Source organism: Notamacropus eugenii, chromosome 1 (assembly GCF_028372415.1).
Source record: "Notamacropus eugenii isolate mMacEug1 chromosome 1, mMacEug1.pri_v2, whole genome shotgun sequence".
NCBI lineage: Eukaryota > Metazoa > Chordata > Mammalia > Diprotodontia > Macropodidae > Notamacropus > Notamacropus eugenii.
The window spans coordinates 502,823,289-502,967,467 of record NC_092872.1 but is presented as its reverse complement, the minus strand read 5'-3'; positions in this window follow the sequence as shown (position 1 = coordinate 502,967,467).

The following is a 144,179-nucleotide window of genomic DNA, read 5'->3' as shown; positions in this document are numbered from 1 at the left end:
AGGGGGCGGGTGGTCTCATAACACCAGAGGCTGGAAAAGTGGCAAAGGGGGATTCTTCCTACTGTGGTGGAGGCGATCTGGAGGGACAGACGACCCAGGGCAGAGAAAATTCGCACTGAGACTCAGGCAAGCCTCAGAGCCGGGAGACGAGCCCCAGGAGGGGTGGGAACACGCGTTAGCTTCTAGGCGTGCCCCAGCCCTCCAGGGGAAAAGGGAAGACAATAGGGAAGCTGGGATCACCATCCCCTGACCTTGCCTTTGCCTCAAGTCAGCTGAGGAGATATCCTGAGACCAGACCACACCTCCCACACACCTAACAAGCTAACCCCAGGGTTGATCGGGGAAACAAAAAACAAAAGCCTGCTTTAAGCCCAGACACACATCAGCTCAACTTAAAGATCTGTACCTTCTGACTGAAAGAACCAAAAGCTACAACACTCAGCCAACATCATGAATCGGAAAAAGCAGACAAAAAGTGAAAAAACCATAGAATCTTTCTATGGGGATAAGGACCAAAACACAAACACCAAAGAGGTTAGAGCTGAGACTGTACTTTCATCTGAAACCTCAGATGGGACTATGAATTTCTCGCAAGCACAACTAGATTACCTGGAACGTCTGAAGAAGGATATAAAAGAAAAACTGGCCAATGATTTTAAAACTATAAAAAAAGAATTCACTGATGAGAACATCACCCTGAAAAAGAAAATTGAAGAAATGGAAAAGGAAGTTCAAAAATTAACTGGAGAGAATAATTCCCTAAAAGGAAGAGCTAATCAAATGGAAAAGGAAACCCAAAACCTAATTGGGAAAATTGATCAGATGGAAAAGGAAACCCAAAACCTAACTGGGAAAATTGGTCGAATGGAAAAAGAAGTACAAAAATTAAATGGAGAAAATAGCTCCTTAAAGGGAAAAATTGGTCAGATGGAAAAGGAGATGGAAAAGCTAACTGAAGAAAACAATACGATGAATATTAGAATTGGGCAAGTAGAAACTAATGACTCAATGAGGCAACAAGAATCAGTCAAACAAAATCTAAAGAATGAAAAGATAGAAGAAAATGTAAAATATTTAATTGGAAAAACAACTGACCTGGAAAATAGATCCGGGAGAGAAAATCTAAGAATTATTGGCCTGCCAGAAACCCATGATGAAGAAAAGAGTCTGGACAATATCTTCCAGGAAATCATCAAGGAAAACTGTCCAGAAGTACTAGACTCAGAGGGCAAAATAGTCATCGAAAGAATCCACCGTTCCCCTCCCGAAAGGGATCCCAAACTCAAAACCCCAAGAAATATAGTTGCCAAATTCCAGAGCTATCAAGTGAAGGAGAAAATACTACAAGCAGCCAGAAAAAAAGTTTGCTGGTTTATCTTTGGGGAAAAAAAAGTCTGTATTTGATGTATAAGTGGGGGAGAGGGTATTTGTGACTTCAAGATAATTCTTATAATTTAAGAATAACAATTATTTCCATTTCATTTGATGTTCTGACAACAAGGAGAATTTACCAGAAGTAATTTTTAGCAGAGCAACCAGTTTTGATCTGTTAGAATGTTTTCTGGAGAAGACCACCCTCCTTTTTTTACATATTTTCACCTTTGCAGATTTATCTAAGTCTTCCAAATTACCCTTTCGCACTCTTACAGTTCCTAGTCCACAGGAGGGCAAGGTAACATGCCTTTCAAATATACTGCCCTTGTTTTTCATAATTGCATTCAATTCTCAGGGGTACAATCTTCCCTTTTTGCGAGCAACTCTAACTGAGTTGCAATAGACATACAGAGCCAGACAGCTCGGGGCCCATGGATATTGATAAACGCTTTAAGAGGACCATTTAGTCAGCATTAATTCCTTCAATTTTCCTTTAATGGTTATATATTTGGTAAATAAAGAGAAAGTCTGTTCTGGAATTCCATTTATTTCTCATATATTCCTTTTCTTCCAAGGCATAACACTCAAAATTGGAATTGGAATTTTTTAAATCCCCTTTACCAATAGATAGATGTTTTGATTTTAACTTTTACCCTGTCCTCACTACCTTCATCTTTCCTATCAAAAAGCTGCTGAAATTGCCAGCTCCATATCTTACATCTCCAACAAGCCATGTTCATTTGCTTTGGCATCTTTCTGTTCATATTAGCCACTAACTCTCCCATTTTTGTCCTGCAACACTGTATTGTATAGGTATCCTGAATTTTTCACCCAACAGTAGCTTAAAAAATAATTTCTTTACCTTACTACAGATGAGCTTTACTAAAGAGAGACAGAATTTCATAAGACTTTGTTCATTCAGTGACAGACTGTGTTTTCTCAGTGGCACTTTTTAACCTCTGAAGCTTTGCTTTCTTTCTTGAGTCTTACTATGGCTTTTGGGTTATGACCTTAGATAGTCATTTCTCTTCTAGTTTTCACCAAGTGGTGTTTTTAAGGTGTATTCATTATTACAGTCTAATGTCCCAAATCTTCAAAGAGAGTCTAGTGTCTAATGCTTTCCTTCCCATTCTTTAGCCTAGGACCTGGCTTCTCCTGATAGTTCCTGCTTCCACCCTTGGTATGAAACTCTCAGTTTCACCACAGCTGGATGCATTGCTTTGTATGCCATGGAAGAACATTGACCCTGGCATACTCTACTTTCCCTCCCTACCATGCAAAACTGTTTTCAGGAAACTTCTTTATAAACCTTAAAGGGTTATAGAAACATGAGATATTCTTACTTGTTGTTCTTTCCTATGGAAAAACAGATAGATAGATAGATAGATAGATAGATAGATAGATAGATAGATAGATAGATAGATGGATAGATGGATATATACATACATGTATATATACATACATACACACATGCATGCATGCATGCATACATGCATACATTCATGCATATATACATTTTTCCCTCTCCCCTTCCTTTTGTTTCTCTCTCCCCCCTCATTATGCTCATTCTATTGAAGTCATTTCCTTCAATAGAAAAGTTCAATAGAACTTTTTACAAGATATAGTTATTCCTTTGGCTCCATACTCTCCTGTGGATCTCAATGGCAGCCAATAATTATAGATAATCTAGTTTTATAGTTCTTATCACCAGAACTAGGCAAACACTAGGGAAAATATGTTGCTCTCATGCATCTAAGATAATAGCAATCCAACTGCATAGGAACCCTTGGCACTTTTCTTTCTCCATGATTCATATTGTCTCTGGTCTCTGTCTATGTGACAGAACTAGATTCTGCTGGAAATAAGGAAGGTCATTTTGATTAATCAGTCAGAGTAGTCTCCAGGTTTTGCGCTGTATGTTAAAATTGGAATGATCAGTGAATATAGGCAGATGGGAACATTTCCCAAATTAAAATGTATTACTAGCATCCCTAAAATAAACAAAAATTCACCAAGATTCAGAGTAAGACTGTGTCTTTACTAGTATAGGCAAAGGTCCATAGAGTAATCTCATAAATTCAGTCAATGTAGTTGACTGACCAGTAGAAACCAAATGAATAATATGGCAGAATCATCAACTGAATTAGGTTGAAGGGATTCAAATGTCTAAAAATTTCCTGTGACTCCTTTCAGTTTGTAAACAGGTATTAATAACACCATTGTTGCTATGGAATTGTACCACATTCCATCCTTCCAATCTCTGATGCTTCCTCTTGTAGAGAGGCCTGATTTTCCTTATCAACTATTGACTGCTATTGACTCTCAGGTGTTGGGCTACTTCTGGTCTGCTCCCTTTGGACCCCAAAGCACAAGAAATGAGATATTGTGGTTCAGTGAAAAGAATATAAGACTAGTAGTCAAAAGACCTAAGTTCTAGTAAAAGAATATTAATTCATGAAGAAAATTCAAAGTCATCAAGCCAACAATAATTTTCTTTATGATGTCCTGACAAGTAGACATCCAAATCTGTTTGAAGATATGCATTGACAGGGAACTCACCACTTCCCAAAGCAGTCCAATTTCATTTTTGTATGGTTATGATTAATCTGAAGGGATTCTTCTCTCCTCTTTATTTTGGGGTGAAATATCCATTGCTACCAATACATATTCCTAATTCTGATTACTGGGGTAAAGTAAAACATAGATCATCCATCTTCCACATTATTGCCATATTTATCTGAACTTTTTTCTTCTCCAAACAAAATAACCTCATTTCCTCAACTGATCTCCACCATGCTAAATGGGGCAATTAGGTGGCCCAGTGTATAGAACGGCAAGCCTGAGGTTGGGAAGACTCACCTTCATGAGCTTAAATCTGGCCTCTGACTCTTACTGTGTGACCTTGGGCAAGTCACTAAATTGTATTTGCCTCAGTTTCCTCTTCTCTAAAATGAGCTGAAAAAGGAAATGGCAAACCACTACAGCATCTTTGCCAAGAAAACTCCTGATGGGGTTATGAACAGTCAAATATGGCTGGAAAAGTGAGCAAAAATAACAATATTAAATGAGGTTGGCAGCCAAAAATAGCAAATCCAAATGCCCTGTGAAATACATTAAAAGAAGTTTGCTGGTTTATCTTTGAGAAAAAAATTGTAAATATATTTCATCTATAAGTGAGGGAGTAAATACCTGTGACTTCTGGGCAATTCTTGTAATTTAAGAATTACAATTATTAATATTTTGTTTGATTTTTTAAAACCAAAGAGAAATTGCCAGAAATAATTTTCTAGCTACTTTCTGCTTTATGTATTTCAGCAAAAAAAAAATGCATGTCTAGAACAATACTCTAGAAATAGTTTAATTGTGGCAGAATCTTATGAGACCTTAACTTCTCTCATTGTATATAACATGCTTCTGTAATTTTTCGGCATCCACTCATGTATAGGTCTCTAGAGAGCTACTAAAAATTTGAAGCACTTTTTCAGCATCCACTACAGAATGATTCTAAAATCTCCATTGATATTTCTACCTTTTCTAGGCCACCAAAGGACAGAGTAATTCAAAGAAAATAAAAGATTAATCTAATAAGACAACAAAACAGATTACAAGGTTTGCCCTAAGTACACAAGTGTAGATTCTTCCATAGGTCACCACAAAAGCAGTAGGCAAGGAGACATACTTAGAGAACACATGCGACCATAGAACACTTAGGGAACATCTCTGGAAATGGAACAGAAATGACTAGGGCAACCGATGTTTCCAAAACTGTAGAGTTTTGTCTTGTAGTGTCTTCTAGTGTGTCATGTCTCAGTGTTTACATATCTCCACTGGCAACTTTTTGCTGCTCTCTGATGAGCATTCCCCATAAGCTACTCTGCCACGGTTTCTTCTTCAGTTCCACTGTGGCTTTTTTTCCAGAGAGGAAAAGGTCCACCCCACTCTTTAGATTATAGCCATAGGCTACCTTTAGCTCTTTTGTGATACAGACCCTAGCCTACTGTACCCAGTCATCTACTTACAAAAGCAGTTAGAGAATTTTAAGTCTATCTTTTGGACTTCTGTATTCTTATACTGCAGTTTAGAGTCTCTCAGTCATAAATTCCTTTAAACTGTAATTATGACCTTATAACATAAGATGGGGTCCCCTGAAAATCATCCTTTATGTTTCAATTAGTACAACTACAAAGAACTGGGTAAGGCAGAGGTTAAGATGATTCTTGCCAACCCTTATAATGTTCTTCATGGTTCCCATGGAAATCTACTGAAGGACAAGACTAAAAAGAGTTGGATAGAAATAATGAAACTAGAGACCTTGCCCTGCATCCTCCCAGCTACCACCATCATTGAATTCCCTATGCTCCCATAAATGAAACCTAACCTCAACTTTCTTTGCTGTCATATAACATTGCTGACTCATATTGATTTTACAATTCACTGAACTCCCCCACTAAAATCCTTATCACACAGTTTTGGCTCTGTCATTACCCATGTGATATTGACTAAGTTGGTATAGTTATTTCTCTGGGTCTTAGTTTCTTCATTCATAAAAATGAAAAGATAAGAGTAGGTGATCTCCAAGGGCATTTTTAGTTCTAAAATTCCATGATTTGCAGGACAGAGAGATCAGTTAGTTAATATACCCACTGTGAAGCACAGACAAGTCTTCCTGAATGACAGAGCCAAGTCAGCTCCCCAGTGAGTAAGGTGGGCTACAAATCAATTGAGAGGGATTTATATAATTGAGGAATGGGGCTCAGAGAAACTACAAATGCTCAAGAACTAACTGTGCATAGCCACAGCAGCATATTCACTCAGAAGCTGCCTAGTACTTGCTACCTGGGGTGATAATGTATACCTTAAAGAATGTTCTTAATGAAAATGTTTAGGATATCAGATTCAGCAACAGGGATCAGAAGAAAGCACTTTTCTCCAGTGCAGTGCTTCATCGTGTACTGTGTTGCCATCGGAAAAGTCCAGGTTTAGCAGTTAAGAAGTGATAAGAATAAACTTCCCCATGTGAGGTGCCCATACAGGCTGAGGCCTTTTTAAATTTAATTTAATTTCTATTTGAAAGCAGGCTGAATCTCAGAACATCAGGTAAAAAATCCTTTAAGGAACTGAAACATTAGCAGAATGGGTCAAATGAGACAGCTGGAAATTAAGAGACCTGAATGGACTACTAGCTCTCTGACCATAGACAATGTAGAATATTCCTTACCTGCCCACCTTACAAGATTGTGAGGATCAAATAGCATCGTGAATGTGAACAAATAAACAAAGGTTAAGTGCTCCATACCTGCCTGCTCCCACCACCTAGTTCTGCCCCATTTGCATCAATACCTTCTAAACTGAACCTGGACATCCTCACTCCTCACCTCCATAATACAGGTCCCCATCCCTGGAGAAGTTTATCTACTTTTCTCTGAAATGCATGCCTTTAAGTTCAGTTGTCTTGATCTGTAACTAAGTGTAAGTAAGCCCATCTAGTGTACTATATCTAGTTGGGCCCAGATCCCAGAGCATTGCTCATCCATCAAGCTATTCATCCAGGTCCTTTTGATACTGACTTGCTACTGCATACTGCATCATCACTCCCAAACACCTTCACCCTTAACTTTCAACCCTTTTCTGTGGGCACAGCACTTAACTACTGTTTCTAGAAAAGTTAGTTTGTCAACTCTTATAGTTGCATTCATTTCTGTGATTTCACAAGACTCTCTTCCCTGGTCACCACACCTTGATATGAACTGCCTTCCTCTATCAGAAAGTAAGATCCTTGAGGGAATGGGTTGTTTCTTTTTTATTTGCATAAGCAACATTTATTGTAGTATCCAGAGCATACTAAGTGTTTAATAAATATTTTTTCAGCTATGCATTCTTGTAAATGTAAGCTATGAGAGGAGCTCTGTGAACATGTGCATATCCAATAAACATTCCGTAAATGTCTATTATGTACAGGGACCCTGTGCTGGGCATGAGAATGAGATTAAAAAATAAAGAGGGGTTACCTGGTATCAAGGAGTTGGTAGTATATGATGAATTTCAGGTATCACAGAATTAGAGCTGGAAGAGACCTCAAAGACTATCCATTTTCATCTGATAATTTTACAGATGAGAAAACTGAAGTCCAGAAAGGTTAAGTAACTCATCCAAGTCCGGAGACATAATAAGAATCAGAGGTTGGATTTCAAACCAAGTCTTCTGACTGACGAGTTGGTGATCTTTCTGCTATACCACATTCTTTTCTAGTTGATTGAGTTCTAGCTCAAAAAGTGAGCTCTGACTCAATTTATTGGGCTGTAAATTGATTTTTTTACTCCTGTTTATAATGATGGGTTTAAAAGTCTCTTTTTTGCTGAGTTGTCAAACAGATGGGATTATTAAATAAAATATGATATAGACATGTAGATGCTAAGGTGCTATTATTTCTTGGATAAGAATCAAAAGCTGAGAATCATAAAATTTAATTGTTAAAAGGGACCTGAGTGGTTACCTATTCCCACTAATGAACTAAAAATTCTCCACTATGACATGGAAAGGGAACCCACTACTTCTCAAGGCGATTCATTCTACTCTTGTACAGATCTAACTATTAGAAAGCTTTCCCTGACATTCAGCCTAAAAACATCTCTGTATGGCTTTCTCTTGTTATTCCTGGTCTGCCACCTGGAGCCAAACAAAACAAGACTAATCCCTCCTTCACATATAAGACCTTCAAATGCTTGAAGATATTGTATTTCCCTGACTTTTCTGTTTTTCATGCTAAACATGTTCACTTCTTTTAGCCAATACACATATGCCATAAACTCAAGATATTTCACTATCATAGTTTCCCTTTTCTGGACATTTCCATTTTATCAATGTCCTTCACAAACTGTGGTGTCCAGTAGTGAATATTATATTCAAGAAGAGATCTGATGACATTATATACCTCTTAATACCCAAGACTGAATTAGTTTTGGGGGCTTCCACATTTACCAAGTATATTAAACTTATAATTGACAAACCACAAGATCCCTTTTCTACACAACTGCTATCTGTCTAGGTTTTTGTCATCTTATATGTGGAAAGTTCATTTATTATTTTGCACCCAAATGCAAGACTACATTAATTGCTATCTATCTTATTAATTCAGTCTAATGTTCTGGCCTGTCAAAATCCTTTTAGATCCTGACTGTCTCATCTTCTATGATAACTATCCCTCCCAGTTTTGGAGCATATGAAAATTAGATGCACTTGTTGTCTATTCCTTTATTCTACTTGTGGTTCAAAATATTTAACATCACAGGGGCAAACACAGACCACTGGAAGGTACTCAATTGAAGTCCTCCTGCCATCTTGGCTTAGAACCATTCACTACTGAATCCATCTTATTTTGTTACTTTATAATCCATGTATTTTCTTCTTTATACACACATACACAGACTTAGATACAGACACAGACACAGACACACAGACACACAGACACAGACAGACAGACACACACACACACACACACACACACACACACACACACACACACACACACACTATGATATAGTATGCCCAAAGCTATACTGAAATCTATATAACCTCTATACACAGGAATTCCCTTTCTCTACTAGTTTGGTAATCTTCTCAAAAATGAAATAGGATTAGTACGACATCACATCTTGATGAAACAAGCTGACACTTTGTCATTTGTGCTTTTCTTTCTAAAGTTTCAACACCCACTTCTTTAATGATTTGTTCAAGATTTTCCCAGGAATCAAGGACAAGCTCATTAGCATATAGTCTGCAGAGTCTGTTCTCTCGCCCTTTTTTGAAACTTGAGACATTTCCTTTCTTCCCATATTGTGGTATCCATCTTGTTTTCCATGATATTTCAACTATCACTGGCAGGGGCTCAGAAACCATACCTGTCAGGGTTTTTTAGGTTTTTAGGTTATTTTTTTTTTGGTTGTTTGGATTTTAGGACCTGAGAAGGTAACTCACCTGGGCCAGGTGAATTGAATTCTTCAAGGGAAGCTAAGTGGTCTCTTGCTAATTCCTTATTTATCTTGAGTATAAACTCCCTATTAATCATTTTCATTCTGTTATTCCTATTGTAAGATGACTTCCCCTTTGCAAAAAAAAAAATAGAAAGAAAATAAAAATGTAAGTAGCTTGGCCTTCTCTTGGTTGTTAATTATCATCATCCCATCCTCTTGATGCAAGACTCCTATCCCATCCCTCCTTTGATTATCCTTTTTCTCCCAACATAGTTTTGTTTTTTTTTTAACTTTGTTGGCCTTAGTTTCTCTCAACAACTTTGGTTCATTCTGAGATTAATATTCATTACATAAATTTTATAGGACCATGCCAGACTCTCATATTTATCTTCTATTTCATGGTTTAGTTTCCTTGTTCTGAAATTTTTCTTTTAAAATTATGAGTTGGTGAGTTCCTTATGCATCCACATCACTCTCTTCCAACAAATTTCATTCTTTCTCCTTAATGGAATAATTTCCCTTTGTCATAAAATTTAATTCCTAAAAAGAAGATAAAAATCATTCCTGAGCATCTTCCACCCTTTCTGGGCTGACTTTCTTTAAGGAATTTTTGATCTGTGGAATATATCCTTCTGTCTTCTGAACCCTTTGAAATTTATTTTTCCCAAAATTCGAGAAACAGTGGCATTCCACATTTAGAAAGACCATTATAATTTTTTACCTTTTTTTAGGTGGTAAAAGTGAAGAGTAGGTATTTTTATTTCAGAAAAAATATATAACTTTTATGTTAAATTCATGGATATACAATGTAAATGGAGAGAACAACCACAACAAAAGTGAATGTTACAAAATTACAGAGAGTATTGCCCCAAAGAAGAAATGTAAGATGTTCCTACCTCATTTCTTTGCAGTGCTGAGATATCTATCCACGGACGTAAAGAATTGCATATACATACATGCTTACAAATACACATACATATGTATGCATGTATGTGTGTGTTTTATAATGTACTGACCGTTTTCTTTTTTTTCATCTTTTTTTCTTTAATAGATGGCATTCATTCTATATTTTGGCTTAGGAGAAAAGCACAGGGGGGTTATACTGGGCGAAATTCTGGTCATGCAAAAATATCAATAAATATCAATTTTTAATAAAATAAAATGTATGGATATGAATATTTTACTTCCCTACTCAATAATGTTCAGTAGCTCCCTACTGCCCAGTAGAATAAATTGTAAACCACTGGCCTGTAATTTTTGGGTCTTACGTAACCTTACTTCAGTTTATTTTCCAGTCTTATTTTAAATTACTCCCTTTTACACACCCTCTGTGTTCCAGTTAACCAGTACTACTAGTCTTTCTCCTAATTTGACCTACTGTCTCTTTCCTCTGTGCATTCTCATTGGGCATTCATGATGCCTAAAACTCATTCTTTCCTCATCTCTGCCTTTCAGAATCTTCATTTCAAGGATTACCTAAGGTACTACTTCCTCTATAAAGTTACCTATAATCTTCCCACTCCCAGGTAAAAAAAATGTTCTCCTCCTCCTCAAATAATCTGAAGGTATTGCATCTAGACTTCTCCTTTGTAACTATTATAGTCTGCTTTCATTCCACTTATCTGTGCTTTTTCCTCTGTATCTATCATAGTCTGCCTTTTATCATAGTATTCTGTGTACATATCTTCTTACTCTTAGTAGAATTTTTAACTCCTTAAGGACAGGAATTTTGTTTCTTTTCATCTTTGTATTCAGAGTACTTTGACCTAATAGGTATTTGATAAAAGTTTGTTGAATTGAATTGAGTTGAGTTCAAAACAAATGGGGTCAAGAATTTGGAAGGGACAAATTATCCAATGCCCCTTGGCCTCTGTTTCCTATTCTATAAACTGAAGAAGCTAGATAGCAGAATGGATAGAACATTGGACATGAAATTAGATAATCTTGAGTTCAAATCCAGCTTCAGACACTTAATAACTGTGTGACCCTGGCTAAGTCCTTTAGCCTCTCTTTATCTGTTTCTTCATCTTTAAATGGGAATAATGTGTATACCTACCTCACAGGATTATTGTGAGGACCAAATAAGTAATTTTTGTAAAGTTTTTTGAAAAATGTTAATCGCTATATGAATCCTAACTATTGTTATCACCATAATTAAAATGAGTGACTAGACTAGAAAATGTCTGTGTTTCCTTTCAACTGTTAATCTATGATCCTGTGATTCTATGAAATAATTAAGAGCTTTTTCAAAAGAAAAAGAATCAGAAATTTATTCTGGGTGTTTGTTAATCTGCAATATTAGCAAACTCTTATCAGGAAATAGAAAAGAAAAACCTATAAGTGAAGCCTCACATTAATAAAAAAAAAAAAAAAACGGTGGGGCAAAGGATAATTTCAGGTGGAATAACTGGTTTGTCTTGTGGCTGTACCAAACTTTATTTGCATGTTCATAGAAAATACATGCAATGCACCAAAGCACTGGGAGTGTCAGAAGACAGAAGGTGGCATATACAAGTGATGTTATAAAGGTACAAATGACAAGACTTACAAATGATTGGATATTGGGTGGAGGGTGAGAAAGAGAGGGAGACCAAGGATGACTCCTAAGTTGTGAGTCCAAGTGACTGGGAAGATGGTGGTTCCCTTACCAAGAATACAGAAATTTGGAAGAAGAGAGGGTTTGGAGAAAGGGGGTGATAATAAGTTCAATCATTCATTCATTTAATAATTTACACATATATATAGCAATTTCAGGATTACAGAGTTATTTCCTTACAGCATCCCTGGGCCTCAGATCCCTCTGGTTGGAAGGTCAGGGGGGTTAAGTGACCTAGCTAGGGTCACACACTAGAGCTGAAACTCAAACCCAAGTTTCCTGATTTCTATTCCAGCATTTTTCTGAACAGATCTACTGATCTAAAGGAACTTATGACCTAGTTGGGCCTAAGACACAAGAAAAACTCATTGATAACAGGAGGCAAGATATACTGAGTGAGAGCTGAGTCACAGACAGTGACTGCTCTAATTAGGAATTCAGGGAAAGGAAGCATTTGACTGGATCATTCCAGGAAGACTTCAAGGAAGAGGAAGGTTTTGAGTTGGGTCTTGAAGGATGAGCAAGGTTTCCATTGTTGGTTTGCAGATGTTGAACTGGAAGGGATCATAAAGGTCATCTAATACAATACTCCTATTTTATAGATGGAAAAGAAGGAAAATGACTTGTCTAAGGTTACGCAGGACTTTAAACCAAGGTCCTCTGATTCCAAATCCAGACCTCTAGCCTTATGCAAGACAATTCATAGTTCTTATCTGCAAAAACTTATACCAGAGGCTGCGCATCATGGCACAAGAAGTATAGCATGGGGTAATCAAAAAATATAGTGGACTGATAGTAGGATGACAGGCCTTAACATTTGCTAGCTGCACAATCCTGGATGAGTTACTAGACCTCTCTGTTTTCTGATACATCACATCTGGATAGAAACCCTTTATGACCTACTTCACAAAGTTGCTGAGAGATAAGTGCAGCATCATAATAAATGGCATTTATATATTGACTTACAGTTTATTTTTTAAAAAAGGAAAAAGAAAACACATGCCCTAGAAGGGGGGTATCATTGATTAATGCATGATTGTCTTGATAAAATTCCATTTTGTTTACATGCCATCACTATGGTAACAGCCTGTATAATGGCAGCAATAACTCTTCAGAATGAGAAACATTTTCACAAAGCATTATTAACCTCCACACAATGGGATGTGCTGCCAAACAGGAGGAAAAAAAAAAAAACAACAGGTTGTGGGCTGAAGGGATAATGAGTTAGAAAAGCAGAGAGACAGGTCAAAGTGGCAATTTTCTCTGATGAAAATGGAATAATTCAGTGTTTTTCAAGCAGGGAAAAAAGAGCTCCAGTAGTAAGGCCTAATGTAACAATTAGTCCTTTGCTACATCACTCCACGTCCAAGTGTCCTAAGTCATTAGTGACGAAACAGAAGCAACTAAGTATGTTCCTAAAAGTCCTTTCTGGGCTAGAGCGGCTTTATAAAAACACCACCTTTATTCAAATTTGCCAATTACAGACTGCCTAAGGCTTGGGCCAGATGTGCTGGCACATCATGACAAAGAATATTTCTGATGGGCCAGAAAGGAAGAGAAAGGGCCAATGTTTTTTTCTCACCCCCAGTGTTTGCTGGCATACCTAGCGTGTGCTCTAAATAGTTTCAGTTGCCAATACCGGTCACAGAAAACATTTCTGGTATTGCATATGCAGTGATCTCTGTGGTTTGGAAACACAGTGAGAACAGTGTATTTTTTTTACATGGTAGCCAACATCTTAGGATTATACATAGATAGATATATAGATAGATAAACATATATATACACACATATAAAATTATATAATCATACATAATATATTATTGTTATAAACATGTAATTATATAACATATAATTTTATAAATATATGATATATTAATATATTATAAATATATTTTTCCTGAAATGTGATTACATGTGAAAGAAAATTTACATATATGTATATCACACATTATATACATGTGAGTTTTCACATATATGTATGCACATATGCATGTACACACGTGTATGCAGCATTCATTCCCAGGATGTTACAAAAGAGGATTGCTGCTCTTACTCTCCTACTTGTCCACATAAGCAGTGACATTTTGAGAGAGAGTTGTCTTGTTTGTACATTGTTGCTTTTCTTTCAGCTCAGTTTTGTACCAGGCCTCCTTTGACCTCTGATGTTAAAAGATCTCGCTTTTCTTGTTTTAGTCTTTCTGTTGTCCTGTAAACAGCTTTGCCATGGCACGCACAAGTCTTCTGCCCTCTGGGATACAAGGTGAAGGAGAGGAGAAGTCACCCTGCAGGCTGACACTGGAAACCCAGTCCATCATCATAGTAACTTTGACCGACAATCATGTGCTTGTAAAAAATCCTTAATCTCTTTCTGAAACAGTGAAACACCATCAGAGCCAAAAAAGTGTATTTTAATACTATCAATACTATCTAAATAAGTAGCTTAAGTGGATGGAAGACTGGTTTCTTGAGCACTGGTTTACTGATGAGCAATACTCTGTCCATTCAATATTTCGTCATTTTTCATAACTCTATGTGATAGGAAGTTGATATTTTTTACATCTCAAATACCTTTTCTTTTTGCCTTTTCTACCCATTGTTCCTAGTTCTATAGTTTGGAACCAAGCAATGGCTAAAGGATTTATTCTGTGAACTTTGGATTCAGTCAAAGGGACACACTTGAGGACCTAGAGAGTCACATGTGACCTTGAGACCACAGGTTCCCCACCCTTTACATGTAACAGCCCTTCAAAGAATTACTATCATATGTTACTAAAATCTCCTCTTCTCCAAAATTGTATAATTTACATACGTATACATGCATGCAGATTATATATGTATATATATTCTTTTTAAATTTCTCTTCAGATGGCATGATCTTGAGGTCTTTCACTTTCCTGCATGCCCTCCTTTGAAAACTCTTCAATTTAGCAATGCTTTTCTAAAAATGTTGCATTCCAAACTGAACACCCTTAGATTTTAAGTAGAATGAGATGAAACAATGCAACCTTTCAGCACGGTACATTTAGATCTTTGTGACTGGAGTTTATAAGAGATAAAATTGGAGAATGGAAGATGCTTAGTGAAAGGAGACCAGTGGATTTTTAGAAGGGTATATTGTGATTACTAGGATTTGTTGCAACTGTGGGTGAAACCAAGTCCTGGAGACTAATACCTCAATGTGTCCATTAGATTTAGGAAGCTGAGAAAAGAGATGAAAGCATCTTAAAGCAGCAGTTAAGGATGGGAAAAGTTGTTCATTCTTCATTTTTGATGATGACCAATGATGTCACAATGTTGGAATAAAATAGTGGATGATGGGTGATGTTTTGACCTGGATTTAAGTGAGGCAGAACTGCACAAAGTTATCAGACTCATTCTCTCTTCCAAGGTCATTGAAGTCCAGTGGCCAACAAAAGTCAAGATGACTAGTAATAGCTGGGGATACAGTGGATGACCTTGATGTCTTCAACATCTCACCAAGCTCTAAGAATTCCCCAGAACTTGCTTCAGCTCTTTTCTTGACCATTGGAATAAATTGTTCTCATACACCCATTCTGCCAGTCGAGGTAGGGAAAAGTAGTCAGCAGTCCAAGACTCCAATAAAGATTTCTCAGAATCAAAAAGTAAAAAGTCAAGGCAGAAGAGAAGATAGAGAGATTGGTACCAATTGCACAAGTTAGGGCAGGGCAGGGAAGAAATGGTAGGGAGAGATCAAGCTCTAATGCAGGATAAATAAAACAAATTCAGAAATATTTGTGAGAGGACAATGTAAGAAATAAAATGTGTGGATCATTATTGAAGGGGTTGGGGCTGGGAGGGTATATAAAATTCTTTCCTAAACGATCTTGTTTCAAGAAGCTATACTTCAATACTATTAGAATTTTCAGATATAAAGACAATGCAAAATGTGGGAATGTTTTGGGGGGAGGGAAGACGAGGAGTGATGTATTCTAGAATACCAAGTGCTAGAAACTCTATAACTACACTTTCCTGGACCATTCTAAAAGGTGCTACCCTCATCCACGTTGGTTTCTTAGCAACTAAATACTTGACTAATATTCCATTTTTCCCTAGTGCTTTAAGAGCTGAAAGATATTAATTCCAAACAAGACATCTAAATTGTTACTCTGGCAACTTGGGTACTAAACCTTTCATAGATTAAATGATGAAATATTATATTAAAAATAACCTTTAGTATTTTCCTCTAGCCTTCCCTAGAAATGGGATTTCAAATTAACCCCCCAACTCCATTCTGCACCATACATGACAACTGTTAATGATTTACAAAATGCTGCTAAAGGAAGTAGAGAGTTAATCAGGGGATGATAGATTGTGTGTATCATAAACTATTATTAACACTCACACTGCCCAGTGATCTCAAACCATAAGGGAGAGGGGAGAAGTCTATTCTAGATAAAAAGGAGACATGCATAATTGAAAACCCTTGTCAGTGGGATTGACATTGTGGAGCGCTGGCACTGACTATCTTTAATATGTATTTGTTGACATAAATTGGGGGTAGTAGTTACTAAAGGAGTGCATATAAACTTATGTAGAAAAGTGGCAACAAAAGGCCCACTATTCCACCAGAAACTGTCCACTGTACAGTGATCTGAGGTATAAATTACATAAAGAGTGGTTCAAGTATTATAAACTGAGGCTAACCTCACTTTCATTCCTGTTCCTATGTTCAAGAAACACTTTTTCACCAAGCACTTACTTGGTTTAAAGAAACTCATAGAAATAAGAAATATAGGTAATGGGGTATAGAATTTTATCTTGCCCTACAGGACCAAAGAGAAGATGGGGATAAGAGAAGGAAGAGATGTTAGAAGGGAGGGCAGATTGGTGGAAGGGATAATCAGAATGCTTGGCATTTTGGAGTGGGGGGAGGAGAGAGATGGGGAGAAAATTTGGAACTCAAAATTATATGGAAATAAATGTTGAAAATTTAAAATAAATAAATATTTTTTTAAATTGAAAATAAAATATTTTAAAAAAAGAAACCCATAATCTCAGACTTACACAGGACTGTCATCTAATGCAGAGGTCATCTAATCTAAGCTAGAACAGGAATTCTCTTTACAACAGCCCCCAACAAGCAATCAGCCAACCTCTACCTAGGAACTGTAGTAAAGGACATCCCATTGTCCCCCTCAGCAGTCTTTTCATTTAGAAATAGTTTGAATTGTTGAGAAGCTTTCTTTATACGTCAAAGTAAAAAACCTGCCTCTCCAAAACTTCCACCTGTTGCTTCTGGTTCTTCCTTCCCCCCTACATCGCACTCCCCTCATCAAGACTAGTAGCATAAATACAGCCCTCTTTCGTATGAAAGCCTCAAATACTTGAATGCAACTATTGGATACACCCCAATATTTTGTTCTCCAGTTTCAGTACTACCTTTAAAAAAACTGCTTTGAAATAATTGCTCAGTATCCTCACCATACTGGTAGCCCCATATTTAATGTTCCTCCAGTTAAACAGTGCTCTTCATAGAAGATGGGGCCCGGAATCAAACACAGCATTTCATGGAATGTTATGGTCCTGGTGTATTTTGTCCTACTCAGTCCACATTTGGAGTATTACATTTAGTACTGTTTGTAAAACATTTAGCACAATATTTGACTCGTAATAAGCACTATATAAATGCTTCTTCCCTTCTGGGTACCACAATTTAGGAAGGACATTGCTTGAGATCATTGAGAGGAGGACAATCCAGTGGTGAAGGACTTCAGATTTATTTTTTTCCACATGAGGATCATTTGAAGGAACCGTGGTTTGGTTTTGTTTTTTTAAACCTAGAGAAGAGATACTTCAGGAAATGATAAATCTCTTTGAGTGTTTAAAAGAACTGTTGGCTACAAGTAGGATTAGGCTTAATCCAGAGGACAGGACAAGGAATAATGGACAGAGACAGAGAGACAGAGAGACAGAGACAGACAGAGAGAGAGACAGAGACAGAGAGACAGAGACAGAGAGACAGAGAGAGAAGCAAGTTTGTATTTACACAAAATAATTGTCTGGTAATTAGAGGTCTTCACAGTAAAATGAATTGCCTCAGGCTTTAGTGGATCCCCTGCATATGAGATCTTTAAGCAAAGTCTAGAAAACTACTAATCAGTTACAATGTATGTAAACTCCTTGGTAGAAGGGACTGAATTTTTTTATCTTTGTATCTGCAAAGTCCAGCATACTGCTTACAAATGGTATTTACTTAATATTTGCTTATCAGACCTCACTGACAGGGAACTCTAGATGTATGAGGTCTCTTGAAATTCTGAGATTCTGTGATTCTTCTTTCGGTAATTACAAGGCAGAGTATAGCAGGCTAATTATCTGCCTTATTTTGGAAACTGCGATTTTTAATGCATCCTAAGAATGTGTTAGTTTTTCTGGCTAATCATTCATGTTGGACAATACCAATTCATTCTGAAATCACAGTTTACTATATTATCTATTCCTTCCAAGGATTTTACACAAGAATACTTTGCTAACCTGTATTCCCTACCTTACACTTGAGTTACTGCTTTTTATAAACCTGGATATAACTTTGCTTGTATGCTTATCAATTTCAATTTCTTGAATTTGGATAGCCTGATGAAATATTTTTGGATCCTGACTCTCCTCCAACAAGTTAGATACCAATCCGCCTATCAAACTCTGTGTCATCTCCAAATATGATAAACCTAACATCTGTGTTTCTGTCCCTTACAAAAAAAGTTAAACAGCAAAATGCCAAAAGCAAATCCTTGGACCATTCCACCAGAGACCTCCCTCCAGGTTGACATTGATCCATTAATCATTACTCTTTGAATATAATCTTCTAATGAGTTTTTAGTCCAACTAACTGTGTTTTTCATTTTACTCCCAAATGATACTAGGAAAGAATTAAATTAATTAAATACTACGAGAGAGATTAAATACAAGTATATGCTTGTACACTTCTAAGTCTTCTTTTCTACCTATTGCTAATCTTGCCAAATAAGAAAATGGAATTAGTTTGACATCACCATTATTCATGAAGTTTCTTAGTAATAACTACTTTTTTTCCAAATTTTCAAAAGTCACTTTTTTCACAACATACACTATAATTTCAGCAGGAATTGTACTTTAGCTTATAGTGTGTTGAATTCATCCTCTTCCCTTTTGTGAAAATCAACACTCCAGTTTAACATCTTGAGTCCTACAGCACTTTTTATTTTTGAAACAATTTTTCGAAGATCATTCATGGTGTTTTAACAATTATAACCTCCAATTCATTCAGTGCTTTTGTTATAGTTTGTCCAGTTCTAATGAGTTGAAACTAAAAAACTAGGTACTTTCTTACCATCTAATCTTCAGTTTAAGCACTTGAGGAATTATTATGATCTTTTATTTGGTGAGTATATTGCAATTATTAGAACAAAGCTATCATTCAGAGTAATTCTAGAAAATAACTGACCTTGGGGTAACGATTCAAATATAACTCTACCTGGTGAGTAAATCAGATATTATTCTCCTTTACTAGATAATCAATATAGTGACATGATATCTTCCTGCAGACTTAAGGAAGGCTTTACTCAAATCATACAATCAAAAGCCCATGTGGAACTTTATGCCACCTAGAAATACAGAAAGATTTGGGGAAAAAACTCTACATTTCCTTATCAATTACACTTATCCAGTTGAAATATTTAAAAGCATACTTATTTTTGTCTAATCTTTACAAAAATTGATGCTGTTAAGGAATAATCAATGAAAGCCCAGGGTCATAGGGATCCTGAGCAAGAGTCTAAATTTTATTGAAAAGAAGTCAGAGAAGAGCCCTTTACATTGAAAACATGACTTGGAGATGCCCAAGAAGTAGCACGGCAGGATCAAGACTTCATAAGATAAAGTCAAAGCTCATCAGTAAGACCTCAGAGTGCCAGGCCCAAAGGTATGAGTTTCAGCAGGAGGAGGAGGCTGAAATATGTTCTTAGAGGTGACCAAGTAGTAGATCACTGAGATTGGTCCCAATATTCCCAATTAATATAGGATAAAACAAGGATGATCTCTTTCTGCAATGTTATTTGATATAATGCTGGAAATGCTGCTTACCTAGGACTTATAATACTGTATGTAGCACTATATCAATAGCAACCATACCAATACATTTCTATGTTTGAGAACATTATCCTGTATTACAAACTATACTGTCATGTAATATATAGTATTAAAATATTACATACTTCTTTAATATATAATAAGGAAGCAGCATGATGAAATAGAAACAAAACTGTATTGGAGAAAAAAATACCTTGGTTCAAATACTAGAGTTTCTTCTTACCTCTTCTGTGACTTTGGGTAAGTCATCTATCATCTTTGGTCTTGAGTTTCCTCATAAATAAAATGGGGAGGGAAGGCAGAGCCAAGATAGCAGAGTAAAAAGCAGAGGCTTGTGGAGCTCTCCCTGCAAACCCAGCCAAATACCTATAAAAAATCACTCTAAGCAAATTCTGGAACTACAGAACCCACAGAATGATACAGTGAAGCAAATCTCCAGCCCAAGGCAGAATGAAAGGCTGATGGAAAGTATTTCTCGGGCAGGGCTAGGAACAGAGCGCAGTCCAGTATGGGACATGCCAACACAAACTGGACCTGAGCAGGCCTCAGGGGAACTGAATCACTGACACCTGTGGTAGTTTTCAAACTTCACTACCCCAAACACTGAGGACAAATTGAAGGATAGTGGAAGAAACCTGTTAGACTGTGTGAGGGAGTAGTAGGACTCCAGCCCCAGGGCAACAGAGGGGGTGGAGAAGCCTCCTGCAGCCACAGCAGCATCAGGGACTGTGGCAGGGGCTGTTTCTGGAATTCTAGGCACATATTGTGGGGAAAATGAGCAGCTGACAGTCCACCCTCCACCCCCACTAAAAGCAGAGAACTATCTTGACAAAGAACTCAAAAATCAAATAATTGACTGGGTAAAAGAGCAAAAACAGGGGAAAAATGAGACTATAGAATCTTATTTTGGTGAAAAAGAAGATCAAAACATACAAGAAGAAGGAGATAACAAAGTCAAAGCTCCAACAACCAAATCCTTGAAAAAAGTTGGGAATTGGTCTCAGGCCACAGAAGAGCTGAAAAAGATTTTGAAAATCAAGTAAGAGAAATAGAGGAAAAATTGGGAAGAAGAATGAGAGTGATGTAAGAAAATTATGCTTAAAGGGACCCAAAAATACTGAAGAAAATAACATCTTAAAAATAGACTAACCCCAAATGGCAAAAGAGATCCAAAAAGTGAATGAGGAGAAGAATACCAAAAAAAAAAAAAAAAAAAAAAAGCCAAACTGGTCAACTGGAAAAGGAGATCCAAAGGCTCACTGAGGAGAAAAATTCCTTAAAAATTAGAATGAAGCAGATCGAAGCTAATAACTTTATGAAAAATCAAGAAATTATAAAGCAAAAGAATGGAAAAGTGGAAAACAATGTGAAATATTTCACTGGAAAAACAACTGATTTGGAAAAAACAGATCCAGGAGAGAAAATTATAAAAATATTGGACTACCTGAAAGTCATGGTCAAAAAAAAAAGAGCCTAGACATCATCTTTCAAGAAATTATCAATGAAAACTGCCTTTATATTTAGAACCAGAAGGTAAAATAAATATTAAAGAAACAATACACTGATTGACTCCTGAAAGAGATCCCAAAAGGAAAACAAAGAATATTGTAGCCAAATTCCGGAGTTCCCAGGTCAATGAGAAAATATTGCATGCGGCCAGGAAGAAACAATTCAAGTATTATGGAAAAACAATCAGGATAACACAAGATCTAGCAGCTTCTACATTAAGGGATCAGAGAGCTTGGAATATGATATTCCAGAGGTCAAAGGAGCTAGGATTGAAACCAAGAATCACCTACTCAGCAAAACAGTATAATCCTTCAGGGGAAAAAAATGGTCATTCAATGAAATAGAGGAGTTTCAACCATTTTTGATGAAAAAACCAGAGCTGAATAGAAAATTTTGCTTTTAAATACAATAATCAACAAAAGGTAAACAGAAAAGATAAATCATAAGGGACTTACTGCAGTTGAACTGTTTACATTCCTACATGGAAAGATAATATTTATAACTCTTGAGACTTTTCCCAGTATTAGCATAGTTGGAGGGTAAACATATAAAACAAATTCACAAAATAATCCTCATTTTAACAAGAGCATGAAAGAAAAGCAGAAGAAATTGCATTTAAAATAAGTACAAGTGATCTGCCAAGTTAAACAAAAGACATACATAAACAAAACTAAAACAGTGTTTCTAGAAATAAAGGAAGATATAAATAAATATAAATGCTTAATTTCTATTGATGATATTACAAAGAAAGACCAGAAAACATCAATAAATCAACCAATAAGCATGTACTATGTGCTTACTATTTGGTGTGTACCTTTTTTAGTATTAGGGATACAAAGAAATATCAATCTACATATCAAGCACTAAGCTAATCAAATTATCAAGAAGTTATTTTATAAGATTATTGGTCAGGTAATTCAAGGGCAATAATGAAATGAATAGAATAATGGAGTCCTAATATTACCAGATCTCTGGTAATTTCAAGAAGCAGTTATCCATTCAAACTTATAATGGCATACACACACATACATACATATACATATACATATATGTATATACATATGTGTTTGTATAGGAATATAAGCACATATAGAGATTTATATGTTTGTTCATGCATGCAGGCATACACCTATCAAAGTATATCAGTGGAATAGACTAGAGAGAAAGTTCAAATCAATCGAGTTCTGTGGTCCATTGGCCAAATGTTTGATAAACCAAACAGCACAAGCTAATCAAAAAGAAACATTTTATTCAGGGCAAACTGCTGAGAAATCTGGAAGGCAATTTGAAAGAAAATGGGATTAGGCCAATTTCTTACTCAATATGAAACGATAAATTGTAAATGGAAAAGTAATTTAGATTTCAAAAGTCAAAAGCAAAAAAAAAAAATGCTTAAAAATTAGAGAACAATAGAAGGACAAAGCTTTTTAAACTATACTTAGGGGGAAAATTCATAACCAGACAAGGGAGTAACAATATAAAAATAAAAATAAAAACTTTCATTATGTGAAATTCAAAACCTTTTTCAGGAACAAAATCAATGTAGCTTGAATAAGAAAATAAATCATAGAGAGGAAGATATTTGCTCCTAGCATCTCTGGGGCAAAAGTCTTTTTTTACATGATATATATGGAATCAACACAAATATTTAAGAGTAAGATACAGTCACCAAAAGATATATGACTATGAAGTTTTCAAAAAAACCACAGGAAAACTATAAACAGCTGTGGCAGGGAGAGGGAAAACAAGATACAGAGCATTAAAATTAAGGAAATGCAAATTAATACATAGTTAATTTGCATATAGTGGTTTATGTATTTTCTTTCCCAAAAGACAATGAATTTCTTGAAAATGGAGACTGATTTTTGCATTTCTTTCTATGAGTATAGCTTAGTACAATTTATGGATCATAGTAGACTTAATAAAAAATCATTAACTCACTGGCTGACTAAAACACATTTGAGATATCAGTTAATACCCACCAAATTGACAAAGATGTTAATATCTAAAAAAAAATAAATGATGAATAGACCAGGTAATGGAGTAATGAATTAGTCTAACCGTTACGGACAGCCAACTAAATTGTTCATGCCTTTTAACCTAGTTGTTCCACTGCTAAGAGTATTCACTAAAGAGAGAGAATAAGAGTAGCAACATCAATATAATAAAAAATATTACTATCAGCATTATTTGTAATAACCCAATCTAGAAATTATATGTGTACATATACACATATATACATATATACATACATATGTGTGCATATACATATACATATATACATAAATATGCTTGTGTGTATTGTGGGGGGGAATTAGCTGAAAATATGGTTTATAAACTAATGGAAATATTGTTCTATCACAAGGAAATACAAACAAATATGAAGATTCAGAAAAACAAGTGATGAATTGGATTGAGTGATAAAGAATGAAGAAAGCAATACCTAAAGAAAAATAGTACAATGTAAATGGAGACAATGCAAAAATAAATACACAAAACTCAGGTAAATACAATGGACAATATTGTCACCAGATGATTAAGGCAAATTAGAAATTATGTTTCCACTCTGATAAGAATTGATAAAGTATAAATATTAAAAGTGACGTATTCAATAAGAATCACTCTAAGTTTTGTCGTTGTTTTTTCCTCATCTGTTTTGCAAGAATGTACTTTGTAGGAAGCATAGGTTACTCACTGTGAAGTGTTTGTTGAGTCAATATAAAATTTATCAATCAGTGAAATATCTAAGAAATAAAACTGTTTAAAGAGAATGATGTGGCTAAATAAGGAACTCAATGACCAATTGAAAATTAAATAAAAATATACAAAATATAGAAGCAAAAACAGGTAATGGAGAATAAATAAAAGAGTAGGAAAGTTCTATAAAAACTGAATCAGGTGTACTAGGTCATAATAGGCTAAGGCTGACAGGGATTGTTAAAGTTAACCAAAAGAGGGGATTTTTAAAGCAACCCTGGATGCAAAAGGAAGATCATAGGACCACATTTTGGAGTAGATTTCAAAATGATAATAGATGAAAGAGAACAAAACTGATCAATTCTTATTTTAATATTATTTTCATCCAAGTACAATGACCTTTGGACCTAAGATATGATAAAAGTTATGGACCAGAAACTGAAGCTTAAAGTAAATGAAGAAATGATCAGAGAACACTCAAATATTCTCAATGAGTACAAGTCATAGGCGGATAATAATAACATCTACCTCACATGAGGATTATGTTATTAAGATCCAATGAGATAAAATGTGAATTGTTTTGTAAATTTTAAAGTAGGGGGTGGAGCCAAAATGGCAGAATAGAAAGACACATGCACTCTAGCTCTTCCCCCACAGCCCATAAAATACCTGTAAAGAAAGACTCTCAACAAATTCTAGAGAAGCAGAATACACAGAACAATGGAGTGGAGGAGATTTCCATCCCAGGATGACCTGGAAGGCAGAGGGGAAAAGTGTGTCACCCCAGACTCAGAGGAGACTATAACCCAGCCTGGCCACATGGTGCAAGGAGGAGCAGGACCAGAGCAGGCCTCAGGGGCAGAATCCCGAGCAGCAGTGAATGGTCACAGATCCCTCAACCCACAGGCACCAAAGATACTTCAAAGATCAGTGAGAGGGCTTTTTCACCACTATAACAAAGGAGAAGGGTCATCCCTTAGCTCAGTCCCCTGGTGGTGGCAGTTCCATTATTGGGGACAGCAGACAGTTCCATTATTGGAGCCTTAGCTTAAAGAAACCTGGGGGAATTGAGCAGCTGATCTGAATTTCACCTGGGGCCAGGTCAGGGAATAAACTCCTCTCACTTGATTGTGCCAACTTGGAGGAAATGAGAACTTACAGGTTCCCAGAGCACATCCTATTCTTGATAAAGGAACCAAAAGTCAAGTAACTAGTTGGGAAAATGCCCAAAATAGGGGAAAAAAATAAGACTATAGAAAGTTGCTTTCTTGGTGAACAGGTATTCTCTCCCATCCTTTCAGAGGAGGAAGAACAATGTTTACCATCAGGGGAAGACATAAAAGTCAAGGCTTCTGCATCCAAAACCTCGAAAATAAATATGCAATCATCCCAGGCCATGGAAGAGCTCAAAAAGGATTTTAAAAATCAAATAAGAGAAGTGGAGGAAAAATTGGAAAGAGAAATGAGAGAGATACAAGAAAATCATGAAAAGCAAGTCAACAGCTTGCTAAAGGAGACCAGAAAAATGCTGAAGAAAATAATACCTTCAAAAACAGGATAACTCAACTGGCAAAAGAGATCCACAAAACCAATGAGGAGAAGAATGCTTTCAAAAGCAGAATTAGCCAAATGGAAAAGGAGATTCAAAAGCTCACTAAGGAAAATAGCTGTTTAAAAATGAGACTGCAACAGATGGAAGTTAATGACTTTATGAGAAACCAAGAAATCACAAAATAAATCCAAAACAATGAAAAAATGGAAGATAATGTGAAATATCTCATTGGAAAAACAACTGACCTGGAAAATAGATCCAGGAGAGACAATTTAAAAATTATAGGACCACCTGAAAGCCATGATCAAAAAAAGAGCCTAGACATCATCTTTCATGAAATTATCAAGGAAAACTGCCCTGAGATTCTAGAACCAGAGGGCAAAATAAGTATTCAAGGAATCCACAGATCACTGCCTGAAAGAGATCCAAAAAGAGAAACTCCTAGGAACATTGTGGCCAAATTCCAGAGTTCCCTGATCAAGGAGAAAATATTGTAAGCAGCCAGAAAGAAACAATTCAAGTATTGTGGAAATACAATCAGGATAACACAAGATCTAACAACTTCTATATTAAGGGATCAAAGGGCGTGGAATATCATATTCCAGAAGTCAAAGTAACTAGGACTAAAACCAAGAATCACCTACCCAGCAAAACTGAGCATAATACTTCAGGGGAAAAAATGCTCTTTCAATGAAATTGGGTACTTTCAAGCATTCTTGATGAAAAGACCAGAACTGAAAAGAAAATTTGACTTTCAAACACAAGAATGAAGAGAAGCATGAAAAGGTAAACAGCAAAAAGAAGTCATAAGGAACTTACTAAAGTTGAACTGTTTGCATTCCTACACGGAAAGACAATATTTGTAACTCTTGAAACATTTCAGTATCTGGGTACTGGGTGGGAGTACACACACACACACACACAGAGAGAGAGAGAGAGAGAGAGAGAGAGAGAGAGAGAGAGAGAGAGAGAGAGAGAGAGAGAGAGAGAGAGAGAGCACAGGGTGAATTGAATAGGATGGGATCATATCTTTAAAAAATGAAATTAAACAGTGAGAGAGATGTATTGGGAGGAGAAAGGGAGAAATGGAATGGGGCAAATTATCTCTCATAAAAGAGGCAAGCAAAAACTTTTTAGTGGAGGGAAAAAGAAGGGGGGTGAGAGAAAAACATGAAGTTTACTCTCATCACATTCCACTAAAGGAAGGAATAAAATGCACACTCATTTTGGTATGAAAACCTATCTTACAATACAGGAAAGTGGGGGAGAAGGGGATAAGCAGGGTGGGGAGGATGATGGAAGGGAGGGCAATGGGAAGAGGGAGCAATTTGAAGTCAACACTCTTGGGGAGGGACAGGATCAAAAGAGAGAATAGAAGCAATGGGGGGCAGGATAGGATGGAGGGATATATAGTTAGTCTTACACAACACAACTATTATGGAAGTCATTTGCAAAACTACACAGATATGGCCTATATTGAATTGCTTGCCTTCCAAAGGGAATGGGTGGGGAGGGAGGGATGAAGAGAAGTTGGAACTCAAAGTTTTAGGAACAACTGTCGAGTTCTGTTCTTGCCACTAGGAAATAAGAAATACAGTTAAAGGGGTATAGAAAGTTATCTGGCCCTACAGGACAAAAGAGAAGATGGGGACAAGGGAAGGGAGGGATGATAGAAGAGAGGGTAGATTGGTGATAGGGGCAATTAGAATGCTTGGTGTTTTGGGGTGGGGGGAGGGGACAAGTGGGGAGAAAATTTGGAACCCAAAATTTTGTGAAAATGAATGTTAAAAGTTAAATTAATTAATTAAAAAAAAAGAAAAAGAAAAACAACTGACCTAGAAAATAGATCCAGGAGAGACAATTTAAAAATTATGGGATTACCTGAAAACCATTATCAAAAAAAAAAAGCCTAGACATCATCTTCCATGAAATTATCCAGGAAAACTGCCCTGATATTCTAGAACCAGAGGACAAAATAAATATTGAAAGAATCCACAGATCACCTCCTGAAAGAGATCCAAAAAGAGAAACTCCTAGGAATATTGTAGCCAAATTCCAGAGTTCCCAGGTAAAGGAGAAAATATTGCAAGCAGCTAGAAAGAAATAATTCTACTGCTGTGGAAATACAATCAGGATAACACAAGATCTAGCAACTTCTACATTAAGGGACTGAAGGACTTGGAATATGATATTCCAGAAGTCAAAGGAACCAGGATTAAAACCAAGAATCACCTACCCAGCAAAACTGAGTATAATACTTCAGGGGAAAAAATGGTCATTCAATGAAATAGAGGACTTTCAAGCATTCTTGATGAAAACACCAGAGGTGAAGAGAAAGTTTGACTTTCAAACACAAGAATCAACAGAAGCATGAAAAGGCAAAGAGGAAATAGAAATCATAAGGGACTTACTAATGTTGAACTGTTAATATTCCTACATGGAAAGATAATATTTATAATTCTTGAAACTTTTCTCAGTATCTGGGTAGTTGGAGGTATTATACAAATACACACACATGCATATATATGAATATATATGTATATATATATAGAGAGAGAGAGAAAGAGAGAGAGAGAGAGAGACAGAGACAGAGACAGAGACAGAGACAGAGACAGACAGAGACAGAGAGCACATAGTGAGTTGAATAGGAAGGGACCATATCTAAAAAAAGTAAAATTAAGGAATGAGAAAGGAATATACTGGGAGGAGAAAGGGAGAAATGGAATGGGGGCAAATTATCTCTCATAGAAGAGGCAAGAAAAAGCTTTTCCAATGGAGGGGGAAAGGGGGTAGGTGAGAGGGAAAAAGTGAAGCTTACTCCCATCACATTTGGCTCAAGGAAGGAATAGCATGCACACTTTATGAAAAATATTTTACACTACAGGAAAGTAGGGGAGAAGGGAATAAGTAGGGTAGCAGTGATGATGGAAGGGAGGGCAAATGGGAGGAGGGAACAATTAGAAGTAAACAGTCTTGGGGAGGGACAAGGTCAAAAGAAAGAATAGAAGAAATGGGAAGCAGGATAGGTTGGAAGGAAATATAGTTAGTCTTATGCAACATAACTATTATGGAAGTCATTTTAAAACTGCATATATAGCCTATATTGAGTTGCTTGCCTTCTCACTGGGGATGGGTGGGGTGGCAGAAAGGAAGAGAAGTTGGAACTCAAAATTTTAGGAACAAATGTTGAGAATAGTTTTTGCATACAACTGGGAAATAAGAAATACAGGTAATGGAGTATAGAAATTTATCTTGCCCTACAAGACAAGAGAGAAGATGGGGATTATGGAAGGGATGAGTGTTAAAAGGGAGGTGGAAGGTGGCAATCAGAATGCAAGGTGTTTTGGGGTGGGGGGAGGGGAGAGATGGGGAGAAAATTTGGAACTCAAAATTTTGTGAAAATGAATGTTGGAAACTTAAAATACATAAATAGAATGTTAAAAAAAATTTTAAATAATACATGCTAGCTATTATGATTTTCATCATTCTTTACTATTGTGATGAGACTCAAATATCATATCACTGGGTATAAAGAACATGTCATAAATGATCAGTCATTTTTTAGACAAATAACTCCCAACCTGGGAGTTGTTAGTATTTTATGGCGAGGAAAATATATAATAATCACAAAGGGTTTGCTTATCCCAATGCAATTGTTTCATTGGAACTAAAATAGAAAAATAAACTGGATTGGTAAGCAGATCGAAGGGTAAAACTTTTGTCTTTTTCTACTACACCCCCACTCTGTGAAAACTGCAAAATGGCATCAGCCTTCTTAGTGAATAAATCTATATAACAATTGAGCAAATATTCTTCTGTGGACTGAACAAATACTACTTATCTTAAATGTTGAGTTATTTTTCAAACAAATGTAGATAATCTTGTAATTAATAAATTAAAACATAATTTTAAAATTGTTGCCGAAATCCTGGTAATGTTTTATCAACACAATAAGTTGTTGATGCTAATATTATAAGTATCATCATTTGAGGCAGGGTAAAATATTTTGACCTGAAATAGAGTACTTGAAAAGGTAAGAAAATACTATACTAGAATATCTTGTTAAAGGAAATATTTGTAATTTATAGTATCTATATTAAGTTCATTTTAAAAAAATGTAGTAGAATTGTGCAAGGGAAAGAAGACTGAATTGGATTTAGAGAACCTGGGTTTAAACCCTAAATTTGCCATTTACAGGCTTGATGATGTTGAAAAACTCCTTCAAATTTATGAAACCTGCGTTTCGTCATATGTAGATAAAATGTTCCAATAGAAGTCAATAATCTCCCAATTCCCTTCTAGAGCTAAATTTATTAATTAAAGTGCATGGGATAGAAATACAGAGCTTCATAGGTGCTCAGATGAAGTTTTCTGTATTTACGTGTTGGATGATCGTCTGCGGATGGAATGTCATAGATTAATAATACAATTCTCTTTTGACAAAGTTATTGGGCTTGTACACTAGGTCAGCTTCATAGACATTTCACGATAAATTTCAGCAGTTTTTGATAAAATTTCCCATGTTTTGCATGTTCAAAGATCAATATATGTGAACTAGTTAAGAATAAAATTAGGTGGATTGAGAGCTTTTTGGAAGACAGGTTCCTGAATAGACATTAATATCTCAATGTCACACTTAAAAGGAGGTCTCCAATGAGCTGCTCTACGGGGTCTTCTCATGACCTTGTGTTATTCAACATGCTTTGAGTGACTTAGATGAAACTACAGACAGTCCACCTGTCAGAGTTATAGAAGACATGGAGCTGGGAGGAGATAACTAATATCTAAGATGATAAAGTCAAGACTCAAAAATATCTTGATATTAAAATAATGTGTCAAATACAATAAGGTTACCTTTTTAGAAAGAAATATAAAGTTCTATACTTGGGTTCAAATAATCACCTTCACAAGTGCAGAATGGGGGAGATGTGACTAGACAATAGCTCATTTGAAAAGATGTGGGGTTTTAGTAAGCACAAAATGAATCATTTTTGTGGCATGTTTAAAAAAAACTAATGCTTCTCTATAATACATTAAAAGATGCATAATGGTCATAATAAAGGAGGAATACTCAGACAACATCTAGAGTTTCTTGGTTCAGTCCTTGGTGCTACATTTTCGAAAGGCCTTTGACAAGCTAGAAAGCATCCAGTGAATAACTAGGATGAATCAGTTACTGAAGACCATGTATAGAAAAATAAGCTTTAAAAACAAGCAAACAAACAAAAGTAGGAATGTTTAGACTGGATTAGGGAAGCCGTAAGAGAAAGAGAGACTGATGACAGTAATTTTCAAATATCTGAATGCCTACAATAGGTTAGAAAACAGATTGAACTAGGAGAAACAGACAGAAGTTGAAGAGAGACAAGTTTCAACTTGATACATGAAAAAAAAACTGATTAAGCATTAGAGTTTCCAAATTGTTCACCTTACGTTTTTACTGAGATGTCAAAGACATGCCTTAGGCAGCTTGCAGACAGCAACACTCCCAAGTAGGGTCCAACTACATTAAAATGTAATTGGGAAATACCTAACAAAACAAAAATGCGATAAAATACAGACAATATCACATTTTAAAACGAAAAACCAGTATAAGATCCAAAGGGATTCTCATGTACAGATTATTGGACCCCTTTTTTACTTAGATTTGACACCACTGCCCTAGAAAACAATAAAGTCTTCACATTGAGGTTAAACCAAAGGTCATAGATACTGTGGAATCATTAGTCAGTTACATATTAGATGAGACAACCTCTGTTGTGGGTCAGGCTATTATATGGATCTTAGGAAGGTTGACTTAACTGCACCATTCCGCAAACCCCACTACACTGAGCCAGGATGCTATGATAAAGCCCAGAAGTAGTTTGAATTAACCATGGCCCCAATTGTATTGACCTGAAACCCAGCTGTGAGCCTTAGGTGCAAGAAGTTTGTAAGGATCACTCCATGTGTTAAGTAAGAGATTTAGATTTGCAAGACCTCTCAGGGAACTCCTTTCAGGCTACTTTTACCTAGTGGTCACCAAGCATGTTATTAGTAAAGGAATTATTTTATTAGTAAAGGAATTATTTTATTAGTAAAGGAATTATTTTTCTGAATCCTCAAGCTCTGAGTAATCCATCGTGTCAGATGAAAAACTCCTCCTGTGCCAAACTCTGAGGTGACTTCTAGCTACAAGATTCTAAAATTCTGTACCTTTATGATTCTATCTTTGAGTACAAAATAAATGTAATATAGAATATAAAACAAGTGAGCTAATCTGGCAGTCTACCAACTAGAAATCTCTTTTAGCACTTTCCCAAAGAGGATGATAATGGATGTTATTAACTTCAGAATTATTAAATGCCTTCAGAAAATCTAGAGGAGAAAGATTAAATTGTGTTCAATTACTGCTGTGTTTACTATTGCATATTTGATTTAAATTATTTAAAAAATGGTCATGAACTTTAATTATATCTGATATGTCAGTATTAAAGAAGATATTTTTTTTACCCAAGTCTACCTACAACTACCAAACAATGAAGCCTACAATGAAGGAATATTTTGCCTTCCTTTTCAAGAACTATCTGCTCTGCCACTATGCCCTCTGGTCCCAGGGGCCTTACCATTCATTCTATAGCCTGTGTGTTGTGTTCCTATATTGCAATGTGAGCTCCCTGAGAAAAGGTACCTTCTTGACTTTCTGTTTTTATACCCAGCACTTAGAACAGTGAAAGACATACAGTAAACACTTAATGTAAACTTCTCGATTCCTTCATATATGATTAACCAGAACTGCCATTTCCAAAGCCTAAAGGCTCTGAAACAATAAAGATGTAAATGAATAAGGGTTTGCATTTGTAATTGGAGTTAAAGATCTTCTTTCCCACACGAACACATATTAATAGGCCTCAGGTTAAGCTCATTAAGTCAAGCTTGATTTAGAGGAGGCTTGTTTTGTAGGAAGGCTCACATGTTTTGTTAATTAATGAGACACTGGGTCACAAGGGTCTTAATGCCCTCTGGCTCTGAAAAGCATATATGGGGTGTGTGTGTGTGTGTGTGTGTGTGTGTGTGTGTGTGTGTGTGTGTGTATGTGTGTGTGTGTACTCTGAGGTGATGTTATGCTTTGGGGGCTTACTCTTTGGAAGAAGGTTTGTGTGCCAGATGAAACTCTGGGTAGCTGTTAAGGAGCCCCCCTGACTTTGAAAACCCAGATGTTGGCGTTTTTCTCTCTGGTAACTATGTAGGTATGTAATGGTCAGACAATTAGAAGCCCTGTTTTTTAGTCTTTTTTTCTCTGTTTGTATTTTTCTATTGGTATAGGTGATTAAAGTAGATTGTTGACCCTTCACATTTTGATTTCCTTTTAGGAAAGCACATCTAAGAGCCTGTGCTAGTAGTCATCCTGGATGTGTCAAGGTATTTGCGGCTATAGCACTCCTTGATTTGACGTGGTAAACTTCAGAGAGCTCTTGCAAATAAGGAGCCTTTTGATAATAGCACTTTCAAGGCATGCAGCTTTCAGTTTCATGGGCAACTCACCATTCTTGAAGATTGCTGCATAAAGGTGATAGAAATGAAGGAGTCAAGCACTTGAAACCTCAGGGTGAATGAAGGTTGGGACATATGCAGTATGAAAAGAAACACTAGGAAAGAATTAAGATTACTGGGTATCTCAGCATATTCTGCTGTCAAAGCCCATAGACCAGTGGGCACTTCCATTACTCATCCAACTCAGACAAATGATACATGGCCCCTGAACAGATTATGTCACAGGGAACAAATCAGCATTTTATTGTATTGTTTCTCAAATCACTGATAATGCCATATGAGCTGGCAAATTAAAATCTGGCTGTCAGTAGAGAGCCATACATTTTTTATGATATACCAAACTTATGCCATTTCAGATATGACAAAAACCCAAGTCAAGCTGAAGGCATCCGACAAAAACAACAGGAATAATCTCATTCGGTTTTCTGTGTTCCATTTTGATTTAAATATTAACACTGCCAAAAGATTCCTCAAATGGAAACTAGTGAATAGTAAGTAGGGAACCCTCTGTGAAACTGTACCTATAAAGCCTTTCCCCCAGTCACTGCCTCCTCAGTTCTGCTGAGACAAATATTCTCTCATGTGGGAGGGTATGTGCAGATCTCATACCCAGTTAATCTAATTATTTAAGACACAAATGTTTGAGACTAATTCGCATATTGGAAATATGGTGGGGTGGGAAAGGAATGGTGCTGGCATTTCTCAACTGTGCCAGTGTTGTCTTAAGACAGCATAAGACATTTTTCTAATCAAGTAATAAAAATAGTGTGAAATTTAGAGCTACCAAAGGACATCTTTAAATGACATGATCTCCCCTTCCTAATGATTTTAAAGGAATTGCTTGTTGGTTATATGCCACAAATCTTTCCCTATGGACTCACCTCTATGGTTAGGACTCATAATATAAATATTTATATAGATATTGCATCATATATCACTCAGTCAGTGCTTTCAAGATATGAAATCATGCAATTAATAGAAGAGCTGCACACATTAACTACCTCTCATTACTCTGTCAGCTCCTATTTATTCTAGTTTTGTGAACAAAGATGTAAGCTAGTAATATAAAGTCTGGTTTATATGTTCATTGCATTTAGAGGATGTTTAATTAAAGACACATATGACTATGAAGGATGTCAAGTAATATTGAGAAGACTTCCATTTAAATAAAGATTCTCTTATAGTAGATATTGAATTAGATGCTTTGTTATTTATTATTTTGTGTTGGGGATAATTGAGCCACATGGTATTTTGTGATAAATAAATTCATAATCAGAAAGAACACTGCTCCCTGTAGAAAATCAACAAAGTAGAGCCTCAAAAAGGACGCACAAATCCTGTCAACACATAACACCAAGAGACAGAAACTACCTACAGCAAAGTAGTGTCTTTGTCAACCCTAACTTTCTTGTTAGCGCCCCCATTACTACCAATCTTAGCAACCAGAATTTTTGTGTTTTCTTCTGTCATTCTATAGTGTCCCCTTCTCACATACAAACCATTCTGGAAACCTCCCTGTTCCCTCCACATACTTCCTGGAAACCTCCCTGTTCCCTCCACATACTTCCTCTCCAGCAGAATTTCCCTGTCTTGCATCCTATTTCCTTCAAAGCTAGATATTCTCTGATAAATCGGACGTAAATCATAAAATTTAGAGCTGACAGGGACAATACAGATCATCTAGTCTAGATACTTCTTTTGATGGGAGGGGCAACTGAAGTTCAGCAAGGTCAAGTGATGTACCCAAGGTCATAAGACAATAATTTAAGAGTCAAAATTTGAATCAAACTCCTCTCTTCTGAAATTCAGTGATCTTTGTAATATGCCACAGATAAAGTACTCCCATTTTGCTTTTAGAAAAGGATGTCCAGACATCCTTTACACAAAGGAATCAGTCTCTGAATAATGGAAATGTGCCATGTATGATGCCAGGGCATAGTGAAATGTTTCTGGCACCTCCCCTTAAATTACACCATAGTAGATATTGCCTTGATACAGCAGAAAGTACACTGAACTGAGGGTCAGGAGACCCAGGTGAAGGTCCTGGATCTTTGACTAGCTAACTATATGGTACAGGTAATTCACATCATGCCTAGAGACTCAGCTTCCTTATCTACATGATGAGTATAGTGATCTTGGTTCTATCTAATACATATGGCTGCCATAAGAGTACAATGAGACCACATATAGAAAGGAATTATCCAAAATTATGAAATGCTGTGTAGATAGAATTTATTACAATAATGATTACTATTATTTCACCATTGGGATGTTCATTGCTTGAAAGCAGTGACTGTTTTGTTTTATTCTTTGTATTCCTAGTGTTGAACTACAGTAAGATACTTAATAGCAATTCTTGAACTGAATTGCTTGGAAGTAAAAGACATCCGTTCTTATACTGGCAACCCAGTACATGTTAAATATCTACCCTGTGCTGAGCTTCTGTCAGTCCCAAAGCAAAATAGTTTTCTTCCATTTGGTTTAGTCTTCATTCATTTATATGAACCAATGCAACCCACAGGCTGACCTGTGATGGATGACTTTTGACAACCATCATGTGCAGGTGCTCTAAGGGGTTTGAGGAAGTTATGGTTCAAATACCCTTACAAATCAAACTTTGCCATGTGCTGGAGAATGAGATGTTAATCATGGCAACACTTCCACTCCCTTTTCCCTTCCTCATGTCACATTGAGATTCACTGATCTGTTTCTATTTTGCATACTCTGCTATGTAAACCTGTATCATATATTTGGTTGATGACAGATGTTATTTTCACTATAGTTCACAGAAAATTCCCTTCCCCCCCTTACAGATGTGATTTAGTGCATCATAAATCAATCACCACTCTTGGAAATTCAGTTAACATCTGTCCTCTTTAGAGATTCTAATATAAACACTGTTAACCCACTAATTCTTTCTGAAGAAGCGCCAGTTGTTTATGAAGATGCCAATTGGCACGGTTATTATTTGAACAGTTGACTTATTGAGGATGGGTATTTCAAGAATGAAATAAGTACATTTTTAGAGAAAAAACATGGGTGTTGAGTTGTCCAGCTCAGTTTGTGGTATCAGCTGACTTTCAGTGATGTCATTATCTAGCTAACAGCTGCACTGCAGAACTTCAGAAATTAATCATTGCTGTTGGCACTTTAATAAACAGATGCTTTCTTAAATGTTTTGGAATGAACACTGATCATGGCCAACATTTTCTGAAAGATCAGTGGGTTATGAAACTGCCTATTAAAGGGTAGAGGAACAAACTTGAAAGTGTAACTCAGTCTCTCAACAACTGATTTATGCTAAATTAAGTCAAATGTTCTTAAGTGATGTTGAGCCAGATAAAATGTTTTCAGAGGATAATAATAGTGGGTAGGAGTAAAAAGGAAATGTAGGATCTAATTCAAGTTCTTACACTTACTTGCTTAGTGACCTTAAGAAAGTCATTTCACTTGAAACAAGAATTCACAAAACATTGACTGTCTACTATGTAAGACTGCCAGGAAATGACATTTCAAACCATGGATGTGAAAGCTCTTTGAAAAGAAATTTGAAAAGAGACTGCAAGTATGAAAAGATATGCAAGAAAACAAAAAAATTCAGAAAGAGATACAAAATAAATAGGGTAATTTTGTTATTTTAACAGGTTTAATTTTAACAGAAGTTTTTACTTTCACATTATCTTTATTATTCTTTATGCATCATAATGTTTTGATACGTTGATTACTTTTACTAAAATAAATTTTAAGAGAAAAGAATAAAATACTCTACCAATTTAGTATTTATTGGTTTTGCTACTATTATCATTTTCTAAAACTTTCTGTTATGGGACTGCCCAAATTCCTATAAGAGCTAGTGATAAAACTCTGAAGTTAACTAGAATTTAACTCTGGTATTTTTCTTGCATTGAATCATCTCTACCTTTTGCCAGTAAAGGATTTTAACAACAAAGAATCAAACATTTTATAACCCATATATTTCTTCTGTGTTACAAAATGTGTCTGAGTAATCTTGTACCTATAAAATCCATGATGATCCTAATGTAGAAAGAATCTGACCTTAATTACTATATCTCTTATCAAATTTCTCTTCAATAGCACACTTTTGAATATTATTTCTGCTTCCCAAAGCTCCCTGCAGACAACAAGAGAAAGAACTTCACCCATCACTGAAATGCAGTCACCCAGAAACATTTCCCCCACTGGATCCAAACAAAAAGGGTCATATAAAAAGGAATGCTAAGAAGTGGTGCATTGATGTTCTGGAGATGACTTAGGAAGAGCTGAGAATCACAGGTAGACTTCAAAGAATGACACCAAAGGGTTGACTAGCTTTGCTCTGGAAAAGAACTGAGATTAGCTTCAACTCTATGTTGCTAAGTAGCTTAGAGTGAGTAGATGTGGAAATAATTTTGAAGCAAATACTTCATATGGCTTAGTGACAAAAAAAGAAATGTTACAAAGAGCCTGCTGTTGATAATCTGCACATTCTGCCTTTGGCACTTTAGTCTGCTCGTGCAAAAGCAGTGTGCCTTCTTTCTCCTGATGCAGATACTTTTGCCCACATTCTCTTTCATGACTGAAATACAGCCTAGAAACTTTCCTGGCCTTAGGTGGCTGCCTTGGCCTATGATACCAATGCACTCAAGGTCATCCTAGCTTGGTTATATCACTCTTGTTGTCACAGCCTTGGGGCAGGCAAATCGTACTCCCCAGCAGCCACAACATCTTAATGATTTATTTGGGATTCTTTCCAGTGTCAGCATGCCCTCATAATCTGGAATCCATATAGGAAAATACAAGTCAAAGCAAGCATCAAACCTGAAAAATATTTAACCATTTGAAGAGTCTGCTGACCAACTAAATGTCAGAAAGATGAAAGGAAAAATAATGAGAGAGAGGAACAGGGAGGAACAAGATGAAGCTATTGAATCATTCCAGGTGGACTCATTCTGTGTTTATCTATAGCAGCAATATTTAGATAATGTTAATTCTTAAAAATTCCACCTATTATGTGTAATGACAAACAAGAGGAGCATTGTTCAAAAATAAATGAATACGTGCTTCTCCTGATAAACTTTAATCTGTAAGACTAAACAGTTTAAATTTGAAGATGCCTCAAGAAAAGAGAAATTCACTTTTTCTCTTCTGGCTGAAAATATTTTTGTTTGTAAAGTTCAGAAAATAAATGTCATTTTAATGCCATCCCATTAGTTTCTTGTATTCTTTGCTTTGTTTCCTGAGTCACAAGTAGCTCATGATGATTTCTGTGCAAGAAGTGGTATTGAAGATATCATGAAGGAAATACATGATCTAAAAGGAGCTAGAAGAGAAATTCAGCTTGTTCTGCTTGCCCCAAAAGGGAAAAACTAACAGAAATGAAGGGTTGGAAGCTGCAAAAAGAAAGATGTAAGCTTGATGTTAAAAAGGAAACTTTCCAATAGATGCAAACTACCTTCTTGGGCCCTATCCCTTAACAAGAAAAGGGTACCCCAAAGTATATCTGAATACTTAATTCTCTTCTCACCAAACGCCAATTATACAAAGATCATCATACATAGTAAATAGCAAATAAGCATTTATTCAATCTAATGGCAAATAGAAATCAAAGTTAGCAGATTAAAATTTCCACAGAATGAAAGAGCTCTGTTATTAAGAGTGAGATATCTTACCTCAACCAAGAAAGAGATCTGATCCCACCCAAGAGGAAATTTCCCAAAGTCTCTAGTGTGGTAAACTGGCAGCAGGAACATGCGTTAGGAGCTGGCTCTTTTGTATGCTGATTTATCTCCAGAATTTCCCCATCCCTGAAAGAAGAGAACCTTGAATCACAAGTCTTCTAAAAACCAGAAACTTAAAAAAAACCAACAATAACACCACCAACAACAACAAAAACCAAGGACCTCTCCTCTCCTATGCTCTAAATAATTTCACTCTTTACACAGTCATGAAACATAAAGGAATCAGTCTCTGTTAGTGGGGAGAGTCATACGCTCAGTGAATTTTAAAAGAAGAAAAAACTTTACAGAAATAAAGACATATAATTGGAGAAATATTCATTGCTCATGGGTAGGTCAAACTAATATAATTAAAATGACAGTACTACCTGAAGTGTCTTCTTTGTTCAGTGCTATACCAATCAAATTACTAAAGGATTCTTTTAAAGAGCTAGAAAAAAATAAGAAAATTCAAGTGAAGGAAGAGTAAAGAATTTAAAGGGAAGTAATAAAAAAAAAGTGAGAAATAATGGGGCCTAGCAATATTACATCTAGAACTATATTACAATGTAGTAATCAGTAAAATGATTTAGTACAGGTTAAAAAAGAAGCAGAGCTGATCATTGGGATGGATTACTTACATAACATAGAGCAGAAAATGAATACAATAATACAGTGTTTGAAAAGATCTCAATTAGTGGAGTAACTTAATATTTGATTTTTTTTAATATTCTAGGAAAATTAGAAAATTATATAGCAGAAATTAGATATAAACCAACATTTTGCATCCTATACCATCCAAGAGGATATGGGACATAGACAGAAAATGTGACAACATAAAAGAATTAGAGAAGTAAAGAAGAAATTACTTTTCAGATATAGGGGTAAGAGAAGAGTTTGTGATAAGGGATTTAAAAATCACATAAGATGAAATGGGCAATTTTTATCACATAAACATCACATGAACAATGCCAATGCAATGAATATTGAAAGAGAAATTAATAAACTGAAAATTTTTGTAACAAGTTACTCTGATAAAAGTCTCAGATTGAAGACATACAAAGAACTGATTCAAATTTATTAGTAAAAAGCCCTTCCCCCAATCATTAAATGGTGAAAGGTTATGACTAAGCAGTTTTCTTTTTTAAAATATATAATTTATTTATTTTTCAGTTCTTAACATTCACTTCCACAAGATTTTGAATTCAAATTTTCTTCCTATCTCCTCCACTCCCCAGCCTAGGACCTACCCCTCAGTATGCACCCATTCACCCCTTTCTCCAGTCTGTCCCCCCTTCTATTACTCTCTGCTTCTTCCATTCCCTCCCCTCTATTTTTCTGTAGGGCAAAATATATTTCTATACCCCATTGCCTGTATTTCTTTTTTCCAGTTGCATGCTAAAACAATTTTTAATATTCATTAATAAAGAGTTGAGTTCCATATTCTCTCTTTTCCTCCCTCTCCACTAACCCTCATTGAGAAAACAAGCAATTCAATATAGGTCATACATATGTGACAATGCAAAACACTTCATAATAGTTATGTTGCAAAGAACTAATCACATTTCTCTCTGTTTCATCCTGCCCTCCATTTATTCTATTCTCTCCCTTGACCTGTCCTCCCACAATAACGTTTTCTTCTGATTATCCCTTTCCCCAATTTGCTGCCTCTTCTATTATCTTCCCTATCCTATCCTCTTCCCCTTTGCCTTCCTGCAGAGTAAAATAGATTTCCATTTCCAATTAAGTGTGCGTTATTCCCTCCTTAAGCCAAATTCGATGAGAGCAAGGCTCACTTATTTCCTTTTATCTCCCCCTTCTTCCCCTCCATTGTAAAAGCTCTTTTTTGCCTTTTTCATGTGAGCTGTTTTGCTACATTCTACCTCTCCCTTTTGCTTACTCCCAGTACATTCCACTCAAGAGTAAATTTTATTGTTTAGGTATTCTCCTTTCATATTCAGTTCATCCTGCTTCCTCTGTCTATGTATATCTATACACATACACCCAGGTACACATACAAACCTATGTAAATATATATAATATACAGATAAACACATACATACCTACATATATCTATATAATAGACACATGCATGCCTACATATAGATAGATAGATATGTAGATAGATATTTCCTCTAACTACCCTAATACTGAAAAAGGTCTTAAAAGTTACCAATAACATCTTTCCAAATAGGAATGTAAACAGTTCAACTTTAAGAAGTTCGTTAAGGCTTCTCCTTCCTGTTTACCTTTTTAATGTTTCTCTTGATTCTTGTATTTGAGAGTCAATTTTTCTATTCAGTTCTGGTCTTTTCAACAAGAATGCTTGGAAACCCTCTATTTCATTGAAATTCCATTTTTTCCTGAAGTATTATACTCTGTTTTGCTGGGTAGATGGCTCTTGGTTTTAATCCTATCTCCTTTGACCTCTGGAATATCATATTCCAAGCCCTTGAATCCCTTAGTGAAGAAGCTGCTAAATCCTGTGTTATCCTGATTTCATTTCCACAATACTTGAATTGTTTATTTCTGACTGCTTGCAATATTTTCTCCTTGACTTGGAACTCTGGAATTTGGCTACACTATTCCTAGGAGTTTTGCTTTTGGGATCTATTTCAGGAGGTGACTGATGAATTCTTTCCATTTCTATTTTACCCTCTGGTTCTACAATATCAGAGCAGTTTTCTTGATAATTTCTTGGAAGATGATGTCTAGGTTCTTTTTGTGATCATGGTTTTCAGGTAGACCAATAATTTTTAAGTTATCTCTCCTGTATCTATTTTCCAGGTCAGTTGTTTTTCCAATGAAATATTTCACATTGTCTTCTAGTTTTTCATTCTTTTGGTTTTGTTTTATAATTTCTTGGTTTCTCATAAAGTCATTAGTTTCCATCTGCTTCATTCTAATCTTTAAAGAACCATTTTCTTCAGTGAACTTTTGAACTTCCTTTTCCTTTTGGCCAGTTCTGGTTTTTAAAACATTCTTCTCCTCTTTTTGGACCTCTTTTGTCATTTGAGTTTGTCTGTTTTTAAAGGTGTTATTTTCTTCAACACATTTTTGGGTATCCTTTAGCAAGCTGTTAACTCACTTCTCACGATTTTCTTGCATCACTCTCATTTCTCTTTCCAATTTTTCCTCTACCTCTCTTACTTGGTTTTCAAAATCCATTTTCATCTCTTCCATGGCCTGAGATCATTGCATATTTTTGGAGGCTTTGGATGCAGAAACATTTACCTTACTATCTTACTCTGATGGTATGCTTTATCTGGGAACTGAAGCTGCTACCCATTTTTCCAAGACCTGAAGCCTGCTCCAGTCCTGTCTGTGCCAGGCAGTCCACATTGGGCTGTGCTCTGCTTTGAGGCTGGTGTGATAGACCTTTCTTGTCAGCCTTTCAGGCTGTCTTGGGATGGAAATCTGTTTCATTGTGTCATTTTGTGGCTTCTGCTGCTCTAGAATTTGTTTAGAGTCATTTTTACAGGTATTTTATGGGATATGGGGGGGGGGGGAGCTAGAGAAGGTTCATCCTTCTACTCTGCCATCTTGGCTCTGCCACCCCCCTCCCAAACAAGCAGTTTTCAAAGGAAGAAATGCAAGCTATCAATAAACTTATGAAAAAAAATGTTCCAGATTGCTAAAAATTAGAGAAATGTAACCAAAAGCAATTTATGAAAATTCATGAGATCATAAATACATGGAGTATCCTAATCAAGGAAATAAAAAAAAAATCTGTTTTATCTACCTATTTATATATATATTATATATATATATTATGTGTGTATGTATATGTGTGTATAGTATTGCTATACATTAGAATCATGCTATATATTAAATATATTATACTACACATAAACATATATAATACTATATATTAGTATTTAAACATCTAGGTGAAGCAGTGGATAAGTTGCTGAGGCTGGAATCATCAAGACCTGAGTTCAAACCCAGCCTCAGACACTTAATAACTATGTGAACCTAGACAGTCATTTAACCTCTTTTTCCCTCAGTTTACCCAACTATAAAATGAGGATCACTACAGCAAAATTGTTGTGAAGATCGAATGAGAATATATCTTATAGTGCTTAGCACACTGCTTGGCATGTAGTAGATGCCATTTAAATACTTACTCCATGCCTTTCTCCTTCTCTTCTTTATATTTGGCAGCCAGCAAAATACAGAAGAGTATTTTTAAATTCTTCTCCAACAGTTTTGTTCGGACTCCAAACATATATACATGTCCCCCAACCTTTAAAAACATATCTATTCAATGCTACTGATTGCTCAAACTATTACCCCACAAAAGAATTGTCATCATAAAATAATAGATTCTCAAAAAAGGAAGGGAATTCAGAGGCTTTCTTGTTGGAGCCACAAAGATCAAGAATTCCCTTTATTGTATGTAAACAAGCATCTTCTTGAAGATATTAAAGGAAGAAACCACTATTTGTTGAAGCAAGCCATTTCAAATGTGAGGGACTAATTATTAGGACATTTTCACAGTTAGCTAAAATAATGATAATAACTAATGTTTATAATACTTTGTTTATTTTTATAAAAAGTTTTCTGTATTTTATCTTATTTTATCCACACAACAGTCTTGGGAGGAAGGTACTATGAGTATCACTATTCCTATTTTATACACAGCACAGGGAAGAGCTCCCAGAAGAAACTCTTGGACCTAATCTTCTAGAAACCATAGCTTGTAAACCCCCACCAATATGTGTATCTTTAAGGGTCAGTCAGAAGACTTAATTTAATTAGTTCAAAGAAAAGCAAATGGCATTGTAAGAAAAGTAGCAACAAACTATTCCACAAATTCAAGGTGTATGTGGCACAATGGAAAATAAGAGAGGGAGAGAGAGAGAGAAAGAGAGGGGTGGGGCAGGGTGGCAGGAGAGGGAGAAGGAGAGGGAGAGAGAGTATGCTAGGGCTCATGCATAGAGGAGAGCATTCATAAGAACATTATTGCCAGAGTGCTTGTATGGGGGGAGGGGTGGTATGAGTAAAGCATACATGTGACCAAATCACATGTGTGAAAGGATAATTTTCATCTCCAACCCGGCAGAGGATCTGATTTCAAGTAATCATTCTGTTTCTGCCAAGCCTGATGGATTCATAGTTTCTTCTGGTCACTGCCTAGCTAGAATCACAGTCTCTGCCTCTTGCTGCTCTGGTACAGTCTCCACCAGATGATGTTCTCCTGGACACTCTCCCACTGTATCTTGACAGATGTTTCTTTGGCAGAATTTTTCCCCACTTTCAGGTTCTGGTTCATCTGAATCCTTGGCTATTTCTTCCCCAGACATACTCCAAGATGCACAGGCTCTTCCAGGTCTTTCAGGAAAGACAGAAAATATTGTCTGGACACCAATAAAAAACATCCCCTTAGGTCCTCCTGTCATAATTTTGCAGTCTTGATTATTGAGGCTTTTCTTTGCCCTGGAAGAAGATTCTCAGCCCCAGATCTGCTTTTTGTTTTTGTTTTTGTTTTTTTAAAACAAAGATCATGGTCCTCCCAGCAGCTAATCTTCAGGTTTAGTCTTATGCTCAAACTTTTCTCAGTTCAGGAACAGGTGCCTTTTCAGAGGCCTTTTCTTGAGTTTAGAGTGAAACATTCCTTGTATTCCATCAGTATATAAACATTTATCAAAGACCTACCATGTTCCAGGCACTATAGTAAGTGTTGATGATGCAAAGAAAGGCAAAATCCTATAATCCCTGCTTTCAAGTGGTTTACTGTTGAATTGGGGAGACAACATGCAAGCAACTCTCAAACAAGCTACACACAGGATAAATTGAAAATAATCAGTAGAGCAAAGGCACTAGATTTAAGAGGATTAGAGAAAGTGTCCCTGTAGAAGGTGCAACTTTGCTCCAGCTATTACTTGAAAGAAGTCAAGATAACCAGGAAGCAAGGATAAAGTGAGGAGAGTATTACAAGAATGGGGAACAGTCAAGAAAAATACCAAAAGACTGGAGCTGGAGAATCTTATGTGATAAACAGCAAGATGGGTAGTGCCACTGAATCACTGAATATCTAGTGGGCAAAGTGGTGAAAGACAGACAAAACCTGGAAAAGTGGGATGTGTAAGGCTATGAAGTATTTTGAATAATAAACAAGATTTCATGCTTTATCCTAGAGATGTAAGGGAGCAACTATAGTTTACAGAATGAGTGGATTGGGAAAAGGAGGCAGTGACATGGTCAGTCCTATGCTTTAGGAAGATCATTTTGGTAGCTGAGTGGAGGATGGGCTATGGACAGACTTCCATAGATTTGTAGGAGAGACAACAAATAGTGTAACTCTTCTCCATGTTAAACACATCCAGTTCTTTTGATCAGTCATATATGGCATGGCATGTTCCCTTGCCAAACTGGTCATCCTCCCCTAGGCAATCTATATCATAAAAACTCTGAAAATATAATATCTTAAACTGAATATAACGTGCTAGAATTGATCTGATAGAAGTACAATTTGGTAGCAGTACATTAGTTGTTGCCATTTGGTTGTTTCAATCATGTCTGACTCCCTGTGATTCCCATTCAGATTTTCTTGGCAAACACGCTGGAGTTGTTTGCCATTTCCTGCTCTAGCTTATTTTGCAGATTAAGAACTGAGACAGATGGGGTTAAGTGAGTTAGCCAGGGTCACACAGCTAGTAACTACCTGAGGCCTGATTTGAACTCTGATTCTCCTGACTCCAGGATTGGAATTCTATCCACAGTGCCACCTAGCTACTCCCATTATATTCCATGTTCTCACCATTTTGTTTAGCCTAAGATTACTTAACCCTCTTGTTTTTATAATTCATACCATATGAAGGCATAGATACCACAGAGGGATGATGTCCTATTCTAAGAAGATGATAGTTTTCCTATAGATTACTTTGATCAGGCTACATCTGGAGTATTGTATATTTTAGGAAGAATATTGTTAAGCCAAAAAATATTCAGTGGAAGGCAATGCAGATGATTAAGGGCCTTGAAATCATGCCATATGAGGATGTATCAAAATAAGGATATTGAAAGTGGAAAAGAGAAGACTTAGGGTGGGCATATGTGATAGCAAGTTAAGTAGAATCTTTTCTGTTTTTCTTTTAGTATAATCAAGTACCTCTGGTTGAATCTTGCCTTTATCAACCAAGAGTCTTTACTAGGTGTAAAGTACAGAAACAAGAGTTTTTGTATTAATATTGTTAATTGTTTTAACATGATTAAAGAAGATCTCCACCCATTAATGGGCCTAGGAAGATTTGTAGGAAGGCCCACATATTTTGTTAATGAGGCACTGTTTCTCAAGGGTTGTGATGCCCTCTGGCTCTAAAAAATATATAAATACTCAGGGTGAGGTTTTACTTTGGGGCTTACTGACTAGAAGTATTTGTTTAACCAGACAATACTCTGGGAAGCTGCTAAGGAGCCCTCCAGCTTTGAAAACCCAGATGTTCCCTCTCTGGTAACTGTGGTCAGACAATTGGATCTGTCTATTGATTTATTATGTATATATTGCTTATGTCAGACATTTGGAAACCTGTCTATTTTTATTTTTCTGTATTTTCTCTGAAGTTCAGGGTGCTGACTTCTCCCCCTGAACTAAGTGAATGATACATGGGCTTGATCAAAGTGATTGTTGACCCTCAAAAATTACTTTCCTTTTAGAAATGAAGATCTAAGAACCTGTGATAGCAGGTCCCCCGTATATGTCTGGGTGTTTACTGTTAGAGCATGATAGCTGTCTTCAGATATGTGAAGATTTACAATGTAAAAACAGAATTAGCCTGCTACTTTTCAGCTTCCTTTCATCTGTTGTTTTGCTTCTTTAGAATGTAAACTCCTTGAGGGCAAGTACTCTCTATTTTGCTGGAAATATTCTATTCTCAGTACTTAGGACATTTCCTGGCCAAAAAAATGTGCTTAATAAAGTCTTGTTGACTTGATTGCTGAGTTCCTCATATGGTCCCATATACCTATCCAGGCTGATTCTAATCATACTTCCCTTTCTTCTTCAGCCACCTCCCTATGAACTGATTTTTTGACTGGACCAGACACCATGCCCTGGAGGACTTAACCTCTTGATCTTCAGAATTCCCATCCTGTGGTCCCATTGCCAAATCAAGAATTTTTCTTTGTGACTGTCATTTTTTGTGTTAGACAACTGTTCCAGATTTGCATCATTTATAAGTATCATAAGCATACCAAGGATATCTTCATCCAAGTTGTTGATGAAAAATGCTAGTTCATGCCCTTCTGGTTCCAAGCACATATATATGTCCCTCAACCTTAAAACACACACACACACGGATATGGATATATATATATCCATTTAATCTTACTTGCTTCTCAACCAACCTGCATCTCTCATCCCTTTCAAAGATGGTAATGAAATATTTCTACTAGTTGTTTTGACTTTTCTTCCTCTTACTCTCTTCTTAACCCCTTGCAATCTGACTTCTTGGTCCTTCACTTATTTAAAACCACTTTTTATAAGGTTACTAAATATATTTTCATCGCTAAATCTAGGAGAACTAATTCACCCTTTTTAGTCTTTTGCAGCATTTGACTACAGAATCTCTCCTCATGGATTTTCCCTCTCTACATCCTCCACAGAGAGAATAAAGTGATGTTCCTAAAGCTCAGGTTTCACCATGTCATTACCCTGCTCAAGAAGCTTAAGTAGCTCCCTATTACCTCTAGGATAATGTATGTAATCCTCTGTTATATAAATCCTTTCATGCTCTGTCTCCAGCCTATCTTTCAAGGCTTATTAAATATTTCAGATTCTAAATTCTAACCAAACTAACTTACTTGCTGTGTACATACCCATACACAGCATTCCATCTCCTGCTAGCATGCCTTTGGTCAAGATATCTCAAGTCTGGAATTCACTCTTTCATCATCTGTCCCTCTTAAAATCACTTCACAAAGTCTCATTTAATGTGCTACCCACTAACTGTGTTCTTTCCTAATCCGTGCTATTCATAGCATTCTGCCTCAATACTATTTTTCTCTGCATGTATTTCTTTGTGTATAAGAATCAACCTGGATAGGTATATGGAATCACATGAGGCACTCAGCAAACCTCGTGTGTGTGTGTGTGTGTGTGTGTGTGTATGTGTATTTCCCTCACTCTACCTCCCCCCAGAATTTAACCTGCTTGAAACTAGAGATTTTCATGTTTTGTCTTTGCCTTCCCAGCTCATTGCACATAGTAAGTATGCACTTAAAAAATGTCTGTTGAATTTAATGGAATTGAATTGAATACAACACCAGGGACAGATCCCTGGGGCCCTTTATATAAAATGACATTCAATCATTAATAATTCATCTTTGGAGGAATATACTGGTAAATGAATGAGATATAGAAGCAATGGATACAAATGTAACCTTTGGTTCTCCCTTTTCCAAAGGCATTTCCATGGAAACTTGAGGCACTGGAAGTGACTATCCATTGGCAGACAGACTTGTTTTATCCTAAGTTTCTTTGAATTGAATGTATTTCTAAGATGGGGAAAAGTCACACTGAAGAGAATAGGGGGTTCTGGCTAAGACTACATTACAGAATATACACACAAGTATTTGGTTAATGTGACTTTCACAGTGCTTCCTAAACTGTGAGCCACAAACCTTTTTATGGAGTCATGTAACTGAATGTAAGGGTCACTAAAAATCTGACAACAGTAAAATGTTCATGAATGCACAATGACCAAAAATTAGCTCAAAATCAAATGCATAATGAATTTGAGGTGTTTCTAGATGTTCTTGCACATGCTGCATTGCACGACTTCATTACAGCCTTGGTTCTGAACACACAACATGTGCATTTTGCACTGTGCATGCCATCATGCCACACAATGCCAATGAATACCACCAGAAACACCTCAGCTCAGATCTGAGACTAGTGTAAGTTATGAATTGCAGCATTTTTATTGTACATACAAAATTGTTAAATGAATTTTGACTTAGGATTAGGACAGAATTTCCAGCAATTTCTGAAATGTCCCAAAACATACTTCTACTATTTTGTGGTACATATTTATGTAAAGCAGTGGTCTCAGCACTGACAGTTGGAAAATCAAAATATCTATAAACTGAAAAATGTTGAAGATGCCCCATATCCTGCAATGTCAAATATCCCATGAAGATTCAATTCTTTATGTAAAAATAAACAAGCATGTCAATCTCCTTAATATGCAAATTTGTTTCATCTTTAATAAATGGTAAAACTATATGTATGCCAAATAATTACTTTAAAATGCATTTCTTTATGATTAATTATCAGTAAATGTTTGATTTCTATATCTATTTTATATACCTATATATCTCTGGTCATATAAAATTTTCTTTGGTGAAAAGAGGTTGCAAGTGGAAAAAGTTTAAGAAGCTCGGATCCAATATATGTTCTCAAGTAGAGTTTGTAGAGTGTATGGTGTTAATGAGAAAAGAATAGTATACCAAATGAGAGTGGACCAGAGTAGTGCCAGTAGATAGTGGCGAGACAGACACCTGGTTGTCCTAACACGTTTATTTTCCATTTCTCCATTTCTGACTGGTGAAGTCATCCTTCATTTAGCAGTCTAAACTAAGCCCTGATTTCCCATCTTACCTTGACTTTGAAAAGGGTACAAAAAGAAGGAAGAGGACAAAAACAATTTCTTCCCTACCAGCTATAACGCCAAGCACTCAGCATTTTAGATGGAAATGAAAGGTGGTTTTCTAGAATGTTTTTTTTTCCATATCACACAAAATCATAAAAGTTAAAAGTCTCCAAAATTCAGAGAGTTCACTAATGATAAGTAAAGAAAACCTCCACAAAGTAATTCTTGGAAAAAAAATAGCTGACAATAAACTCATCAATCCATTATTCCTAGTTTTTCCATTTCTATCTGTCTCTTCACTACGTGCTACTGGCTTGCAGTTATCTTATGATCCTGCTCCTATTTCTATTTGGAAGATCCAAGTTTCTGAAGTCAACCACTTTGCAGTTCCCCAGGATGAAGGAAGCAGCTTCATTATTCTAGACTTATTCTGCTTCATCTAGTGTCTCTACTTTGTTTACACAGCTACTCATTGGCCCAGGGCAGCCCAATAAACCTCCCAATTAATACAATTTGTGTAATCTGATTTTTGAAATTAGATTGAATATTTTTCCTAGGGGAAAGAACATTGCCTTGTCAAGTTGAAGCCCATGCATAAGAACATTATGAAGTCCCATGTTATTCTCCTTTATTTATGCTACAGTTTAACCAAGCTGGCCTTCTTACTCTTCATCATGCACGACATTCCATCTGTCTCTTCTCTAGATCTTTTCACTAGTTGTGTCTTAAATCTAGAAGACACTCCTTCCTTGTATCTGCCTCTTCAAATCCTTCATTCCCTTTCTCAGCCTAAATATCATCTTCTACCACCTGTTCCCCTGCTTCAATATCATCTTATATGAGTTTATCTATTTGCATATAAATATACATATCACATCCATGAAGATATGGAGATGGAGGAGAAGAGAGAGAGAGATAGAAAGACAGAGAGAGAGACAGAGAGAGAGAGAATGATAGAGATGACAGAGATATATGGCATCTCCTTCAGTTAAATTTAAAGCATCTTAATTGCAGGAACCTTTTAAATTTTTTTTTTTATTCAGGAGCTATCACACTGTCACATAATAGAGCTTAATAAATGTTTCTTAATTGAGTGAATGAAGAGTCTAGGAAAGAAGAAAGTAGATAAGGGAGAAGACCAAAATGTACAGTTGTAGTTTGACTATTTTTGCTTTGATTTTTACCAGAGTTATAATTTATCAGTATGGTGAAACTCCAATGAAGAAATCTGTCTAGGGAGCTGAACCAAGGCAACAAAGTAAAAGTAGGGACTCACTGGAGCTCTCCCTCAAACCCCTCCACAGTAAAAATGACTCTAAGCAAATTCAAGAGCAGCAGAACCCACAAAAGAATGAAGTGAAACAAATTTCCCACCCAAGACAACCCAGAAGGTTGACAGAAAAGGTTTGTTACACCAGTCTGAGAGAGGAGCAGAGTCCAATGCAAAATGCGCCAGCACAGACTGGGTCCAGCAAATCGGGAACAGCTCTCAGGGGACTGAATCATTTGCAACTGTGGAGGTTTCCAGACTTCTCACCCCACAAACACCAAAGACAACTTAGAAGGTCAGTAGAAAAGATCTGTAAGACCTGGGCAAGAGAGGACCATGGTACAGTCTTACCATGGCGGGGGTGGGGAGGTGTGAGGATATGCAGGGGGTGGTGGTAGCAGAGATATTGGAAGCAGCAGGTGCTTTCAGAGCTCTTGGCCCACAGATGGTTGAGGGATCAGGGTGGCTGATCACTCAAAGGTCTTCAGGGATCTCTTTGCTGGCAGTGAGGCAGGATTCTCTTGCTTTGCCCATGCTTGAATATGGGTTTTAGTCTTGGCTGGCAGTCCTGGGGCAAGAAGAAACACTGGCATCATGGATCTTGTGGAAGTGGTGAAGAGGGAATTCTCCTCACAGTTCCAAGGCGGAAAAGAATGCTTGTAGTCACAGATCAAAGCACAGGCCAGGAAAGGGGCAAACACCTCTCCTTTGATGATATCACTTTGGAATAACTGAAAATTTATAGGTCCCTAGAAGTGTCTTGGCAATTAGTTGCACAAAATGCCTGAAGCTTGGTAGAGTACACTCTTCACACTGGAAGCAGAGTGCTATTTTAACAAAGAGTTAAAAGGTCAAGGAATTGGCTGGGAAAAATGAGCACAGCATGAAAAAATCAGACTATAGAATCTTACTTTGGTGACAAACAAGATCAAAATATACAACCAGAAGAAGACAGCAAAGTCAAAATTCCTATATCCAAGTTCCCCCCAAAAAATATAAATCAGTTGTTATAGGTCATGGAAGAACACAAAAAAGGACTTTGAAAATCAAGTCAGAGAAATAGAGGAAAAGTTGGGAAGAGAAATGAGAATGATGCAAGAAAACTATGAAAAATTAGTCAATAGCTTGCCAAAGGAAACCAAAAAAAAAATACTGAAAAAAATACCTTAAAAATAGACTAACCCAAGGGGCAAAAGAGTTGCATAAAGTCAATGAGGAGAAGAATGTCTTAAAAAGCAGAATTGGCAAAATTGAAAAGGAGGTCCAAAATCTCAGTGAAGAAAATGATCACGTAAAAATTAGAATGGAGCAAATGGAAGCTAAAGGCCACATGAGAAATCGAGAAATTATAAAACAAAACCAAAAGAATGAAAAAAAAATAGATGACAAGGTGAAATATCTCATTGGAAAGACAACTAATCTGGAAATGAGATACAAGAAAGGTAATTTTAAAATTATTGGACTATCTGAAAGCCATGATCAATAAAGAACCTAGAAATTGTCTTTCAAGAAATTGTCAAAGTAAACTGCCTTGATATTCTAGAATGAGAGAGTGTGATAGAAATGGAAAGAATCCATCAAGCACTTCCTGAAAGAGGTCCCAAAAGAAAAACTCGTAGGAATATTGTAGCCAAATTTCAGAGTTTCCAGGTCAAGGAGAAAATATTGCAAGTAGCCAGAAAGAAACAATTCATGTATTGTGGAAATGCAAACAAGATAACACATGATTTAGCAACTTCTATATTAAGGTATCAGAGGACTTGAAATATGTTATTCCAGAGGTTAAAGGATCTAGGATTAAAACCAAAAATCACCTACTCAGAAAAGCTGAGTACAATTCTTCAGGGGTAAAAATGAAAATTCAGTGAAACAGAGAACTTTCAAGCATTCTTGATGAAAATACCAGAACTTAATAGAATATTTGACTTTTAAATACAAGACTCAAGAGAAGTATGAAAAGGTAAACAGGAAAGATAAATCACAAGAGATTTAATAAAGCTAAAGTGTTTATATTAGTGTATGGAAATATGATATTTGTAACTCATGAGACTTTTCTGACTATTAGTGTAGTTGGAGGGAACATATAGATCTAGCTAGATAGAGGAGAGATGACAGATAGATAGATAGATAGATAGATAGATAGATAGATAGATAGATAGATAGATAGATAGATAGATAGATAGATATATGTAGATATAGACAGGGCACAGGAGGAGCTAAATTTGAAGGTATGGAATCTAAATAAAATTAAGATGTGAAAGGAATATACTGAGAGAAGGAGAAAGGGAGAGGTAGAATGGGATAAATCATCTCACATGAAAGAGGCAAGAAAAAGCTTATACAGGAGAGGGGAAGAGGGAGGAGTTAAGAGGGAATGAGTGAACCTTATTCTCATTGAATTTGATTTAAGGAGGGAATAACATACATACACACAGCTGAGTATGGAAATCTTTTTTACCCTACAAGAAAGTAGGGGGCAAGGAGATAACAGCATGGGGATGATGAAAAGGAGGGCAGATTGGAGGAGAGGTAATCAGAAGTAATCCTTTTGAGGAAGGACAAAGTCAAAAGGGAGACTAGAATAAATGGGGGCAGGGGGAAGGATAGGTTGTAGGGAAATATAGTTAGTCTTTCATAACATTACTATTATGGAAGTGCTTTCATGAATAAATTAGTGTAACCTATATTTAACTGTTTACCATCTCAATGAGAGTGGGTGGGACAGGAGAAAGGGAAAGAATATGGAATTCCAAGTTTTAAAAATGAATATTAAAAATTGTTTTTACATGCAACTGGGACATAAGATATACAGGGAATGGGTATAGAAATCTAGTTTTCCCTACAGGAAAATAGAATGGAAGGGGATAAAAGTAGGGCAGTAGTAGAAAGGAAGGCAGATTGGGGGAAGGAGTAATCAGACTGCCATCTTGGGTTGGGGTAGGGGACAGATGGGGAGAGAATCTGGAACTCAAAATTTTGTGGAATTGAATGTTTAAAAACATTAATAAAAAGATTGCAATTTCTTAAAGAGAAATAAAATACATTGATAATTATTTTTAAAAAATTCCTCTGTCAAGTCAGACTATTACCTTTTATTCAAGTTTTAGTCTTAGAAAATCACTTGGCTCACTTAGAGGTCAAGTAAATTGTGCATAGTCACTTAGACAGTAAAGGTTCAAACCCAGGTCATCCTGACTCTGAAACCCCCTTTCCATCATTTACCTAATCTTAGTTCATGAATAACTGATTAAAAGTGGTTAATACATATTATAAGTATTCCAAAAATTTTGCACAAAAAAGAAAACTTAAATAACATGTTCCAAAAAATCATATAAAAATTGTTCAGAAATATTAGAATCAGATAGCAGGTACACTAGGATTCTAGATTTAGAATTGGAGAGTAACTTGGAGGTCATCTAGTACAATATCCTCATTTTACAGATGATAAAAATGAGGCCCAGAGAGATCAAGCTATCTGTCCAATTTCACATTGGTAATAAGTAACAAGGCTGGACACTAAATTCAGCTTGTTTGACCCCAAATCCAACATAATTACCACCACAGCTTAGTTCCAACCTATAAATATCAAGATAAATTTTCAAATATCATTGGAAACTTCTTAGTTTAAGTCATTATAAAATGTTATAGTCAATTGTCAGAACTACAGAACAAATCTTATACTTAACAAGAAAATATAGCTTTTAGATTTCAAGAAGAAATCATCAGAAAAGCAAAAAAAATCCATTTATAAGAAATCAAAACCAAAAAATAGACTAGATCAGATGAAAGTTGCTGTAGAACTGAAAGGGACTTTAAAAATCACTAGTCCAACACTTTCAATTTACATATGAGAAAACTGAGTTCTAAAGATATCAAGTGGCTTGACCAAGGTCACCCTAATAGTAAGTGATAGAAGAAGTATTTGAATCCGGGTTCTCTGTCTCAAAATTCACCACTCTTACCATCATACTCTTTCTTGTTCATTGCCTTAAAGGCCAAGGACGTAGGCTGGAATCCCAACATAATATATCAAGATAGGTTGTGAAGTTGAGACTAAACAACAAATAAAATATTTGAACATCCACTAAAAGTCATATCATTCTAATTTTCCCCAAAATGCATAATGTATTCAATTTGTAAATTGACTAAGTACCAGGAAGTTAATTTTTTCACATAATAATGAAAAAAAAAAAAGAAATGAAATATTAAATGTTCAGGACTTCTCTTCTTTTTGGTTCATTGTTTTTTTAAAGCACGTGTCGGAGGACAATGACACAAAACAGAGTTAGACACCCTCAAAGACCAGAGTTCCTGAACACTTCTCATTGTATCATGCTACTTCTATCAATGACCACAATTTCTAGGGTTATATTATAGAGAATCCTAGAAGGAGTAAAGAATAAGAAAGGAGTTAGGGAGAAAACATCACTTCTTGGGGAAAAAAATTACAATTAAATATCTCTGGCAAATTGATTTGTTTTGTGTGAGCTCTTCTTAACATTTTTTCTTTTAATATTTTCTACAAGGAATGACTCAGTGGATAGGATAGGTGGGGACAGATTGGGATTGAATTTAATATGAAAGCAAATACATCAATAAAAATTTTAAAAAATTAAAAAGCAAATTGCAGGCACTGAAATGGAATAATGATTAGAAACAGAAAGAATTTATTACCATATGCTTATCTGATCGTGAAAAGGAAGGGTAACAAGGTAGGGGGAGAGAGAAAGAGAGAGAAAAAAGAACTGAGGCAGAGAGAGAGTAATAAAAGTAAACCCAAGGAGCTTAGGACTGGTCACAGCAACAAGATGCAGGACAAGACAGGATAGGAAAGCAGTTTTGTATTTGTATAAGCAAATTAATGGTAGACACTAGGTACTGAACAGTAGTCTTAATAAGTATGCATGTATATGTTTGTATATGTATACATGCACACATATGCACAAATGAATATACATTATATAATGTATTTTCTTTTTGTTTTTCTTAACTTTCCTTACATTTATTATTGCCTTATCTGAGATCATCATTATAACTCCAGGTTTTTAAAGGTTGCCTGAAGCATAATCGACTTTGTTCCATTCCTGTATTTTTGCTTTGTCTGTGTTTACATGTTCTCAGTATGTTTCTTGAAGGAAGCAACTATTATATTATTCTGTTTTCTGTTACTCTATTATTTTTTACTGTTGGGATATTCAATCAATATTTTATTAGATTATACATTACTTATGCACACATGTTGGAAATCATATATGTGTGTATATATAGTGAGTATGTATATATGTATGTGTGTGTCTACATGCAAATATATTTAAATATATACATTTGCACATACATTGTGGTGTAGACATAGACGTATACACATATCCATATATAGATACATATTTATAACCCTTGCTCTTCAGTCATTCCTCACTTCTTGTAACTCTATGGACAGTTTTACTAGGTGTTTTTGACCAAGATAATGGAGAGTTTTGATACTTCCTTCTCCAGTGTGTCCCCATTTTACAGATGAGGAACTTTGGAAAACAAGGGTGAAGTGATTTGCCCAGGGTCACGTAGCTGGTAAGTGTGTGAAGCCAGATTTGAATTCAGACCTTCCTAACTCCAGGTTTGGTGCTCTATCCATCACACCACCTAAATGTCCCTACATATGGACATACACATAGTCAGAGTCAATAAACATTTATTGAATGTGTATTATGTTTCAGGCACTATGCTAAACACTAGGCATACCGGTATGAAAAAAGAGACGGTCCAGACCCTCAATTTGTTTACTATCTCTCATCTCTGGAATAAGAATAGCTTATATTTATATAGCACTTTAAAATTTATAGGATACTTTCTTCATAATAGGGTGGGAAGTAGGTGGTATTATCTTGACTTCAGTGAGAAGAACCCAAGATCAGAAAGGTTGCCAAGTCAACAAGCACTTATTAAGTATTATATGCCAGGCCCTGAGCTAAGTGCTAGGGACACCATGGAAGACACAAACATGGTCCCTGTCTCAAGAAACTTACAGTCTAATGCAAACATGACTTGCAAAACATGTGTACAAACAAGATACACACACACACATAGAGGAAAAGAGACAGAGACAGACACAGAGACAGAGAGAGAGAGAGAGACAGAGAGAGAGAAAGAGAGAGAGAGAGAGAGAGAGACAGAGAGAGAGAGAGAGAGAGAGAGAGAGAGAGAGAGAGAGAGAGAGAGAGAGAGAGCATATATTTGTTTGGACCCTGTTTTTTGAGGGCCTGTCCTGTCATATTTTAATCCCCACCTTAGCCCCTCAGTTCCCAATTATCTTTAAGGAATTGGTACATCTATTTTCCCTGCCATTGGCTTGAGTTTCACTGATTATCTTTACCCCATTTTAGACAACCAGAAACTACTATCCCAGTACCATTTAACATTGAATTCATTTTTATAAAGGGATATTTATTTCAAAGAAATATCAAGAACAAATGTACACACATTGTTTTCCAAACACTAAACCATCTCTTTTCTGTGCATTAGATTCAATTCATTTCAGTTTCTAAGGAACATTCCTCTCGCCAAGTTCTAGATCAATGCCCTATTTGGGTAGTATCTCAGACCCTTGCTTCTTAGCTTTTCTGCTGCAATGCACAACCTGGATTGATTCCTGGCTCCAGGATCCTGGTGATTTATTGCATAAAAGATTATTCTTCCAACCCTTAGGACTGAATAATACAAACAGCAGCAAGAAAACCCAAAACTCTAAGCCTGTTTGTCAGGGCTATGTGGCCTGCGATGGTGTTAGCACCTTACACCTTCTACCTTATTGCATGACATCACTGATAGAAGTAAAGCACTCCTTGTCTCTCAGATGCAAATACAGGAAAAAATTCTGCTTAGTCAGGTAGTTTTAAAGACATAGGCAGTTCAAAGGGCTATAAGGCTGTAGATACTCTTTGATCCAGAGATATGACTGCTAAGTCTGTATTTCAAAAAGATCACAAAAACAGAAAAGAGCCTACATGTACAAAAATATTTATAGTTGATCATTTTGTGATGGTGAAGAAACAGAAATTGAGGAGATGCCCATCAACTGGGGAATATTTGAACAAGTTGTAGTGTATAAATATAATGTAATACTACTTTGTTATAGAAAAAAAGTAGGCAGATTTCAGAAAAGCCTGGAAAGACCTACATGAATTAATGAAAAGTGAATATAGCAAAAGCAGGAAAATGTTGTATGCAGTAAGAGTAACATTGTGTGATGGTCAACAATGATTGACTTAGCTCTTCTCAACAATTCCAAAATACTCATGTTATAAAATTCTTTCTACATCCAGAGAAGGAACTGATCAAGCCTGAATGCACAATGAAGCATATCATTTTCACTTTCTTTGTTTTTTCATAGTTTGTTTTCATTTCTCTTTCTTCTTTTACAACAGGACTAATATGGAAAAGGTTTACATGATTATACGTATATAACCTATATGTAATTGAGGGAGGAGGAAGAGAATGGAGGTAGGAAATTTGGAACTCAAAATTTTATTAAAAAAGAATGTTAAAAAATGCTTCTTGACTATGGCAAAAAAGACATAGGTAGTCCCAGTTATGCAGCCAATGGAAAATGTCTTCCTCAAAACATACAGTAGACCAGTGATCATAAGGCTAATAAGCAGAAAAAATAAGAACTTAAGACTTGATGTCATGATTTTTAAACTACAAATTATTTCTATTATATATATATATACTTTACTGTAAATAAAAGCTATCCAGTTTGGGCTTGAGCACAGTTCATATAGTCTCTCTCCCATGCAATCTATGATCTAGTGACACTGGCCTTCTTGCTACTCTGTAAACACTACACTTCATCTCATAACTCCATAAATTTTTATTGATTGTCCCCTTCTCCTTAAAGACTAATTCCCATCACCTCTCTTTTGGATTTTCTGGTTTCCTTTAACTAAAGACTCCTATTCAGCAAGAAGTTTGTCCTGGTCTTCTACCATGCTGCCACATCCTCCCATCAAGAACCTTACCCATAAAATTATTTCCCATTTAAATTGTATGTATCTTGTATTTACTTAGCTGTTTGCATGTTGTATTCCCAAATAAAATGTGTACTTGTTGAGGGTAGACACCATGGGATTTTATTCTTTATTTGAATCCCAAATGCTGAACAAAGTCAGCACTTAGTAATGGCTTGTTTTCGATAGTGATCGGGATAACGATGATGGTGGTGGTGGTTGTGATGATGATGATGATGATGATGATGATGATGATGATGATGATGATGATGATGATGATGATGATGATGATGATGATTAAAGAACTGGAAAACAGGAAAACCTGAAAAAATGTCAGTGCCATTTTCAGGGCTATCAAAACATCACCATGGATTAGTGAGTAAAGTGAAACATGTCTAAAGGCCTTAATAAAATAGTGGGATGGAAAGGATTGTAACTAACTCAGACAGTGTATTTTCAGGATAGAAGATCTGAACATTAAAGTGTTAAAAATTGTAGTGCATGGTGACTGTTCTGGAAAATGTGACAGCTCTCAAGACTGAAGAATTTAACTTTGGGGTCATTTGGGGCATATGCATTTTTTATTCTCTATGTTTTAAACATAGTTCATTTTCTTGTTTGTTCCTCAATTTTATCAATTATCCTTGTTAATTTATCTGAGATTATGATTACTTTTTTTGGCAAGTTTCCTAAAGCATGAAAGAAACAGTTCCATGCTCTTATTTTTAACTTCACCTATGTTTGTATATTTTCAATGTGCTTCTGGGGTCAAACCCAAAAGAATGAAAAACTAGAAGACAATGTGAAATATCTCACTGGAAAAACAACTGACCTGGAAAATAGATCCAGGAGAGATCATTTAAAAATTATTGGTATGCCTGAAAACCATGATCAACAAAAGAGGCTACACATCATCTTTCAAGAAATTATCAAGGAAAACTGCCTTGATATTCTAGAACCAGAGGGTAAAATAGAAATGGAAAGAATTCACCAGTTACCTCCTGAAACAGATCCCAAAAGCAAAACTTCTAGCAATATTGTAGCCAAATTCCAGAGTTCCCAGGTAAAGGAAAATATATTACAAGCAGCCAGAAAGAAACTATTCCAGTACTGTGAAAATAAAATCAGGATAACACAGAATTTAGTAACTTCTGCACTAAGGAATCAAAGGGCTTGAAATATGATATTCCAGAGGTCAAAGGAGATAGGATAAAAACCAAGAATTACCTACCCAGCAAAACTGAGTATAATACTTCAGGGAAAAAACTGGAATTTCAATGAAGTAGACTCCAAGCATTCCTGTTGAAAAGACCAGAAGTGGATAGAAAATTTGACTTTCAAATAGAAGAATCAAGAGAAACATGAAAAGATAAACAGGAAAGAGAAGCCATAAGGAACTCTTTAAAATAGAACTGTTTACATTCCTACATGGAAAGATGATATTTGTAACTCATGAGACTTTTTCATTATTAGGATAGTTAGAGGGAATATATATAGGTTTGTATGGGTACGTATGTATGTGTATATTATATATGTGTAAGTATGTATGTGTATATGGGTGTATGTGTGAATATATCTATATATATAAGATATAGATATATGTAGATATGTAGATAGATAGATAGATAGATAGATAGATAGATAGATAGATAGATAGATAGATGAGATAAGCTGAATATGAGGGGAGAATAGGAAAAATAAAATTTACTGTTGACTGGAATGTACTAAGAGTAAGAGAAAAATAAATAAATGATATATTTAAAAAATAAAATAAAGCTCAATGTGTTTCTTATATAAAGCAAATAATTTTCTCTTTCTATTCCCCTATTTTTATTATTATTTATATAATTTATTTATTTTTCAGTTCTTAGCATTCACTTCCTCAAGAACTAGAATTCAAAATTTTCTACCCATCTCTCCCCACCCCCAGACAGCATGCACCCCTTCCACCCCTTCTTCCTGCCTGTCCTGCTTTCTACTGCCCACACTTCTTCCATCCCCCTTCCCCTGTTTTTCTGTAGGGCAAAATAGATTTCTATACTTTATTGCCTGTATAGTTAATTTCCAGTTGCATGATAAAACAATTTTTAACATTCACTCTTAAACTTTGCATGCCATATTATCTCCCTCCCTCCCCACCCACCCTGATTGAGAAACCAAGCATTTCAATATAGGTCATGCGTGTGTAACAATGCAAATCACTTCCACAATAGTTGTGTTATAAAAGATTAACCACATTTCCCTTTGTCCTGTTCTTTCATTTATTCCATTTATTTGTTTATTTATTCCATTCTCTCCCTTGACCTGTCCTCTCACAGTGGGGTTTGCTTCTGATTATTCCTTTCCCCAATTTGCAATCCCTTCTTTTACCTTCCTTCTCCCATCCCCTTCCCCCTTGCCTTCCTTCAGGGTTAAATAGATTTCCACGTCCAATTGAGTGTGTGTTATTCCCAAAGCCAAATTCCATGACAGTAAGGCTAAATTATTTCCTTTCGTCTTCCCCCTCTTCCCCTCCATTGTAAAAGCTCTTTCTTCCCTCTTTTATGGGAGATGATTTCCTACATTCTACCTCTCCCTTTCTCTTAGTCCTAGTACATTGCATTGAACAGTAAATTTACTTTGCTTACCCTGTGCCCTCTGTGTGTGTGTGTGTGTGTGTGTGTGTGTGTGTGTGTGGAAAAGGTATATATATATATATATATATATATATATATATATATATATATACCTTTTCCATTTGGCAAATTCTGCTTTTTAAAGCCTTCTTCTCCTCGTCGGCTTTTTGGACCTCTTTTGACAATTTGCTTAGTCTATTTTTACGTGTCAATTTCTTCAGCATTTTGGGAGGTCTCCTTTAGCAAGCTGTTGACTCTCTTTGCACGATTTTTTTGCATCAATCTCATTTCTCTTCCCAATTTTTCCTCCACTACTCTTACTTGATTTGCAAAATCCTTTTTGAGGTCTTCCATGGCCTGAGACCACTGCATATTTTTTGGAGGTTTTGGATGTAGAAGCCATGAATTTTATGTCTTCCTCTCACAATATGTTTTGTTCTTCCTCATCTGAAAGCATGGAAGAAAATAACTGTTGACCAAAAAAGTAACCTTCCATAGTCTTATTTTTTCCCATTTTGGGGCATTTTCCCAGTCAGTTACTTGACTTTTGAGTCCTTTGTCAAAAGGAGTATTTACTCTAGGGACTTGTAACTTCTCAGTTCCTCCAAGATGGCACAATCATGGGAGAAGTGTTTCCTCAGCCACCTCTCTACCACACCCCAGGACTGCCACTAAGAACTGAGACCCAGATCAGCCACTCAGTTCTCCCAGGGTCTTTACTCCAAAAGTGAATACTGCTGCAGCAGTGGCTGCCGCCACCCTGGGGCCACAGCCAGATGGCACTGCCTTCTCACCCAAGTAAAAGAGCTTTCTTACTGACCTTTGAAGCTGTCTTTGGTATTTGTGGGTTGAGAAATATGGGCACCACAGCTGCTGCCTGTGATTCCACACCCTGGGGCCAGCTCCAGTCCTGTCCCTGCTGCATGCCCAAGGCAGGGCTGTGCTCCACTCTTCTCTGAGTCCATTGCAAGAAACCTTTGCTTTTGGCCTTCCAGAGTCTCTTGGAGTGAAATCTCTTTTACTCTGTTGTTTTGTGGCTTCTGTTGCTCTAGATTTAGAGTCATTTTTGCATGTATTTTGTGGACTATGGAGGGAGAGCTAGAGTAGGTCTGTTTTTCTCCTCCATCTTGGCTCCTCCCTTCTATTCTTCTTGCTATTCCCTTTTGTTAGCATTATTTGGGGTGTTAAATCCATTCACAGTTGTGGATACAATTGCTACAACATGAATATATGCTTCCCTGAAAGATAAGAAGAGGTCTCAAAAAGAGGAAACTCAGCTCAGACATTTCATTTCTCACCTGAGTGTATACCCTGTTCTTGGCTACAATCCTGGGTGGTGGTCTCTGAGTGAGAAAGAACACTAGCACTCCAGAGTTTGTGGACACAGGGGAGTGATCGCACACAGACAAGAGCACAGGCCAGAAGAGTACCAAACACACCTTTCCCTAGATCATAACCTCTTGGAAAAACTGAGAACCTCTAGCTCTCTAAAAGTATCTCTGAAAACAGTTGCATAAAATGACTGAAGCTTGGGAGAGTGTACCCACCACCCTAGAAGGACCTCTACTTTAACAAAGAATTAAAAGTCAAGTATTAGACAGGGAAAATGTGCAAAAAACAGAAAAACATCTGAACATAGAAATTACTATGGTGACAAGAAAGATCAAAACACACTTAGAGGATAAAGTCAAAGCTTCTACATCCAAAGCCTCCAAGAAAAATACCAATTGGTCTCAGGCCACGAAAGAGCTTAAAAAAAGGTTTTTGATAATCAAGTAAGAGAGGTAAAGGAAAAATGGGAAGAGAGATGAGAGTGATGAAAGAAAATCATGAAAAACAAGTCAACAACTTGGTTAAGGAGAAATACACACACACAAAAAAATTCTGAAGAAAATAACACCTTCAAAAACAGACTAGACCAAATGGTAAAAGAGGTCCAAAAAGTCAATGAGGAGAAGAATGTCTTAAAAAGCAAAATTGGCTACATGAAAAAAGAGGCACAAAAATTCACTTAAGGGAAAAAACTCTTTAAAAATATAATTGATCAAATAGAAAACAAGGTACAAAAGTTCGATGAAGAAAATATTTTCTAAAAATTAAAATTGAACAAATGGAAGCTAATAATTTTGTAAGAAATCAAGGAGCAATAAAAAGCAGTCAAATAAAAGAAAGTAACATGAGATATATCCTTTGAAAAATAATTGACAAGCAAAATAGTTTCAGGAGAGAAAAATTTTAAAATATTTGATTAGCTGAAAGCAATGATGAAAAAAAGAGCTTAGATATCATATTTCAAGAAATTATCAAGAGAAGCTTTTTTAATATTCCAGAACCAGAGGGTAAAATATAAATGAAATTATCCTTCAATCAGCTTTTGAAAGAGATCCTAAAATTAAAATTCCCAGGAGTACTATAGAAAAAATTTCAGAGAGTTCAGATCAAAGAGAAAATATTCAAAGCAACCAGGAGAAAAAATGATTCAAGTATTGTAGAAACACAGCCAGGAAAACAAAAGATTTAGCTGCTTCTACATTAACGGATAAGGGGGCTTAGAAAATGATGTCCCATGGGGCAAAGGAACTAGGATTGCAACAAGGAATCATCTACCTAATAAAACTAAGTATAATAGTTCAGTAGGGAAAAATGGATAGTCAATGAAATAGGGGGCTATCAAGGATTCTTTTTTTTTTTTTTTTTACTTTTTGTTTTTTTTCTTTTTTTTTTTAATAATTAAATTTATTTATTTAACTTTTAACATTCATTTTCACAATATTTTGGGTTACAAACTTTCTTCCCTTTTATCCCCTCCCCCCCCAAGCACCAAGCATTCTAATTGCCCCTGTGACCAATCTGTTCTCTCTTCTATCATCCCTCTCTGCCCTTGTCTCCGTCTTCTCTTTTGTCCTGTAGGGCCAGATAGCTTTCTATACCCCTTTACCTGTATTTCTTATTTCCTAGTGGTAAGAACATTACAGTTGATCCTAACACTTTGAGTTCCAACTTCTTTACCTCTCTCCCTCTCCACCCCTTCCCTTTGGAAGGCAAGCAATTCAATACAGGCCAAATCTGTGTAGTTTTGGAAATGACTTCCATAATAGTTGTGTTGTATAGGACTAACTATATTTCCCTCCAACCTATCCTGTCCCCCATTACTTCTATTCTCTTTTGATCCTATCCCTCCCCATGAGTGTCGACCTCAAATTGCACTCTCCTCCCCATGCCCTCCCTTCTATCATCCTCCCCACCATGCTTGTCCCCTTGTCCCCCACTTTCCTGTATTGTGAGATAGGTTTTCCTACCAAAATGAGTGTGCATTTTATTCCTTCCTTTAGTGGAATGTGATGAGAGTAGACTTCATGTTTTTCTCTCACCTCCCCTCTTTATCCCTCCACTAATGAGTCTTTTGCTTGCCTCTTTTATGAGAGATAATTTGCCCCATTCAGTTTCTCCCTTTCTCCTCCCAACATATTTCTCTCTCACTGCTTGATTTCATTTTTTTTTTAAGATATGATCCCATCCTCTTCAATTCACTCTGTGCACTCTGTCTCTATGTATGTGTGCATGTGTGCATGTGTATGTGTGTAATCCCACCCAGTACCCAGATACTGAAATGTTTCAAGAGTTACAAATATTGTCTTTCCATATAGGAATGTAAACAGTTCAACTTTAGTAAGTCCCTTATGATTCCTCTTTGCTGTTCACCTTTTCATGGTTCTCTTCATTCTTGTGTTTGGAAGTCAAATTTTCTTTTCAGCTCTGGTCTTTTCATCAAGAATGCTTGAAAATCCTCTATTTCATGGAAAGACCAATTTTTCCCCTGAAGTATTATACTCGGTTTTGCTGGGTAGGTGATTCTTGGTTTTAGTCCTAGTTCCTATGACTTCTGGAATATCCTATTCCATTCCCTTCGATCCCTTAATGTAGAGGCTGCTAGATCTTGTGTTATCCTGATTGTATTTCCACAATACTTGAATTGTTTCTTTCTAGCTGCTTGCAATATTTTCTCCTTGACGTGGGAACTCTGGAATTTGGCCACAATGTTCCTAGGAGTTTCTCTTTTTGGATCTCTTTCAGGCAGTGTTCTGTGGATTCCTTGAATATTTATTTTGCCCTCTGGTTCTAGAATCTCAGGGCAGTTTTCCTTGATAATTTCATGAAAGATGATGTCTAGGCTCTTCTTTTGATCATGGCTTTCAGGTAGTCCCAAAATTTTTAAATTGTCTCTCCTGAATCTATTTTCCAGGTCAGTTGTTTTTCCAATGAGATATTTCACATTATCTTCCATTTTTCCATTCTTCTCTCTTTGTTCTGTGATATCATGCTTTCTCACAAAGTCCTTAGCCTCCATCTGTGCCATTCTAGTTTTGAAAGAACTATTTTCTTCAGTGAGCTTTTGAATCTCCTTTTCCATTTGGCTAATTCTGCTTTTGAAAGCATTCTTCTCCTCATTGGCTTTTTGAGCCTCTTTTGCCAATTGAGTTAGGCTAGTTTTCAAGGTGTTAATTTCTTCAACATTTTTTTGGGTCTCCTTTAGCAGGGAGCTGATCTGCTTTTCATGCTTTTCTTTCATCTCTCTCATTTCTCTTCCCAGTTTTTCCTCCACCTCTCTAACTTGATTTTCAAAATTCTTTTTGAGCTCTTCCATGGCCTGAGCCCACTGGGTGGGCTGGGACACAGAAGCCTTGATTTCTGTGTCTTTGCCTGATGGTAAGCATTGTTCTTCCTCATCAGAAAGGAAGGGAGGAAGTGTCTGTTCTCCGAGAAAGTAGCCTTCAATAGTCTTATTTCTTTTCCCTTTTCTGGGCATTTTCCCAGCCAGTGACTTGACCTCTGAATATTCTCCTCACACCCACCTCGCCTCCTGATCCTCCCAGCCAGCGTTTGGGGACTGAGATTCAAATGCTGCTTCCAGCCTTAAGGCTTTTGGTGGGGGCAGGGCTGCTATTCAGTGTGAGATTATGTTCAGGTGGTCATGTCAGGGCAGGGCCACCTCTCAGGCTCAGTTTCCTCAGGGGGTTTATGCACAGACCTTCCACAATGGATTCAGGCTCCCGCCCGCTTGGGGAGCCCCTCTCTGCAGCTGCCTCTCAGCTTCTACCTCCCGGGGGGGCCTGAGTTATGGGGGCACCCCACTCCCCTCTCGACCCACCAAAGAGACTCTCTCACCGACCCCCGTCACCTGTGGGCAGAGGGACTTGTGCCGCCGCTGGAAATCCCATCCCTGAAGCCTGCTCGGGTCTGTTTCTCTTGGTGCCATGGCCGCAGCAGGTCTGGGCTGGGCTGGGCTCCGCGTCTGCAGCGCAACAGACCTTTTGCGAGAGGTTTGCAGGTCCCTCTGTGGGTGGAGGGACCCGTGTGGCCGCTGGAGATCCCGTCCCCGAAGCCCGCTTGGATCTTTTCCTCTCAGTGCCGCGGCTGCGGCAGGGCTGCACTCAGCTCCCAGTCCCGGTGCCCAGTCCACAGCGCGAAGGACCCCCCGCGAGAGGTTTGCAGGTCCCTCCGGAACAGAAATCTCCCTCGCTCCAATATTCCGTGGCCTCTGGGTGCAGAATTCGCCATGAGTTACTCCCCTGTAGCCATTCTATGGGTTGTGGGTTCGGAGCTATGTGTATGTGCGTCTTTCTACTCCGCCATCTTGGCTCCGCCCCCTATCAAGCATTCTTTATGAAAAGACAAGAGATGAATAGAAAATTTGACTTTCAAATACAAGAGTCAAGAGAAGCACAACAAAGTAAACAGGAAAGGGAAATCATAAATGACTTAACTAGGATAAACTATTTATATTCTTACCTGGGAAGATGACAGTTGCAAGTCATAAGAACTTTCTCATTAGGGCAGATAGAAGGAGTGTATATAGGCAGAGGGCATAGGTGTAATTTGAATATGAAGGAACAATATCTAAAAACAAATAAAATAAAGGGGTGAGAGCAGAATTCACTGGGAAAAAAGGGAAAAGGATTAATAGAATGGGATAAATTATTTCAAATAAAAGAGGGAAGAAAAAGCTTTGACAGTAGAAGGGAGGAAGGGGTAGGAGAGGGGGAGAAAGTGAGACTTACTCTCATCAGAATTGACTCAAAGAGAAAATAACATACATTCTCAATTAGACATATAAATTAACCTTACCCTAGAGGAAAGTAGGAGGGGAAATTTATAAAGGGGGGGGGGCATAGAAGGAAGGTAGAAGCAAAAAATTTTTGAGGAGGGACAGGGTAAAGAGAGAAAGAAAAGAATAAACATGGGGGAATTAGCATTGAAGGAAATGCAGTGAGCAATTGTAACTGTGAAAAAAATTAAAGAAGTTTCTCTAATGAAGGCCTCATTTCTGAAACATAGAGAAATGGGACAAATTTACTTTTTAAAAAAAGAGCCATTCTCCAATTGACAAATGATTAAAATGTGTGAACAGTTTTTAGATGAAGAAATATCTAAAGACATATGAAAATATGCTCTAAATCACCGTTGATTGGAGGAATGCAAATTAAACCAATTCTGAAGCACTATCTCATATCTATTAGGTTGGCTAATAGGACAACAAAAAAGAAGGACAAATATTGGTGGTAATGTTGGAAAATTGAGACGTTAATACACTGGTCATAGAGTTGTGAAGTGATTAAACCATTCTGTGAAGCATTTTGGAACCATGCCCAAAGGGTTGTAAAACTATGCATGCCCTGTGACCTAGCAAAACCACTACTAGGTATGGATCACAAAAGGGATAAAAATCAAAAAGGAAAAGGGCATGAATTTATAAAATATTTATAGCAGCTATTTAGAAATTGAGGGGATGCTAATCTATTGGTAAATGACTAAACAAATTATGCTATGCAATTATGATGAAATTCTATTGTGCTATAAGAAATGATGAGCAATAAAGTAAAAGCACAGACCTATTCAAGCTTCCCCCCTCCAAGAAAACTCTTAAAACATCTGGAAAAATCACATGTAAAAGTGATTCTAAACAAATTCCAGAGCAGCAGAAGCCACAAAATGACAGAGTGAAACAGATTTTCAGCCCAAGATAACCTGGAAGGGGACAGGAAAGGGTCTATTGCAGTGGGCTCAGAGCAGAGCACAGACCAGGGTGCGCCATTCAGACACAGAAGGGAGTGGAACAGGTTGTAGGGCACTGAATCATGGGCAACTGCATGGTTTTCAGATTTCTCAACCCACAAATGCCAAAGTTAACTTCAAAGGTCAGTGTGAAAGCTCTCTCTTCTGTGTACGAGGAAAATGTGGTCCGGCCTCAGTCCCAGTCCCAGGGGGGCAAGAGCAACTGTCACAGCAGCAACTACATCTGGCACTCTCAGCCTACTGATAGTGGGAGAATTGAATGGCTGATCTGGATCTTAGTCCTGAGTGGCAGTCCCAGGGTGAGGAGCACCAGTGTGGCAGAGCTGGTGACAGCTTTGGAGAGAGAATCCTATTCACAATTCCAGGGCAGAAAAGACTTCTTATAGTTGCTCACAGACCAGGATGTAGGCCAGAAGAGGAGTAAACACCTCTCCCTCGATTATACCCCTTTGGAGGAATTGAGAACTTACAGGTCCCTAGAAATACCTCAAAGAACAGATGCACAAAACCTCTGAAGTCTGGGGGATTTGTGTGTGTTCATCCTCCATTCCTGAAGAAGACCATGCCATTAGAGAAATAATGACATGACTTGTACTTGACTTTGTTTTGAGTGAGGGAAGGCTGTGCAGGTCACCAGCCTCACTTCTCCTCCAGAGCCATCTGAACCCAGTGACCATCATTCATCAGGATGACTGGAGATGACCCAGGATAAGGAAATTGGGGTTAAGTGACTTGCACAAAGTCACACAGCTAGTGAGTGTCAAGTGTCTGAGGTGAGATTTGAACTCAGGTCCTTCTGACTCCTGCACTGGTGCTCTATCCACTGCACCACCTAACTGCCACAAAGTCTGGGGTAGTATTTGGCAAAGGGCTCAAAAGTCAAGTAATTGACAGGGAAAATGCCCAAGGGGAGGGGAATAAGACTATAAAAGGTTATTTTCTTGGTGAAAAGGTATTCTCTTCAATCCTTTTGGATAAGGAAGATGAAAGCATACAACCAGAGGAAGACAGAAAGTTCAAGGCTCTTACAACCAAAGCCTCCAAAAAATATATGAAATAGTCTCAGGCCATGGAGAGCTCAAAAAGAATTTTGAAAATCAAGTAAGAGAAGTGAAGGAAAAATTGGGAAGAGAAAAGAGAGTGATATAAGAAAATCATGAAAAACAAGTCAGCAGCTTGCTAAAGAAGACCCAAAAAATGCTGAAGAAAACAACACTTTTATAAATAGACTAACACAAATGGCAAAAGGGGTTCAAAAAACCAAATGAGGAGAAGGATGGCTCCAAAACCAGAAGTGATGAAATGGAAAAGGTGGTTCAAAAGCTCACTGAAGAAAATAATTACTTAAAAATTAAAATGGAGCAAATGAAAGCCAAAGACTTTATGAAAAATCAAGACATGATAAAACAAAACCAAATGAATGAAAAACTAGAAGATAATGTGAAATACCTCACTGGGAAAACAACTAATCTGGGAGCCAAAATGGGGGAGTAGAAGGATGGACCTGTAAAAGCTCTCCCCAGTAGCCAATAAAATACCTGTATAAAATGATTCTAAACAAATTCTAGAGGAGCAGAAACCACAAAACAACAAGGTGAAGGAGATTAAGAGCCCAACACAGCCTGGAAAGGTCTATCAGACAGGCTGTGGAGCAGGACTCAGCCTACGAAGCACAGCCCAGCCTTGACTGAGCAGCACCGGCAGGAATAGGACTGGAGGAGGCCTCAGGGGGCAGAATCTTCAGCAGCAGCTGTGGTTCCCAGACTGCTCAACCCACAAACACCAAAGACAGCTTCAAAGGTCAGTGAGAAAGCTCTTTCACCTGGGTGAGAAGGGAACGTGATCTGGCCCCACCAGCAGCAGCAACTGCAGCAGTAACATCCATTTTTGGAGTGCTTGTCCTAAAGACCCTGGGGGAATTGAGCAGCTAATCTGAATCTTAGCCCTCAGTGGTGGCCCTGGAGTGAGGAGGAGTGCGGACAGTGGAGCAGGTGGAAGCTTTGGAGAGGGAACCCTACTGGCAGATTCTGGGCAGAACAAAGTGTGTGTGGCTGCTCACAGACAAGAGGACAGGCCAGGAGAAGAGTAAACTCCTCTCCCTTGATTGTGCCACCATGGAGGAACTGAGAACTTACATGTGCCCAGAGTATACCCTCCTCTTGACTAAAGACTCAAAAGTCAAGGAACAGCTGGGAAAATGCCCAAAGGGGAGGAGGGAAAATAAGACTATAGAAGGTTACATTCTTGGTGAACAGGTATCTTCTTCCATCCTTTTAGATGAGGGAGAAAAATGCATACCATCAGAGGAAGACATCAGAGTCAAGGCTTCTGAACCCAAAACCTCCAAAAATTATGCGCAATGGCCCCAGGCCATGAAAGTCCTCAAAAATAATTTTGACAATCAAGAAAAAGAGAGGTGGAGGAAAAACTGGGAAAGGAAATGAGAGTGATGCAAAAAAAATCATGAAAAATGAGTCATCAGCTTGCTAAAGGAGACACTAAAAAATGCTAAAGAAAATAATACCATTAAAAATAGACTAACGCAAATGGCAGAAGTCCAAAAAGCCAATGAGGAGAAGAATGCTTTAAAAATCAGAATTTGCTGAATGGAAAAGGAGGTTCAAAAGCTCAATGAAGAAAATAGTTCTTTAAAATTAGAATGGAGCAAATGGAAACTAATGACTTTATGAGAAACCAAGAAACTACAAAACAAAATCAAAAGAATGAAAAAATAGAAGACAATGTGAAATATCTCACTGGAAAAAACCTCAAAATCTAGTGCCGGAAAAAATAAGCAAATATATGTACAAGCAAGACAAATACAGGAAAAAAAGGAAACAATTAATGGAGAGAAGTTGCTAGAATTAAGAGATTAGAAAAGATTTCCTGTAGCAGGTGTGATTGTACTTTGTTTTTCAAAGAAACCAAGGAAGCCAGGAAGCAGAGATGAAGAGGAAGATCATTTCAGGCATGGAAAATAGCAAAAAAAAATCCCCAAGCTAAGACATGGAGTATTTTCATTCATGAAGCAGTCAGTAAACCAGTTTCACTGAATTAGAGCACTTGGGGCAGTCTAAAGCATAAGAAAACTGGAAAGGGAGGTGCCTCAGTTATGAAAGTCATTGAATGCCAAACAGAGGTTTTTGTATTTGCCCTGCCTATGATCACGCAGCTAGTAAGTGTCTGTTTGTATTTGCTCCTGTAGGTGATAGATAAGTCGTTTTTGTTTACTGAATAAAAAAAAAAAAACATTCAAAGCACAGTGCTCATTCATTTCCTTAAGTACTTTGTTGTTGAAATCAACTGTCATTGTAACCTAAGGTCCACAATTTTATGAAGTATTTTGATAACTATATTTAATATAACTGGTTTCCTTTGTATTTCTATGTGTTTTATATTTTGCATTTTAAAACGTTCTGCAAAGGCTTTATAGGCTTCACCAGATTGCTAGGGGAGTCCATGACACACACAAACACATACACACACACACACACACACACAATTAAAAACTTTGTTAGGGGTGTGTCAATTTCATCGTCGCTGTAATTTTCCAGACCATATCTTTCCCTGGCCACTGCTCTTCTATATGTGTTATATCTCTCTATTAGAATATAAGCTTCTAGTTCACAAGGGTTGCCTTTACTTTTAGAATTTGTATAATGCCAAGTAAATATTTAGTAGATAGTGTTTTTTATTTCATTCATTACAAGAAGACATAGCATAACAATAATAGAAAATGCTAATTTTTCTATTTCAGAACTGGATAAATACAAGAGAACTATAAAAAAGAGGAAAAGATAGAGCTAAGTAAATTGCTGTATAAACTAGATTTGACTGACATTTTTACCTCTGAATGATATTAAAATATTGACATATTCTTCATATTCTGCAGTACATTTATAAAATTTAATATTGTGATGGTGTCTAAAGGAATTATAATCAATTATACAAAGCAGATATAATAAACACATCACTTACAAATTAGAAAAAATAAAATCTATAATGAATAAGAGACTAATATGTGAAAAAGAGAATAATATGAGAAATATGAACAAATTATATAGACTTTAAAAAGGAATTAGTAGTGATTTCCTGAATAATGATTAGATAAAAGAACAATTAAGGGAAACTAAGTGGATAGAACACCAAGCTTGCCATCAAGAAGATCTGAGTTCAAATTCTGCCTAAGACTTTTATTAACTATGTAACCTTGGACAATTCACTTAACCCATATTTGTCTCAGATCCACATCTATAAAATGGGGACATGGAAAGGCAAACCACTCTAGCATTTTTGCCAAGAAAACCTCAAGAGCAAAAGTTTATGATAGTCTAACATAGAGTCAGACATAAGTGAGTGAGTGAATGACAAACAGCAACAACAACAACAAACAAGTAAGATGAACAGAGAAAAATAGGATAATTATGCTCTTATTTGAATAATGCTAATAAATAAAATTTGAAATGGTCAAAATTAAACCATAATAATGAAAGAAGATCCCAAAACTTTGGAGATACAGCTAAAGCACTTCTTAGAGGAAAATGAACATATCTGAACATCTTTTAACAAAATACAAAAAGATGGGTTCACATCCCAAGGAAGAAAATGGAGATAAAAGTCATTCCTTTTTCAATGAGAAACTTCAAATCGACTCAAGGACCAAAAGATTTCTTAGAAGAGCCTAAAAATGATTTTTAAATTTAAACAAGAGAAATCATGGAAAAAATAGAAAAAAAATCCAAGAAAATTTTTCAATCCAAGAAAATTAAGAAAAAGAAAGTCAACCAACCAACTTAAAAGAGACAAGCAAAAATTTAAGGAAGAAAATAGTTCATTGAAAGCTAGAATTGGGCAAGGGGAAACTCATGAAATTCTAAGGAACAAAGAAATAATAAAATAAAATCAAAAGAATGAAAAAATGCAAGAGAATATGACACCAAAATTATAAAGATCAAGTGGGACTCAAATGAAGAGATATGAGGAGGAATAGCCAACTTACCTGCTTGGTGAAAATAGAAGATCCACAGGTTTTGCTACTTATTGTACATATTTTCAGACTTTTCAATATATTTGTCAGTTATGCTTGGTGATTTTTTTTCTTCTTTTTTCTTTCTAAAAATACTGTTTGTCATATGCCATGGTTATCTGGGAGGGACAGGGAGAGGAATACATGGAATACTATGATGGTGTAAGACCACAAAAAAAAAATCAGTGAAAACTTATATTTAAAAATATTGACTCTCAGTACTTCAAAATGTACAGTCACCCTCTGTAATGTTCTCTGCATCTGCTCAAACTTCATCTAAGCCCCCTTGAGAAAATATAATTGTAATGGTTTATCAACACATATCAACATAATATATGGTTTATCAACACAACTCTCTTCACCCAGCCAGGTTGCTGATCTGCAAACATTCTTGCTCTTACATAGGTTGACTAAACAAATAAAGCACCATCCACATCCATCCATCTTGCTTCAATTGTCAAGATATTTCAGTCCTCATTAGGACAGTACTGTCAAATGTGTCTTTCTCCTTTTCAGAGCTTTCATACTCCAGGAACACAATGTTCCAGGAAGAGCAGTCAAAGATTTTTCTAATCACATTCTGGATCAGCAGCAATCTCTCTCAAACAACTGTACACATATCTTCTTAATGCAGGCAAAATTGATGTTGCACGTGCTGCTGTCCCCATCTTTAGCCAGATACTGGATCAGAGAGAACTTCAGCAGTTCCACCAATTCTGACTACAGTTACATATTAGGAGGAGGAGAAATAGATGGAGGGGGAAGAAGAAAGAGGAGGAAGAAAAAGAAGAGGAGAAGGAAGAAGAGGAAAAAGAAAAGAAAGAAGAAAAAGAGGAAGAAGAGGAGGAAGAAGGAAACAACAAAAAGGAGAAAGACGAAGAGGAAAAACTAGAGGATGAAAAGCAGAAAGATGAAGAGGAGGAGGCAGTGGGCAAGAGGAGACTAGTTTTGCCCAGTCCATGTCTACCTCTGAGAACGCCACACCAACACATGCCACCCACCAGCTGGCCCAGCCTAGCCTAGCCTAGTCCACCCTCCAGCTTGTGCTCTGGACCTAGACAAGGAACAGACCCAATCCTCACCTGGGCCTTGATCCTGGTAGCTACACTCACCACAGTCACAGCCAGAATGGGCTCATTTCTATGCAATATACACAAATTTTAAATAAAATTATCCAGACACTACAATAATATACTCTGTAATAATTCACTAAACCATGCTCAATTCATACAGGATAGGCAAGGATGGTTCAACATTTGGAAAACAATTAGCATAATTAATCATATAAATAGCTAAATGACTATTTTGATTGTCAGAAAAAGCATTTGACAAAATTCAGTAATAATTTATGTTAAAAACCATAGAAAGCATAATCATGGAAGGACTTTCTTTAATGTGATTTAAAGTATATATTTAAAACCAAGAACCAGCATAGTTTATGAAAGAAATTAGAATCTGACTCACTATGAACAAGAACAGAGAAACAATATTCCCCATATTCACTATTATTTGACATAGTATCATGGAATTAGACGTGAAAAGGATGTTAGGGGTCAACAAGTCCAACCCCCTCAATTAACAGTTGAGACACCAGAGGCTTAGAGAGACTGTGACCTGCCCAGGTTCCTACAACTAGTTATTATCTGAGGTAGGATTTAAACCCACTTCTTCCTGTCTATCCATTCTATCCAAGTCTACCATTCTATCCATCATAGTATGGGATACTGCCTCTCTTTAACATGATGAAAGAAATGCTATCTACATCCTTAAGAAAAGACAACAAAATGAAAGATATAAAGATTGGCAGAGGCGATAAAACTTTATTTGCATAGGACAGAATGGCTTAATTTGAAAACCTCAATCATCATAAAAAGGGATAAAAACACAATAGGTATATCAAAATTACAGGTTGCAAAATTATTGCTCAGTCATTTTCAGTTATGTCTGACTCTTTGTGACCCCATTTGGGGATTTTTTTGGCAAAGACACTGGGGCGACTTTTCTTTCCTTTCTCCAGTTCATTTCACAGATAAGGAAACTGAGGCAAACTGGGTCACATTTTTGGTAAGTGTCTGAAGCCATATTTGAAGTCAGGATGGTGAGTCTTCCTGGCTCCAGGCTCAGGGCTCTCTCCACCACCTCTCTACAGGCTCTATCATTGCTGAGAGAAACCAGAAGTCATTTCATTATGAATTTTTTTTAGATTTTGGTTTGTTTGTTAAAACTACTGCAAAACAGCATATAGAGCTTTGATAATACAAATGAAAACACTCCTTCCTTCTAGTCATCCAGCCTCCCAACTTAGGTATTGACTTCAGCTCCTCACTCCTCCCACACCTTATACACAATCTGATGCAAATTCTTGTTGATTCCACCTTCACTAGTGACTTCTCATAAATACCTTCTTTTCTCCTCTGACACTGCCACCAACCTGGTGCTGGTCCTCATCATCTCACACCTGTACTATTGTAATGACCTGTTGATTGATCTCTTTCTTTCAAAATTCTCACTCATCAATCAAAGTGATCTTCCTAAAGCTCAAGTGTGAACATATCACCTCACACTTCAGTATACTCTGGTGGCTTCCTATTATCTAAAGTATCAAATACAATATCCTCTATTTAGCTTTTAAATCCCTTCATAGCCTGGTCCCTTCCAACCTTTGCAGTCTTCTTACACCTTAATATCCTCTACATACTCTACAATCCTCCTGCTGTTCCACTCATAGGGATATTTCATTTCCCAATTCTATCATCTTCCACTGGCTTCCTCATTTCCTTTTGGTATTTTAAGGATAAATATATTAGCATGTCAACAAAAATATGAGGTCTCCATAGTATCAAATTTTAAACCATTTAATTTATTAATAAATGGAATCATAAGATTTTCCAAAGCAGTATGTTATATTTATAAGTTATGTGTCAGTCATTATATATATATGTGCATGTGTGTGTATATACATAGATATACATATATACATACAGAGAGAGAGAGAGAAAATAACACTAGCATTGTCACCTCACAAAAGAATCAACAATAATTGCGTGGAAAACATTCTTGAAGAAATCTTGGTGAGAGACAAATAGCTCAAGTCATTCATTAAAGAACACTGTAGATCAAAATGTATGGGCAACAAATAGTCCTGAAATGGAACAAGTTTGCAAGCCACAATGAAACAGTCACCCTTTAGACTCTATCATCTCTGTTTTTTACGTAACAATGACACTTATAAATATAAAATCAGGAATTAGCTAAGTATTTATTAAATGATAAATATTAGAGATGTGAAGAGAGAAGTAAAACAGTCCCTTCTCTGAAAAAGCTACATTTCAATACTACATCTAGATATATAGGAATGTATGAAACACACATAAAGAAAATGGGAAATAACAATGGAAGGTAAATCTCTGGCAGCTGAAGAAACCAGGAAATGCTCTGTGCAGAAGGGGCACCTACATTGAATCTAGAAGGAAATGAGATACTAAATGAATAAGAGAAAATAAGCATCTGGACATGAAGAAATAAATACAGATTTCTTTGAAGGGGAGTAACACAACTTTAAAGGCATTCAGGAATAATTCTTAAGATGTCTCAAATAGATAATCCTTAAAGGAATAATAAAAGACCACATATGTTAGTGATACTGGGAAAAAATGACTGAGAAGACATCAGCAACAACTGACCCATGTGCGCAACTTTTTATTTCTAAAATATCTTTATGGAAATGGTCTATATAGACATCAGAAGTTTCCTTGATGAAACTGTGAAATAAGTAAGATGGGTTCACACACACATATATATATACATAAATGTTTATATGTTTATAAAATGTTTCACTATAACAATATTCAACATAAAAGGCTTTCCTCAAAAAAAGGAGTCTATCATGTATATATGAAACATTTAAGATTCTATAGCAGATGTAACCACAGAGATTACTTTGTCCAACAATCTATTGAATATCAATGTTGAACATAATATTATAAGGGAAACATATGTTCATTGAAGGTGTTTTTAAGTCTTACATGGGATGTAAAGAAAGAGTACCTGCGAAAGCTAAAGGTCTGCAACTGGACATAATGAAAGAGTGCTGGATTTGGAGTCAGAGAATCCGGATACAAAATGACAGACTCTTTACTACTTATATGATGATGGGAATATAACTTACTGGCCCTGGGTCCCTATTTCTACATCTGCAAAATGAGTTTGTTGGGTAAGATAACCTCCAAATGTCTTTTCAACATAACATCTAAGATCTAGATGTCACCTTATTGATTATATTGAGCCCTGAAACACTCTAGGACCTTTATGCAATCTTTGATCATTCAAACAAGATGTCTCAAATTAAAGTATGAATTAAAAGATATATTTTTCAATGAGCAAGTGCAATTAGACAAGCAGCCTATTAAGTTGGTCTGTCAGTGAGACATAGTTGATAGAGAGCCAGCCGCACAGCTAGGAATACTTGAGTTCATGTACCAACTCTAAAGCATACTTACTGTGTGAGCCTGGGCAAATCATTTAACCATTAATTCCTGAAGGCAACCTTTTAAGCCTAAAAATGAAGAAATAGTGCTGATCTACATTGATGAATGAATCTGACCCTTTAGCAGTGAAACCACAGGTCTAATCCTTGACCCTATTCCTATTCTACCACTATACCTTGGATGCTAAAGAGGCATTACAAGTGGACAGCTAACTGGGCCTAGAATTAAATAGGAGGAAGATTGTAAGATTAGAATACAAAAGGTCACCTTTTACAACATCAATTTTCTTTTAGTTGTCAGTAGAATAAAAATTTCTGGTGTCCCCAGAAAGAATGGATAGGTACATGATAGGGGTAAGTAGCCTGGCATATTCCAGCAAATGTCTTACGTCCAATAAGTGGCATATTCCAACAAGGGTTTGTACATGAATAGTGGTGATAAAGATATTATCTAAGATTTACACATGTCTGGAAGAGGTGGGCTGATTATATAGCATCAGTGAAGAATAAACCCAAGTGATACCCTAAAATCCACAAAATATTAAAAGAACCAGAGAAAAGTGCCTGGTCTGTTGGGTATGTTGTCCGTAGAGAATGGATGGAAAGATATGGATAATAATAGCATGGGATTTTAAAAAGTATAAGTAGGTTTTGAACTGCATTAGTACAGAGCATATCCAGTCCAATAACATTACTGCTACATCTAAGCTGCAGTTCTTCTGGCAAGACTTGGACTGCCTGCCTTCTGGTGGGGTCTGCTCAAGTTTCCAGTTCACTCTAGCCCACCCCTGATTAAAAGTCACTAAAGATCCTGGGAGGTGTTTTTCTTCCCAGTTTGGGAACTAAGGCAGAAAGGAGGCTCAGAACTAGAAGGAGAAGATTTTCAATATAATAGGAGGTTTCAACAATCTTGTGGGAGAGAAGAAAAGGCACACTGAGGAGAGAGATGGTGGGGTTTTGCCCAGGCTGGATCTATGCAACATTTAGTATTTACCCTGACTATATTATCCAAAGTTCTCAAAGACTTATAAAAGATGTATCACACAACCTCAAGGTTGAAACAAATGCCAATATTATCTATTCTTTCTATCCATCTCTCTCTCTCTCTCTCTCTCTCTCTCTCTCTGTCATTCTCTCTGTTTGTCTTTCTGTCTCTGACTCTGTCTCTCTCTCTTTCTGTCTCTCTCTCACACGGAGAGAGAGACAGAGAGAGAGACAGAGAGAGAGAGAGAGACAGAGAGACAGAGACAGAGAAAGAGAGAGACAGAGAAAGAGGGGAATCACTTCTACAGCATTCCTCCCAAGTCATCATCCAGACTCTAAGTGATGATCTTCATTCCACTTTGTGGCAACTCTAATTCTTAGAAATTTAACGCTCCTAACTAGTATTATTTCCAATTCTAGACAAATTTATGGATGAGTACAGGCGACAATCATTCCTGGAAGAAGAGGTAACATGATGTTAAAAACTAAAGGCATCTATATTTCTGCCTTTCATTTCATATATATTCCAACCCTTTAGTTCCTTCCTGTCTTTGAAACTAAACTGGACTTCAGAATTAGCAAGCAGAAGTCATGCATGGCGCTCCTGTCCATGCATAGTCAAGGAAGCTTGAAATGACTTAACTCTATATAGTTAGGCAATTGCATGCACTAATTGAGAGGTTAGTCAACCAACTAATTGTCATCAACTAAGTAATTGCTGACTAAATTGGTTGCACATGTGTAAATCTGAAGGCTGCTTGTTGAGTATATGATCGGTAATGAGGCATTCACACTTAAGAGTGGCTCATGGTTATATATTTAAGCTGCTATTTCTCTTCCCCACTATCCAAAAAAGAAAATTAAAAATTAGACAAATCCCTTCTTTGTTTCATTTCAGAAATATTCAACAGGCCATGAGAGCATCTTCTTTTCTTGCCAGTAGGGAGGTCTGTTGATACAGTTGTTGAATGGTGTATGTTTCTTTTCTCTATGAGAACTTTGCCACACACCTTTGAAACCCTTGTGGTTATTTTCAATGTTTCATTAGCCACCACACAAAAGAACCCATGGGCCTTTTTTGTTACTAGTTGGACATTCACACCAAAGAAAGGAGCCCTCTACGAAATGAACAGCATAGGGAGTACTCATTGAATTCTGTTATTAACACAGCTGTGTAGTGTCATGAAAGGCATAATTCGGGGCTGCCTCAGATGAAAAAAGCATTTCAAAGGAAATTTTCTCTTGCTGACTTCTTTGAATATGCCTACAAAAAAAAAATCACAACTTGATTTCATGCTTGTTCTAAGGGAGAGCAAATTAATAAACTGTCCTTACACCACTAAAGACCCAGCTCCAGAATCAGGTTACCAGTCAAATGGGTTTATTAGTAGCTGTCAAACTTTGGGCTCTTTGGCATTTAATTCTTGGATTGTTGCATATGAGGGTGTTGTATGTGGTTGATAAATGTTTTCTACGGTGAGCCGAAGTATAATCATAGATTAAGCCTCTCATTTCTCTCCTTTCCACACTTTTTTCCACAGTCAAAAGGAATCAGGAAGGCAGGATTCAAATGAAAACTAAGCAGCAAGTAATTCTTAAATGAATCACTAAATCTCCATAATAACCAGAACAGCGATAAAGCTGTGACTATTCACAAAGGCTTTGGATGCTCATCTTTCTCTTGAAAGAATCTGTTTCTTAAAATTTGACTTTGGGGATATTCAATCAGCATGATTATCTCCAAGGTATTTTCACCATAAGATAGCTGTCAACTCATTTGAACAAAGCATGAAATTTACAATATATTTACACGAGAGTCCACATGGAGTGTGCTTGAATGTGCTCATTGTGCTCCCTTCAAAGTAGAGTGATGAGGAATCATAGGACTTTTTATGTAGCGGAAGAAGGCAATTTGGCTTTATGTGACACCTTTCATACTCAAAGAATCCCAACAGTGATGCACTTAGAAAGCATAAAGTGCTTGTACTTTGTAAGTGAGATAGTGGTGGTTTGGCGACGATGCGGGAAACTATAGCAACTTGAACAGAACAAGAGCTCAAGCTTAACTTTAAATGGATCTTGAGGCAGTAGAGAAAGAGAGAGCTCAGCATGAGTTGGCATTGAGGAAGAGTGGATTGATTCAAATAAAACAAATAGCCAGAATTAAAGTCAATATCCTTGTAATCTGCCAGAGAACTTTCCACTTTCCTTTCCCTTCTCTCCTCTTTTTCTATGGATGTCTAACCCTAGAAACTGTTATCCCAAAGGGAGGTTGTTTGCCTAAATCTTTGACCTATTTTTCTCTCCCTTGGAGAAGCTTTCCTTTTCATTTCTCCTAGTCCAAAGGGACTGAAGATTTTAATGTTAGTTCTCTTAGTAAAAAGACATTTGAAAGTATTAAAGAATAATAATAAAAAAAGGAATGACAGACTTGCAGTTCCTAAATACCACCTCTAATTCACTGAAAAACATAGTTGTCAGCCGGAATGACATATCTTATGCTAAGTACAAATGATTCCTCCAGGGAGCCTCTTAAAGACACAGATCCAGATATTACATACAACAGCATCCAAGGGCAAACTCATGAAGGCTTCATTAACTCTTGTTCTAAATTTCCCTAATTAGATCCAAATCACTAACTATATTCAAATCCACATGAAGGACTAGACAAGATTAAAAACTATTTTATAAAGAAAAACTATATTTAATCCAGAAAAAAGCAAATATCTTTTGCTATTGTACATTCTTATTTTTTCCAAGACGTACTTTCCTTAATATATGGGTATCTTTTGCCAACTGTAGCATTCTTCAATCATGGTTGCTTATTCTTATCTTAATTCCTTTAGACTCCCCAAAGTGTTCACACGCTCTTCTTCTTGTTCTCTATCAGCTTATTCCCTCCCCTATCTGGATATTTCATTACTGTTAGGTTTCCCCCATGTCTCAAGTTACATGTGACACTGAAGACCTTCTCCTACCTGCCTTTGGCCTTATTTCATACAACTATCTCCCCTTCACATATTCTTCATTCCAGTAAAATGGGCTTGCATTCATATCCATCTTCATGCTGTTGGATAGGTAGTTCCCCATATCCATAACATACTCACTCTTAACTCCTATGACCTGGAATCTCGAGCTTCCTTCATGACACATCTCTGGTGATACCTTCTATGTGAGGTCTTTCTTGACCTGCTGTGCCTAATTAGCACTCTCTTCTTCTTGGAAATATTTTTATAACATTTGTATTTACTTCTCTGTGCGTTTGTGGAGTTTCTATCCAAGGACAAGTTAAGTTCTTTGAAGGAAGAGACTTTTATTCTCACCTTTGTATTCCAGCACCTAATATAGAGTCTTGCAGGTGGTAGGATTTAATAAAGATTGTTGAATTAAATTGAGTTAAATTGTGCAAATGAGAAAACTGGTTCTGTAGTTAGGTTTCTTCCAACACAGTATTTTTAATGAGATTCAATATAATGATAAAAATGTCAAATGTGATGGATTCCTCTCTAATTTACAATTCTCTTAGACAACATTTTGAGTTGCTCAAAGGCAACAAAATACCCTGGAAATTAAGCATGGACTTTTCACTTTAATTCTGCTTCCCATGGAGTTGTTGTCTAGTGGCGGGGATAAATAAGTGTTATTGCAAAAGGTACATTACCAATAAAATGAGTGACAAATTGACCCAAGAAGAATAACCTTCATAGAGATGCTTTAAAATTTACCTATAATTTTGTTTCTGTTATTAATTTCTGTTATTAAGCAGGGGTTTTGGAGAAAACACTTTCAGAAATAGCATTAAAGAAATAATAGCACTTTTTCTACAATGATCTATAAAACAGCCTATTTCTAAAGAATGAGATGGGAAGACCAATGGACCTGTTGAGAAACCTGAGATCTATGGTCCCAGTACTGCTATTAACTGATTCTCAATGTGACCTTGAGCAAATCTTCTTTCTTCTTTGGGTCTCAGTTTTCCCATCTATCTAAATAGGAACTTGACCTAGAAAATGTCTGTGACCCTTTCAGGTCTAAAATCATCTGGCTCTGAGTGAAGATAGTCATCATTTTTCTAAACATATCTCCTGACTCAAAAAACATTTGAAGCTCAGTTTAGAAGTCAGAAAATGTTTATTACCAAATATCTCAAGCAGTTGCTATGAAGGAGGTTTCCATGAAAACAGAAACAGTATTTCCATCAAATTATGCTTCCATGAAGCTATATTGATTCTACTCCTGTGATTCACTCAATCTAGCAATAAGCATTTTTTTAAAACACATACTATGTGCTAAGCATTATGCTTAGCTCTGAGGATATAAATAAAAACCAAAATAATACCCTTGCTCTCAACGAGCTCACCGTCAAATGGGGGAAACAACATACAAACCAGGTAGATATAAAATAGAGAGTAGATGAAAGAAACTCTGAGAAGACACTAGCATCCATGGCCTAGGAAAGGCCTCCTGAAGGAAGTAGGATTTGAGATTAGTCTTGACAGAAATCAGGGGACTAAAAGGAAGAAATGAGGAGATAGAATTCTCAAGGTATAGAATACAACTGTTATGAAGGTACAGAGATGAGAAACAGTGTTTTAGGAGTTGCAATCATACCAGTTTTGCTGGAATATAGTGTAGAGGAGTATAAGAAGACTAGAAAAAATTAAAGGGTCATATTATGAAGTATTTTGTATACCAAACAAATCAGCAATAAAGAGCCATTGAAGTTAAATGAGCAAAAGGATAGAGAATGGCTTGGAGTGGGAAGATACTTAAAGAAAATTCAGTTAAAAAGCTATTGCAATAGTCCATGAGAAAGATGATGAGGGTCTGAACTGGGCTTCTGGTTGTATGAATATAAGGAGAGATGGCATATAAAAGATGTTGCAATGGAAGAAATGACAAGTTTTGACAACACAGTGTACATGTAGAGTACATAAGCATGAGGATTCAAGGATGACACAACAAGGCTGTGAGCCTGGGTTATGGGCAGATGATGGGAAGTTGGAAAGAGGGGAAGATTTAGGGGAAAAAATAGATTTTTAATTCAAATGTGTTCAGTATGAGATGTCTATGGTATGTAAATAATTAAAGATATCTAAAAGGCAGTTAGTGATGTGAAACCAGAGCTCAAGAAAGAAATTAGGGCTAGAGACAGGAAAAATAGATAGATGGAGAGAGGCAGAGACAGAGATAAAGAAAGAAGCAGAGATAAATATAAATGTAGTGGTATATGTGTGTGTGTGTATATGTACACATATGTAGATTATATGCATATATATATGGATTATGTTTGTAGAGATTTTTTAAGTCTCTTTAAATCTTTTGATATGTTTTATACTTTAAAGGTCAAATCATATACTTTTTCCCAAGGAAACATTCTCTTATTTCCTCAGATTAGCAACTTCATTTCCCACTCTGAAATAACATGGAGGGAAGGAGGGGAGGAGGAAGGGAGAGAGAGAACGAGAGAGAGAGAGATGATAGGGAGAGAGAGAGAGATGGAGAGAGAGATAGATAGATAGGGTAGGTTGGCAGTCAAAGTTTTTGTTAAGCAATTACTATATGTCAGGTACTGTTCTAAATGGTTGCATTTTTATTGCTCTTCTGTAATTCTCATTAATTATTTTTACATTATATTTTATCTTCCTACTCAACTACAAGCCCTATGAGGGCAAGTGTAATTTAAAAATCCTGAATTTAGAATCAGAGGACTTGGATTAAAATTCCAGCTCTGGAATTTCTTTCTGTATGACTTTGAACAAGTCATTTAACCTTCCTACATCTTACTTTCATTGTATATAAAATGAAGGAATTAAATTAGAAGCCAAGATCTTTTCTGATTCTAAGTGCATATCTGCTTTAGCTTTTAACACAATACTCCAACTATATAGGTGTTAAATAAGTTTCTGTTGAATTATATTGAATTGTTTGTACCTCTCTTAATTAGTTAATTGATAATTCATCAATAGAAACCCACCTGGGGATCTAGTTTGATGCCACTGTAAATATCTGAACCCCCTGCAGGTCAGTGCTTAAAGCAAGAAAAGGATGAATTCCCTGAAATAAATTCCCTCCAACCATCTTTGTGGAGGGTAGGGAAGAATTTCCTGAAATGAGGCAACAATTTACTAAATGGTACCAGAGTGTCTGGAAAAAAAAATAATATCTCCAGAAGTGCCTAACTCCCACCTAGGGACTGATTTATGTACTGAGAGAATCTAGATTTCTTTGATTTTACTCTACCTGTCTCACTCCAAGTACACTCTGATCTATGTTCTTCCTACGAATACCCTGATTAGTCAAATAATTAAATTAGCCCAAATTTTTTGAGACTTATGTAACAGTGTCACCAACCCACAGTTTTTCATTTCAAAACTTTTCCTCATGCCTTGTGCATGGTAGATTTAATTGCAAGTAACTCTTATTATTCCTTTCTTAACAAAGATTCCATATAATCTCAAAAAATAATAAAATCTCTTTTTAAAAAATGAAGAGTGAACTACAAGTAGCTTTTGCATTCTGAGGATTTTGATTAGATATATTACTTGTAAGTAGGACCAAACAGTGGGTAGTAAAGTCTTAGAAAGTTCCTAATTACAGTCTTCATTCTGTTTTCCTTCTCAGGTAACTTGACTTATTAATAATTTCGGGGGAAAAAATTTGAGCCAAGCGTTCTCCCACACAGAAAAGCCTGATTTCTTAAGCACTCCATTAACCAGAAATCTCTATTAATTGACAATTCTGTACACTTGCGTAACTGTGAGAACTGATACTAATAAGGAAATATTGGTGGTAAAAATTGTTTATCTAAGGATGGGTTATATAGGCTTTCACAGAAAAGCAATATTTTTTACACATGGGCTAGCACAGGCAACATGATGGGAAGGGAAGGTGTTGGTTCCAAAATGAAGGGATTTGGGTTTGATTTCTAGCTCTCCAATTTACTACTCATGTGACTTTAGATGGAGTGTTTAAGGAGGACTAGCACCTCTGATAGGAAAATTTGTTGAATGTCTTTCAAAGCTACTCATCCACCTTTGATGTCGACCTGGCATTCAACTCTCACCTGCAGCTCCAAGAAGCTACAGCATATGCAATAGTCAGATGGGCTAAACCAGGTTGACAGTAACCAATAAGTCTCAAACCCATTGGTAAATTAAGAGGTTTCCTTCCCTAAGCATGTGAAGACTTTCCCTGGAGGAATGGATGGATAAGAACAGTTGTTACAACTGCCATGAAAGTAGCTGAAGCAGGTGTTGGGAAAATTGTGGAGCTTGGTCAGACATCAAAAACACCAAGGTCATCCACTACATCCCAGGTCATTACCAGTCATCTTGACTTTCATCTTATCATTGGATTGTATGACTCTGGAAGAGAGTGAGGCTGACATCTGCCTTATTCTGCCTCACTTAATTGCAATTCATGCATGACTCAAGACATCACTTGGTGACATCATTGATCCTCTTCAAAAACTAAGGACAAACAAGAGCATCAACAATGACTTTAGGTAAGTCCCCAAACCCCCTTGGGCCTCAGTTTTCCCATTGCTAAGATGAGGAAGTTAGACTTTAAAGAATCTGAATCTATGATACTATGTATTTAAAGTGATCTAATATTTACAATGCTTTTAAAATATATTAGCAAAGCTGATCCTCACAATAACCTTATTGTAGGTAAAATGAAAGTGGGAGAGGGGCTAAGACCTGTGATATAAGTTTATGGTACTCCTAATGTTCAGACTTGCTCTTCTTTTGAGAGCTTCCTGAAGCCCTAAGAATTGTGACTTTTCCATGGACAGTTAATAAGTATGCATCAGAAGTAACGCATTGAAACTTAGTCTGAGGGTTATAGGATCACAAATTTAACACTGAAAGGTACCTCAGAATCCATTTAGTACAAACCTCTGATTTGACATATGTGGAAACTGAGACCCAAGGAGGTCATTTGCTGAAGATAACATAGATGCCAAATGTCAAAAGAAGCACTAGAACCAAGGCCCTCTGATTTTAGACCCAATGTTTTTTCCACTCTACTATACTGCCTCATCAGCCATATACTTTCTGTGCCTTGCTGATATAATTATTCTAATTTTACAGATGAAGAAACTGACATTTGGATAGGCTATATGACTTTTCCATGGTCTCATGGCTAATAGGTAACATAGGATCATAAAGTTGGAGTTGGGGGCTGTCTTAGAAGTTATCTAATCCAGTCCTTACAAATTACAGATGTAGAAGCAGAGACCAAGGAAAGGGAAGTTACTAGCCACAGATTGGTTGGCTATTGTCCATCATGCTCAAAGAGGACCGAAATGACATCACCATGTCTGTGTCAAGGTACAGTGTGTCCAACTGTGGCTAATCAAACCAATATGATCTGGAAGGCTCTATCTATCACAGGTCAGGCACAAATAGTCCATAAGAACATTTGGAGGGGAGATGCCTCTAAATTTGCTCATCTCATGTTTCTTTTGAGCTACTCATACTCTATGAGCTTTGCTCATAGAGCACAGTGCCTTCTTTGATGCATGCACATAATGCTGGGTAGTACTGTGCCAGTATCTCCCATGTCTCATAAGTGATTCCAAAGTTCTACAGAGAGAACTTAAGAGGGTCTTGTATCACTTTTTCTAACCTCTGCATGAGTGCTTACTATATATGAGTTCTCCATAAAATAGTCTTTTAGGAAAACATACAGCTAGTATTCAAACAACATGGCCATTCCGTCTGAGTTGTGCTCCCTGCAGTAGAGTTTGATACTTGGCAATTCAACTGGAGAAAGAATTTCATTGTCCAGTATTTTATCTTGCCAGGTGATCTTCAGAATTTTCCTAAGACAATTCAAATGGAAGCAATTCAGCTTCCTGGCATCATGCTGGCATAATGTCTAGGTTTCCCAGGCATATGACAATTAGGTCAGCAAAATGACTCTATATACCTTCAGTTTGGTAGTCAATCTAATAATTCTTTCCTCTTACACTTTCCTTTAGGAGCCTCCCAAACACTGAGCTAGCTCTGGCAATATGTGCGTCAAACTCATTATCTATGTGTACATCCCTGGAAAGCATGCTACCAAGGTAAGTGAATGTGGCCCCAGCCTTCAAAATCTCTACATTTGCTATAATCAATCTTTCCACATATGGATGGTACAGTATTGACTGGTACAGAATCTCTGTTTTCTTGGTGTTAATTGTCAGGTTAAAATTAGCACAAGGGGGCAGAGAATCCATACTCTGTTGCTTCAGAGCCTGTATTCAGTGCACAATCATCTGTGAACAAAAAGTCACACACTAACTTTTTCTCCACTTTAGTCTTGGCTTATAGTCTTTTCAAGGTAAATCATTTACAAAGAGTGCAGTAGCTGACCTTGAACCATTTTCATCCCCATTGAAGGTATTTCACAATACTGAAAACATTATGCGAAAAAAGCCTGGGAGCAAGCAGACAGCCGTACTTCACTCCACTGGGGACTGGGAAAGTGTGAAAACATCATCAATTATCCATAATCTGGGCAAGCATGTTGCTGTGGAACTAGAGTACAATATTGATGAACTTCTCTGGGAAACCACATTTTGCCATGATCTTCTATAAGCTCTCGACATTGACAGAATTACAGACCTTGGTCAGATCAATTAATATTGTACATAGACCTCTGGTCTGCTCTCGAAATATTTCATGCAGCAAATACTATATTGATTGACCATTCCTTGGGTTTTTGTGAAACCAGACTGGCTCTTGGGTAGATGACCCTCTTCCAGGTGAAGGATCAGCTAATTAAGGAGGACTCTGGTAAAAAAAATCTTGCCAGCAATGACTAAGAGAGAGACCCTGCTCTGCCATGTGATTATCATAGGATAACCTCTTTCATTTTTTTTTCAAAGAGATGAACAGTGGAAATACATTGAAGGATAACCTCTTCTTGTCATATAACCTGAAGGATTTCAGTCAGCTTTTGTATGAGGAGTGCACTCCTTTCCATAGAATCAGCACCAATTACTTTGCCACAAAAGAAGATCTTAATGACATTCAAAACCTCTTCCTCAGTTGGAAGTTCAGCTAGAGAGGGACTGACTTCACCTGGAAGTATAAGCTTAATGACTTCATCCATGTCTGTTTAGAATGCTATGAAAGTATCCTGCCCATCTTTCCAGGATCAAGTCCTTATCACTAATCAATGTGGATCCATCAGTGTGGAGTAGTTGAGATGTACTATAGGTCTTTGCCCCATAAATAGCCTTCAGAGCATTAAAAAAAGTGATTGTGATGATTGCTCTCAGAGTAAAACTGAATTTCATCTGTCTCCTTACTGAACCAAGAATCTTGCATCTCTCTAAGCTTCACTTGTACTTTACTTTTAATGGAGTTTTACCACCTTAGAGATGGATGAATTATTCTTCTGGTAAACCTTGTGAAGTTCTCATTTTTCATTTGCCATCCTCTTAATTTCCCCAACATTTTCATCAAACTAATCTTGAAGTTTTTGAGTGTTCTCCCCAAGCTGAGCAAAATGCAATGCTGTATACTAAATCTCTGAAAGTTGCCCATTTTTATTCTGTGCCACTGTTGCCAACTATGTTTTGGCTCAGCTTTCCTACCAAGTTAGCAATAAACTTCACCCACTAAGAACTGCTCTATGGATTGATACTAAGTCTTCTAGTAGTCATTGTACTTTGGGGCTGCCACTTTTATTAAATTTGAATATTTAGCTTGGAGAGATTAAGTCTATGATTGGTCCAGCACTCTGTGCCACACATCATTTTCTTCATACTCACATATTGTATGTCTCTTTTCTTTACAATAACATTGTCTATTAAATGCCAATGTTTGCTGTGAGGGTGCATTCATGAAGCTCTGTTGTATTTAGGTAAACAAAAGACAGTGTTGGTGATGAGAAGGTCTTTAATAGGTCTTGCTGTTCCCAATTTCCTCCTTCCCTAAGACTCTCTGCCGTGTCTGATAGTCTGTTCCTACTCTGGTGTTAATGTTGCCAAGAATTGCAAGATGAAGATCTCCAAGTCTTCATAAAATTTTTACTTTGATTTCATTAGGGTTCTCACAGTGGCAACATAAGCACTGATGATGGTGGCATGGCAATTTCCTGCAAGTGACAATTGAATTGTTATAAACCTATCTTTCACTCGTTTGGGGAGACATACAAGCTTATTGACTAGATTAGATTTGATTGCAAAACCTAAGCCAGCTTCACAGTATGCCCCATCATTGGGCCACTCCAGGAAAGTATATATCCATCTCTGACTTCCATAAGCTGGCTTTCATTTGCCAGCCTTGTTTCAGTTAGGGTTGCTGTTCAAATGCTACATCTACTAAGTTCTCTCATCTTTCATTTCTACTGGATTTGGAGTTGTCCATAAGTATGTACACATTCCATGTACAATGATGAGAGGAATTATCTTTGCAAAAGCTTGTGTGTGTGTGTGTGTGTGTGTGTGTGTGTGTGTTGTGACCATAGGATATGCTCCCTACCTGATGTAGTAAGCAGGCCCAGGTTAGGTTAATTGAAGCAGATGCTTTTTAGGGCATCTTTTCCAGTCTCTTCCTCAGCCCAGGAGGTGAGCAGTGCAGTCCATTGCAAAAAAGTTGCTCAGACATCCAGGGGACTGCCAAATTCCACTGCTGATTCAGTCCAGTAAGAAGATGACTCTATTCCCTGGTCCACCAGTGTCATAGTTGTGACTACAGCATCCAATGTATCTGCACCTGACGCTTCATCACTTGTCTATCCTCATAGGACTTCAAGGTAGATAAAAATGGCAAAATGGTATACGTGATATTTTTCAACTTGTGCGTAACTTGGATTTAAATGAGGCATACTTGAATCACCTCACTCTCTTTTCTAGAGTCATAAAAGTACATGGCAAGGAAAAAGTAAAGAGGACTAGTCACGGCCCAGGATACAGTGGATTACCTTGGCATCTTTGTTGTCTAACCAAGCTCTAAATAATCCATAGCATCTGCTTCAGCTGCTTTTGGGTCTGTAGGAACAAATTATTTTCATTCTCACATTCTACCAAGTTAAGTCTTGACATGTTTTGGGTAGACATACTGCTAACTCACCTATAAATTTGAGATCCCCAGTTACCCTCAACCTGGTTTAGCCCATGTGCCAAAATGAGTGTGGCCACTGTGCAAGCTGCATCTTCTTGGAGCCAATGGTGGAAAGCTGTCCTGGAAAGAGCTTATCAAACTTCACACCAAAGGTATTAGTCTTCTCTGAAAACCTGTACATCCCAATATGACACATAAAAATGGCAGAGCCAGGATTGAATCCCAGCCCTCTGATTAAAAATTCAGTGTTCTTTCATAGAGTCAATACTAAGTCTCTCCTGATTCAAATTTCTGTGTTTTTTGTTCTACACCATTCTAACTAGAATAGCCCCTTTCAAATCATTTAGTATTTTATATACTCCTAAGGGGAAAAGAAAGAGGGGAAGATCATTAAGTAAGATGGATTTTTATTTCCAAGATAACTCTCAGTAAGTATCTTAGAACATATAGAACTCATTCTCTGCAATGCTAAGTTCTTGACACATTTTCCTGCAAATCAAAAACAATCACCTAATGAAGTATATATAACCTTGAAGAGTGGACTGAGAAAATAGAGGAGTTGTTACTTGTCCATGGCCAAACTGAGAAAATGCACCACATTCAAAATTTTAACTTAAGTTTTCCTGACTCAGAGCCAGCCCCATTTTCCAATTTGACACTTTGTTTCTAGAAAGTTACTGATCTATATCTCTTTGGGGGGAGGGGAGAGACATAGAGACAGAGACAGAGACAGACAGAGAGAGAGAGAGAGAGAGAGATACAGACAGGGATGTGAAGACAGAGACACAGAGCAAATCTGCCCCAGTTAAATTAGAATCAGAAGTCAAGAACCTCCCCCCCAAAATTTAAATTCACTTAACAAATGATGCTCAAGTAGTATTTCATATCTGATAACACAAATAAATGGAATCAGAGATTATCCTCCTTTGTTCAGGATTTCTGCTCTTTCTTCCCAGGAGGAGAGAATAGGTCATGCTTACTTATTGTTATTTCTAGCTTTCCTTGCCTGTGAGAGTCTTTTCTGAAAGGTCAACAGCAATTCAAGATCTTCCTTTTTGCCTAATGAATAACATATTTATTTAATGGATGATCCCATCTTCAACTAGTCTTCTCTGTCAGATTACATCCACCATCACCTCCTAAACTCTCCCTGTCTACTGGTTCTTTCCTTGCTGTCTGAAAACTTGCCCTAGTCTCCCTTCACTGAATCCTCACAGGATTCTTTTAGTCTTACTAATGTCCTTTATCTTTCCACTCTGCCACTAAACTCCTTGTAAACACTTTCTATATATAGTACCTCTACTTACTTTCCTCTCATTCTTTTTGAAACAGTTAACAGCAGACATCATCAATGTTCAATCCAGGGACAATTTCTCATTTCTATCTATACTTTCTCAGTTGATGATTTCATCAGCTTCCATGGGTATAATTCTCTCACTGCAGATGATGTTCTTATCTATATATCCAACCCTAGGCTCTCTCCTAAGGTCCAGCCACAAACTCCATATTAGACTTTTCTAGCTAGATGTCCTATAGATACCATAAAACCAACATAAGAGAACTTTGTCCTTTCCCCAACTCTACCCTCTCCCAAACTTCTCCATGCTGAAGGCACCAACAAGTCTTTTAATCAGTCAGATTTATAACCTCACAGTCGTACTTAAATCTTCATTCTCACTTATCCTGAGTATATAATCAGTTGCCAAAATGCCTCTTTGATATCTCTACAAGATTTTCTATTTAGGACCCCTTCTTTCTACTTCTATAGCTACTGTCTGTAACACATACGAACTGAGTGATGATGGACAACTCAATTAACCTCTCAGCGCCTCCATGAGACTCTCTAAGAAAAGTTATAGAGCAGGTGCCAATCTACATTTTCAGAGAGTTTCCAGACCAGGAGTTCTTGTGCCAATAAATCATAGCCCTTTACCAAAGAATTAAAAGCATACTTGCCAAAGGTAAGTTAAATTGATCTTCAGTGGGACTAAATTTTCTGTCATAGACTGTTTTTGCTTTGCCCTCCAGGGTCTCATGACATGTTATTTAGGAATTACATATCAGTACAATCAGTATTGCTGCAGAAAAACTGGTGAGATGTACAAGTGGTTATATATAAACAGACTTGGTTGCCACTTATTTCCTTTCTTCTCTACTCTCTGAGACACAGGTTTATGGTAATGGAAGTCTCAATGGCAATGGAGCTTCCTTGATCCTGTTCACTTAGGGTCAAAGTTAACATGTTGGCACCATGGCAATCAAATAGATGTATAGCTTCTGTCTCTACTCTGGCAGCAAAGATCATTCAACTGCCTCAGGAATTTTCCAAGGAAGACCAAGTGATGCCTAAACTCATCATCCCACATCAGAATCTCTGGCTGTAGTTAGATAATTAACTGAACCAAAGATATGCCAGGTTAAGAACATGGGCACCATGGGTTTTTAGAAGGATAAAAAAACAAATTTGCAAAAAGACTAAAATAAGAACAACAAAAATAGTACTTTCTGTTTTCATCAATGTCAGTTACCTAAATAGCACAGTGAAAAGAATACTGGACTTGGAGTTAGCAAGACTTGATTTCAAATTCAGCTTCAGACTTTATAGTTGTGTGACCCTAGGCAAGTCACACAATTTCTGTTTTTCTCAGTTTTCTCATCTACAAAATAAGGATAATAATATCACCTATCTCATAAATTTGTTGTAAGAATTAAATGAGTTAATATTTGTAAAGAGTTTTGCAAACTTTAAGCATTCTATAAATGTTAGCTATTATTATTAATCACTTCAGAGAGGAACAATAAGGTATGAAAAAGAAATTTTTTGTTTGCAAAAAAATTCCACATGTGACTTAGTCCAACGATTCTAGAAATCAATTTGGAATTGTACTAAAAGTAAGTGACTATAATGCTCATATCCACTGACATTATAGATTCCCCTGTTATGCAACAACTAAATTTATATAGTACCTACTATATTCCAGGCACTGTGCTAAACACTTTAGATTCATTATCTTATTTGATCCTTACAATAACCAAACAGGACAGATGTTATTATCAGCATCCTCATTTACAGATGAGGGAAATGAGGCAAATAGAAGTTAAGTGACTTTCCCAAGGTCACACAGCAAGTAAGTGCCAGATGCTAGTTCTGAACTCAGGTCTTCTCAACTCCAAGCCCACTGCTATATCCACTGAACTATCTAGCTGGCCCAAAGATTTTAAATATCTAAATATCTATGAGTATTTTGTACATGATAAACACTTTACAAATATTCTCTAATTTGATAGATACAACATCCCTAGGAGGTAAATACTGTTATCATGCCCATCTTATAGTTGAGGAACCTGAATAGAAGGATATTAGAGTCTAGCAGCAACACCAGCAGTGGATCCTTGAGGCAGCTGTGACAAGAGCAGCAGCAGTAGTTATGTGAGCTCTAAACCTAGAAAAAGAGATTATAGGAAAGCCTCAGCTGATATTGAACATAGTACTGGGTGCTGTTTTGCAAATGGACAATGGTCCATTTGTAGTTGTAGGTCACAGTTCCAGGGAGAGTAAAACTTGTGGTCAGTTAAAAGAGAATAGTTCCAGGACAGAGAAAAGCACTAGTATTTGCAACTGTAGGGGAGCAGGGGACCTGCTCACAGTTCCAGGGCCAATAAGAATACTCAAACATGAAAGGATGGGAAAGTAGGGACTCTTTCTGGGTAAAGACCAGAGTGCAGACCACACCTCTTTCTGGATCACACTACCTTGGAAGTACCAAAAAACTCCCAGATTTCCAAAACTAGCTTTGAAAACAATAGCTCAGAATAACCCAGGTGTACAGAGCTCAACTTTAACATAAAGTTCAAAGTCAAGAAATGAGCTGAAACTTGAGCAAATGAAAAAGCAGAATTTAACCATAAAAAGCTACTACATGACAGAAAAGATCAAGACACAAACTCAGAAGAAGACAATGATGTGAAAATAGCTACATGCAAAAGTTCAAAGAAAGAACTGCAAATTGAACACAAACTCAACAAGAATTTCTAGAAGAGTTTAGGAAATAGATGAGAGGTAGATGAAAAACTGGAAAAAGAAATGAGATATAAAAATTAAAGCTATCTATTACCATATAAAAATGCACTAAATCATTATTGATTAGAGAAATGCAAATCAAAACAACTCTTAGGTACCACCTCACACCTATCAAATTGACTAACATGACAAAACAGAAAAATTATAAATGCTAGAGATGACATGGGAAAATTGAAACACAAGTGCATTGTTGGTGGAGTTGGGAACTGATCCAACTGTTGTGGAGAGCAATTTGGAAATATAACCAAAGGGCTATAAAAATATGCATACCCTTTGACCCAGAAACATTACTTCTAGGGCTGTGTCCCAAAGAGATCATACAAATGGGAAAAAGACCCATGTGAACAAAAGCATTTATAGCAGCTTTTTGTGGTGGCAAAGAATTAGAAATTGAGAGGATGGCCATCAATTTGGGGAATGGCTGAACAAGTTGTGGTATATGAATGTAATGGAATATTATTGTGTTATAAGAAGTGATGAGCAGGTGGAATTCAGAAAAAAATGGAAAGATTGGAAAGGCTTATATGAACTCATGCTGAGTGAAATGAGCAGAAAGAAGAGAACATTGTACACAGTAATAGCCACATTGTGCAATGATTGACTTTGATAGACTTTGCTCTTCTCAGCAATGCAAGGATGTAAGACAACTCCAAAAGACTCATGATGTTAAATGCTATCCACATCCAGAGAAAGAACTATGGAATCTGAATGTAGATCAAAGCATACTATTTGCACTCTCTTTTTTGTTGCTTTGTTTTCTTTCTTGTGGTTTGTCCCATTCATTCTAATTCTTCTTTACAGCATGGCTAGTGTGAAAATATATTTAATAAGAATGTACGTGTGGAGTCTTTATCAGATTGCATGACCTCTTGGGAAGGGGAAAGGAGGGGGGAGGTGGAGAAAATTAAAACTGAAAAGCTTATGGAAGTGAATGTTGAAAACTAAAATTAATTATTTTTTAAAAAAAGAAATGAGTTATGTGAGAAAATTATGGGAAAATTTGGGAAAGGGGATGAAAATGATGTAAGAAAAGTATAAAAAAAAGAATTAACAGCTTGGTATAAGATACAAAAAAATTAGTGAAGAAAATAATTCCTTAAAAAACAGAATTGGCCAAATAGTAAAAGAAGTATAAAAATTCACTGAAGAGAGAAACTTCTTAAAAAGCAGAGTAGGCCAAATGGAAAAGAAGATGCAAAAGTTCAGTGAAGAAGGAACTACTTAAAAAGCAGAATTGGAGAAATGAGGGAAGGTTATCAAAAAACAAACAAATATGAAAATACTTAGATGAACTTATGCAAATTGAGGTGAGCAGAACCAGAAGAATGTTGCATGCAGCAAAAGCAATATTTTAAGGACAATCAACTGTAAGGACTTAGTTACTCTGATCAATACAATGAATGATCCAAGACAATTTCAAAGGTCCCATTATGAAAAATGTTTTCTAATTCCAAAGAGAGACTTGAAGAACTCTAAATGGAGACTGAAATACAATTCTTTCACTTTATTTTTCTTATTGTATTTTTATCTACATTAGCTTTTGCAGCATGGATATGGAAATAGGTTTTGTTTGATCACATATATAATGGATATCATATTGCTTGCCTTCTCAAGGAGAGAAAAGTAGTGAGACAGAGGAAAATAATTTGAAACTTATCTTTTAATATCATTTAAAAGTTTAACATGTAATTGGGAAATATTTGATTAAATAAATAGAAGAAGAAGAAGCCTGACAGGCATAAATTTTCCCTTTAGTGCATTCATTTTTCAGAATCCAATTAATTTTTCTTTGTCACTACAGAGTACAAAACTACCCCTGTCACCAAAGATGACAGAGACTAGTTAAGGTTACTTTTGCCTAACATGGGAGAGGGAAGGGCTGGTCCCTCCATTATGCATTCCTAGGAGCAGGTCCACCTCAAATTTCAATATCCTTGGGTAGAATGCCAACTGAGAGTGTCTCACTGGGGAGTTTAGCACTCACAAGGGGCTATACTAATATGAATATGTAGGGTATTAGAATGCAATAAACATTCCTCCTGTTTCTTTGGTGTCTTTCTCAGTGCCTACCATAGTTTTTTTCTGCCATATTGTAGTCTCACTAAATTTTTGTTGAATGAATCAGGAAATTATGTGATTAGGAATTGCCAGGGAACAAGTAAAACTGGTTCACATTTCTAAGCCCTAAAAGAAATTGAAATGGAATGGAATGGAAGCCCTAAAAAAAAATCAGGAAGGGGTATGCAAAATGAAGCAGCTGGGTGGCATAGTGGGAAGAATTCTGGATCTGGAATTAGGAAAACTCATTTTCCTGAGTTCAAATCTGGCCTCAGACACTTCTGAGCTGTGTGACCTAGGGCAAGTCACTTAACCCTGTGAGAATTAGTTCCTCAACTATAAAATGAGCTAAAGAAAGAAATGTCAAACCACTCCAGAATCTTTGCCAAGAAAACCCCAAATGGGTGCAAGAAGAGTTGGGCCTGACAGAAACAACTGAATAACAACATGCAAAAAGGAAATCTCAACTTTGTCTCTCAAATCTCTGTCACCCTTTCAACTCCCACTCTGGGTGGTAAGAAGTAGAATCTACACTTGGAGAAGATACAAGCTGTCATTTTTCTTATTATTTTCCCCTTGCTAAAGTAGGTGAAGAAAAATAAAGAGGAAGTAGAATGATGTATAGGAAAGAATAGTGAATTTGGAACCAGAAGATATGTGTTCATTCTTATCTCTGTGTCTACCTTGATATGTCAATTTTGAAAAGTAACAATTCTTTTGGGTCTCAATTAAATCATTTATAAGACAGTAATCATAATATCTGCTATGACTGGCTTTCTGGAAGACAAAATAGCACACAGATATAAAATAATGTTCCATAGATTGTTATAGTACCTCACATTGGGAGGGAGTAAAAGCCAGAGCTCCCAACTCAAAGTCCAGGGCTCCTCCCAATGCATCAGACTGCTACCCTATGGGGGGAAAAAAAGATGTGTTCTACAAATAGGTGGTATTATTTGGGAAGTAGAGGGTAAGCCAATGGAAATTTGGCAATGAAAGCAGAATTTGTAGGCTTCATGATTTGGAACACTAACAAAAAGAGTTGAAGAAATGCCCGTTGGCTCAGTGTGCCATGTTAGACAAGCCATTTTTAATATGCCAAATAGGCATAAGGAAAAATGAAATGCTAAATAATTTCAGCATTTGCATTGTTTCTGACATAACAAGGAACTTTTATTGAACTCTTTAGAGCAAAGGCTGTGATAGTGAAGAAAGCTACAATGGTAACTGTTTAGATAGCATAGATTTCTATCACCTCACTTATAAAAATACCAAATAGCTCAATGCTTATTGAACTTCATTACAACTTTTCATTTCTTCTTGAATTTCAGCCTCAATCATAATTCTCTGTGTAGTTTGTTCAAGAGCTTGAATTCATCTCCCGTATAAATTGCTTTGGATTTCCTGGAAATACAGGAGTTAGTAGCAAATGTATAAAATAAGCTAATCATAAACACAGTAATGATTTTGAAAGGCATACTACCTGAGAAGTCTTACTTTTAAGATTTAGAGACTCACTCTTTATTCATGTGTAGTGAAATAGGATGAAATAGAACAGAATGGGATTCCTCTCAAAGCCCTGCACTAAAGACCAAAGGGATATAAAGACATTGTGTACAAACATGAAGCATTGCCTCTGTGTCTTCTCTGCTTCTCTTCTCCTGCTAGAGACTCCAAGTAGGGCAGCACTTAAGAAATATTTTAAAGTCTGCTTGCAGTACTCAGAATTTTGGATTTCCTCACGTGCCCATTTTGGAGGCCCTCCCTTCAAATTATTTTAGTTCTTGCCCACTTTACAGCATAGAGTGGCATCTGTCTTTCCTGACCAGTCTTTTACTATTGAACAAGCATCACTACTGCATTGACCTGGCCAGACCTGCATGTAGAACTAGCCTTACTTTTAAGAGCCCAGTTATTGCTGCTGTGGTATTTTTTTAACTTTCCCTCTTTACCTCTTCCTACAATTAATGCTATCTATTCTTATCCCTTCAGGACTTTTCCAAGAGGCCCAGGGACACCCATAAACTAATTAACCAATTTGAGTATAGGTGGTAGATAATAAGGCATTAATGGGTGAGAGGAAGAAACCCTAGGAGACATTAGATTTGCAGTCATGAAAATCTAAGTCCACCTTCTGCTTCTGATATTGGTTGTAAGACTGTGGGATAGGTATGGATATGTATGTATCTATATATGTACGTGCATATACATATTATATATTATTATGTATGTATATACACACTTATATGTATACATAAATATACACATCCATAAACATTTATATGTACACATACATACATACACACTAGTAACTAAAACTTTTCCCTTTTGTATATCATTTAAAACCCATAGTTCTCTTGCAGTTGTAATAGCAAGTGTTTAGAGAAACTGGTATGGCATTGTGATTGGAGAGAGAAAACTTAAATGACCTACAAGCACTCATTCTCTTCTTTCTCTCAAATCCACACCCTTAGCACTAGGTGTGATTGAGCCCCATTCATCAGCTCCTCTGAACAAAGCTTTCTTTTTTGTGAATGGTTGCTTCTGGCATTCAGAGATATGCCAGTCCACTACTGTATCTACCTTTAATACTCTAACTAAAGGATCTTCAAAGAGGAGACCGTATGCACTTAAGCTGTTTATCATTCCAAAACGTTGTCATCATTCCTACAGGTACCAGTTCTAGATGTCAAGAGCAACCAACATCTACCTCCTCCTTGTCCTTGAACACATACCCCTAGGTGTCTATACCTTGAGAGTCCCTCCCTCCTTATGATCACAGATTCAGAGTTTGAAATATGGCCTCATAGAGTCTGGAGAGTCACACTTCTCTGACATATAGTTTATCTCACACAAATTAATATTCAATGGGCTTCCTCATGGTTACATGAAGTTCTTCCTATATTTCTACACAGTTGCTTAAGTCAATGCTCCCTGTCCTCTGCATTTATCAACATCACACACTTTATACTTTGTAATATCCTCTCAAGATTCAGCTTGTTACTGTGCCTACTGTACTGATTACCAGGGAAATGTCCTGATACCTTATATAGTCCAGATGGTATTCACAACTAAGGTCTTCTGTTAATTTGGGTGGAGGAAGGGGTTGCGTCTCAATATGCACCCAACATCTCTTCGAATCCTTTCAAGAAACTGAAGAAAAAAACGTGCATTCTGAAATAAATAGGGCAATTTTATCACCTTTGTTACATTTAATATACACTTAAAAAAATTGTATGTAGGCTCTGCAAGGTGGCACTGAAGGTTCCTGAGTGGATAAGGTTGGTGGATTTCTTGAGTTCCAAAGATATCTTAGCTACACTACTAATAAATTGGACTGTCTGCATTAAATCTGATACCAACATGATGAACCCCAGAGTTATAGGACCACCAGGCAACTTATAAAGGGATGAACCAGAAAAGGTCATGAAAACAGAGCAGGTTAAAGTTTCTCTGTGTGAACTAAGACCTGACTGGTGAGTGGCTGCTTCACTTCTAACTGGGGTGAGATATGTAGATCCAGTCTCAAAAAGTAAAACAAAACAGAAACTTGTATGCACAGAATTTTACTGTTTCAAACATAACCCTCTTACATTTTTTTATATTTAAATGTTTGGTTTTTGTTGGCAATTGCTAAGTTTATAGTTCAAGTTGGAGAGACAGAGAGAGAAAGAGACAGACAGACAGAGAGACAGACAGAGAGATTAAAAAGAAAAGAAAAGAAGAGGGGAAATCTGTATCCTCTCCCTGCAATGGAAAGCTGGATGAGAGGGAACTCAGAATAAGGCATCATGGTGCAAAGATTAATGAAAGGAAGAACATGTGTTGGATTTGAAGATTTTAGGGACTGGACCAAGTCCCATAAGTCTCACATAACCTCAAAAGTTAACATTTCTCAGGAAATGTACTTATTTTCCTCAAGGACTTGTAAAATTTTATTCCAGTGGGATCTAAGTGGGAATCTCTTAATATCTGATGGGCTGAAGCATGACCCTAAGGGGAAAATAAGTGATCAACCAAGTGAGAAGACAGGTTACATCCAGGGGTGTACTAGAGTTAACTCAGATGGGTTTCCAGTTTCAGGGAGCAGATTATTAAAGTTTCAGTGTGAGTACTGATATCCTGGAAACTGACAAAACTACTGGAAAAACTGGAGAACTGGCAAAAATTATGGCTTGATTTGTTGTTGTGTTGGTGGTAGATTTTTAAAAAATGATGGAGAAAATGTTAATAAAACAAATTAACCTAAAAGATTATTAAATGAACAATTCTCCCAATTATTTTATTAAACATTTACCAACACACTCCTGATTTTTTCCTACCTCCTACATAGTAATCAACTTTGGGCCTTATTGCTACAACTATACCTTTCCTATCACCCATTATTGTCCAACGCTTCCCTCTCTACTGAAGCTATATAAGCTTCCAACCTTTCTCCGGTTGCCCTGGGTAACCATGACTTAGCAGGTACCAGTGGAAAAATAATCCCCTCCTCAGAACACTCACACCCTGAACACCAGATGACCTTTTTCTGTAGGCATCCCAATGGCTAGTTCCATATTCCAGGGCAATGGCAAGAGAATAAGGCCCTAACTCCAATCCATTTTCCATTTTTGGCAGAACAAGTGAGTTGCGAGAGACAAGAAGGCATAGATGGGTTTTGATCTGCATAACAAATGTCATTCCATTCTCTTTATTCCCAAATTCACCATTCTTCTGGACTTTTCAATTACTGTTAAGGAAACCACCACCTTTCCAGTCACTCACGTTCAAAATCTTGGTACTGTGAGTCCAGCACTCCTATTTATTTGCCCTACATACTCAATCCAAATCTGTAATTTTTATCATCATACCATCTCTCACATCCTTTGTTAACCTTATCTTTACTCACATAGCCACTATATTAATTCTGACCCTTGTCACTTCTTGCCTAGTTTGACATTCACTTTCTTATACATCACACTGCCTCAAGTCTCTCTTATTTTCAATCCATCCTGCATGTCGCTGTCAAAGTGATTTTCCCAAAATGCAACTTTGACCATATCACTGTCTTATTCAATAAATTCCAGTGGCCTTATTGGTTCTAGGATCAAATATTTTCATATTAATATTTTTTATTTTTGTATGTTTCATAAAGTACATAAATTATTTGTGCCAAAGTAATATGTATAATTTATAAGTAAGTAAATACATAATATGTGTGACATTTTTTTTAGAAAAACTGATAAATGTATGTCATAAAAAAAAAGTTTCAAGACTACTGCCTTAACCAATGGGGGTAACCCTAATGGTAGCATACTGTAAGGTATAGAGTCAGTTGTTTCTCAAATTAGACTGTGCCACTAACTACATGAAGGACTTGCCCTGACTCCAATCCACATTTTCTCTATCAGTCAAGGCTTGCCTTATCATAGTATAGTGGAAAGAGTGTTGAATTTGAACCTGGCCATTAATTCTAATTCTGCTATTCACCATCTGTGTGACTTTGATCCAATTATTTAGTATCTCTAGACTTTATCTAGTTTCATTATCTGAGGGGGTGAAGCTCAGTGGCTTGTAAGGTCTCTCATAATTCTAATTCTGTGATCTTTTTCTCTCCCTGAAGCCAGTCAAAGAATTCTATTCAATTCATATGTATTTCTCTTCTCTAAGTGGCTTGAAATGGCAAAACAGAGTTGGGGGAGATCATGGACCTCCTTTTTTCCTGTGGGCCATTGTCCCCTTTATCCTTTGAGAAGTGGTCCTAGCTACACATTGACACATCTGATGACAGTTTTCAAGTGAAATTACAGTCTTACCCTTTACAGCTGGAAAGAGTCAGTCACATAGTTGAAAGCACCATGTCAGGCCATGGTAGGGTCTTAAGGGCCATTTTACTTCTCCTAATGCTCACCCTGTGAAGGGAAGCCCAGCCCAAGGTACTAAGGAACTCTCTTAAAGATACTCCTTTTGACATCTGCCATTAAAGGTTTAGTTCTCCCTGACTTTAAATATGAAAAGCAATTATTTTAAATTTATGTTAAAAATCATAAAAAAACACCCAATTTCTGGAGCTTTGCCAAAGGGAGAGCTTCCCCAAAGAAAACAAATAGAGTTATGTGTATATCTTTCCAAAGAACAAAATTCCTTTTCCTACTTATTTTGCTTCACACAGCTGAGGGCAAAATGAACGCCTGCAACAAGCCTGAAGGAACACACTATCCTGAGCATATTTATTTTGATACTTCCTTTTAGAGACAGTGTGCTCATTGAAGAGACATTCTGCTCACAGATTTACAAGGGGACCAAATGGAACACAAAAAAGGACTTCCAAAAGGATAACAGCGAAATGCATCCTTTTGAATCTCAGATTTCATCACTTCCTACACTTGTTCTTTTGACCTCTGTACCTGGTCTTCTTGGAATTCAGACGACTTGTACATTTTTTTGTGACTACAGCAAAGGATCTCTTAGTACACTCTGCAGATATGCACTGGGGACTGGGATGAGGCTTATGAAGGGATTTATGAAGTGCAAGTAAGCATTTTGATTGGCTGACAAAAAAGTGAAATTAGATATGGTAATAATGGAAAAGATTTGGTTATAGTGTTCTTGGAATTTTCATTTAGAGATGTCTGTCAGGTGACAATTGACGGATTTTTTCAGTTGATATTTTACTCTCTGCTTCTAAGATATCAGGGCAGTTTTTTTTAACAGTTTCTTAAAATGTAATATCTAGGCTCTTTCTTTGTTCATGGCTTTCAGGTAGTCCTATAATTCTTAAACTCTTCTTTTTTTTTCCAATGAGATATTTCACTTTTCTTTTTTCTCATTTTTTTAAACTTAGTTTTGCTGTTTCTTGGAATAATTAAGGAATTATTTTCTTCATTGAGTTTTTATACTTCTTTTTTCCATTTAGCCAATTTAATTTTTAAAGTATTTTTTAGAGTCTTGTGCCTCTTTTTAATCAAGTTGTTAACTGTCTTTTCATAATTTTCTTCCTTTGCTTTCATATCTTTACCTAAATTTTTCTCTACAATTCTTATTTAATTTTGAAATTCATTTTTAGCTTTTCCAGAAATTCTTGTTCAACTTGAATCCAGCTCAGATTTTTCTCTGAGGTTTTACTTTTAGCTATTTTGACTTCATTATTTTTTTCTAAGTTTATGTCTTGGCCTTTCTACCACAGCTACCATAGTAGTTCTTTATAGTCAAGTTTTTGTTGCTGTTGTTGTTGTTGTCTGCTCTTTTTACCCTATTTCTTGAGCTGAAATTTTATGTTATTGATGGGATTTCTTCTAGGCATGGGGAGAAAGGGGAAGGAAACTGTCTCAAACTTCAGATTTTTTTTTACACTGCTGTTTTCAGAGCTAGTTCTGAGAGTTTGGGAGTTTTTGGTGCTTCTAAGGTGTGGTAATTAAGGGAGAGGCATGGTTACCACTCTCCCCTCTAGTCCTTACCCAGAAAGGGTTCCTGAATCCTTAGGACTGGAAATGATACTGTTTTTCAGGGTTTCTGATCCCTTGGGACCAGAACAGATACTGTTTCTTAGGAACCCCTATCTCTTGTGACCGAAAGCAATACTGCTTCTTAGGGATCCCAGACTCTGAAGTGAAAATGCTCCTCTCTGCTCTTAAACTATGACTCAGAAGTGGGTATAGACAATGGAATTACCAGTGTTTAGTCCTGCATCTAGTGTTAGCACACGAATCCCCTGTGATATCTTTCTAAGCAATTGCCAGATCATGTTATCATCTCTGGCTTGAGAAATCCTTAAACTGTGGCTACTTATATCATCATCACCTATCCTAACAACACTGGTACCTTATCAGTGTAGCTTCTAGGTCAGTCTCTATCCCCTTCTACAGATTTCCCTTTCCAACTTCCTATGTTGGCATGAGCTGGAAAATAGCTCCATGAAAATTGGTTTTGAAGCATGAGTTATATTTATTTGCATCGAGTTCTATATGTTCTGGCCCTTGAGGCAATGATATATTACTTTTATTCAATTATATCTGATATAAACATTCTTCCTACTCAACCATTTAACCTTCTAATTTTGTAATAAATAACTTTATTCATGCAAAAACATTTTCATTTTATGTATATTATCAAAATTGTCTATTTTATTTTAAGGCTTCTTCCTTTCTCTCTTGGGTTAAAGATTCTCCTCCTACATATAGTTGTGAAAGGTACCTGATCTTGCTCTCTTGTAACTTTTTTATGATGTTAATTTTTATATTGAGGCTTTATATTCATGTATGCATTCTGTGCTCAATGTGGCATATGGTATAAGATATTTGTCTAAATATAATTTCTACCAAATTGTTTTCTAGTTTTCCCAATAGTTTTTCTTTAAAACAGAGTCCTTCACTAAAACTAATTTGTTTCTTTTGGTTTAACTAATGATTTGATTTTCTGTTTATCTACTTTTTTTTCACTAATCTATTCTGCTTTTCCCCTTCCAGTAATAATAGTTAATAGTAACTAACATTTACCTGGCACTGACACTGTGTCAGGCACTATACTAGGCTCACATATTATCTCCATTTGGTCCTCACCACAACTGTAGAAGTTAGGTGTTATTGTTATCCCACTGTAAAGATGAGGAAACCAAAACAAATAAAGGTTAAGCGAGTTGCCCAGGATCACATTGCTAAGAAGTGGCCAAATTTGAATTCAAGTTTTCCTGACTGTAGGCCTAGTACTCCATCCACTATACCACGTAACTGCTCCTATCAAATTACCAAATAGTTGTAATGATTACTTCTTTGTAACATAATTTGAAGTTTGATAAAGTCTTCCTATACTTTTACTTCCTTATCTTCTTCAACAGATATTGGCTTAAAAGTTGCAATTACCATCATGGTGGTCTCTTTGCAAATGTTTATCATGTATACTGAAATAGAAGATGATGATGTTTCTCAAGTAACCTTGGAATTTCTTGTTGCCTTGGAAGATATTTTAAAAGCCAACTCCTCTTTTTGACTTTCAAGTAAAATATGTGGACCATTCCACCTATATGGAAAATTACTTTTCCTCTGATTTTGGTTATAGAATGTTTATTGATTTGATTGATAGGATTTAAAGGGGAGGTGGATGTTCCAGCATGCTGGAACATTACTAGTAGAGCTTTTATTTGGGGATTGGACACTGAATTCTATGCAAAATATACTCTGGACTCATTTAGGAAAAACAAAATTTTTTGGTGTCTAAACTTAGGTAGGTGTATAGTGGGAGATAAATTTGGCTAGATAGCAATAGCCAAATTTTGAAAGGTCTTGAAAAATAAACTAACAGTTTGGAATGTATCTTATAGGATATGGAGAACATTAGAGTTTTTCTTTAAGAAAGGGAATAATGTGTTGCAAACAATATTTAAGGAAAATTAGTGAAAAAAACTGAAGATGAGAAAGTCATGCCTACTGACTTTGTACCCATTTTTTTTATTGTAGCAATAAAAGCATGAGATCACCAGATCTATCTAAGACCAGGATTTAATTGATAATCAAAATTGAGAGAAAGGAAAAAATCTAAGACAGATTTCAAAAGAAAAATGTGCAAAGGAATTCAGGAGAAAGAAGATTCCAAGGTGACTCAGTTCTAACAGACTTTTACATATGCAGTGCCCAATCTTGCTATGACTCTAATGAAGAAATGGAAATTAATTTACAGATATTTAGAAGAACAGTCTATGGGATTTCTATAAACAACTTCTATATCTTTCATTTTGTCATTACAAAAACAGTCATTTCAGTGGGGTTCAGGGTAACAGATCCTGTACCTTCAAGCAAATGGGAGTTTGTAACTCCCATCCATCTGTCATAAAAAAGTAACATATCTACAGATCTCCTAACTTCCTTTTGAGAATAAACTGTTAAAGCCTATGTTTCTGAACATGACTTGGGAGACAAAGTACCTGTCAACAAGAGAGAGACATTCACATGAAAAAAATGTGTATTTTTTAAAGGTATACATGCAGGTTTATAATTACCTGATTGACGAAAGAGCAGGTATTTCTCCTGTCTAAGAAGGGGAGATTGCCTAGGTTTAATGTTATATCCTCTCATTTCATTACAGGGACATACGATGTGGGTAATTGAAATAATAACTTCACAATCTTCAGCAGTTAGTGTTATTAAAGTTTATTATTACAATATTAAGTAATAAAGTTTAAAGTTTTCATATGTATAGTATTTATATTCAACTGCACTTAAAACAGTTTTTAGGCATAATTAGTATTGGAAGATATTTCAGCCATGTAGCCAAAATATGACTCAAAATATTCTGTGTAAATCTTCTATCACTGAACAGTAGCTTTTAAACTGCTTTTCCAACCATTTAACTTCAATGTGAATGTGACTTATAAGCAAACCCTAATGTTAGCATACTAAATGTCTAAAATCATAATCATGTTCCCTAATTTCTAGTAAACAATACTTCCTCAATGCTTCAAAAGATTTAGAGGTACTACACCCAAGGCCAAGTAATTGCTATGGTCAAAAATAAGCATTGCAAAGCCACAAGACTCTGAAGACCCATTAAGAGTCAGAAGATCGGAGTTTGCATAATGATTTTACTACTTACCCATAGTGTGATCTCAGTCAATTCACTATACCTCTCTCAGCCTCAGTTTCTTCACCTATAAGACCCATACCAACACTAACACTGTGATTCTGTAGTGATACTCAACTGATAAGCACTCTTCTACTAATGTGACTGAAAATAGCCAGCTTGTTCTTTGTTAAATAAAAATATCATGATAGCAATAATGCACTTTTATAGGTTCACAAAATTCTTTTCACTCATTCAGTTTGTGAGATAGGTAGTATAAGTATCATTATCCCCATTTCTCAGGTGATGAGGAGCAGAGTTTTTAAATGACTTACCCCTGATCTTAGAGCTAGTACTTAGTCCAAGCATTGCTCCTAAGAACAGAGGCAAATGGCACCGAGTGGAAAGGATGTTGGACCTGGAATAAGAACTGAATTCACCTCCTGCTTCAAATGCTCTCTATATGAACAAGTCATGTAACTTCTTTCTCAGGTTCTTCATCTGAAAATGGGAATCATAATAACTTTTACCTCCCAGAGTTGTTATGAAGATAAAATGTGATCATGTTTCTGAAATGCTTCACAAACCTTAGAACACAATTTGAATGATAGCTGTTATTACTGTTGTGGTGGTTGTCGTTGTCGACTGTAGCTAACATACTCACAACTACAGATCAGATGATCTTCAACCAACTGGTTTAAGCTGGTGGGATCTCCAGTGATCTAATCTACTTTTGCCCGGGGTTTGAACCCTCACATGTTGGCTCTCTAGTTAACAAAGGGAAGAGACATAGTTATGTAATATACAAAGGTACTTCAAAAAGGGGAGGTTTTGTAATCAATTTTAAATCTTGACCTAAATTATTATTAGATTTTTTCCTTATGTTTAATTAAGTCTAATTAAACAATGCAGACGTCTTCCTGTCACCTGTGGTGTGATTATGTTAAATATTTAATGCCTGTGAAAGATTAGGCTCCACATCTAATCTATATCTAACAATCTGTTCCCTCTCTGGAGTATTTTTTATTTAGTTCTGCTTTGTATAATGAGTTACATTTCAAAGGAAATTGTTAAATACTTCAGTGGGCAGGGGCTCTGTCTGCTGCACTGTTTGGGAAGGAGGCAGACTTGTTAACGAGGCATTCAGGCTGAGATGGGGGCCCCCGGAATCTTGCTCACCCATTGCTGCTATTGCCACTGCTTGCAACACATTCATCTGGCACATGGTAAACACTTAAAAAATGCTTGTTGACTGACTTATTGACTGATATTCCAAACCCCCAGATGTTACTTCCTGAAAAAAAGTGAAAAGAAAAAGGGAAAGAGAAAAGACACCAATGGGTATTTCAGAGGCTTCACCAGGTTCAACAAAGACAGATAATTAAAGACTTTGAGCATAAGAACACCAAGTTCATATTGGAAATAGCCCTTAGTGCCATGCACATATGTCAAGGTTGCACAGTCTTTTGGCTTTATGTCCCAAGGGCCTGCCAACTGTACAATAGAAAAATGCATTTATTTGTCATTGTCCCCACTCTATCCTTTTCCACTATGAAACAATACAATTCTCCACATCCAAATAGCTCTTAGAAAGTACTCACTCTCAAGGAAAGAAAAAAAAAGGCGAGGGCTGCATCCAGAAGCTAATCTAGAAATGCTGAGCCAAGGTGTTTGTAGAATGTTATGCTTCAACTAGAAAGGAAAATCTTTCTTTAGTCATCTCAGCCTGAAAATGTTATTATAAAAGAAACTAAAATTGATCTTTGCCAGTATAAGGGAAGTCTACCAAGATAGTGAAAAACTGAAGCTTTATTTCATTTCTAAATATCTACTGATATTTTGAACATATCTGCAAACAGAGAAAAATCTTTGTATAATTATTTTTCAATTGGTTGGATCTGTGAAATCAATTTCTCGGTATTTATAAAGCTCTTCTCAACAGACCAAAACAAGCATCACTTCTCCTTTACAAGCTAGAAAGATGATCCTGCAGCCTATTTTTGTTATGTCAAGTGAACTTTTAAAAATTCCATTAGTGAAGTCAATATAAACTCTGGTAGTAAACTAATTAGCGTCAAACATTTTTGGCAAGGATGAGATCAACTCATTTTTGGATTTCCCAATAAGTATCCCAGACTGCCAAGGAAGGGTTCCAATACAATCTTGCTAAGAGGACACCTGCTCTCTAAAAATCTGCATCCTTCAGAGGCAGAAATGAGAAAGGTAAGACTATAAGAGGCATCTAAAAAACACATGATCAAAAAGAAAGCCCCATCAAGAGAACAAGAGATTTTCTTTCTGTACAATGTAAATCTTTTGAACAGGGCTAGCTTTGTGATCCATGGATAAATCCACACGTTTTGATCTGCAAAGGCAGTATACCATTCCAAGGGGGCTTTGTGAAATAGAACTCAGTAGGACAACTTCACTCAAACAATAATGCACACACACATGAACACACCTACCAAGAGGGCCATCTGAGTGTCGGCAATAACTAGAGTAAGTGTCCCTGGCACCTGTTGAGAAGCCCAGATAATGTATATTCAAAAGCCTAACTGGCTTTTCAGAAGTAACTTTGCACTTATGTAAAATTAATAGGGTATTCATTATAAAATCTATGCAGCATCTTATTAAATGTTGTCTGTCATTGAAAGCAGAAGGTGGAGGTTCCTTAAGATGAGGTTTTGTTGCCCTCTAGTGAATGAGGTCAGCATTATGCATGGGAAATTATTTTGATCACTGCATAATTAATGTTTACTGAGCAAGGAAAAATGGAGCCAGTCTGTATCCTCTTCTCAAATGCCAAGTGCATGTGTGTATATGTATATATACAACACATATGTGTGTATATATATTTGCATACTATACATCTATACATATATATATGTTAACATATGGAAGTCATTCTTCTCTGCCTTTCATTTTTAAATATAGAAGTGTGTTTTTATATGGCTATCAGCAGGCAAGAATCCAAGGATAAAGAATAAATCAACAAAAGTGATCCATGGTGCAGGAGCTCTAATGCATAAGTATATATTTAATGTGTCTACTGAAAAGAATGTCTAATTATACTGTCATTGAACAAAATGCATTTTCAACTGTGATAAATTATGCCATCTTTTACTTCTGCAAAGAATATTAAGATTTATAAAAACCACTGCAACATCACCAAGCTGTCTAGCAAACAGAAAAGCTGAGCACCATGACCACCATAGGGCCATGGAAGAAGGAAAGGAAGCAAAAATGAAAAGTGTCATTAAAATACTTTACTAAAGTGATTCATATATTCCCAGTTGTGTGAGTCCCATTTTCAATTCTGCCTACTAAAGTAACAGCAGACTTCTGAATTACCTGGCTCAATGACCATGAGAACTTTTGTTGCTGACTATTATCATGGGAATTCTATATCCTATATTCTGTTCTTCAATATTGGATTCAGATGGCTCTGGAGGAGAAGTGAGGCTGGTGACCGGCACAGTCCTCCCTCACTCAAACCAAAGTCAAGTGCAAGTCATGTCGTCATTTCTCTGATGGCATGGTCTTCTTCGGCAATGAAGGACGAACACACACACATTTGTATTGGGAGAAAAGCCCACATTTAAAGCAACGTGTGTGTGTGTGTGTGTGTGTGTGTGTGAGAGAGAGAGAGAGAGAGAGAGAGAGAGAGAGAGAGAGAGAGAGAGAGAGAGAGAGAGAGAGAGAGAGAGAGATTTCAAAGAAGGGGAAAAAGCAAAGGACTAAACCCACCTTGAAGCTGGCAAGACATATTTTGTAAACTTTGTATGTCTCTCAGAATTGATCACTGTACTCAGAACACAGCATATGGTTAATAAATGTTGAATCAAATTAAATCAAAAACCTAAGTTCCTAGTTCCTTTGACTAATGTTTTGTCATCTTTTTTCACTTATTAGCATTTTTTTAAAAGTAGGTATCACCTTTCATAGGCTATTATATGAGAATTCTGTCCTGTAAGAACATAAAACCTCATGGAATAAGGAAATAAGGAGAGATATGGGGTGCCCTGGAAGGTGAAATATTCTTTCAAAATGCATCAAGCAAATAAATCAAACAAAACAAATGAAATTAAATTAGGGATGTTTGGTGGCTCAGGAGACATCTATCAAAGCTTAGCCTTGTGATTTACTTAGGACCAAGCATGATACCAATCATCATCTCAAGTTTACATGGGAGTTCCAGAAAGAAAACATCTCTAAAGCATCTTGTGACACATTTAGACCATTTCAAGCAGGAAATTTTTATTTTTTTAAATAGTACTCTATTTTTTTTTCCAATTACATGTAAAGATCATTTTTAACATTCGTTTTTTATATGAATTTGAGTTCCAAATTTTTATCCCTCACTCCTTCCCTTCCCCTCTGCCCAAGACAGCGAGAAACCTGATATCCGTTATAGATGTGCAATCTTGTTAAACATATTTCCACATTAGTCATGTTGTGAAAGAAGAAACAGGACAAAGGAGAAAAACCATTTTTAAAAAGTGAAAATAGTGTGTTTCAATCTGCATTCATACTTCATAATTCTTTCTCTGGATGTGGATAGCACTTCACATTATGAGTCTTTTGAAATTGTCTTGAATCATTGTATTCCTGTTAAGAGCGAAGTCTATCATAGTTGATCATCTCACAATGTTGCTTCTGTTCACTCCACTCACCATCAGTTCATGTAGCGTTTCCAGGTTTTCCTGAAATCTGCCTGCTCATCATTTCTTACAGGGCTGCTTCTGTCACCATCATTTAATCCTTCCACTGGTAGTTCATCTACATGGTCTCGGACCAGCTTTCTCCCCCATTTCACAGATCTCTTTTTCCAATCTCCCATGTTGTGTTAGGTTGAAAGAATATCTCCTTCTCACCTCTGTTGGCTCTGCCACTCTAGCTTTCAATTTGAAGTGTTATTTTAAATTTTTCAAGAGGAATGTCGGGAGAGCTGAGTTGAGTGCTTCTCCACTCTGCCATCTTGACTCCACCTCCCAGAAGTCCTTAGTCAATATTTTGACTTGCTATATTATTAAGGCAACAGGGAAAGGCACAGAGGAAAGGATGAGGGATTATCTGTGTATGTTTGTGAGAAGTGTCTAACCCCTGAAAGCATCACAAAAGCTGGATTTGCCTTGGCATATACCTTCATCTTTAATAAGCAGTGGGCAGCGCACCAACTGGTGAAACAAATGGACAACATTCTTACATTATGCTTTATCCAACAGCTTCTGTGCCCCATAACAAAAGGATGAAGAAAGAACCAACACCTATCTTCAGGGACAAACAACTGCTCTGGATTTCTATGTGCAAATCCTGTCTTCTCTTTTCACATTTATGATTAAGGGTTGCCTGACCATTTCATACTAGAAAAACTTCCTTTAGCACAAAAGGGAAAGGAGTTTCATCTCCGAATTTTGAAATTCTGGATTTTCAGTCTACAAATTTAGAATAGGGATTATATTGTCTTCTGTGTTTTGTGGTGCCCCAAATTCCAAAGACATATATCACAATAAAATGCTTAACATTAAAATAGAATCTCATTAAATAGATAAGTGAAAAAGCAAAGTAGCTACTCAAAAAAGAGACTAAATATTTTGAATATAATCCCAACATAGTAACACTCCAAAGCAGACCTGATTCGTAAATTCCCTCACTGCTATATTGTCACTTTCTGACATAATGCTGTTATTTATATCAGCATATGAAATAATACATTAGTGAGGGGAAGCATGAATCTATTGCATTTTAGTGTCTGATACTATGTTGGAAACATACTCAAAATATTAGTTTATTTTATCAATAGCAGTTCTGTTTACTATTAATTGTCTATTTTTATGGCATTATTTTGTTATGGGACACATTTTTGGTGATATTTTCTATTGTATAGCATATTGACACTATCTTGTTCTCCTTGTTGCTGATATTGTCAATTTATGAGGGCTTCTTGGTGGAATCTATAGTAATGCTAGTGAAACTGATGTAACTATCCACACTAAAAAAAAATAAATCAATAAATGAAGTGGATGAAAAATATATACAATTGAACAAATCTTTTAAGTGTCTGCTTATTTTGTTCATATCACTGTGCAACATGCATATATGCAGCGTGCACATACAAGAGATAGATTAAACGTAGCTCAACCTAGCAACCATGTATTAAAATAAAAACATTATAATCCTTGTCCTTACAGAGCTCATACTTTAATGGGGACATACAATATATATGTAAATATATATTAGTTGGTATAGAATGTGGTAGGACAAAACATTATTTTCCCCTGCTATCTCTCCCTAACATTCTCTAACTACAATTCATATTTTTCTTTACCCTCCCATTCCACTGTATTTTATGAAACCTCTTCCCTATCATTGACTAATTCACATCATCCTATATCTCTTTACCTCATATCATATCCATTTTTTTTAACTTATTGGAATCTGACCATCTCCAAAACATACATTAGTTACCATTGGATATCCTTTTCTTTGACCTTATAAAATACAATAAAAGGAATAGTTTTCCTCCTTATGATATCCCACCAACACTTCCAAAACCTCACTCTGTTACTGTTCCTTAGAGATCTTTCTTCATTTGAAGTTCACTCAAAATGTTGGTCTAATTCCATCCCAGTCTTTATTATAGCAATCTAGCATCCATCCACCAGATCACTTCCCCTCTTCTCTCTAGGAATTCAATATCTATATCATAGTCACCCATTCTACCTTGCTCTCATGCATGTAGACTTCAGCTTACATGTCAATGTCTCCTCAACCACCCTTAACACATCAGCTCATCACATTTCAGTTCTCATGTTATGAATCTTCTCTGTACCTTCAGTTTCCCTGTTTCAAGACTTTGAGCTTGAATTCAAAATTCTCCCCTGGTTCTCCATCTCTTCCTCTATCATATTACTTTTTTTGGGTTAAAAAAATTCCCTTCAAATTTAAATCAATACTTTGCCACTTTGTCACAAAATTATTTTTGCTTAAAATTAAAATTTTTTTAAAATTTAGAAGCAAAACTTTTTCCCCAGGTTTTCTTACTGACTTTCCCTGATCCCCCAGTTATTTTTAATCCTTTTTTCCCTGATGGCACTTTTACTTAAATTATTGATTTTTCCCCTATTATTTAGGGGACTATTCACCCATTTTCCCCTTTTGTCTCCTTTGAGCTAAGTTCAAAATCCCCACCTTCTTTTCCTTCTTATGTTTTTAAGTTTCATTTTTCTGCACATTTGTCTAAGAATATCTTCTATGCTCTGTTCTTTTAATTAATTATCTTCCCTTTCTCTCTATGGTAAAATATTATTTTATGACCATATTTATTAAAACCATATTTATTCCTTCTTTAATCTCTGTGTTCCTTGTGATGCTATAACTTCCATAACATTAGGTTTGACCTCCTTCTTCTAACCAATTTCTATTATTTCTTTTCTGAATCTTGCCCTGTCATTCTTTATTTCTGTTACACCTAACATTTAGAATGATCAATTTGTGAATAAAGTAATGTACTTTGATGATTCTTAAATGACTGTCATTAGATAAACCATGTTTTTCAGCTCCCATTGCCCACTCCCTTATTCCCATCCCCTTCGACCCAAACTCATCTGCAACATTCCATTCTAAAGCTAACCACTCCTTCTATTGTGCTCTCTGAAGTTCCTGTTACATAGATATCAAGTTTGTTTTCTTAAATCATTTGCTTTCTCACTCTTTCTATATTCTTACTCTAAGACCTCGTTTCCTTCTGGTGACACAGTCTTCCCGTATGCTCTTTTCCAGCATCTTAACTCATATTTTCCAAATCCCTGATCATAGTATGGAAGTTGGAATAATGTTTCCATTCCCATTGCTACTTCCAGATGTTTCCACTACCACCAACCCTCATCAACTTCCTTTGAAGTTCACTCAAGCCACATTTATTCTTCAAACAGCTTTCTTGAAGTTGTTCCAACTGACCTCTAGGACATCGTCTTTATTTCCTCAATGAGTTTAGTACCTGACTTAGTCTTTCTTCCCTCCCCAGCACCTGCCACCACACTAGAAGACATCAATGAACATATCATAGTCCCTCAAATATACTAACTTCCCACTTACTCAACTTTCTCATTCCCATGACTTTATTCCTTCACCCCACCTCAACTACATGATCATAAACTTGACTTTGCATTCACCCTCAAGTATTGCATTTTGATCTTCATAAACTTTGAAATTCCTTTATTTCCTCACAATCTGTCATTCCACCTCTATCTCTGTCTTGCAACTCATAATCTTAGATGTCTCCTCAACCAGACCTTCTAACCCTCTGTACCTTATTTCTTTCCCAGGCTATCACTCCTACATTGAATACACACTTCTCTCTTCCCCTTTTGACCCCTTGATGAACTATTTTAATTCTGAACTGTCTTGTTCTTTCAAGATCCTTGCTCCTTTATCCATTTATCAGTTTTGCTCTGCAAGTCTCAATCTTGTATCATGCCCATATTCTCTTCAATTCACGTAATGACAAAATGATGAAACCATAGTGAATTACTCTGCTACAAATTTATGTCACATAATTTCAGTGGGATTCTCACTGTAGATGATTCACCATTCCCCTCAGAAAAGCAGTTTGTCTAAACCTTTTGCATTCCCTCCTTCAAAACTGCCTTGGCTACTCTTGTTCCCACTGAAAACCTTACCTTTTTTATTTTTTCAATTATAGTTTATTTTTAGCATTCTTTTCTTTTTAAAATTTAAGATCTAAATGATCTCTATCTCTCAATCTCCTGCTACACATATTGAGAAGGCAAACAATATATTTATGTATGTAAAATTATGAAAAAATGTTTCCATATTAGCCATATTTCTTTTAAAAAGCAAGAAAAAGTGAGATAATTATACTTCAATTTGCACTCAAAGTTCATCAGTTCTCTCTCTAGAAGAGAATAGCATTTTTCCATCATGAGCTCTTTCAAATTGTGTTAGATCAGAGTACCTAAGTTGGTGACAATTTATCATCATTACAACACTGCTGTTAGTAAACACAATGATCTCCTGGTTCTTTTTACTTCATTTTGCATCAGTTCATATAGGTCTTCCCATGTTTTTTTTTTTCTGAAACTATACCTTTCATCATTCCTTATAGCATGATAATACAGCTTGTTCAACCATTCCTTAATTAAGGAACAGTCCCTCAATGTCAAATTCTTTACCACCACAAAAAGAGCTGCTGTAAATATTTTTGTATATATAGGGCCTTTTCTCATTTCTTTGATCTCTTTTTTGTTACAGACATAGCAGAAGTATTGCTGGGTCAAATGGTATATGCAATTTTTTTTTTATTTTTTTATTTTGTAATGTTTAACAATCACTGCCATACAATTGCGATTTTATCCCTCCCCACCTACTCCCCACTACCCCCCTCCCTCCCCACGACTGCATACAATTCTGTATAGATTCTACATATACTTTCCTATTGAGTATATTTTCACTATAGTCATGCTATGTAGTCAGACTTAGATAAATGAAAGAAATCGTATAACAAATCAGAACATGATACACAAACACATACACATACACAAACATGATCTGCTACAATATGTGAGTGACTTCCATATTTCTCTCTCTGAGTGTGGCAGGCATTTTGCCTTGAGATCCTCCATTGGGATTTTTTTTTTTTTTTTTTGGTAAGAAGTTCTTGTGTTATTACAAAAATCTAAGTCTACCAGAAAAAACTCTCACACACTGTGGTTGTTGCTGTGCATAAAGTTCTCCTTGTTCTGTTCCTTTCACTCAGCATCAGGTCATATAAGTCCTTCCAGGCCTCTCTGAAGTCTTCTTGTTCATCATTTCTTATGGCACAATAGTACTCCATTACATTCATATACCATAATTTATTCAGCCATTCCCCAATTGATGGACATCCCCTTGACTTTCAGTTTTTGGCAACTACATAGAGTGCTGCTATAAATATTTTTGTACATGTGGGACCCTTTCCCATTTTTATGATCTCTTGGGGATACAGTCCTAGTAGTGATATTGCTGGGTCAAAGGGTATGCACATTTTTGTAGCCCTTTGGGCATAGTTCCAAATTGCTCTCCAGAATGGTTGCATGCGCTCGCAGCTCCACCAACAATGAATTAGTGTTCCAACTTTCCCACATCCTCTCCAGCATTTATCATTTTCTTGTTCTGTCATGTTTGCCAATCTTATAGGTGTGATGTGGTACCTCAGAGTTGTTTTGATTTGCATCTCTCTAACCAATAGTGATTTAGAGCATTTTTTCATATGATTACAGATAGCTTTAATTTCTTCCTCTGAAAATTGCCTGTTCATATCCTTTGACCATTTATCAATTGGGAAATGACTTGTATGATTATACATTTGGATCAGTTCTCTATATATTCTAGAAATGAGGCCTTTATCCCCGAGCTTAGCTGTAAAAATTCTTTCCCAATTTACTACATCCCTCCGGATTTTGGATGCATTGGGTTTGGTTGTGCAAAAACTTCTCAGTTTAATGTAATCAAAGTTATCCATTTTGCATTTCATAATGCATTCTATCTCTCCTTTAGTAAAGAATTCTTCCCTTCTCCATAGATCTGATAAATACACTATTCCTTGCTTCTCCAGTTTATTCATGGTATCAATCTTTATACCTAAATCATGTACCCATTTGGACTTTATTCTTGTGTACGGTGTCAGGTATGGGTCTATGCCTAATTTCCACCACACTGTTATCCAGTTTTCCCAGCAATTTTTGTCAAACAATGAGTTCTTATCCCAGAAGCTGGGGTCCTTGGGTTTATCAAACAGAAGGTTGCTATATTCCTTGCCTACTGCATCTTGAGTGCCAAGTCTATTCCACTTGTCTACCTCTCTGTTTCTTAGCCAATACCAAGTGGTTTTGATAATTGCTGCTTTATAGTAGAGTTTGAGGTCTGGTAGCGCTAGGCCACCTTCCCAAGCATTTCTTTTCATTAGTCCCTTTGATATTCTGGACCTTTTATTTTTCCAAATGAATTTTGATATTATTTTGTCCAGCTCTAGAAAGTAATTGTCTGATAGTTTAATTGGTATTGCACTAAATAAGTATATTAATTTGGGTAGAATTGTCATTTTTATTATATTAGCACGGCCTACCCATGAGCAACTAATGTTTTTCCACTTACTTAAATCTGACTTTATTTGTGCAAAAAGTGTCTTGTAATTGTGTTCATATAATCCCTGGGTTTGTTTTGGCAGGTAGACTCCTAAGTATTTTACACTGTCTACCCTAACTTTAAATGGGATTTCTCTTTCTATCTCTTGCTGTTGGACTTTGTTGCTAATATATAGGAATGCAGAAGATTTGTGTGGGTTTATTTTGTACCCTGCAACTTTGCCAAAGTTGTTTATTAATTCTAGTAATTTTTTACTTGAATCTCTGGGATTCTCTAGGTAAATCATCATATCATCTGCAAAGAGTGATAACTTAGTTTCTTCTTTGGCTCTTCTTATTCCTTGAATATCTTTATCTTGTCTAATTGCTACAGCTAACATTTCTAGTACCATATTAAATAATAGTGGTGATAATGGACAACCTTGTTTCACCCCTGATCTTATTGGGAATGCATCTAGCTTATCCCCATTGCATATAATGCTTGCTGAAGGTTTTAGATAGATACTGCTTATTATTTTATGGAAAGTTCCTTTTATTCCTACATTCTCCAATGTTTTTAGTAGGAATGGATGTTGTATTTTGTCAAAAGCTTTTTCTGCATCTATTGAGATAATCATGTGGTTTTTGTTAGCTTTGTTGTTGATGTGATCGATAATGCTAATAGTTTTCCTAATATTGAACCAGCCCTGTAGTCCTGGTATGAATCCTACCTGATCATAATGTATTAATCTCGTGATAAGATGCTGTATTCGTTTTGCTAGAATCTTATTTAAAATTTTTGCATCTATATTCATTAGGGAAATTGGTCTATAATTTTCTTTCTCTGTTTTGTCTCTTCCTGGTTTGGGTATCAAAACCATATTTGTATCATAGAATGAATTTGGGAGGACTCCTTCTTCCCCAATTTTCAAGAATAGTGTATGTAGTATTGGAATTAACTGTTCTTTAAATGTTTGATAGAATTCACTTGTGAATCCATCTGGCCCTGGAGATTTTTTCCTAGGGAGTTCATTGATGGCTTGTTCAATTTCTTTTTCTGAGATGGGGTTGTTTAAGTATTCAACTTCCTCTTCTGTTAATCTGGGCAATTTGTATTTTTTAAAATATTCATCCATCTCGTTTAGATTATCGAATTTGTGGGCATAAAGTTGGGCAAAGTAGTTTCTAATTATTGTTTTAATTTCCTCCTCATTGGAGGTGAGTTCACCCCTTTCATTTTTAATATTAGTAATTTGGTTTTCTTCTTTCTTTTTTTTAATCAGATTGACCAAAGGTTTATCAATTTTATTAGTTTTTTCATAAAACCAACTATTGGTTTTATTTATTAATTCAATAGTTTTCTTAATTTCAATTTTATTAATCTCTCCATTGGTTTTCAGTATTTCTAATTTGGTATTTACTTGGGGATTTTCAATTTGTTCTTTTTCTAGCTTTTTCAACTGCAAGCCTAAGTCATTGATCTCCTCTTTCTCTATGTTATTTATGTAAGGTATATGCAATTTTAAAGTCTTTTGTGCGTAGTTACAAATTGTTCTCCAGAACGGTTGGGCTGCTTCACTACTCCACCAGCAGTTCATTGATATACCAATCTTCCCCTCTTCCAGAATTTATTTCTGATAAATGTAAAGTAGTACCTTGGAGTTCTTTTAATTTATATTTCTATAATTAATAGTGATTTAGAGCATTTTTCATGAATATAGAAAGCTTTTATTTCTTCTTCTGAAAACTGCCACTTTACATCCTTTGACTATTTATCAATTGGGGGATAGCTCTTATGTTTATAAATTTGACTCAGTTCTACACTCAATACATATTTGAGAAATGAAGACTTTATCAGAGAAAGTTATTATAAAAATATGGCTTCATTGCATAAGGTACATTTTAGCATAATCTAGTTTCCCTGGTTATCTCTTTTAAATATGACTATTTTTGCTTTTGGTTGACATAATAATTGCTACCCCTTCCTTTTTTAATGTAGGTGATGTATATTAAATTCTTATCCATCCCTTTATCTTAACTCTTTGCTTGCCTTTCTGTCATAAGTGTGTGTCTTGTAAAACAACAAATTGTTGGATTCTAGATGCTAATCCATTCTGCTATCAGCTTCCATTTTATGGATGAGCTCATCCCATTCACAGGCAGTGAGGTGGTACAGTGCATAGGGTGCCAGGCCTGGAGTCAGGAAGACTCATCTGCTTGAGTTCAAATCTGGCCTCAAACACTCACTGGCTCTGTGACCCTAGGCAAGTTACTTAGCCTTTTTTAACCTCAGTTTCTTCATCTATAAAATTAGCTGGAAAAATAAACAGCAGAGAAGAAGACCTCAAATAGGTCACAAAGAGTTTTTTTTTCAGTTTTCAGTTGTGAACTGAAATAACTAAACAACAACATCCCATTCATATTCACAGTTATGACTCCTAACTACATATATCCCTCCATACCATTATTTTTTCTCTCTCTCTGTCTCTCTCTCTCTGTCTCTCTCTCTGTCTCTCTCTCTCTCTGTCTCTCTCTCTCTCTGTCTCTCTCTCTCTCTCTCTCTCTCTCTCTCTCTCTCTCTCTCTCTCTCTCTCTCTCTCTCTCTCTCTCTCTCTCTCTCTCTCTCTTTTTCTCTTTATCCTATCCCTCCTCAAAAGTCCTTTTTACTCTAACTACTGCCTTCACTAATCCACCCTCCCATTTTGCCTTCTGGAATATTATATTCTAAGCCACTCTTTTAATATGACAAGCACTGTCTTGATTGGGGCTTTAAGTGACTACATTTCTGGCTGCTTGAAGTATTTTCTCTTTGATGTGGGAGTTCTGGAATTTGACTATAACATTCCTAGTAGTTTTCATTTTGGAATCTCAGGAGATGATCCATGAATTCTTCCAATTTCTATTTTACTTTCTGAATGCTAAGATATCAGATTATCTTTGACAATTTCTTGAAATATGATGTCTAGGCTCTTTCTTTGGTTATGGCTCTGGGGTAGTCCAAAAATTCTTAAATTATCTCTCCTCAATCTGTTTTCTAGATCAGTTGTTTTCCAATAGGTATTTCACATTTTCTTGTATTTGTTTTCATTCTTTTGACTTCATTTTGCTGTTTCTTGATGTCTCATGAAGTCATCAGCTTTAACTTCCTTGATTTTACTTTTTAAGTAATTATTTTCTCCAGTGAGTTTTTGTACTTTCTTTTCCATTTGACCAATTCTGCTTTTTAAGGAGTCATTCTCTTCAATTTATGTTTGCACATCTTCTATAATAGGTCAATTCTAAGGCATTATATTCTTAAGTATTGTTGTGCTTCTTTTACCAAACTGCTAATTCTCTTTTCAAAATTTTATTACATCCCTCTCTTTTCTTTTCCAAATTTTTTCTTTACCACTCACCTCTTTTTCAAACTTTTCCAGAAATTCTTGTTGAGCTTTGGTCTAGTTAGCATTTTTCTTTGAGACTTTTTTTGGTTTCTGTTTTCACATTATTGTCTTCTTGTGAGTTTAGTGTTGGTCTTTCTTGTCAGTGTAGTAGATATTAAAAGTCATTTTTTGGTTGCTCATTTTTCTCTTGACGTTGAACTTTATGTTAAAGTTGTGTTCTGCTCACCTTGGGGTGGGGAGGTCCTGACCCAAGTTTCATGCTATTTTGTGCTACTGTTTCAAAGGTAGTTCTCAGGTCTGCAAGGTTTTAATGCTTCCAAGGTGGTGCAATGCATGGAGAGACATGGTGTTTACTCTTCTCATCTGCACTCTGGACTTTATTAACTGCACAAACTAAGATTCCTATTTGCCTCAAAACTGTAATCAGGATCCCTGCTTCCTTATGACTGATCACCAGCATTCTTCTTTGCCCTGGAACTGTGACCAGAACTATATATGGGCAGCAGTATTACCAATCAGTACCAGCTATATCCAGCACCAACAAAGGGTATCACATTATCGCTTTCTGATCAATCATCTGATCCCTCTACTATCTCTGGATTAGGAACTGCTGAAGCTGCTATTGCTGTTGCCATTGCAGCATGTGTGGGTTCTTGACAGACTTCCAGTCATGACCTTCTCCTTCTGACCACAAGCTTTCTTAGACTGGAAAAATATTTCACCTTGAATTTTTGTGGGCTCTGCTGCTCCACAATTTGATTTGAGGTATTATTTTAAAGTTGTTTGGAAAGGAATGTTGGGAGAGTTCTTCTGGTGGCTGCCCCTAATCTGCAAGTTTGGCATCCTAATCTTACCTCTTATTTTAATCATTTGCTTAGAGCTTTGTCTTCTCTCCTCCTCATCTCACATCATTCTAATGCCTTCTACCACTATCTCTTCCTTCACCTCTCTCTAATACAAAATTATGCTCATTTTCCTTGCCAAGGAAAATTCCTCCACATACACAAGAGATAGGATTCCTCACCATCTCTTCTAGGAGACATTTTCCATAATTGCCACATTTTTACTAATCTTAAATCTCTCACTGTCTGCAAACATACCCATCTCCTTAACTCTCAAAAATAGCAACAAAAACCTTTTGAGGCATCTATCCCACCTGGCTAACGTGCTCACTCTTTTTTCATATTTATTGAGTATTTGGTTTTTCTCAGTTCTATGTGAACTACAAAATTTTTAACATTTTCTTTTTAAAACTTTGAGTTCTGAATTTTCTCCCTTCCTCCCTCTCCACCTCCACCTCCTTCATTGAGAAGGCAAACAATTCAACATAGGTTATATATGTGTAGTCATTCAGAAATATACATAAATAATGTGCTCTATCACTTTCTTACCTTTTGTGGCTAAACTCCTTGTAAAAGCTATATGCACTAGGTACCTCCACTTCCTTTCCTCTCACTTGCTTCTCAACTCTACAATCTGGCTTCTGACTTCATCATTCAATTAAATGTCTTCTATGAAATTATCAATTATATATTAATTTTATCTCTTAAAGTCAATGATTTTTTTCTCAGTCATCATCCTTCTCAATCTCTCTGCAGCCTTTGATCATCCACTTTTTTGGCATGTTCTTATGCCTAGGTTTTAGTAACATTGTTCTTTCCTGGTTTTCCTGCTACCTGTCAGTCTGCTCTTTCTCAGTCTCCTCAGATCTTCATCTAGGTCTTGTCCACTAAATATAAATGTTTCTATATCTTCAGCACTGGCATCAGTTTTCAAAGATTCTATTACCATCTCTATGCAGATGATTCTCAGATCTATTTATCTAGTTCTAGCCTTTATCCTGACCTCAAATCTTGAGCTGCCACTTGGACATCTCAAACATAGAGAATTCAAACTCAACATATCCAATATTTACCTCACTGTCTTTCCCCAAAAATCCTCCTTTCTTCCTACTTATTAGTATTGCCCCTCTGTCATCCTCACTCTCAGAATTTTTCAATCTTTCTTTTTCTTTTTTTTCTTTCTTTTTCTATTGACTGGCTGCTTCACTGCAGTCTACACTCATATATTTCCCATAGCTTTAAAAAATCCTCACTCCATTGGTCTATCTCTGCTAACAATCATCCTATAATTCTCGTCCTTTTTCTGGCTAAACTCCTTGAGAGATATATTCTGCTCCAAACAACCACAAAATAGCATCCCAAAACAAATCCTGTGACAAGAGAACCAGCAAAAAAGATGGGATAAAACAATATTTTAGCCCAACAGACTTGAAAGATTGACAAGAAAGGTCAATCTCACATAGGGGAAAAGGGAGCACATTCCAGTTCAGGAAGCATCCCAGCAAATCAGTAGCAATACCCACCAGGAAACCAGAGGGAGATCCTGAGCCTCAGTGTAGTGGAGCAAGCAAACGCCAACAGCAGAAACCTCCCCCTCCCATACACACACGCACACGCACACGCACACGCACATACACACACATTCCTTAGCATAGTCAGAGGAACCAGCAAGCTCCAGCTCTGAGAACTATCACCTACTTCAGTGTAGGCCCTGGGAACACATACCCAGGAGTTGAAGCACAGCTCGGGGCAAATAGGCATCCTGCAGCAGGATGAGAAAGTAGATCAGACCTCCAAGTACTTTGATGTAGCCCTGGGGAAGTACAGAAGAACCCCATCTGACCTTAGTACAGGCCAGACTCTATCACTAGAACCCAAGGTAAGCAACAGGTAAGCTGCCAGAATTGTATGGCCTCCAGCAGTTCCAGTCACCCACTACCTCCTTCCGTCAGCACAACACCATCCTCTGGGGCTCTCAGGGCTGCATCAATGCAACACCAGTTAAACAACCAAGATCTGCAGCCACTAACACAAGAAGCCTGAGAGAGTGCCACTTCCACCCCAGGTGCAGAGTTCAAATTTAAAAGAAAGTTTAAAAAGCCAAAAATATTCATCTGACCATAGAAAGTTATTATGGAAACAAGGAAGAAAAAGTTACAAACTCAAAAGTGAACAACAAAAAAGAACAATGTCAAAACACCTATGGGGGAACCCCCCTCCAACAAAAAACCCAGAAAGTGGTCTTAAGCTCAGAAAGAACTCATGGAAGAGCTCAAAATAGAGCTTAAAATCATATAAGAGAGGTAGAAAAAAATTGGGAAAAGAAATGACAGTGATATGAGAGAATTATGGAAAAAGGAGTCAACAGTTTGGAAAACTGTCCAAAAAGTAGAACTGGTCAAATGGAAAAGGAGATACAAAAATCCACTTAAGAAAAGAACTCCTTAAAGAGTACAATTGGCCAAATAGAAAAGAGAGTACAAAAGTTAATGGAGGGAAGCAATACCTTAAAAGTTAGAATAGAGGGGAGAAGAAAGACAGACCTGCTTTAACTCTACCCCCATAGCCCATAAAATACCTGTAAAAATGACTCTAAATAAATTCTAGAGCAGCAGAAACCACAAAATGACAGAATGAAAGAGTTTTCTTGCCCAAGACATCCTGGAAGACCAACAGGAAAGTCTGTCACACCAGGCTCAGAGTAGAGCACAGTCTGATCTTGGTCACTCTGCACAACAAGAACAGGACTGGAGCAGGTTTCAGGACCTGGAATCATGGATAGCAGCTGTGGTTCCCAGATTTCTCAATCCACAAAAGCCAAAGATGGCTTCAAAGGTCAGTGAGAAAGCTCTTTTGCCTGCGTGAGAAGGGAGGAGGTACAGTTCCAGCCCCAGGCCCCAAGACAGCAGAAGCCACTGCCACAGCAGCATCCATTTTTGGAACTCTCAACCTAAAGACCCTGGGGGAATCGAGCAACCCCATCTGAATCTCAGTCCTGAGTGGGGGTCCTGAGGTGAGGAGGAATGCTGGTGTGGTGCAGCTAGGGGGGGATCTGGAGTGAGAATTCTACTCCCAGATCCTGGACAGAAGAGACCAAACCAGAGCACAAGCCAGGAGAGGAGTAAACTTCTCTCCCTTGATTGTGCCACCTTGGAGGAACTGAGAACTTAACAGGCCCCTAGAATATACCCTCCACTTGACAAAGGACTGAAAAGTCAAGTAACTGGCTGGGAAAATGCCCAAAAAAGGGGAAAAAAATAAAACTATAGAAGGTTAATTTCTTGATGATAAGGTATTTTCTTCCATCTTTTCAGATGAAGAAGAACAAAGCATACCAACAGAGGAAGACAACAAAGTCAACGCTTCTTCATCAACAACCTCCAAAAAAAATATGCAATGCTCTCAGGCATGGAAGAGCTCAAAAAGAATTTTGAAAATCAAGTAAGAGAGCAGAAGGAAAAACTGGGAAGAGAAATGAAAGCAATGCAAAAAAAAAAATCATAAAAAGCAAATCAACAGCTTGCTAAAAGAGACCCAAAGAAAAATGCTGAAGAGAATAACACATTTGAAAATAGACTAACCCACATGGCAAAAGAGGTCCAAAAAGACAATGAGGAGAGGAATGCTTCAAAGAGCAGAATTAGCCAAATAGAAAAGGATGTTCAAAAGCTAACTGAAGAAAATAGTTCTTTAAAAATTAGAATGGTACAGATGGAAGCTAATGACATTATGAGAAACCAAGAAATAATAAAAACAAAGCCAAAAGAATGAAAAAATAGAAGACAATGTGGAGTATCTAATTGGAAAAACAACTGACCTGGAAAATAGATCCAGGAGAGATAATTTAAAAATTATTGGTCTACCAAGAACAAAAAAAGAGCCTAGATATCATCTTCCAGAAATTATCAAGGAAAACTGCCTTTATAGTCTAGAACCAGAAGGTAAAATAGAAATGGAAAGAATTCACCTATCACCTCCTGGAAAACATCCCAAAATAAAAACTCCTAGTAATATTGTAATCCAATTCCAGAGTTCCCAGGTCAAGGAGAAAATATTATAAGCAGCCAGAAAGAAACAATTCAAGTGTTCTGGAAATACAATCAGGATAACATAGGATTTAGAAACTTCTACACTAAGGGATCAAGGAATATGATATTCCAAAGGCCAAAGGAGATAGGATTAAAATCAAGAATCACCTACCCCACAAAACTAAGCATCATATTTCAGGGTAAAAAAATGCAATTTCAATAAAATAGAGGACTTTCAAGCATTCTTGTTGAAAAGAGCAGAGCTGAATAGAAAATTTGACTTTCAAATACATAAATCAGTAGAAACATGTAAAGGGAAAGAAAAGCCTTAAGGACTTCATTAAAGTTGAGCTGTTTACATTCCTACATGGAAAGAAGTTATTTATAATTCATGAGACCTTTTTCAGTATTAGGGTAGTTAGAGGGAATATATATAAATATATATATATATATATATATGTAGGTATGTATGGGTATGTACGTATATGTATATTATATATGTGTAGGTATGTATCTGTGTATGTGTGTATATGTATGTATGTATATATATACATATATATATGTTTATATATGTGTGCATACATAGAGAGAGGGCAGAGGATGAGCTGAATATGAAGGGAGAATACATAAAAAATAAAATTTACTGTTGAATGGAATGTACTAGGAATAAGAGAAAGGGAGAGGTAGAATGTAGCAAATCATCTCACATACAAGAGGGAAGAAAGAGCTTGTATAATGGAGGGGAAGAGGGGGGAGATGAAAGGAAACAATTGAGACTTACTCTCACAGGATTTGACTTAAGGAGGAAATAACACATACTCAGTTGGATATGGAAATATATTTTACCCTGCAGAAGGCAAGGGGGAAGGGGATAGGAGAGGAAGATAATAGAAGGAACAGCAAATTGGGGAAAGGGATAATCATAAGCAAACACTATTGTGAAAGGACAGATCAAGGGAGAGAATGGAATAAATGAGGGGCAGGATAGGACAGAGGGACATGTGGTTAGTCTTTTACAACATAACTATTTTGGAAGTGCTTCACATTGTAACACATGTATGACCTATATTGAATTGCTTGTTTTCTCAATGAGAGTGGGTGAGGAAGGAAGGAGAGAATATGGAACTCAAAACTTTAAGAATGAATGTTAAAAATTGTTTGAGTATGCAATTGAAAATTAAGCTATACTGGCAATGGAGTATAGAACTCTATTTTGCCCTACCCTACAGTAAAATAGAAGAGAAGGGGGATGGAAGAAGGATGGGTAATAAAAGGGAGGACAGATTGGAGGAAGAGGTGTATGGGGTGCATGCTCTCCTGGGGTTGGGGGTGGGAAAAGATGAGGAGAAAATTTTGAATTCAAATTCTTGTGGAAGTGAATATTAAGAACTAAATATCAATAAATTATATATATGTGTGTGTGTGTGTGTGTGTGTGTGTGTGTGTGTGTGTGTATACATTTGAAATCATGAAGAGAAAAATCTAGAGCAATACTTTCCTCTTACCATACTGTTACAAGTATTAGACATTTTGGGAGAATATATAAACCTAATACACATATAAGTGTGTATATATATATATATATAATATACATGTATATACACACATATGTGTGCATGTGTGTGTTACTTCATGTCTTTAGTATAGTCAGTGAGACTGTGCATTCAAAGTATAATATATTTTTTTGCAATTATTACATTAATTTGATCAGTATTCTCAGTTCGGAGCCCCACCAAATCCAAATGCACCTTGACACCCAACAGTACATTCATCCACGTATCAAAAATTGTTATATATCCATGCATTACAAAATTGTAATTAATGGCTTGTAGTCATGGCCTGAGTGTAATGGACATATCGACCATTGGCACCCGAATGCTATATCTAGTTGCTACGCTAAATGCATTTAAATAAACAAAATTATAGTTACATCTCACCCTGAAAAGGACAACCTTTTAAACCTTAGCTTTTTTACTTATTTTTGTATTAAATGCAGTTTTTGGATTATCTCTTCTAACTTAATTGAAAAGAAATCTTGTCTTTTAAAAAATGGCAAGTAAAGATATTCTATTTGTTTGAAGTCAAGTCTGGCTGGAGTAAAAAGAACAAATTCAGATTACCAAAGATTTTCGCATTTTAGACTGAGGAGTTTGAACTTTATCTAATAGGATCTGATGCCTTAAATTGATTGTTTCAGTGTTCTGTGTTCTATTGAAGGACATTTTACCGGTGGGGTAAAAAAGTTAAAATTGAGCAAGCAGAAAACAATAACTCTATGAGACAAGAATCAGTCAAACAAATTCAAAAGAAAGAAAAAAAATGGAAAAAAATATAAAATACCTAATGGGAAAAAAAACTGTCCTGGAAAAGAGATCCATGAGAGACAATATCAGAATTATTGGACTACTTGAAAGCCATAATCAAAAGGAGGACCTGAATAGGATCTTTCAAGAAATTATCAAGAAATACCACCCTGGTATCCTGGAACCAGAGGGCAAAATAGGCATTGAAAGAATTCACCTTAGGAAAGAGATCTCAAAATAAGAACTCCAAAGAACATTACAGCCAAATTTCAGGACTATCAGGTCAAGGGAAAAATGCTACAAGTGGCAAGAAAGAAACAATTCAGATATTGGAGAATCACAATTAGGATAACACAGAGTATGGCACCTGCAACATCAAAGCTGGGACTACAATGAAGAATCACTTACTGGCAAAAGTAAGCACAATTCATTGATGGGAAAAATGACTTTTCAATGAAATAGAATAATTGAAAGCTTTCATAAGTAGAAGACCATAACTAAATCAAAAATTTGACCTTCAATATCAAGATTCAAGAGAAATGTAAACGAGTGAAAAGGGGAGAAAACAAAGGGGATTCAATGGAGCTAAATTATTTGTATCCATATACAGAAAGAAGATACTTGTAATTCTTTAAAAAATATATCACACATAATACTGCTAGAAGGAATATACATAAGAAAGTATGGGTATAAGGTGAATTTGAGGGAATTACATTAAGAAATAAAGGGATGAGAAAGAGGAGTACAATGGGTACAAAGGGAAGGGAGAGGTAGAATGGGGTAAATTATTTCACATGAAGAGTACAAAAGACCTACTACAGTGGAGGAATGAAAGGGCGGGGTGGGCAATGAGCATCACTTGAACCTCATCAGCATTGGATCAAAGAGGGAATCATGTACACAACCAGTTGAATAGAGAAATCTATCTTATCCAACAGGGAAGTAGGAGGGGAGGAGATCAAGTAAGGGGGGAGGGATTGACAGAAGGAATAGTAGATCAGGGTAAGGAGCAGACAGAAGCAAAACACTGAGGAGGGAAAGGGTGAAAGGAAAGAAAGGACAGACAGGAGGAAGAATAGGATGGAGGGAAATACACAGGTAGCAACCAGGACTGTAATGTGAATGGGATGAACACTCCAAAAAAAAATGGAAGTAGATAGCAGAGTGGATCAAAAAACAGAATGTTATGATATGTTGTCTACAAGAAACACACTTGAAAGACAGTGACACACAGAATAAAGGTAAGGAGCAGAAGTTATTATACTTCAAATGAAATATTTTAAAAAGCACGGGTGGTAATCCTGATCTCAGATAAAGTAAAAGCAAAAATAGATCTAATTAAAAGAGAAAAAGAAGGAAACTACATCTTGCTAAAATGTACTATAGACAACAAAACCATACCAATACTAAACACATATGCACCAAGTGGTATAGTATCCATGTATTTAAAGAAAAAGTTGAGTGAGTTACAGGAAGAAATAGTAACAAAACTATACAAGTGAGGGAGTCTCAATTGTCACCTCTCAGAACTTATTAAATCCAACCAGAAAAGAAACTAAGGAGGTAAACAGAATATTAGAAAAGTTAGATATGACCTTTGACATGATTTACACATAAAAAATAATGCCATAAACAAATTAGAAGAGCCTGGAATGGTCTACCTGTCAGACCTGTGGATGGGGAAGAATTCATGACTACCCAAGAGATAGAAAACATTGCAAAATATAAAATAGATAATTTTGATTATGTTAAATTAGAAAAGCTTTTGTGCAAACAAAACCAATGCAACCAAGATTAGAAGGAAAACAGAAATGTGGGAAACAGTCTTCACACCAAGTGTCTGATAAAGGCCTCATTTCTCAACTATATAAAGAACTGAGTCAAATTTACAAGAATACAAGCCATTCTCCAGTTTATAAATGGTCAAAGTTATGAACAAGCAGTTTTCAGATGAAGAAATCAAAGCTATCTATAGGCATATGAAATCTAAATATCTAAATCTCTTTTGATTAGAGAAATGCAAATTAAAACAATAGAGGTACCATCTCACACCTATCAGATTGGCTAATATGACAGAAAAGGAAAATGGTAAATGTTGGCGATGTGAGGAAATTGAGACAATAATGCATTCTTGGTGGAGCTGTGAACTGATTCAGCCATTCTGGAGAGCAATTTGGAACTATGTTCGAAGGGCAAACAAACTGTGCATACCCTTAAATCTAGCAATATCTCTACTAAGTCTGTATCACAAAGAGATTATTAAAAAAAAAAAAAAAGGACAAGGACCAACATGTGCAAACATATTTATAGTAGCCCTTTTGTGGTGACAAAATATTGGAAAACGGGGGGATGCCCATTAATTGGGGAACTGAACAAGTTGTGGTATATGAATGTAATGGAATACTATTGTGCTATAACAAATAATGAACAGGCAGATTTCAGAAAATCCTGAATAGACTTGTACAAACTAATGCAAATTGAAATGAGCAGAACCAGAAAAATATTGTACACAGTATCAGCAACATTGTGTGATGATCAGCTATGAATGACTCAGCTCTTACCAGCAATACAGCCATGCAGGACAAGTATAAAGGACGCATGAAGAAAAATGTTATCCCTATCCATATAAAGAACTGATGGACTCTATGAGCAGATCAAAGCATATGTTTTTCACTTATTTTATTCTTTCTCATGTTTTTTTTTAAATCTGTTTCTTCTTTCACAACTGTGAGTAATATGAACATATTTTTACATGATAGCACATGCATAAACTATCAAACTGCCTACCATTTTCAGAAGAGGAGAGGAGAAAGAGAGAGCAGGGAAATTTTGGAACTCAAAATCTTGCAAAAATCAATGCTAAAATTTTTCTTGATGTGTAACTGGGGAAAAATAAAACACTTGTTTTTAAAAATGAACTCCTTGAGAAATGTATCTTCAATCATTACCTCCCTTTCCTTTTCTCTCACTCTTTTAACCCTCTGCAGTCTGGAATCTGGCCTCATCATTCAACTGAAGCTGCTCCTTCAAAATTATTACTGACCTTTTAATTGCTGATCATTTAATTGGTAAATCAAATTGCCTTTTTTTCCTATCATATTCTTTTCTACCTCTGGAGATTTTAACAGGATTTGTCATGTTTTTCTAGATCTTCTCTTGGTTATCATGATTTAGCTTTCTTATTTTCTCCTGCTACCTATCTGACCTCTCTTTTTAAGTCTCCTTTGTGAGTCCACCAACCATTTTCTGCCCCTTCAGTATAGGTTTTCCTCAAGCCTTTATCCTAGGCCCTCTTCTCAGTGTACTTTTCTTCCTCATAATTGTATTAATTCTTATGGATGAAAAAAATCATCTCTATGCATATGACTCCCATATCTATGCATAAAGCCTCAAACTCTATCCTGAATATAGCCTCTCTACTATATTGCCAACTGCCTATCAGATATTTGCAATAAAATGTCTCCCAGTCATCTCTAATTCAATCTGTCTACAATGAAACTCATCATCTTTTCCCCTCCATTCCCTACTCCTCTTCCAAAATCCCCCTATTTCTCTGAAAGGTACTAACATTCTCCTATACAATCAGCTTCATTCACTTACAGTCATGTTTGACTATTTCCTCTACTTACTAATTTTCTGTCCCTAAAATTCAAATATCTGCCCTACTTTTCTCCACTCCCACATCCATCACCTAAGTTTAAGCCCTCTTCATTTCACCTTTGAGCTATTATAACACTCTTCTAATCAGTCTCTTGACTTTCAGTCTTTCCACAATCCAATCTGTCCTCCCCACGGCTGCCAAAATAATTTTTCAGAAGTCTAGTTCTGACCCAAGTCAGACCTAAGTCATCTTTGTTCTCGAAACCTTTCAGTGGTTGGCATTTAAAGTCCTTGAGGGCAAATGATGTTTCACTCTTGTCTTTGTATTCCAGACACCTTGCACTAGCACTTGGCAAATCAGAGCTATTTAATACATTAATTGGAATGAATAGAATTGAATTAAGTTGAAAGAAGAGATCAGGACAAAATGCTACAAGAAAATTTGAGAAAGAAGAAAGTACTTTCCTCTGAAGAGATCTGGGAAGGCTTCATAGGGAAGATATTCCCTGACCACTGCCTTTAAGAAAGACGATATTAGAAGGGAAGATGAGAAAGGAATGCTTTCCTGGCATGTGAGTATGGGAGTGCAAGAAGAGGTAAGAAAATGGTTAGTCATTCAATCTGACTGCTTTGCATATAATAGGTTGTGTAATAAATATTGGTTGGATTAAATCAAATTTATTTGAATATTTTGAAGAAAGTTTTATTGAAAAAAGTAAAATTAAGCAAAAAATCCTTAAATGAGTAATTTTTAATCCTAAAAATAGATTTAGATCTTCAGAGTTGCTTATAATTATAAAGTCCTTTGACTAAGGACCTCTTTAGACTCTGTTATCATTATTAATTATTGTTGTTATTAATATAATATTCTAATTAGTCTCATTGTCACAAATCTTTCTCATTCAGGTAAAAGGTGCCAATGTGATTTTCATAAAATGCTGATCTGTGTTACTGTCCTGCTGAATAAACTATTTGTTCATTTGTGTCTTACTCTCCATGACCCCATTTGGAGTTATCTTGGCAAAGATACTGGAGTGGTTTACCATTTACTTCTCCAGTTCGTTTTACAAATGAGGAACTGAGAGAAACAGGGTTAAGTGATTTGTCCATGGACACACAGCTAAGTAATTGTTTGAGACCATATTTGAACTCATGAAGATGAGTCTTCCTAACTCCAGTCCTGGAACATTATCCACTGTGCCCCCTAGCTGCAATAAACTCTGGCAGTGCCCTCTTACTTCCAAAAACAAATATGAAATCTTCCCTTTGGCATTTATAGGACCACACCCCCCATAACCTGGCCCCAACTATACCTTTCCACTCTTACCAAAAAATACTCTCACTCAGAGGCAACCAGCTGGTACAGTGGAGGGAGGACTGGGCCTAAAGTCAGGAAGATCTGAGTTCGAACCTCTACCTCAAACACTTAAAAACTATTTTGGCAAGTCATTTAACCTTGGTTTGTCTCAGTTTCCTCAACTGTAAAATGAAGATAATAATAGTAGCTACTTTCCAGGGTTGTTGTAAGAATCAAATGAGGTAATGTTTGTACAGTACTTAGCACAGTGCCTAAAATAAAATAGGTGAATAATAGATTATTGTTTCCTTACATTCTTTTACCCTCACTATGTTCCAGCCAAACTGGCCTCTTTAAAATTTCACATCCAAATCCTTCCATCTCTTCTTCCTGGGGCACTGTCTGTCCCTAGTACCTGGAATACACTTCCCCATCTTCCCTCTGCCCTTTACAGGTCCTGGTTTCCTTCAAGACTTAGCTAAAGGGCCACTTTCTACATGAAGGCTTGTGATCTCTACAGTTGTCACTACCTTCCTTTCCCAATCCCACTCCCCCCCAAAAAAGCATAACTTTATATTATTTTGCATATATTTGGCCTATCCTATATATGAATATTGTGTACGTCCTTGGTAGAATGTAAGTTCCTTGAGGGTAGAAGCTACTCCATTGATGTCTCTACATCCTAAGCATTTAGCACAATGTCTGCGAAGGTTCTTTATAAACGCTTGTGGATATTTCTGAAATTGCACAAGTGCCAAAAATCAAGACCCAAAGGGCCAATGAAGGTCAGAAGTAAGTATGTATTTCTGATATGGCATTTGCCTTATAATATCAAAATATTAGTATTATTTCTTTAATTTTAGAAATTATTTTAAACTTAAATATAAAATAATGAAAAAAAACCATGTACATAGTAAAACATAAGAAAGGATTCAATATAAAACAATAAATATCCATTTCAAGAAAACCTATAGAATGAATGCCACACATTATTTTCAAGACTGGGCAGTTTTTCTTTGTTGCCTTTTATTTTTCTTTTGTACTCTGCTATATGCTTTTTATTTTATTTTCTCTTTACTCTCCCCCCAAGGCTACAGTTAAGTTTGTGTATGTATGTATAGACACAGACATATATATATATGCATATATATATGCATAAATATCCATAAACATACACATATATACACTTACACACTCAAATGCACATACATATGACTGTATTATGCTTATTTCCACTTGTCACTTGTTTCTCCTATGGTGGACAGCATCTTCCTTCATAAGTCCAAGTCTTTCCATATTTTTCTAAATCCACCAGCTAATCATTTCCTACAGGACAACAATATTCCAACCCAATCAATTCTATCTGGGAGATTATCTTTGCAAGTTCCTTCTCCTGCCATCCCCACTCCACATTCACTCTGAGGCACTATTTTGTCTGTTTGTGCAGGAAATCTGGAGAGCTTGGAATTTTCTGATCTATTCAGTAATTTTTCCCAGAACTATTATTACTCCTTTAAAATATATGCCTCCTCATATATCTTTGTCCGTTCCTTTTCAAAGGTTTTAGGGTTCCCACACTCTATTGAGATATCATTTTCAAAGATACCCAAAGATCTTCCAAATCTAAAGCTTTATAAGCAAATTAAGAACAAATAGCCTCAAATCAGAGTCCATATGAAGGTCACTTGCATGACTTTCTGAAATGTTACCTTGTTGGGTATGTACTTAGAGGCTTCCAGGATAAACTGATTTTAGTCATTGGATATAGAGCTAGAAATATCATTTCTATGTGTCATATATATATATATATGTATACATATATATATAAAACACATATGTGGGTATGTCTATACACATGTGAATGTGAGTACATGTGTATATATGTGTGTGTAGATGTGAAAATGTGCTTCAATGCTCACTACCTTTGGTAAAAGTACCATAGTGTGCCTTAAAAGAGTAAGCAATCAGCACAGATTGTTAATATATCTCAAAGTCAGCTGTGACCTCAGAAGTTATATGGTTTAAGCTCTCCCCAATAGAGATGCACTCTCACAGTCCCCAGTAAGTGGGCATCTAGCTTCCACTGAAAAGTCTTCATTATTTTTTGAAAAAATTTAGGGCATTTTGGGATAGCTCAAATCATTATGGTATTTATAAGTGGTTGTTATTTTTTTCCCTTTACTTAGAGATCTGGTTTTATGCAAATTCTACCATAGCTCCTAGTTCTAATCTAGTTTCTTAATCCAAGGAGAATGAATAAAATTTCTTCCATGTGAAAACCCTTCACTGAAGTTTGAGGGCAAGGATCATGTTCTTCCCCTCACACATTACCTTCTTTATGGGTTAAATATCCCACTCACAATTATTTTTTTTCACTTATACTTTTTTTGGGAATCAAAGTGTTATTGTAGGGGGAAAAAAGTATTGGATTTAGACTTAGATGACCTGGGTTCAAATCCTGCTTCTTTGACTTATATGTGTGGCCATTGATAAACCACTACCTTTCTCCAGGCCTCAATTTCCCTAATATAGAAAAATTGGGAAGAAGTAGCTATGTGATTCTCTAAGATGTCCAGATTTCTAAATTCCTATCATCAAAGGTGGAGGCTATGTCCAGACACTCATATTGCAAATGTGAGGAGAAGTTGCTCAAGGTCACGTAGCATATTATTAGCAGAGAGTTTAGGTATAAGGCTCCAGGCTCAGATTAACCCTTACCTCCACTTGATTTATGCTATCTTTTGGCTTAGAAATTTTTATAATAATAGCAAATATTGCCTTGCTCAGGAAGTGATATCTGTCACCAGATATAAGTTTGGGGAATGACAGCAACTTGAGAGAAAGTTATTCTGACAAATTCAACTGCAATTTTCTTAAATGGGGGCCTAAGGAAGCACAACTTAAAGGAGAAGAGATAATGATGAAATAGACCCCAAACTGCTTCTCTCTCCCCCTTCAAAATATTCCTCTTCCCATTCATCCAATGCACTTCAGGTACTGTAATGAAATTAACCCTAAGTTCCATGTACCAGTTAAGTGAATCCCAATGTATTGTAGAACATTCTTCTAATGATTTCATAACATTGGAACTATTTTGTAGGCATCTTTGCATACATGGCCCCAGGCTGAACTGTTTGTAGAAAGACTGTGATGGGTATTATCAAATTTGCCCCTGAAGTGAAAATCATAATTGAGGGTGGGGGAAGCTTTTTAAATCTGAAAAGAAATATGTGAATCTTGTTGTTCCTTGACAATCTGCATAGAATCAGGATTATGGTATCCTGTCAGCTTGTGTTGCAATGCTGCTACATTTGTAAGAGGAGAAATATGGTGAATTCAGACTGATATTTATTCTCTGAATATATCTACGTGACTATTTTTGGATATTACCTGACCTACAGCAAAAAATCTAGGCATAAGGCAGACATCCAGATTTCAGTTCATCTTTAAATCTTAACACGCACTTTAAATTCACCTTCCTCAGTTGACTTATTATATAGCAAAGTGATTTTGTTATAATTAGGTGCTTGAAGAGCTGCCCACTGTCAAGGGACAGTACTTGAGTTTTGATCAGCTCATCAGATGCATCCAAGTTAAACTATAATACCTGTCTAGTAGTGGATAAAACCTAGATGGATCTAGCAATATTATTACAATTAAATTCATGACACATAATAAAAAGCAATGATTATTATTGAACTCTGGCAGAGTGTCCAATGTGCTATTATAATCTGCACCACCCTAGTAATCATTTGCCTGCAAAATCACTCAGCCAAGAAATCTAAGCATTCTTGTTGGTAATCAAATACATGAATGTTATCTTTGGAGTCATCCATTCTCTGCAAGGATGCCAGGAAGCCAGAGATTGGGGGAGAGGGGGAAAGGGAGAGAAAGGAATAAACAGTGGGAATGAGAGAAAGAGGTAAAAGAGGAAAGGGAGGAAAGGGGGAAATGGAAGAGAGAAGGGGGAAGAACAGGCAGGAAGGACACAAAGAAAGGAAACTAGGAAATTAGGCAAGAAAGGAAGAGAGGGAGAAACGAGGGAAAGAATAAAAAGGAGAAAATGGAGAAGAAAACAAAAAAGAAAGGAAGGGAGAGAAGATGAGGAGAGAGGAGAGGGAGAAAAAAGAGGAATGAAGGGAATGAAAGGGGAAGAGACAGGGGAGGTAGAGAAGAAGGAAACAAGGTGACCAAGAGAAAGAAACTAATTATCCTATCCCAATAGTAGAATGAAAACTCTAAAAGGCAGGAAGTCTCACTTTTATATACAGGTGTGTCACTAAACCTCTTTAAACATTTATATGTAAGTGGCACAGGGGATAAAGCTAGGCAGGACCTAGAGTCAAGCATGACTCATCTTCATGAATTCAAATCTAGCCTCAGAAATTTTTTCCAGCTGTGTTGTCCTCGAGAAGTCACTTAACCTTGCTTGCCTCAGTTTTCTCATCTATAAAATGAACTGGAAAAGGAAATGGCAAACCATTTCAGTATTGTTGACAGGTAAACCCCAAATGGGGTCACAAAGAGTCAGACACAATTGAAAAGACTGAACAAAAACCTACGTTACCTAATGTGGGCCACTTAGTAGGTAGTTAAATGCTGGTCGATTGACTGAAAGAAAGGAGAGGAGGAAGAAAGGAAGCAGAGGGAGGAGTAGCAGAAAAAAATATAAATTCATTTTTCATTCATTATCTTCTACCTAAGGATGTCAAAAAACATTTAAATCCGTAGTGGTTGAGCAGTGGATACAACAGTGTGACATGGATTTAGGTTCTACAATAGTCACACAGCTACCTTTGGTATTTTGCACTCACTGAATGAATTTCAGAGAAATAGATTTACGTTTGAGGAGTAATAAATCAAAAACAAGATATAATTGTTTCAAATTTACCCTGTAGGCTATAGTGGCAATATTTGCTGCTATAAACGTTTTTTTTTAATATTTCTTAACAATCACCATCCTAAAAGATAAAGGAACCCTCAGTATTGAATGTGGCAGTAATCTTCATATTCAAAAAGTTCAATTGGGACTGGGCTTTTCTTTTCTTTTCTGTTTCTAAAGAAACTAATATACAAATTATGCCAAGCAAGCATTAGCTGTCAAGTTGGAAAACATTGATTATGCTCTAGCCCTGTCTTACAAAAAAAGAAAGCAACCACAATTGTGGTCACAAGATGACCTGATGTACAAAGCATTTGAATTATGAATTAGATAACAAAAGCCTGTGTTCCCTCTTTACCAAATGGCCCTAGGACAGGATATTATAAGTCCAAGAGACAATAAATATGTTTGGGTCCTTAAAGCACTTGAACCTCACTACACAATCTATTCAGCAAAAAGAATCAAGCTCCTTCTGTATACTCAACAGACATGGGATTATCTGGAACATTGGCTGATTGGAACTGATAACAACTTTAATTACTGCAAAACTTTATCATTTTCAAATGTACTACTTCAGAATCTGTGATATCAAGTAGGATTTGGGGTGGAGTTGACCTCACAATAACTGAAGTGAATTTATATGGATTTACACACAGAGTATTTTATTTTGGTAATATGAGGCAAAGTGTTAAAAATGTTATTTTGCAAAAAAGTGAGTAATTTTAATTGTGGTAATGGGAAGATGTGTCACAGAATACATTATAAATAAATAACATCTATAATAATAATAAATCACATTTATAGGTACTTTACAGTTTGCAAAGCACTTAACAAACAATTCATTTCATCTATACAATTTTATGAGGTAACTGCTCAATCTCCACTTTACACATGAAGAAACTGAGGTGAACAGAGGTCAAGTGTGTTGCCCAGGGTCATACAGCTAGTAAGTGTCAGAGAGTGAATAGGAACTCCTGAATCCAGGTCCAGCCTTTATTCCAACCTGTTACCTCTATGAAAATAAAAACTTGCCTTGTTGACTCCCTTTTATACTTCTCATGAAAGAAAAGAATTCACTAATCCAACCATGTTTCATTGCTTAAAGGATCTGTAGTTTAATCGGTGTGGGGATTCCATAGTTTCAGAGTTGTAGAGTATAAAAAAAAAAAAAAATCATTGCTCTCTTTCTGATCAGCCTGTTGATCTTCTCCAAATTTGTCTAGGCTCACTGGTCAACAAGAGACACAGTCAGTCCATCTCTGTGTCTATATTTGTCTTTCCAGTACTATGTACTTAAAGCCTATGAACATAACTTTTCAGAACCCAGGATCTAGTCCTTGAAGGGTTTTAGCCTCTGAGGAAAATGTAGTCTAAAAAATACTGACACAAGAAATAGTGATACACCTTTTAGTTGTTGATATGTTAATTATGAATCTTGCTTATCTATTCAAAGACTAAACTGCTTTCCAGGGGGTTGAGTGCTAGCTGGGAGTCACTGAATCATAATGTAGAGCAGCAAAAGATCTATAAAGTCACAAAGTCCAAAGACCTCATTTTATAAATGAAGAAACTAAGGCACAGAGAGAGAAAGTAATTTGGCCAAAGTCATCCAGCTAAAGTGTTGAAAGGTAGAGCTTGAAGATAGTCTTCCTAACTCCAAGACCAATGCTCTATCCATTTCACCAGAGGTTCTAAACTTTTGGGTTTTTTTGTCATAGACCCCTTCAGTAATGTGCTTATTATATTTAAATGTACAAAATAAAATACATAGGATTACAAAGGAAATCAGTTATATTGGAATAGTTATTTTTTAATTGGTTTTTAGTTCACAGAGTCTATATTAAACCCTGCACTATATCATGCCACCTAAATTTAAATACCTCCTCTGAATCTCATTAGCTATGTAATCATATTCAAAGGTCAGCTAGGTCGTGCAGTGAATAGGGCACTGGGCTTTCAATCAGAAAGACTCATCTTCCCAAGTTCAAATCTGGCCTCATATACTTACTTTGGCTTACTAGGAGTGTGACCTTGGCCAAGTCACATAATTCTGTTTGGCTCAATTTCCTCATCTGTAAAATGAGCTAGTAAAGGAAATGGGAAACCATTCCAGTATCCTTGCCAAGGTAACTTGAAAATGAGCTCTTCAAGAATCAGACACTCCAAGGCCACTCCCTAGGATTCACCTACTAAATCATAGGTGTTTTGGTGCCTGGGTGTAGGAAGTTCCCATACCAAGGCCTTTCTAACACTGATGAAATAACAGATCCTTTGCATATTTCTGTACAATAATCATGAAAAGAAATAATCCCTGCTTAGTTCAAGTTACTCTATAGATCTAAAATGAATAAAGCAGTGCTTGTGAAGAAATATGACATCATTGAGACCTTTCACTAACCCAGATTGTCACTCCACTCAAACAGTTGATTACCCTGGAAAGGTCCAATTATTCTTCAGGCATTTAATTCAATCTGGTTTTATTTTGATTTATTTATTTTCATTTATTTATTTTTTATTTATTTATTTTATTCATTCATTCATTTATTTATCTATTTGTTTATTTTATTTATTTTTCATTCGAAAAGAATGAAGCTTAGTAGTATCACAGAACTGAATTATTAGAAAACTGGTTCTAGTGATATCCCATCTACATACTTCTCTTACACAGACTCTGTGCTAGTGAACATAAACGAGGGATTTATTTTCCTTTCTCCTCTCTCTGCCTGTATACCAGACTCTAGTCTTACTTATATGAAATAAGTTTCCTAGAATCTGTCTTTATTCGATGCCATGCACGCAGTGAGGATATATAGCCTACTTCTGTTGTGAATAGCTAAAGATATGACAAATGTATTTTCCAAAAAAGAGGTAATGTATTTACACCAAATTATTTCATTTTTCTAATAGTTGTAAAGATAATGAAAGTTGCTGTGTTTGTCCTTCATTCTCAAAGAGGACCATGACATCAAGATGATGACATGACTTGCAGTTGACTTTAATTTAAATGAGGGAGGGCTGTGCAAGGTCACCAACCTCACTTTCTTCTCCTGAGCCATCTGGGTCCAGTAGCCTGATATTCATCAGGACAAGATGGCCTAGGATGCAATGTGAAACCCTGGCCCTTTCAGGTTAAGGTCTTATCACATTCTCACTTTGAGAGAGATACATCCATTCAAGGAATAAGCTTCTTTAAGTGACTCAAGGAGTAGTCCCTTTAATCAAAAAATAAAATCAAACTGGAAGGGGAAGACCCTCAGGGTTCCTACTATTCAGTTATTACATTCATTCTGTGCTAGGTGGATGAGGACTTGTAGTCTAGTCTATGAGCTCCAGAGTGAATTGGGTTTACATTATGGAATGGGAAAAAAACTATTTGACCTATATTCTAGATCAGTGTCTATTGACAAGTAATAGCACTATTTACAGAACTGTAGGGAATTAATGATCCATCATTGGCATATTTTCATCTCCAGAATTAGGGCTAAGTTCTTTTAAGGTTAAATACCCTTTCAAATTCAAGTGAATTTTAAGTTTTTCTTGCAATTTTAGAAGTTCCAATTGATATGAAAACTCAAATTTATCCAAAATAAAATTTCAATTTAGACTTCAAAAAAGATTCTTTACATTGGCCTCCAAATACATTTAAGATTGGGGATGGAAGTACAATTGAGTGATTTCATTAATAGAGGAAATTCTTTTTTTATCAATGTAGGTCTGCACCTTTTCTACAATACATAGTCTCAGACAATTGCCTAAACTCCTGAAAGGGAACTTTTCACAAGTTTTAGGGTGGGAGAAAAATAAAAAGAATAAGGTATCTGAGGGGTTTTTTTAAGTATGTATTTCTGAACATATATATTTTGTAACAGAGACTTCCAAGGTCATGCCCACGTAGCAATAATGTGTAAATAGGTGTAGAGTAACTACTTTGTTAAATACTGTGCAAGGCATTAGGAGTAATATACTTCATAGTATTATCTAAGACTTTTAATAATGCTTTCTGGTTTATAAAGAGTATAAAAATTTGGCTTGTAAACCTGACTAACATTTCCTTTGCTGTGGGAGCAACTGCAACTCATTTCTTTTGAGTTTGTTAGTTTGTTTCCTCATTTGTCAAATGTTCTCTCTCTCTCTCTCTCTCTCTCTCTCTCTCTCTCTCTCTCTCTCTCTCTCTCTCTCTCTCTCTCTCTCTCACCCTGTCTTTCTAATCAATCTATCATCTCTCAATGTATCTATTGATTTATCTATCTCACCTATCTATCCATGTACTCATCTCTTTATTTATTTTTGTTCTGGACTTAGAGATACATAATTTCATCATAGAAAGAGACCTGGTTTACCTAGGCAGGGAAATAGCTTATAGTATTAGACTGTTACCTGGGACATGATTGCCATATCAAACAGCTGGTACCTATCAGAAGTAATACTTGAGCTTCAGATCTCTCAGAATCCAAGCTCAGTCCTTTATCTACAATGCAATGGTGACTCTTAAAACTGGAATAATGATACAAATTATATATATATATATATATATATATATATATATATATATATATATATATATATATATATATATATATGTCACAGGAATGTTGTAAGAAAAAGTATGCAAAACATAAAAAAATTCTACAAATGTACATTGTTACTATCATTATTGTTATTATCAATATGATCCTGTGAAGTAGATAGATGTAGTATTATTATCCCCATTTATAGGTAAAAACACTGAGGCTCAGAAAGCTAAAGGCACTTGCACCAGGTCACATAGCAACTAAGGAATAGGCTAAGGGCTTGAGTTATGGCCTCTGACTCCAAATATGTTGCTCTTTTGTTATACTACAAAGCAGTAGAAAAGACTTATCATCAAGCATGCCTGTGGAAGCTTACTGAGTCATATCACT